The sequence below is a fragment of the Pipistrellus hanaki genome, assembly GCF_964339955.1.
Source record: "Pipistrellus hanaki genome assembly, chromosome: 11".
In the NCBI taxonomy this organism is placed as follows: Eukaryota; Metazoa; Chordata; class Mammalia; order Chiroptera; family Vespertilionidae; genus Pipistrellus; species Pipistrellus hanaki.
This window is the reverse complement of record NC_140513.1, coordinates 4,958,463-5,080,358: the sequence shown is the minus strand read 5'-3', so window position 1 is coordinate 5,080,358 and position 121,896 is coordinate 4,958,463. Positions and strand designations below refer to the sequence as shown.

The 121,896-nt window shown below is 56.9% G+C and overlaps 4 protein-coding genes across 6 annotated transcripts in view; 2 read left to right on the top strand and 2 right to left on the bottom strand.

The window, feature by feature from the left end:
• Positions 1 to 630: 630 nt before the first annotated feature.
• RPL12 (ribosomal protein L12) lies at positions 631 to 12,841 on the bottom strand. 2 transcript variants are annotated; one of them, XM_084898415.1, is made up of 7 exons: positions 12,682 to 12,841; positions 12,125 to 12,198; positions 10,717 to 10,815; positions 10,287 to 10,368; positions 9,713 to 9,799; positions 9,251 to 9,363; positions 631 to 651 (listed from the first exon to the last, which is right to left on the bottom strand). In XM_084898415.1, exons 1-7 carry the CDS (start codon positions 12,716 to 12,718, stop codon positions 646 to 648), a joined length of 498 nt encoding a protein of 165 aa, XP_084754541.1. In that variant the 5' UTR covers positions 12,719 to 12,841; the 3' UTR covers positions 631 to 645. The 2 variants fall into 2 exon arrangements, with proteins under 2 accessions (XP_084754541.1, XP_084754540.1); XM_084898414.1 differs by lacking the exon at positions 631 to 651 and adding an exon at positions 9,045 to 9,118.
• A 19-nt stretch (positions 12,842 to 12,860) lies between these two features.
• Positions 12,861 to 45,557, top strand: LRSAM1 (leucine rich repeat and sterile alpha motif containing 1). Its single transcript, XM_084898351.1, has 26 exons — positions 12,861 to 12,980; positions 13,364 to 13,518; positions 15,163 to 15,266; positions 15,661 to 15,717; positions 16,641 to 16,685; positions 17,511 to 17,588; positions 18,656 to 18,724; positions 20,483 to 20,567; positions 21,498 to 21,619; positions 24,258 to 24,348; positions 25,978 to 26,108; positions 27,211 to 27,240; positions 27,823 to 27,945; positions 28,192 to 28,331; positions 29,093 to 29,137; positions 30,710 to 30,780; positions 32,193 to 32,292; positions 34,159 to 34,246; positions 34,650 to 34,724; positions 36,010 to 36,090; positions 37,694 to 37,789; positions 38,968 to 39,066; positions 40,215 to 40,346; positions 40,557 to 40,638; positions 42,911 to 43,056; positions 44,810 to 45,557. Exons 3-26 carry the CDS (start codon positions 15,195 to 15,197, stop codon positions 44,933 to 44,935), a joined length of 2,184 nt encoding a protein of 727 aa, XP_084754477.1. The 5' UTR covers positions 12,861 to 12,980; positions 13,364 to 13,518; positions 15,163 to 15,194; the 3' UTR covers positions 44,936 to 45,557.
• A 1,543-nt stretch (positions 45,558 to 47,100) lies between these two features.
• NIBAN2 (niban apoptosis regulator 2) lies at positions 47,101 to 96,478 on the bottom strand. Its single transcript, XM_084898348.1, has 14 exons — positions 96,262 to 96,478; positions 67,241 to 67,371; positions 62,213 to 62,341; positions 60,405 to 60,510; positions 58,850 to 59,017; positions 54,081 to 54,196; positions 53,396 to 53,500; positions 53,144 to 53,306; positions 51,745 to 51,932; positions 50,882 to 51,037; positions 50,331 to 50,447; positions 50,012 to 50,119; positions 49,559 to 49,670; positions 47,101 to 49,084 (listed from the first exon to the last, which is right to left on the bottom strand). The coding sequence occupies exons 1-14, from the start codon at positions 96,314 to 96,316 to the stop codon at positions 48,456 to 48,458; spliced, it is 2,283 nt and encodes a 760-aa protein (XP_084754474.1). The 5' UTR covers positions 96,317 to 96,478; the 3' UTR covers positions 47,101 to 48,455.
• Positions 96,479 to 120,492: 24,014 nt separating this feature from the next.
• Positions 120,493 to 121,896, top strand: part of STXBP1 (syntaxin binding protein 1) — a 41,146-nt gene continuing 39,742 nt past the window's right edge. The window contains exon 1 of one of the 2 annotated variants that reach the window (XM_084898565.1): positions 120,493 to 120,668. In XM_084898565.1, the coding sequence (XP_084754691.1) occupies positions 120,632 to 120,668 (37 nt within the window). In that variant the 5' untranslated portion in view covers positions 120,493 to 120,631. The remainder of the gene's footprint in view (positions 120,669 to 121,896) is intronic. The other variant, XM_084898566.1, reaches the window with a different exon arrangement.

Below are 121,896 nucleotides of genomic sequence, written 5' to 3'. Positions count from 1 at the left end.
TATGTCAGTGCCCAGGTGGCCATCCATTGCACGTCTATTAAAGGAAAAGTGAGTGATAAGCTCTAAAGGTGATTAAAAGAAACCAAGGGATGATGAGGGAAAAGGTGAAAACAGATTATTATCCGTTATGGCTTAAAGCCAAGAGACTGTCAGGACTAGGCTGTAGCTAAACTTTAGAAGTGTACTTGACCCTCACTTTCACAGAAACTCAGATCAATCAAGGACACAGGCCAGGTTTCTCTGTTGACCAATCAGTTAACCCCAGCTGTGTGCTGGAATGGATATAGAACTCTTGAATTGCAGGCCCTGGGCCCCAGCCCACCAAATGATTAGGTCTAGGATGAAGAACTCATCACCCTGTAGTTAGGCTGCACTACAAGCTTTCCTTCTGGTCAAGAACTATTTCTTATGACGAGCTCCCGGACTGTCTACAGAAATGCTGAGACGTCTTTCATGAGAGCTGCAGGCACAGAGGCAGAAACCTGCTACTGCTGACATCACAGATGCCCAGATTGGTGCTTCCACAGGCTCCCCACTTGGTCCCGCTCACCACCTGACACAAAGAACCGAGCTCCCCAAGGAGGAGGCCACATAGAAAAGTCACTGCTTGTCAAATGATGTCTGAGTCCTTTTCCTTTGTAGTTCTTAACTCTGTAGGAAAGAAGAAAGAAATCCTATCAGTGATATGGAAAAAAGTCTCCTCAACCCCACTACTGACCAATTCTAAAACTCTCCAGCTTTTACCCTGATTTTAAGCAAACAAACTACAGAAGTCACTTACAGCCGGACATTCCACTGCACCACTGTTGATATCATCTATGGTGTCAGGAGGGTGGCGGCCATCAACATTGCACCCCACAGACTGGGCAGTCCCCAGGATCTCTTTAATGGTTGCTGTAATTAAAGAAAATGTGCCATTAGGTGGGAAACGCCAGCCCCTCACAATCCTCACACACCACTGGGAACACCCATTTGAGTTCCACAGCAGACAGTGTCATATCAGAAATAAACACCCCCAACTCTCCTACCTGAGAGCTCTCAGTTAGCTATGCAAGGCCTGAATGCCAAGTCTCCATGGGACCCTTGATTAAATACATCTGGTCCCAAATCACCTTGATTAAGCCCCATTTTTCAAACCCAGAAAAGACTATGCCCCAAATGTTGGGTCTTAAAGAACTGTTTCCTTTAAAATAGGAAAAAGCTGCCACTCGGTGAATATGCCCCATGTCACTAGGTGGTTCCATGTCGTCCTGCTCTTACCAGAGAGTTCTCTGGCTAAAGATCGGCGCCGCATCTGTCGGGCAATGCTGACGATCTCATCGAATGTGATGTTCCCACTGTGCTTAACTGCAGAGAAAAGAAGACACGGCAAAAGCTTTGTCACACCCACAGCCAGGCCAGACCACAACGGCCTCCCTCAGCCATTTCCTGGTTGTCCCCATGCTTTCGGCACAGAGTCATCCACATGAAGAATAACCCTGTTTCCTAAGCTGGGGGTTCCTTTCAGCTCACCACTGGAATGCACCAGCCAACAGGGAGTGGTCAGGTGCAATGGCAGGTGGCTAATGGCAAAACCAAATCTGTACCCATCTTCACGTGTGCCAAGCTTCAGTGACTGGGGTTCATCCATTCAGAGGGTCACCCAGCTGAGAAGCGCTCTCTTCATTCATCCTTCTCAGTTGTTTCACCCGGAATGGCCCTTTCTGATACTTCCTGGCTATGTAGCAGCCTGCCATCAAGTAGTCCCCAGGCCATCCAATCCCTAGGTCTCCTTAAGAGGAAAGCATGCAGCTAAGTACAGGATTTATGCAGACACCACCACTCTCACACTGCTCAGTGACAGAGAGGCCACTCACTGTCTTTTTTGCTTCTCTCTGTCTCGGCCCCTCCGCAATGACCGCTTTCACCGCGTCGCGCTTTTAACCTGCTGCCCGGAGGCCTCTCCGGAGCCGCGTTCAGGGCCGTGAAGTCCTAGCCAAGCCGCTTCCTCCTTCTGGGCTTCAGCTTCCCCACGTGCAGACGGGGAGGGAGGACTGAGCACCTGGGAGGACTGAGCACCTGGGAGGGAGGACTGAGCACCGGCGGCGGCACTGCAGCCCGCAGGCTCAGGGTCAGGTTCCCCCGTAGACTGGGTCCTGGGTCGGCTGCCTCCTCGCCGCCCGGGGTGCGCTTCCTTAGCCGTTGCCCAACCGAAGGCCACGCGTCCCGGTGGCGGTTGGAACCGTCCACGCCCGATGTGGGGGTGCCCGCCTCGCTCCGCCCCGAGGGTTTGGAGAAGAGGCGAATGCGCGTGGCCCGCCCGGAGCGATGTGGGGAGGGGGAGGGCTGAGGCTGGGGCTCTGCAGATGCACTGACCGGTTTTTTTCCTCCCAGTATACCTGAGGTGCACCGGTGGGGAAGTGGGTGCCACGTCTGCCCTGGCCCCCAAGATCGGCCCCCTGGGCCTGGTAAGTCCTCGCGGTGGGTGTTTCTGACTTGGTAGCGGTTGGGCGCTGCCCTGTCACACACAGCTGTGCCTGCGGTGCCAATGGCGCTGGCGATTTCCATCCCCGAGCAGACCTCTGGGGCACGGATTGCCAGTTGGTGCGTTAGCAAGGTCATCTCTGAGCACAGAGCCCAGTCCCTGGAGGCGGTGACTTCCTCTCCACTGCCTCCTGACCGCTGTGGGAGTGGACCTGAGGGTTGCTGGGAGGGCCACGTGAGGGCTTTGTAGTTAGGTGGCTTAGTGACTTTTAGCCTGTTTTCTTTATATTGATTTCAGAGAGGAAGGGCGAAGGAGAGAGAGACATCAGTGATGAGAGGGATACGTTGATTGGCTGCGTCCTGCACTCCATCACAAAGATGGCTGCCCCCACAGGTGAGGCCAGGTTCCCAGGAGCCTTAAGGAGCAATCAGCAGAGACCTGAGGCTACACCCTCCCCCACCCCCGTGGGGCTTGACGGGACCTCAGGCCATGTCCCGGCCCTGGCATCAGGCTGAGGAGACCTCAGGCTATGTCCCCCACCCCGGTGCCAGGCCAGGGGACCTGAGGCCATGCCTCCCCTTCCAGCAGGGCTTAATGGGGGAACCTCAATCAGTCTACAGAATGTACCATATTTATACAAAGAAAAAACCCACATGATCCTCTTAGAACCGAAAAGATCATTTTACAAAATATGACACCATTTTGATAAACTAGGAACAGAAGAGAACTTCATTGCATTTGAGATGCTTTTCCCAGAAGATGTCTGCCTTGCAACTTCCATCCCGTATTTACTGGAAGTTCCAGTCAGGCCACTCAGTCAAGGGAAAAGAAAAAGGTATCCGGATTGGAAAGGAATTAACGCTTCATGACTTTTATGCATCAAGTGTTCAGGAAGCCACAGATATCAAAGGTAAGTTCAAGGTTGGAGGATACAAGGTGAATGTAACGGGACAACCTCTGTAAAATGGGCAAAAGATTGGGATAGCTGCCGCTCCAGGTGTATTTCTAGGTGTTAGCAATGAACAATCAAAAAGTGAAATCTAAAGCAATTGCATTTACAAGAGTATTAAAAGAATGAAATGCCTAGTAATAAAAATAGGAGGAAGTGTAGGCATGTACACTAAAAACTGCCATTGTTAAGTTAGTGCAATCCCTATCAAAATCCTACCTAGCAGACATTCTTACAGAAAGTGAACCTAAAATTTTATGGAAATTCGAGAGACCCAGAACAGTCAATCTGGAAAATGAACTAAGTTAAAGGACTCGTTTGCAATATCAAAACTTGACACAAAAACAATCAAAATAGTGCTGTACAAGGGTAGGCATAAAGATAAATAAAAAAGAACTGAGTAGAGAAATAAGCACAGTTTATGAACAATTAATTTTCAAGAGCACTAAGATATTAAATGGGGAAAATATTATTTTCAAAAAATGGTGCTGGGGCCGAAAACGGTTTGACTTAGTGGATAGAGGGTCAGCTTGAGGACTGAAAGGTCCCGGGGTTCGGCCTAAACCGGTTTGGTTCAGTGGATAGAGTGTCGGCCTGCGGGCTGAAAGGTCCCAGGTTCAATTTTGGTTGGGGGCATGTACCTTGGTTGCCGGCACATCTCCAGTAGGGGGTGTGCAAGAGGCAGCTGATCAATGTTTCTCATCGATGTTTCTGACTCTCTATCCCTCTCTCTACCTCTGTAAAAAAAATCAATAAAATATATATATTTTTAAAAATAATAATGGCTGATTTTGTAATAAAATAAAACACGATAATTTCAAGAGAAATATCAAAAGTGCGGTATTCAAAGTAATGTCCATGGCTAGCTACACATTTCCCCCATCTTTCAGGTAATTTGGGAATACCGTCCCAATAGAACTTTTCTTGTTTTGAGGCAAACCATTCAGAGACCCAATTTTCTACTTCTTTGTATGTTTTGAAGTGCTGCTCAGAAAGTGTGTGTGCCATGGATTGGAACAAGTGGTGATCTGAAGGAGCAAGATCTGGTGAATATGGCGGGTGGGTTAATACTTCCCAGGCAAGATCTCTTAACGTGTCTTTAACTGGTTTTGAAGTGTGTGATGGTGCGTTATCATGAAGCAAAATTACTATGCTGTGTCTTCTGGCACATTCTGGTCCTTTCACAATCAAAGTGTGGTTCATATTGATTATTTGTTGTCAGTAGTGACCAGTATTAAGGGTTTCACCTGGTTTTAGAAGCTCATAATACACCACACCTTCCTGATCCCACCAAATGCAGAGCATTGTCTTCTTTCCAAAGCGATTTGGCCTTGCAGTCGATGTTGATGGTTGATCTGGATCAACCCGATTTTGTGCATTTGGGATTCTCAAAATAAATACACTTTTCATCGCCCGTCTCAATTCAATGCAAAAAACTTTCTTTTGTGCTGTTGAAGCAACATTTTACTGATGACTTTTCAGTTTTCCATTTGTATTTTATTCAGTTGATTTTCCTTTAAGATGTTCCCCATTGCTTGTAAACGATCAGAAATTGTTTGCTGAGCAATGTTTAACCTTTCTGCAAGTTGTTTTTGAGTTTCACATGCATCTTCATCCAATAATGCTTGTAATTGTTGGTCTTCAAACTTTTTCAGTTGACCTGGACGTTCTTTGACTTTCACATTAAAATCATCACATTTAAACCATCACATGAAATCATCACATTTAAATCATCACAAGTATCTTCAGTGGAACATGTACACCATAAGCTTCCCGAAGTATTCAGCCGCACTTTTTTTCAAAATAATGAATTAAAACTTCCCGCAAATGTTTTTTTTTTTTTTTTTTTTTTTGGCATGAAATTCATGTTTAAGCCTAAAAATTTCTATAATGTAACACCTTCAGCAAATTTGATACATGAAGTTTTGAAGCTTGCTGTCAATACCACAAAATAGCATACATATCAAATGGTATATATACCAACATATGTGTAACTCCATCTATTGAAAAAAATCCACATTAACTGGTATCCTAGTATTTCACCTCCTCACCTCAATTTTCTCCTCTGTAAAATGGGAGCAATCACAGCATCCACTTCAGAGGACCATACAGATCCAGTGGGGTCGTGTTTTCACAGCTCAGAGCCTGGCTCCTGGTAAAGTCTCCCTAAGAATCAGTGCTGCCCCCGGGAATCTGGCCTCGGGACCATATTCCCACCAGCATTTGGGGTGCTATTCCCGTGTCTGCTTTTCATGTCTCTAATCACAGTCATCTCAGGGTTGTCTCTAACAATGAGTCCCCATTGTCTCATTGCAGAGAGTGCGTCTATAAAAAAGTGTGTCCATTTAATGGGGGCTCTTTTTTGGTTGAACCGTGTGCATCCGATTTCCAGTTCTGTTGGAACCAGGCTCCGTACACGGTTGGTAAGCAAGTCTCTCCCTGCATCTTCCCTTCGTGCGGCCCCGGGCCTGGCCAGGCCGGTCACAGACCCGCAGCTTCCGGCTAAATGGCCTTGAGTCTGTGGGGAGGGTTCTCAGGTGTTTCTGTTCCCCTTTTAGGACTGTTGTCTCCGCGTTCCTCCAGTTCTGAGCACATGACCCTTTGAGATCAAGTCAATCTCAGCTTTTAGCAGCGTTTTGATTCTGGGCCCCACTCCCCTTTTCTAACAGGCAAGGGCAGATGCAGACCCAGCACCCTGGCTGCAGTGGGGGAGGGGAAGCCACGTGCTTCCGGCCCCCATTCCTATGGTTCCCAAACTTGGAAGTCTAGAACCACAGAAACTCGGGGCTTTGTCCGTCACTGGGACATCACACACGCATGGCGGTGCCTGTGTACGGGGTTCAAGACCCACAGCCGGACACCTTCCCCGGGGAGCGTCAAATTCAAGCCAAGTTAGTTGTTTTCCTCTGAACAAAAGCATTTACTGAGAGGTGGGCCTTGTAGAAACAGCGGACAGCAGGGGAGCCACCCGGACACCTGAGGACCCGGCTGACCAATGACAGGTGGGTGTGGTAGAGGCAGTGATGACTGGCCAATGACAGGCGTAAAGAGGCAGGAATGCTGGCCAATGGCAGGTGGATGTGGTAAAGAGGCAGGGAGGGCTGAGCTGACTCTCAGGCTCTGAGCCACACCCTGGAGGTCACCTGCGTGGTGGCACTGAGGCCCTGTGTGGTAGAACGTGCCTGGTTCAGCCAGGAAAGTGCAGGGTCACTAAGCAGAGTGCAAAGGGTGGGGCAGTACAAAGGCTAGACTGGGGTCTCTGGGCACTAGGGCAGTGGTGTGTGGAAGCCATAAAGTATAGTGAAAACGATGCCAAGAAGAGGGGCGATCTTAACCCCCACCCCCCAGCCCCCCCCCCCCGGACGCAGGGACCTGGTGAGGGACAGTGAGGGATCAGGTGTGGCCTTGCCCAGGCACACAGGGCAGAGGATGGAGGTGACTGATGACAGGAATTGGAAAGGTGGAAGGCTTGGAGGGGGGGAGGGGGTGTCAGGTGTGGTGTGGACAGTAGGGGGGTCTCCCAGGGCCTGGGCACAGCTTCTGGAAGATGGGGTTCCAGCACTGCAGGAGGGAAGACGGTAAGGAGGAGACAGCGCCCCCCTACCAGATGCACAGCGAGGCCACCAAAGGAGGCTCTTAAAATTGGGGCTCAGGCCCCATGGAGGAGAGGCAGGAGCTTCTGGGAAGTGAGTGGCGGGGGTGGGGGGCCACTGCACTGACACCCCTACTAGCTTGCAGTCTGTGCTTTCCCGTTCCTCCTGGCCTTCACCCCCCACTCCATGGAGATCCGCCTGGTGAAGGGGAACCTGCTCTACACAGTGGTCTTGCCTCAGCTGCAGCTCGTGGCTTCCAGGGTGAGCAGATCCCCATTTGTATCTGTAATGACTTTCAATTAGAAGGTCCCAAGAACTTTATGTCAATTACATAACCCAACTCAGATTACTACTTATCTATATTCAATGGGCCTAAGGGTTGTTTTTTGTATACCAAGCATTCCAGAAACCTTGTTTATAAAGGTATGATCGAATCAATGGGAAGACCTGGTTCCTACTTAAATGCTAGGTATTTCAGCAATGGTGATCCCTCCTTGAATTACTTGCAAGAAACCAGAAGAACCAAGAATTCTGGCCAGGAAAGAGCATTTCTCTATAATGGGGTCAAAGTATCTGATTTGAGGAAGTAAATTCAAGTAGGGAAGACTCTAGGGCCAATCATTTAATGCTACAATTTCATTGAGGGTATGTGATGGATTAATGTCTTAATGCCAGATATATGTAAACCTACAGCTCTGGCTGTTTTGGCTCAGTGGATAGAAGGTCAACCTGTAGAGTCTAGACTGAAGGGTCCGAGGTAATATTCTGGTCAAGAGCACATGCTCATACTATAGGCCAGATCCCCAGTGGGGGGTAGTGCAGGAGGCAGCCAGTCCATTCCACAGTGATGTTTCCTTCTCCCTGTGCCTCTCTGAAATGAATAATATATATTAAAAAAAAAAAAAAAAAAACCTACACCCAGGTGCTATTCACAATGTCCACTCTATGAACTGACCTAGTGCTTGTCTTAGCTGTTAAGCCTTGGAAAGATAGAAGCTGAGGCCGTCTGGGGGCTAAGTTATTGAAATCTCTCCATAAGGCACCCCCTCACAGGGAGGGAGGGACAACCTGAAGCCATGCTCTCCCTGGGGCAGAGGCAGGTGGCTTATTCCTGCTTTCCCCACTGGAGGACAGTTCCCTTTGCTTTTCCACTTTGCACTCCCCTGGGTCCTATTGCCGCCATGTACACCAACTGGTGTGATCTCATCTCAGCAGTTACAAACCACTGTGTGCTCTCCCTGGTTTCTGGTTAGGTATGTGTTTGACTTCAGGGACAGATCTCCCAGTCCTGGCTGCCTGCTATAAGGGAAGCTTGTGTCACCTATTCTCACCCCTTATTGTCCCTCACCTCCCACTAAAGACAGTGTCTTCTCCAACCCTGACTGCACCTGGGGGGACTAAAAACCACCTGCCAAAAGGGCTGCTGACAAAAGCTCTTGGGTTAATCATCCCCAAGTGGTGTAGCTTATGTCAGTGCCCAGGTGGCCATCCATTGCACGTCTATTAAAGGAAAAGTGAGTGATAAGCTCTAATGGTGATTAAAAGCAACCAAGGGATGATGAGGAAAAAGGTGAAAACAGATTATCTGTTATGGCTTAAAGCCAAGAGACTGTCAGGACTAGGCTGTAGCTAAACTTTAGAAGTATACTTGACCCTCACTTTCACAGAAACTCAGATCAATCAAGGACACAGGCCAGGTTTCTCTGTTGACCAATCAATTAACCCCAGCTGTGTGCTGGAATGGATATAGAACTCTTGAATTGCAGGCCCTGGGCCCAAGCCCACCAAATGATTAGGTCTAGGATGAAGAATTCATCCCCCTGTAGTTAGGCTGCACTACAAGCTTTCCCTCTGGTCAAGAACTATTTCTTATGAAGAGCTCCCGGACTGTCTACAGAAATGCTGAGACGTCTTTCATGAGAGCTGCAGGCACAGAGGGCAGAAACCTGTTATCTGAGGTCACAGATGCCCAGATTGGTGCTTCCACAGGTTCCCACTTGGTCCCGCTAACCACCTGACACAAGAACCAAGCTCCCCAAGAAGGCCACATAGAAAAGTCACTGCTTGTCAAATGATCTTTATTTGAGTTCTTTTCCTTTGTAGTTCTTAACTCTGTAGGAAAGAAGAAAGAAATCCTATCAGTGATATGGAAAAGTCTCCTCAACCCCACTACTGACCAATTCTAAAACTCTCCAGCTCTAACCCTGATTGATTTTAAGCAAACAAAATACAGAAGTCACTTACAGCCGGACATTCCACTGCACCACTGTTGATATCATCTATGATGTCATGAGGGTGGCGGCCATCAACATTGCACCCCACAGACTGGGCAGTCCCCAGGATCTCTTTAATGGTTCCTATAATTAAAGAAAATGTGCCATTAGGTGGGAAACACCAGCCCCTCACACACCACTGGGAACACCCATTTGAGTTCCACAGCAGACAGTGTCATATCAGAAATAAACACCCCCAACTCTCCTACCTGAGAGCTCTCAGCTATGCAAGGCCTGAGTGCCAAGTCTCCATGGGACCCTTGATTAAATACACCTGGTCCCAAATCACCTTAAGCCACATTTTTCAAACCCAGAAAAGACTACGCCCCAAATGTTGGGTCTTAAAGAACTGTTTCCTTTAAAATAGGAAAAAGCTGCCACTCGGTGAATATGCCCCATGTCACTAGGTGGTTCCATGTCGTCCTGCTCTTACCAGAGAGTTCTCTGGCTAAAGATCGGTGCCGCATCTGTCGGGCAATGCTGACGATCTCATCGAATGTGATGTTCCCACTGTGCTTAACTGCAGAGAAAAGAAGACACTGTAAAAGCTTTGTCACACCCACAGCCAGGCCAGACCACATGGCCTCCCTCAGCCATTTCCTGGTTGTCCCCATGCTTTCGGCACAGAGTCATCCACATGAAGAATAACCCTGTTTCCTAAGCTGGGGGTTCCTTTCAGCTCACCACTGGAATGCACCAGCCAACGGGGGAGTGGTCAGGTGCAGTGGCGGGTGGCTAATGGCAAAACCAAATCTGTACCCATCTTCACGTGTGCCAAGCTCCAGTGACTGGGGTTCATCTATTCAGAGTGTAACCCAGCTGAGAAGCGCTCTCTTCAGTCATCCTTCTCAGTTGTTTCACCCCAAATGGCACTTCATGCTACTGCCTGGCTATGTAGCAGGCTGCCATCAAATCTCTAGTTCTCGTTAAAAAGCATGCAGCTAAGTATTAAGCGTTACGCAGACATCACCACTCACACACTGCTCAGTGACAGAAAGGCCACTCACTGTTTTTTTGCTTCTTTCTGTCTCTTGGAGGTTCTTTGAGAGCTTTGATGATCAGGGCAGAGGCAGAAGGCACCACTTCAATCTGCAGAAGAGATTCTCAATGAGTAAGCCCTACCCCAACCTCCAATGCAGACGATACTGCCCCTCAGCTTGGTTTCTTGGAGACCATGGGGCAGACACTGGACTTGTGGTCCATTCCCAAGTAATGTTCAAAATCCAAAACACGTCCTAGCCAAGGAGGCACTGAGGTGTTTGCAAATGTCACAGTGACAAGAGTTACTATCTGAGCAAGTCTGACCTTGCTCTTGGGGAAAGCTTTCCCCACACATAAAAGTGCTCTCACCACTAATAGCAGGTGGCCATGTCAGCAAAACCTTCCACCCGGATATCCCAGAGGGTAGCTACCCCTGCCCACCCTCAAACCAAGTACCTGGGCCTGTCTGTTCTGAATGGTCAGTTTCACTGTAATCCTCAGACCCTTCCAATCACCAGTTGCTTTGGCGATGTCATCACCAACCTTCTTTGGGGACTGTAAAAACAAAGGTTATGAAATCATATTGTGCCTCAACTTTAAGGCTCCTGAAATCCTATCCAGTCTTCCTAACTTGCCAATACCCCAAATCTTCCTTATAGAGCACACAACTGTATTTACCCAATCAAGGCAAAGCTCTCAGCCTTGTATAAACTGGGAACATTAAGCTAGGGATGAGGTTTGTTCAGGGTTGTAAGCTACAAGCCAAGGACCACAATGGGCCAAAGTTACCTACCCAGCCTCTCAGAAGGACCCACGTGATAACTTAGGGAGAAAATTGCCACACTGGTTACATTCAGTTCCTATGGAGACCTTTCAAGGTATCCGGTTCCTGTGTCAGGCCAACCCAAGTCAGTCTATGGGGATGGAGGTCTGGGATTTGCTACTTTAGAATTTTCTAGTGACCACTAGGAAACATGACCTGGTAGTGCCAGCAGAGCTAAGGGCCAAGAAGAGTATTAAGACACTGGGTATCGTGTGCATATAAGCATAACCAGTGGGCACAGACAATGGGGGAAAAGGGACATATGTAATACTTTCAATAGTAAAAGATTAAAGAAAACACTGATTAAGCAAGACCAAGGTGGAAGGATACTCGAGACAAGAGACCTCATATTTGGGGCAATCCAACTTCAATAAAATGGGTCAAGTAGGGAAATAAGACTGGTAGTTTTGTAAGTAAAGCTGGTCACATTAACCAGTCAGTTTGGAGAATAGGAACACAAACTATTATCATGTTCACCAGAATCTTCACCCAGCATCCCAGCAAAGCCTCCTAACAGTGATATGCCCATCTCCCACACTAGAAAATATAGGCTAAGCATTAACTAGTGTGGCTCAGCAGACAGAGCACCAGCCTGTGGTCTAAAAAAGTCCTGGGTTCCATTCAGGTCAAGGGCACATGTCTAGGCTGTGGGCTCAATTCCCAGCATGGGGCGTGCAGGAGGCAGTCAATCAACATATCTCTCATCATTGATGTTTCTCTCCCTCGCCCTTCCTCTCTGATATAAAGAAAACAGGCTAAAAGTCACTAAGCCACCTAACTATAAAACTCTCACGTGGCCCTCCCAGCCCCCCCTCAGGTCCACTCCCACAGCGGTCAGGAGGCAGTGGAGAGGAAGTCACCGCTTCCAGGGACTGGGCTCTGTGCTCAGAGATGACCTTGCTAACGCACCTCCTGGCAATCCGTGCCCCAGAGGTCTGCTCGGGGATGGAAATCGCCAGCGCCATTGGCACCGCAGACACAGCTGTGACAGGGCAGCGCCCAACCGCTACCAAGTCAGAAACACCCACCGCGAGGACTTACCAGGCCCAGGGGGCCGATCTTGGGGGCCAGGGCAGACGTGGCACCCACTTCCCCACCGGTGCACCTCAGGTATACTGGGAGGAAAAAAACCGGTCAGTGCATCTGCCGAGTCCCAGCCTCAGCCCTCACCTTCCCCACATCGCTCCAAGCGGGCCACGCCGCATTCGCCTCTTCTCCAAACGGCCCCGAGCGAGGCGGGCAACCCCTCCTGGGGCGTGGACGGCCCACCCCGGGACCGGCGTGGAGGCACCGGACTGGCAGCCGACCCAGTCTTCCGGGGAAAGCGCCGGACAAACCTTACCCTAAGCGTGCGGGCTGCAACACGCCAGAGGTGCTCCGGTCCTCCCTCCCCATCTGCACGTGGGGAAGCTGAGGCCCAGAACGAGCTTGGCTCGGACTTCACGGCGCCATGAACCGGCTCCGGAAAGGCCTCTAGTAGGCAGCAGCTTAAAAGCGCCACGCGGTAAAAGCAGTAATTGCGGAGGGGCCGCGGGCCCGACGGGCTGCTAGGAAAACGGACGCTTTCCCGCAGCCCCGGCCGCCCCTAAAACACGCACCGACTTTGATCTCGTTGGGGTCGAACTTCGGCGGCATGGTGGAGGCAGCTGGTGTCGGATGAACCCGGATTCGGGACGACCGAGGAAAGTTGCACCTGAGCCTCCTCCGAGCCGAAAGCCGAAAGACCGGAAGGCCTTTCAGCTGAGCCGGATATAGGCCGGAAAGCACAGCTCTCGCGAGAACTGTCTCCTCCTGTCGCGAGAACCGCCCCTTCCGACCAGCCTCCCAGCGACGCCCTTGCCGCCATGTTACTTGTGGGCAGGCTCCAGAAGCTGACTATTGGCGAACCTGGCGCCGGGTAAGATGTGACTGGGTGCTCGGAAGGGGGCTCAGGGCAGTTCGCCCAAGGGAGGCAGACAAGAGAGGGCAGCTCCCAAGATCCCGGTCCTCCTGTCCCCCATTTTCCCTTGTGATGAGGATCACCCCTCTTGGTCCTGTCTCCTAATCCCGAGCTCCGCCCCTCCGGAGAGGTCCGCACACATTCTGGGACCCCAGGGCCACAGCGACCCCGGCCCCCCTTTTAACTCCCTCGCGATGTGTGCATTTTTGTTATCAAAACAATTCCGTTCGCGCCCAGAGCCGTTAGAACTCTGAATTGCAAAAATGCTGCGGTTCTCGGAGTCCCAGACTTCGTCATCCTGGTCTGCATGACTTTCTGAGATTCTGAGTTTCGCTCCCCAGCTCCAGCGTTCGGGGGAGACCAGTCTCCGCATCCACCCGGGCCCCTGCCAGGTGGTCTGCGGCCCAGCGTCCATGACCAAGCCCCACGAGTGATCAGCCTGCCTTCGGGTTCACCCGCGGAAGGAACGTCGGGATCTGCCCACCCGCAAAGCCAGGTGGGGCACTCCCCGCTGCAGCCAGGGCAAGATGGGTGTTGTTCTCTCGATCCCGACTGGTCGTCGGGGGAGGGGATGGATGAGGGATGTACATCCGGAAGAGCAGGTTAGGAAGAGGGGATCTGGGAGGGATGGTCATTTGGGGAGAGGAGGTGAAAGAGGTTTGTCATTGGGGACTATAAAGGGTAAGAGCTGGTCATCAGGGAAGGATGAGGGTTGTTCTGGGACTATTCCTCATCCCTGCAGGAAGGTGGGGTGACAAGAAGGGCCTGAGCCAGCTCTGCAGTCTTGGCCGGCTCCCCAGACAGCTCACACCCCTGTGGGCAGAGACCGGTGATCTCTCCTCTCCTCCCACCCCCACTACCCCGGGTCCCTGGCTGGGTGTGTGTCTAGCCCTTTAAATTGTAGGAGGCCCTGAATAAGTGTGGTCCTATGTGGCCAACATTTATGTATTGAGCACTCATATGTGGCAGGTACTGTGCTATGGGCTTTACATACATGCAGTCATTGGATTCTCATAGGACCGGATGTTGGTAACATTATCACACCTTACAAAAGAGGAAACTGAGGCTCAGAGAGGTGACGTGGTTGGTGGGTGTTAGATCTGGGATTCCGACCCCGTTTTATTTCACCCCAAAGCCCATGCTGTTAATCGTAGCTTCCTGGATGCTTGCTTCCTGACCCAGTTCATGTCCGATATTTGCAGATCCTGGGCAGGCAGTAAGCTCCCGGCTTCTGAGTTCAGAGCAGTGTACTGTGTGTGTGCTGAGTTATTCCAGCACCGGAGAGCTGGGCAAATCTGCAGGATAGGGACTCAAAAGAGCAGAATTCCAGACTGGTTTTGCTACAATCCAGGCTGAATCACCAGGTCACTGAACTCCATAATCATCAGTTCCATCACCATAAACAGGGCTGTGGAGAGAATCAAGTGGAATCATAACTGAGAGTGGCAAGGTGCCTGAGAATTGCTTTTGAGTTTCTGTTTTAAAAATCTCTCTGGTGATGGTGCAGTTGAGCTCCCCGAGGTCGCAGCTGGCTGATGTCATGCCATGTTTGATGTGCTGATGCCTCTCTCACGGTGTTTCCCCGGCTAGAAGGGATTCATCAGGCCAATCGGTCGGAGTCCTCGGGGAGCACCCTTACAAAGGACCCGAGGGACCTTCCCGAGGTCCCACCCTGTGGAAGGTGGGAATCTGAATGGGACAGAGGCATGCCGGGGGCAAACGTGGGCCCAAACCCTGGTCGCCTGGCTTGCCATGATGCTCTTTCCACCACGTACTCACTGCTGCTTAGTGTCTAGTCCAGTGGTCGGCAGACTGCGGCTCGCGAGCCACATGCGGCTCTTTGGCCCCATGAGGGTGGCTCTTCCACAAAATACCACGGCCTGGTTGAGCCTATTTTGAAGAAGTGGCGTTAAAAGAAGTTTCAGTTAAAAAAAAATTGGGCTCTCAAAAGAAATTCCAATCGTACTGTTGATATTTGGCGCTGGTGACTCATGAGTTTGCCGACCACTGGTCTAGTCAACAGAGGGTATGGAGCGCCTGCCATGCCTGGCTCGGGACACAGAGGGATGGTGGAGAGGGCACAGCACCTGCCCTCGTACTGAGAGGCGGTGACAGGTGCCCGTTTTCTCCGATGCCGCAGCGCCGTGAAGCTTGCTCCGGGGGAAAGGAAGGATGCCGCTCTTCTTCCGGAAGCGGAAACCCAGTGAGGAGGCTCGGAAACGCCTGGAGTACCAGATGTGCCTGGTGAGGGAACGTGGGCTTCCTCTGAGTCCCTCCCCGTCGCCGCCTCTGCCCCAGGAAGCAGGGCTCTGCACTGTCCCCCGTCCCCCCGAGCCGTGCTCCCTCCCCTCAGCCTCCCCCGGGCCCGGAGGGAACCTGCCAGGTGCTCAGGAGCGCCCTGTGCCTCCCGCACCGACTGGGTGCACCTGTCAGTTCTTGTCCTTTGCTCTTCCCTGCTGGCCCTGGAGCCCCTTTAAGGCAGGGAGCATGGTCCACCTACAGAATGGACTGGACTAGTTGAACCACATGCCGTCCATGGTCCCTCGCAAATCCTTAATCCCGTGTTTCTTTGCCTGGTGGGTCGGTCCACTTTGCAAGGATGTTTTGTTGGAAACATAAAAATTATTTTTATTCTTAGGCAAAAGAAGCTGGGGCAGATGACATTCTCGACATCTCTAAATGTGAGCTCTCCGAGGTAAACTGGGGTGGTGCTCTGGTTGTGAATTTGATCTGTTTTGCCTCGAATCACCTGTCTCTGGGAAAGACAGATGTGGACTGGGGCTTTCTCCTTTTTTAAATTTCTTTATTGATTAAGGTATTACATATGTGTCCTTCTCCCCTCATTGCTCCCTCACACCCACACTCATGCCCTCCCTCCCTGGTGTCTGTGTCCATTGGTCAGGCTTACATGCATGCATCCAAGTCCTTTGGCTGATCTCTCCGTGGACTGGGCTTTCAGAAGTCCGGAAGCCCTCGTGCAGAGATGTTTCCTTAGATGTTGTTTCTGTCCAAAAGGATGGAGGTGAGCTTTGGCCTGAGCATAGTCTTCAAGAGTCAGAGCCCAGCTGAAGCCGGTGTGGCTCAGTGGATGGAGCGTTGGCCTGTGGACTGGGGGCGGGGTCCCAGGTTTGATTTCGGTCAAGGGCACATACCTTTGTTGAGGGCACATCCCCAGTGGGAGGTATGCAGGAGGCAGCTGGCCGGTGTTTCTCTCTCATCGATGTTTTTAACTCTATCCCTCTCCCTTTCTCTCTGTAAAAAAATCAATAAAATATAAAATAAAATAAAGAGTCAGAGTCTCCTTAGAAAATGTACCACAGATTCTTAGGAGAACTTGGGTTTCTCTAGACTCTGCAAAGCGCCAGAGACCTTTGTTTTGCCCCTGATAGAGCTGAGGATGGGGACGGGGTAGGTGGGCCAGACAGGGCAGTCTCCTGCCAGCTGCTCTGGAGGGCTGATCACACCCCAAGCCTCATTCCTCACCAGCCTTTCCCTGGGCTGAGCCATTCCGTCAGCATTGTGCACTGTGTGCCTGCCGCCCCGTCTCTCCCTGGCACTCAGAAAACAGATTACAAACCAAGGGAGGGGAGATATTAACTCGTCTTTTTTTCATCTTAGATTCCATTTGGGGCTTTTGCAACGTGCAAAGTTCTACAGAAGAAGGTGAGCCAACCCGTTTTAGAGACTTTATTGCATGTTTATTGCAATTCGGTGGGACCTTCAGGACTCTCTTCCTGGCATCTCCCTTCTCTCAGATTCGCACCCTTCCAACCTGCAGCAGGCTGTTCACAGCCGGGAGAGCCGGCCCCAGGTCCCGCCCTGGCTCTGCCCCTTGGGATTGGGCAACTTCCTTAAACTCTTCCATCTCGGTTTCCTCACCTCTGAAGCGAGCACGTCCACAGCTTTACTCTCACAGAGCTTAGAGAGAATGGAATGAGGGACTGGTAGAGACAGATCCAAATGCACCAGTGTGATGCCCCCCACGGGAAAACCCTGTGCAACCTCATTGTTACTAATGATGAGCACTCCGCTTGCTTCTTTCTGTCACTGGGGAGATTAAACGTGTAATGAATGATGGTTCAGAGAGTCTTTGCAGCTTTGAATGCAGCTGGATCAGCGTAATCTAAGTAAATTATCTAGCTGACGGTAGATGAGGAGTGTTCCGTACCAACAGATTAGTGAGCTCGTCGGCACTGGAAGCATCCACGCAGGAGTCCATGCCTCACTAAAGTGACAGCCGGGCCCAGTGTCTATTAGCTTGTTAGTCATCGTGGCAGCCCACGGAGATCAGGACAACAGGGCGGGGCTCCCTTCCCAGAATGGAAGGTAGATGTGGTCTTCTAAGGTCCCTTTTACCCTTGAAATTCCAGGTCTTGAGGTCATCAAATTCCCATCCCATCCCCACCCTGCCCCGCCCAGCCCCCTGCCCTCAGCCTCCCCCACCTGATGCATTCAATCTAAGGAGCGATGCCGCAATCTTCCCCACAGGTGTTGATTGTCCACACCAATCAGCTCACTTCCTTGCTCCCGAAATCCTGCAGCCTCCTAAGTCTGATAACCATCAAGGTAACGGGCCCTTCTCCCAGCATCAGGACAACCACTGTAGATGCTTTATTGCACGTCTAGTAGCCTGGAGTTCCAGGCGGCAGCCACATGACCCATGTCCGAGTTTATGCCAGCCAGGCCCAATGTAGTATTCACTCTGGTGTTTGATCAGCATGGTTTACTGGGCACCTTCCACGTGCTGGGTGTGGGGTGGGGTTACCCAGAGAACCAGCCACAGGCCCTGCCCTCGGGGAGCCTGCCTGCTGGGTGGAAAGACAAACCACAGACTCATAGCAGGCGAACTAGCAGAGAGCAGGGAGACTGCTGGTCCCAGGCCCCTGGCACAGGACGATGCCAGGCGTCATGTGGTCAGGGTGTGAAAGCCTGGTGGCCTGGGCGATCCCTCCTGACTGTCAGCACAGCGGAGATGTGGCCGCAGGACTGAGCCCAGCACCACCAGCTGTGCCTGGGGGTGTACACACCAGGAGAAGACACAGGCACCCCGGTGTCTTTATGGTTAACTCTGGTGTGCAGTCCGGGTCCTTTTGGCTTCTCTTCATTGTCCAATGTGGTTATAGTCAGAAAGGGATAACATTAAATTTTTATGTTTATGTGTACTTACATTTCATATATATGTATAGTATATATACATATGCATGCATACTGGTATATATGTCTTTTATACTCATTTTCATTGTTAACAAAATTAACAAATGCAAGTAGGCAGAAAATGAGGAAAAACATGTTATTTCATACTCCAGAGAACCACTATCAATATTTTATTGCATGTTTAGTGGTCATTTTCTTTGCAAATATATATTTATACTATGAAGATTTTTTTTCTCTTTAACATATAAATGTCTTCGCATACTTTTTTCACTCGATAGTAAAAACGCATATTTGACGGGTGAAAGGGTATGACACTTTGGAGGAGGAAGTGAGGTGGGATGATGGCGTAGTTGGACGGAAAGGCTGGGCGCTGCTCCAGCAGCAGAGGCCCAGGCGCCGCCGCTCGCCTCTCGGACCTGAGATGGGAGGGGCGGCCTCCGTCGGTCACTGTCAGGTGCTGAGCTTGTCTTCCTCCGCAGGTCCTGGATCTTCATGAGAACCAGCTGACAGCCCTTCCCGAGGATCTAGGGCAGCTGACGGCCCTCCAGGTAAGGCCCCAGGAGCAGAAAGCCCACCTCTGCTGCCGAGGTGATCAATGGCAGCACCACAGCGGCCCTCGGGCCGGCTCCCTGCCCCTTTGCTGTGACGACCCCGGGAGGCCCTGGCTGGTGCAGTCTGGATTGTCCCCCACCGTGCTTTGGGGCTTGTTCTGTTGAGGATTTCATCATGAGCTTCCACAACTTTGCAAAAAAAGAGGGCCCAGCGCGTGCACCTTTTCAGATGCTGAGCTCAGCACTGGCTCGGGCTCCGTTCCGGTCACTGTCAGGAGCCCTCCACCGGCCCAGCTGAGCCTCTCCCTGTGTTGTCTGTCAGTCAGCCTCCCCGCTAGGCAGGTGCTGACTGATCCCCTTTTACAGAGGAAGAAGCGGCTCCCTTCCCACTTAGGTTAAAATGCCTTCTCTGCTCTGAGCCCAGTGAGACCCTCTGTGAGGGGCCCGTGTGTGCAGCCTCCCCCCCTTCCCTCCCTGCAGTCAGCTCCGGACACCCTCCGGCCTTCTGCCCACCCCTCCACTGGGCCTTTCCTCCTGCCTGCGCGGCTCATGCTCTCAGCCCCTGGGTCCCTGAGGGTCCGCCCCCACCTCCCATCTAAGTAGATCTACCTTAATTGCCCCTCTGCCAACCCCAGAGTATTTACGAGAGCGCCAATTGCAGAGTAATTACTGATTAGGGCTCTGTTGGCTTGACCAGCTCCCCTACTAAGGTGTGATCCTGTGGGGCCACGCCCTCACCTCGCCACTTGAGTGATCAGCCCTATGATGTGGGTGATGCCACCACCTTTTAGAGAAGAGAGAACTGTCCAGAGAGATGACTATAACCTGCCCGAAGTCACACACACAACACGTGGCAGAAGTAATTGCACCACTTAGTGAATGCCTTGGTGTAGGGTCTTTGGGGACATTGTTGGTACGTCTGTTTGTATAGAATTGCTGCATTCACTCTTTTGTAACTTCTGGATACTTGCCTCTAACTCATAACCATCCTTTGGTTCATCAAATATTCATCGGCCATGTTATTTCCAGTAGAGGCTTAGCTTTCCATGGTGTCCATGTTTAATGGCTACTGGTGTGCCTTCCTGCTGGCCTTGTTCACCTCCGTAATGCATCCTGGAGGAAGCACGGCCTTCGGAATCCAACCAGCCAGGTTCTCACCCGGCCGGAGCAGCAGCCTTGGGGGCTGGGCAGACGCCACTGCGTGATGCAGCTCAGCTGCCTTTCCGGACCCTGGGATAACGAGAGCCTGATCACCCGCTGCCTCTCCCGGGTCCCTGAGCCTCTCAGTCCTCTCCCCCTTCCTGATGGCGGGACTGTCGCTGTGCATTTTGTGGTCTGTGTAAACGATGGAACCTCAGCCAGAACTGGGTTCAGGGTCTGGCTGCGCTCTCTTGGGCACATGGATTCGCTGGTCCGAGCCTCAGTTTTTTCGTCTCTCAATTGGGATCATAATCAGAAGGCTGTCGGGAGAAGGTAAAGGTGTATGTGTGTGGTGCCCAAATGATTCCTGGCCGAAAGCAGGGTGTCACTATTGTCCATATGTGAGATCTCATCGTTTTTTCACAATTGTTTTTTAATTTTTATTTATTGATTTTTAGAGAGAGAGAAACATCTATTTGTTAGTCCTCTTATCCATGCACCCACTGGATGATTCTTATATGTACCCTAACCCACAATCTCGGTACAGTTGGGATGATGCTCCAACCAACTGAACTACCGAGGCAGGGTGGGTCTCATTGTTTGTTCCTTTCTTAGGTATTGAACCTGGAAAAGAATCAATTGACATATCTCCCACGTTCCATTGGGAACCTGACCCAGCTCCAGACCCTCAATGTGAAAGGTAGGAGCCAAAAAGCCCTGTCCAGTGACCCCCAGTCAGCTCTGTCCCCGCCAGCATCTTCCTGGAGCCACTGAGCATGAGGGCAGCCAGTCCGAGGTGTCACTGGACACTGGACGGACCTCCTGCTGGGTCAGTCTGTCTCCAGGGTAACCATAGATGGGACCTTATGGGAGGAGGACAGACAGCATTGACAGACGGCCTCTGAGACACTTGTATTGATAACATGAATATGGTGGTGAGAGCAGTGGACCGACAGTGAGAGCGAGTCAGGAGCCCTGGGAACGGTGCTGAGTAGGCTTCCCACTCAGTGAGCAGCACTTCCCACGTTCGGAGGCGCAGGGAGCCTCAGGGCCAGTCCGCGAGGCCTGGAGAGGGCGGAGGTGTCCCCAAGGCACAGATGAAGCCAGTGCGGCTCAAGACCAGCCAGTGTGATCATGACAGAACCAAGACTCTGCTGCGTCAGTGGAGTGCCTGCCCCAGTCCTTTCCTTTCTCCTGCTGTAAGCACCCTCTGCACGGAATGCCTCGGTCTACCTGGATGTGGCATGGATAACAATAATAATAATGGCGCCCCATTTACTGATCCCTTACTACGTGATAGGCACTGTGCTGAGGACCTCACATGCATAATCTCATGGAACCCCTCAATATCCCTATGAGGCCAAATGGTATCATTACCCCATTTTACAGATGAGAAGACTGTGCCCCAGGAAGGTAGAGCTGGTTCTCCAGAGTTACCCAGCTAGGAAGTTGTGCAGTGGGAACTTGAGCCAGGTCATTGAAACCCCACTGTCCTGTTCTTCCTCACAGAGCTTCAGTCAGAGTCAGAGTGAGGCGACCCCTCCCTGGCCCCCGAGTCCTGGTGGGTGTCAGCCAGGAAGCTGGGGAAGGGCTTTTGGGGTGTTGAGCTGTGCCATTGGGATCTCTCCAGACAACAAGCTGAAGGAGCTGCCGGACACCCTGGGGGAACTGCGGAGCCTGCGCACCCTTGACATCCGTGACAATGAGCTGCGGAGGCTGCCGCAGATGCTGGCACACGTGCGGACCCTGGAGGTCAGTGGAGCCGTTCCCCCCCGGGGTCCTCACTGGCCGGCCTCCCTCCCGCTGCGCCCGGTGCTGAGCCTGTCCTGGTCACAGGGCGCTGGGGTCACGGACATCTCAACACGTGGTCCTTGGGAGCTGGCAGTGACCAGTGTGTGGACAGTTGTAATTCCGTGGCTTTGCTGTCATGATGGTGGCTTAGGAACCTGTTTCTGAAGTGAAGAGATAACATCCAATCCTGATGGGGTTAGCACCGTGAAAGAGAAAGAAGCTCTGAGGATGTAGACGAGGGTAGCAGGAGCATCCCAGGTTCTTACGAAAGCTCAGCACTTGACCTGCATTTGCTCTCTGAATCCTCAGAGAAACCCTGCTGTGTCCCTTTGCAGAGGAAGAGACTGCGGCCTGGACCATCTAAGGAGCTTACCCCAGGGCCACACAACTAGGAATAAATAGCAAGGATGGGATTAAACCCAGGCAGTCTGAATCCAGGGCCTGGCCCTGCCCCTGTGCAGGCACTTCTCCATTCACAATGACACTCACCTGACAGGCGCCCAGACTCCTCTGATCGTCTGTCAGTGTACTGGCTCGCAAGCCACACTGCTGTCTGGGTGCCATCTGGGTGAGGAGCATGGAGACAGCAAAGGGAGGTGACTGACCCCAGGCTGGTCCCCGCTGCCGTGGTGGACAGCCTAAGGAAGGGCAGGATGGCAGGCCGCTCGCCCTGCGCAGGCTGGAGAAATGGCCAGCTCGCGGGCATTTATTCTCTGTGCTTCCCACGATGTTGGAAATGTTCAGTGACGTGTGGCTAGTATGACCAAGGAACCACATGCTTCATTTTATTGAATTTTACTCATCTATATTTAAATGGCTACCTGTGCTCAGTTGCTACCTTATTGGACAGCACAGCTCAGAGCAGTGTTCCTGATTCTAAAGCCATTCTGACAGTAAAAGCTCTGTGGTTTGATTTATTTTTATTTATTTTTTTAAATATATACATATATATATATATATATATATATATATATATATATATATATTTTAAGTTTTTAAAAATATATATATTTTATTGATTTTTCACACAGAGGAAGCGAGAGAGGGATAGAGAGTTAGAAACATCGATGAGAGAGAGACATCGATCAGCTGCCTCCTGCACACCCCCTACCGGGGATGTACCCTCAACCAAAGTACGTGCCCTTGACTGGAATCGAACCTGGGACCTTTCAGTCCACAGGCAGATGCTCTATCCATTGAGCCAAACCGGTTTCGGCTAAATGTATTTTATTGATTTTTTACAGAGAGGAAGGGAGAGAGATAGAGAGCTAGTAACGTCGATGAGAGAGAAACATCGACCAGCTGCCTCTTGCACACCCCCTACTGGGGATGTGCCTGCAACCAAGGTATATGCCCTTGACCAGAATCTAACCTGGGATCTATCAGTCTGCAGACCGACGCTCTACCACTGAGTCAAACCTGTTTCGGTTGTGGTTTGATTTATAGCGATTCTTCCAACAAAAATCTTTTGGGCTTCTTGGTGGCACCTTGGACAAACGTGTTCTCAGGATGAAACAACAGCAACCATTCTTAGTTGAGGCCAAAGTCTTTCTCACGTCTTATCTCCGGTTACCCACCTAACAGCCTGCCAGGGGGGTGATATTGTGCCTGTTAACTCTGAGGGACCTTCGGCTCCAGGGAGGTCATGGGGCCCGTGCCAGGTCACACAGCTGGCCCCGGCGAGCTGGGGTCTAAAACCAGGGCTGTGTGACTCAGTGCTGTTCAATCACTGCTCCTCTGCCGATGACGGAAATGTCCCATAGTCTGTGCTGTCCAATACAGTAGCTGCTGGCCACCTGTGGCTATCGAGCACTGAGCATGTGGCTGGTGCAACTGAGGAACTGAACTTGAAATTCTCTTTCATTTTAATCAGTTGGCCCTGGCCAAGTAGTTCAGTTGATTAGAGCATTGTCCCAATACGCCAAGGTTGTGGGTTTGATCCCCAGTCAGGGCACAATTTAAAAAATTTCCCCCCCCAAAAAAAATATATATTTTTAGTTTATTTCAGAGAGGAAGGGAGAGGGAGAGGGAGATAGAAACATCAATGATGAGAATCATTGATCAGCTGCCTCCTGCACGCCCCATAGTGGGGATCAAGCCTGAGCATGTGCCCTGACCAGGAATTGAACCATGACCTTCTGGTTCATAGACTCACAGAGTCACACCGGCCAGCTAAAAAAATTTTACCTATTAAAATTTAAACATAAATGGCCATGCATGGCTTGTGGCCACGCATGGCCCATGGCCACTTGGAGGCTGATATATACCGCTCCAAATTTTTTTTCTATAAATATACTAATCTAAGACTCTAGGAATATATGTATATATATTTTTACAAAAATGGAATCTTATTCTCTATGCTGTCCTTTAACTTCCTTTGTTTTGCTCATTCGTGTATTTATCCAAAAACATGAATTGAGTGCGTACTGCATGCTAGTCACTGTTCTAGGAGCTGGGACTGCAGATGGAACGAGGCAGGTGAGCTCTCCCTGTGAGGCAGAGGAGCTAGTGAGCACGGGTTCATAACTGCACCCAGTGGGGTTTCATTGTGTTGAGCAGTGACATGAACGACATATAAAGGGTTCCCTTGTGTCTACAGACCCTAAGCCTGGATGCCTCGTCTATGGTCTTCCCGCCGCCGGAGGTGTGTGGCGCAGGCACGGAGGCCATCCAGCAGTTCCTCTGCAAAGGTAAGGCCAGGCAGCCTCCTCCTCCGCTCAGTGAGCACCCCTGGCCCTGGCAGCTGCCCTGTGCCAGCCCAGGTTGGGGAGGCGGCAGAAACCAAGGAGGCCACAGTCTGGCTGGAGAGAGGGGCCAAGCATCCCACAAGGAAGTATCTATATTTTCAAAAGCCTAAGCAACCAGCCAACTAGTGGACTGGTAGCTGTGACATGCATTCAGCACCAGGGGGCAGACACTCAATGCAGGAGCAGAAACCACAGGCATGGAACAGACTGATAAAGCTCAGAGAGAGGAGGGGAGGGGAGAGGGCGAGAAGAGATTAACCAAAGATCTTATATGTGTACTAGAGGCCCGGTGCACGGATTTGTGCACCAGTGGGGTCTCTCGGCCTGGCCTATTCCCTCTCACAATCCGGGACTCCTCAGGGGATGTCAGAGAGCCAGTTTCAACCTGAACCCCGCAGGCCAGGTCAAGGGACCCCACCGGTGCACGAATCTGTGCACTGGGCCTCTAGTAATTACATATTGTGGTTAAGAGAGTACAATGGACAGGTGTCTGGTTTAAGGGCCTTAGTGAATCCTGAGAGATGATTAAACTTAGACCAGAGTGAAGGGTGTTCCTTGCAGATAGAGGCACACGTTAAAGGGCCATGGAGGGAAAGCTGGGATTGAGCCCACCCCCGGGCATACTCCCTGATCGGAAATGGAACCATGACCTCATGGTTCATAGGTTGATACTCAACCACTTAGCCACTCCGGCCAGGCTCTGCCTCATTTTTAATTGCTGTAGAGCATTTCACATGGTGGAGCCCTTGTTGTGAACTTGCAAGTTATTTCCAGTATTCTGCTCCCAGAACACTAACCCACACCCCCTGGCCTGGCACTGCATGAGGTTCCTCTAGGTCAGGCATCAGTGAGGTTGGCACAGGGTGTGGACAGGAACTCCACATTGCCCTCTGAACAGGTTACCCGAGGTTACGTTCCTGGCAGGAATATCTGCACCACCCAGTTTTAGTATTTCTTGTGAACTGCCTACTTATATCCTTGGGGGGAGGGTAGCTGACTACATTGAAATCTAACGCTACTTTATCTCAAAAGGATAGGGTACCATCATCAAAACTAAAAGGAAAAGTTGCCACCTGGAAGAAAATAGTGGCAGCATATAGGCCCAAGGTTATTAGCTATAACATATAAAGAGCACCTACAAATCAACAAAAATAAACAACCCAGTAAAAACAGACAAATTATGCAGAAGAAAACTGCAGGGCCGAGAAGGCAAGTGTCTTGCCCAAGGTCTCATACACAGGAAATCATGGGTGCAGCTGGGTTTTGAACTCAGCCTTCAACTCCTAATCTCGGGCTTCCTTTTCATCTTATTTCTCCTCGGATGTAAAGAGGCAGGTGGTGGTCCTGTGTATGTACCAGCCGCAGGTTACTGAGCACTGGCCACATTCTGGGCCAGGCGTTGGGACTGGCGAGCGACATGAGGGCCCAGTCAAGGGCAGAGGAGCAGTGGCCTGACGTGGGGATGTGACAGGGTGCCGAGGAGGAAGGAGGAAGGCAAGGACAGCAGGCACTGGCCACTCCAGGTAGCTGGGCTGCCTCCTCCCTCCTGGTCAGCTGTGTCATCTCTTGCAGAGTCAGGGCTGGAATACTACCCCCCTTCTCAGTACCTGCTGCCGGTCCTGGAGCAAGATGGAGCCCAGAGCTGCCAGGACAGCCCTGACGGGCCCTCGGACAGGCTCTCCAGGGAGGAGGCAGAGTGGCAGGTAAGATGAGCCTGCCCACTGGCATCTGGAGAGAGGGCCCTGGCTATTGGGGGGATGCTCAGAGCTGCGGCCATAGACTCCTCCATCAAACTAAAATCCGCCTCCGTCAGACCGACGTGCTTGGTTAGATTGCTTTCACCAGGCCAACCACAGCCCCTGCCTGCACCAGCTCACCACACCTCAGCCGCACCCACCGTGCCCCGCTCTGCCGGTCCCTCTGTCTGGGACTCTCCCCACTCGCCCTCCCCTGCTCACTCAGCCTGACCCTTCAGCTCTCTTTAACATCACAGCCTCTGAGAAGCCCTCCCCACAGGCAGGCCAGCCCCCGTCCGTGTCCTCAGAGGGCCCGTCCACCTGTCTCCTTGGGAGCACTCACCGCAGCTCTGAGTTAAAGGAAGAACTGCCTGGGAGAGTTTGTTTCATGTCTGTCTGCCCTGCTGACGGAGCTTCGTGAGTGGCGACCGAGTCTGTAGTGTTTATGTCTCTCTCAGCCAATCCTTGCCTCAGTGCCACTCACCGCGCAGGGCACCTTCACGCGCTCAGTTTGGGGAAGGAGTCAGACAGGCACATGTGTCAGCACCAGCAGCAGGGGGCTCTCCCAGGTCCCTGTCACAGGCCCACATACGAATACAGACGCCCGTCGGAGAGTCTGTGGGTTCGGTTCCAGAAACCGAAATAAAACGAAGATCGCAGCCGAGATATTGCTGCGCCACATTCACTGAAGAAGTCACCTGTTAACGGAATCTGAGTTGTTCCCGGGGCGGTCACTCTTTGAGCCCTCCGGCAGGAGTGTACACAGCGCCTGTGTGTCTGGGAGCGGGGGGGTGAGAGCTGTGCTGCCCATGTGTGCAGACACCCAAGGGCTCAGCTAGCCCGGTCTGGGTCTTCCTTTCTGAGCACCGGACCTTCTCAGAGCTGCACCCACTGCTGTCCTGAAGACCTTCCTACGGGGTATTCCGCCGCTGGTTCTCAACCTCGGTGTCCCCTGAACCACCCACCCCTCATCCTCACCCCCCCTTCTGATGCGTACTTCGGGGTGGGCCAGGGAATCTGGATGGTGCCAGGCTGCCCACCTGCTCTGACCACTGTATTTCCCCCCCAGAATAGGTTCTCGGACTACGAGAAGAGGAAGGTAAGGAAGTGCCCTCTGTCACCTTTCTTCGCATTAAAGACCTCAGTAATTATAAAAGACCTGAGGAAACAAGTCCTTCCTGCCTCTAAATGAGAGGGGAAAGCAGTGCTTTCCTCACAGCGTTGGTAGGTGGTAGAGTGTCCCCACTTGACAGATGAGAAGACTGAGGCTCAGTGAGTTGGAGCTCAAGCTCCAAACCACCGGCCCCTGCCAGCAAACAGCCTGTTCTAGACAAGGGGACCCCTAAGGGGTTACTCAGCATTACTACCTACAGCCTACACCAGTGGTCGGCAAACCGCAGCTCGTGAGCCACATGCGGCTCTTTGGCCCCTTGATTGTGGCTCTTCCTCAGAATACCATGTGCTGGCGCGCATGTACAGTGCGATTGAAACTTCGTGGCTCGTGCGCAGAAGTCTGTTTTCAGCTCTCAAATTTCAATTGGTGTATTATTGATATTTGGCTCTGTTGACTAATGAGTTTGCCGATGACTGGCCTAAACTATTCGGAGTTTCGGGGTGGGTTCCCATGTCCTGATGCCCGCAGGGCCTGGGCCAGCAGTCACCAGCATCTCCATTCCTGCAGGAACAGAAGATGCTGGAGAAACTGGAGTTTGAGCGGCGCCTGGAGCTGGGGCAGCGGGAGCACGCCCAGCTCCTCCAGCAGAGCCACAGTCAGAAGGACGAGATCCTCCAGTCCGTCAGGAAGGTCCGTGAGCCGCCCTGTGGGATGGGTTCTGGCTGTACTCCATACTCCAGGGTCGGGGGGCCTTGACGGCACCTGGTCCAGCCTCCTTGTATGCAAGGCCTAGCAAGGGGAGGACCGTGGTCCAAGGTCGCACGGAAAGGGCTGGCAGGATGGGGACATTCCCCTGACCCCACTCTGGGGCCCCTCACTGCATGAAGGCATCTGAAGAGGGCCCAGCTGCTCAGGACCCCTGCCTGCCTGCCGCAGGAGCAGTCCCGGCTGGACCATGGCCTCAGTGAGCACCAGCGCTACCTCGATGCAGAGCGTCAGCGGCTGCAGGAGCAGCTGAAACAGACGGAGCAGAACATCTCCAAACGGATCCAGAAGCTTCTGGAGGACAATCAGAGGTCGGGCTCCCATCCTCACATGAAACCCTGGGGGGAGACAAAGAGGGTCCATTCTCCCTCACAGGCTCTCCCCCTCCCCGGGTCCCCATCATTGGCATCCAGTCTTGGTGCCGCATTCTGCACCAACTTAAAAAGACTGATCTGACCCGCATCTCCCAGTTGCCCATCGTAAATGAGGCTTTAACAAGATATTTTAGGGTTCAAGTAACCTCTAGTGCTGAGGTCAACATTCGCCCCATTGGGTGCTCTGCTTTAGCCCATCCTGCCCAAGTAGGAGCTGCTGAGCGCAGGCCTTGACCGGACTTGGGAGAAAGGGGGGCAGACAGAGACCTCGGGAAGCCTGAGCAATCTGTTAGGAGCCACATCTGCTGTCACTCCCAGGCCTCCTTTTGCTCCTCACGGGCTCCTCTGCCATCCTGGGTCGGCCGCTCCACGTGCTCTCCCCGCAGGGCGTCAGGAAAGCTGCCCTCCGCCCAGGGCTTCTTACAAGCCACACACTCATGTCCATGTCCTCACTCACTCTTTACAAATACTCCATGACGTGTTTTGTTTTGTTTTTTAATATTGTTTCAAGGCACAGATGGGGAACTGGGGCTTGCAGTGGTTAACTGTCCTGAGACCTCAGCCCTCCCTCAGGGGTGGGCTAAGACACCCCCTTACCCCCCCCCCCGTCACTAAGCCCCCTCTGCACCCCCGGTGAGGTGAGGGGTGGTTATGTGGGAATCAGGCCTGCTGGTGACCTTTTGTGGGTTTCTCTACAGACAAAGGAAAAATTCAGAGCTTTTGAAGTCCCTGGAAAATGACAGGTAAGTTTCTGCTCTGGCGCTTTCTCAGCAGGACCTTCCTTCCGGGGCCGGAAAGGGGAAGGGGAAGTGGCTTTGGCTTTGGAGTTAGAATGTCTTATGATTCCCAAAGATTATGCCAGAAAGTTTTCCTAAAGCTATAAGGAGATTCAGCTCATTAGGAAACATTATGAAAAAGAATCACCATCTGTAAGTTTGTTATAACACATTCCTGACAAAAATTTAAATGTGAATAAGAATGTATCCTATATAATAAAAGCCTAATATGCAAATCAACTGAACAGTGGAAGGACAGGTGGAACAACCGGTTGCTATGATGTGCACAGACCACCAGGGGCAGATGCTCAATGTAGGAGCTGCCTCCAGGCCCTAGGCCCTAGGCCAACCAAGACAGGTGCCAGCAAGCCCCCCCCCCCCAATTGCCCTGCCAGTCGCCCCGCAGAAGGAGAACACCGACCGGTGGCAGCAGCGGGTATTTTGCCATCAAAACACCTTAGGGAAGACTTCCCATAGGGAGTTCCCTCCAGGTGGCACGGCAGCCCCATCACCCCGCCCACTGAAGCTATGGTACTTGCGGGAGCCAGGAGAGGTCAAGGCCCAGCTGAGCTGTGGGGGTGGCATCGTTTACTTGGTGTACACTCTCACTGCGGGGGCTGGGGTCCACGGTGCACGGGGCAGCTTCCCTGAGCAGCCTGCAGTCCTGGGCAGGGCAGGGGGCTCAGAGGAAAGCAGGACTTGCAGAAACATGATGGATTATCCTGCAAGCCACTCTAACCTGTTTAGCGTGTGTGTGGGGGATGCACACACTTCAGCATGCACATACATGCATGTAATTACCTCTTATGTTTTCATTTATTTTTTATTTTATTTTTTTATTACAGTTTGCGTTCGACACTTTAATTTTCATTTATTGTCTCATGGATGTATTTCTATGCCAACAACCATATTGTAATAACTATAGGGTAGTCCTCTAAATGGTTATAATGTAATTCATTTAATTAGCCCTCTGTTCATGGGAATTTGTTTCCGGTTTTTCATAATTACAAATACTGTTACAGTGAATATCTCCTCAGTATCTCTATATGCATTTATGTGAATATTTTTGAAGGAAATACCCAAAGGACATCGGATAGGTATTGCCAAATTGCCTTCCGGAAACATTTTGCCGGTGTATACTCTTCTCACCCATCTGTGAAAGTGCCCGTTTCGCCACCTTCATTGCCATCACCTATGGTTGTCAGTTTCCCTAATCCCAGCCGGTCCTCTAGTTGAAAAGATTTTACTTCTTTAGTTACCAGTGATGCTAAGCATCTTCCCATATGCTTATTGGTCACTTGTATTCAAGCATCAGTGAAATGGCTGTTTGTGTCCTTTGCCTGTTTTTCTAAGGGAATGTCCACCTTTTTATACAAGAAACTCTATGAACAGGGCCCCAGGGGAGAAGGGTGTGACACAGCAGGGCACACCTAGGTTGGCACATCTAGGAGGACTTCCTGAAGGAGGTGCCGTTCTTCTGATGGGATGTCCTCTTGGAAATGTGATGTTTGCTGAATAAATGGGCGGATTGTTTTCTAGAATAAGAATGGAACAGTTGATGTCCATAACTCAGGAGGAGACAGAGAACCTGCGAAGGCGTGAGATTGCCTGTGAGTCTCAGGGTGGGGAGTGGGAGGGGTCCTGGGCACGGAGCCTGGCTGTTTGGGGGACAGGGGTAGATAGCTCTATTGGTCACCTAGACAGGGTGCTGAGTGTTGACCCCTTGAAAGGGGAAGTATTCATGAGAAATAAGAAGTGGTATATTTAGTGTGATAACATTTTAATTTTTTTTTAATTGTGGTAAAATATATACAACGTAAAAGTTACCATTTTAACCACTTTTTTTTTAATATATTCATTTTTTTAAAAAAATATATTTTATCGATTTTTTACAGAGAGGAAGGGAGAGAGATAGAGAGCTAGAAACGTCGATGAGAGAGAAACATTGACCAGCTGCCTCTTGCACACCCCCTACTGGGGATGTGCCCACAACCAATGTACATGCCCTTGACCGGAATCGAACCTGGGACCTTTTAGTCCGCAGACCGACGCTCTACCACGGAGCCAAACCGGTTTCGGCTTAACCACTCTTAATTGTATAGTTCTGTATTATTAAGCACATTAGAGTGCTGCCATTACCATCCCCATCTCCAGGACTTTTCATCTTGCAAAACTGAAACTCTGTACCCACTAAGTAACTCATCATTGCCCCTCCCCTAGCCCCCGGCATCCACCATCCTGCTCTCTTCTCTGAGTCTGGTTACTCTAGGTCCCTGGTCGACAAACTGCGGCTCACAAGCCACATGCAGCTCTTTGGCCCCTTGAGTGTGGCTCTTCCACAAAATACCACGGCCTGGGCAAGTCTATTTTGAAGAAGTGACATTAGAAGAAGTTTAAGTTTTAAATATTTGGCTCTCAAAAGAAATTTCAATCATTGTACTGTTGATATTTGGCTCTGTTGACTAATGAGTTTGCCGACCACTGCTCTAGGTGCTTCATATAAGTGGGATCATAGCATTGTCTTTTTGTTGACTGGCTTCTTTCACTTAGCATGTCCACAAGGTTCATTTATGTCTTCCCTCTGGATTTCCTTCCTCTTTAAGGCTGAATAATATTGTGTGGATCTATCACATTGTGTTAATCTGTCCATCCGCCAGTGGGCATTGGGGTGTTTCCACCTGTTGGCTATTGTGAATAATGCTGCTGTGAATGTGGTTGCACACATATCTATTCAAGTCTCTGCTTTCAGTGTTTTCATTTTCGTTTTCAAAAATCTACAAATATGCATTTACATTTCACTGGAAGAATATGTATCAAAAGTGGTAATATCTCTGGGTGACAGAGGATAGGAGGTTCTGTGTGTGTTGTTCAGTGTTTTACAGTTAATCTTTCAAACTTAAGTTACTTTTATGGTTTAAAAATAAGATTTCTTTGAAGGGTGACCATCCGGTGGGTGACTAGGCGAACCCTCCGAGGCCGCCCCAGGCGGTGCCCCTTCCTCAGCCCGTCCCCTGTCTCTCAGCCGCCATGCAGCAGATGCTGACCGAGAGCTGTAAGAACCGCTTCCTCCAGATGACCTACGAGACTCAGAGGCAGAACTTGGTCCAGCAGGCCTGTTCCAGGTAAGGTAAGGAGAGGCGTCCAGAGGAAGGGATTTGGGGGAGCGGGCTCTGGGCCCAGGGAGTCCCCTGTCCGGCCCCCCAACCTCAGCCATGCTATCAGAGGCAGGTGGTGGCTGGTCTCCATGACTTTTCTAGCTGGGCCTCATGCCATGTGACAAAGTGACAACACCTCGTTTCATTGTGCTTCACAGATACTGTATTTTTTTACAAGTTAAAGGTTTGTGGCAACCATCCTCCAGCAAGTCTGTTGGCACCATTTTTCCTAAAGGCTCAGATGGTTAGCATGTTTTAGCAAGAAAGAATTTTTTAATTCAAATATGTACATTGCGTTTTGAGACATAATGCTATTGTACACTTGATAGATTACAGTTATGCCAACATAACTCATATATATGCACTGAGAAACCCAAGGTTCTTGTGGCTAATTTTTTTTTTAATATATCATTTTTTTTTTTTTTTCAGAGAGGAAAGGAGAGAGAGAAAAACATCAATGATAAGAGAGAATCATTGACCAGCTGCCTTCTGTCTGCCCCCAACTGGGGACTGAGCCCGCAACCAGAGCATGTTCCCTTGACCAGAATCGAATCCGGGACCCTTCAGTCCACAGTCCGACGCTCTATCCACTGAGCCAAACCAGCCAGGGGCTCTTGTGAATCATTTCATTGCAGCATTTCCTTGATTGTGGTGGTCTGCAGCCAAACCTCCACCATCGCTGAGGTGTCTGTAATCACCAGCACATCTCATGCCCTCCTGTGTGTCGGGCTCTCGGCCACGTGACGTGCAGTAGCTTATGGGATGTCCAAGGGACTACTCCATTTTACAATCTGAACTCGGGCTCAGGGATGCCATGTGACACACCCAAGGAAACACAACCAGCAGCTGGCAGAGCCAGGATTCCAACCCAGGCAGAGTGGGGGGTGCTTCTGGCGGGGGTGCGCTCATCCTCGCCAAGGATCCGCCTAGGTCGGGGGCGGGGTGCCCTGGGGGACGGTGATGGGGGTGCCTTCGATGCTGGTAGCCGCTCTGGGTGTGGCTCTCCGAGTTCCCCGTGGCCCTGTGGGTGTGTCTGTTGGGGGAGCCACAGGTGTCCGGCAGAGCCAGGTGAGAAAAGCTCAGGAGCCTCAGCCCCAGACGGGGACAGGCAGTAGCCCTGTGCGTCTCCTCCCCTCCAGGGGGCGCAGCTGCCAGCCTCCCCTGCATCCTCAGGTGCGACTCTCGCCCTCTTTCCTGGTGTATGACGTCGTGCTTAGGAGCACGCACTTCTGTTGGTAACTGTGATGTCTTGGGCACGTTGCTTTTCCTTTCTGAGTCCCAATTTTCTTATCAGAAAAATGGAGATAAAGCAGTACCTTCCCCTACACGGCTGGAGCCTCTAATGAGCATAATGTATGCCACATGGGGTTCAATAAATAACAGCGATGGTTCTAAACAAACTCAAAGCCAGGACGTACCCGAACATGGACATACATGAGGTTGCAAGTTTGGATTTTTGTGCCAAAATCACTAGACTTGTTCTGGGGGCTGAGAGCAGACCCACTGCCAGGGCGAGAAATGCCAGGGTGGGGAGTGCAGATGTGAGTGCAGAGGAGGACAGCTTCTTTGGGCCCGAGTGGCTCACTGGGAGGCGGTATTCCGGTAGAGGGTGGGTGTCTCCCCGCCCCCAGACACAGACTCTGACACCTCCTTCCGGGCCCTGGGATTCAGACAGACTGTGTCTGCCCAGCCTGGAGCATGACCCCAGCAGGCGCTCCATAAGTACCGTTGAATGAATAAATGGTTTATCTTGATCTCCTCCAAGGTGCCTGGCACATAGTAGGTGCTCAGAAAATGTTGAGAGAGTAAATGAATGTGCTGTCTTTGTGGCAGCATGGCTGCAATGGATGAGCGGTTCCAGCAGATTCTGTCATGGCAGCAGATGGATCAGAACAAAGCCATCAGCCAGATCCTGCAGGAGGTAAGCCCTTGCCCAGGGCATGAGGGCAGGGGCACAGGAGGGCACGCTGGGGCAGAACTCTGCATGGAGCCCTGTCCCAGATACCGTGTGAGACCCCACATGCTTAGTGCGTTTAGTACAGACCACCAGGAAGAGGGGCGGGGAGAGGCCTCTGGGTGGGATCTGGTCGCTGAAACCCAGAGAAGCACCCCCTTTCCCTTTGGCACCCACTCCATGGGGCTCCACCACGAGGACTGAAAGGGCAGGGAGGGGGGTGATGGCCATCCTGTAATCGCACCACAGAGAAGCCCACAGAGCGCTGCAGGCCTGGGCTCCCCTCCGAGCCCGCTGCACTGTCCGCTCCGCTGTGGTCTGCCGCCCACTGGGAGCGAGGCCAGCCCCGCTCACAGCTGTCTCGTTGCAGAGCGCCATGCAGAAGGCTGCATTTGAGGCTCTCCAGGTGAAGAAGGACCTGATGCACCGGCAGATCAGGAACCAGGTGAGTGGGGGTCGTGGACCCCCTTCTAGACCTGCCTTGTCAGCCTTCAGAGACACCAAGGCGGCTGGTTTCGGTGGAATCCTGGCTCCTCCACAGCTCAGCAGGAGGCCTTCTGCAGAAGCTCCCTTTCCTCCCAGAACCTCGGTCAGGGGCTGGGTGTTGGGAGGTGCCCGAGCAGCACTGTGGGTGCCCAGGGCTGAGGGGAAGGCAGCCTGCGGCCTTGACCGCAGGGGCAGCCTCTGAGCTGAGCACTCCGCAGGCAGCCGGCTCAAGCCCCAGTGTCCCCCTCAGCTCTGAACTGGGACAGATTGGATTTCCCACCTGAGGGGGCAGCGAGGGCCTGGCGTCAGCTGGCCTGGAGGAGAGGGCCAAGGCTGGCCTGGGCCGGCTTTGGGCAGCCCCCGCTGTGGCCTCTGGGCCCGCTGGCTCCGGGCTTCCCGAGGGTGAGGCGGCTCTGGGCTGGAGGTGAAGGGAGCTTTCAGGCTGTGGGAATGCTCATCCATCGTCCTCAACACTCTGAATTCCACATTCCGCATGTTTTTGTTTTTTCCTTTTATTCTTTTCTTTTTTGGCCAATACCAGCTTACCTTTTTATTTCCCTCTTTAATTTCAATCCCACATAGCCGGACATGAAGCTCATTCCTCTGACCAGGGGTTGGCGGGGACCTAGGAACTTAGGGTCAGAGGCACAGGCTATGGGGTCAGACCCACAGGGTTAAAAGTCCCCAGTCACACCCTGGGGTGCGCAGTGACCCCTAGATATTCTCACTGGGACTGGTTTTGACCCGCCAGGCCAGCTGTTCCCCTTTAGACCCTGAGAAGGCACATCCAGGGAAAAGGCTTGCTCACGTATCTGCTCTGTGTCGTTAGGCAAGTTACTTACCCTCTCTGAGCCTCAGTTTCCTTGTCTGTAAAATGGAGGCATTAAATCTTTCTAATAGCCAGAGGAGAATTGACAAACGGATACATATAAAGTGCCCAGCACAGGCCTAGCATGCAGAATCCTCAATAAAAATCATCTAATACTCCTATTATTATTATTCAGTCACTGCCATGACCCTCTGCTCCTGTCCGGGACTGCTCTGCAGAGGAAGCAAGAGAATTGGTCAGCAGTATTGACCAGGCAGGCGTGTCCACTCCCCTGCCCAAAGCATGCAGGGCCCCTTCATTCTAGAGATGCCCAGAAAAGATGCTCAGACCCCCCCTTGGCCGTCAGAGAGCAGCGGCACAGAACTGAACTATGGTTAATGTACATAAAAAAAACCCTGTCTCATCTTCTGTTTAGATTAAGTTAATAGAAACTGAGTTATTGCAGCTGACACAGCTGGAGTTAAAGAGGAAATCCCTGGACACAGAGGCACTACAGGTATGTAGGGCTCCCTGGCCTGCCCGGTCCCTTCCCTGCACCCCGTGGATTCCCACCTGGTGCCCCACCACCTCTCCAGGAAGCCAGACAGGTCTCCGTGGCTGTGACCTTGGAGGGCGCCCCCATCCCAGAAGGCTGATGGGAGCACAGGCAAGCCTAGGGCAGGAGGGTCAGAGGAAGGAGGGTTTCATTGCCAAGGCTCACCAGGTGCCATCTCCATCTCCGTTTTTCTTTGTTTTGGAGCGGGGTTGCTGCAGAGCTCCCTGTCTCTTTAAGCCATGCTTCTGGGGCGCTGGTTCCACTCACGGGCTGACATCCTCTGGGGAAGGAGCTTTCTTGGTGTCGCAGGGTGTCCGGAGGAGAGGGCCCAGCCGTGGCTGCGTCGCTCCCTGCAGGCAGCTTCTCTGCGACCTCGGCCTGCTGCCCTGCTCACAGAGAAGGGGCCGCAGGGACTGGCCGGCGGCGTCTGGCCTGTAAGGCTGGCACCTGGGTTCTGTGCAGCGCAGTCCCGCTGTGTGACCTGCGTGGGAGGGAGAGGGGCGGCCCATCCCTTCCCCGCACCTCAGTCTGGTGGTCCACGGAAGGGCGTGTCAGTGGTGGTGAGGACGCGTGCCCCATCCCAGGCCTTGAGCACAGCCGTCTGCTCTCGGGGGCCGTCCGAGGTTGTCTCATGGCTTCTCCGTGCAGGGAAAGAACACCAGGGTCGGGAGTCCTGGTCTGAGGTCTGCCACGGATGTGCCGTGTGACCTCGGGCGGGTCACTTCCCCTCCCTGGGCCTCCGCTCTCCCCTCCATACAAGGGAAGTGAGCTTGCGGCCCAGCCTGTGTCAGGGCCACGGGAGAGGGCGAGCTGCAGGGGGAGAGGGCGAGCTGCAGGGGGAGAGGGCGAGCTGCAGGGGGAGAGGGCGAGCTGCAGAGGGAGAGGGCGAGCTGCAGGGGGAGAGGGCGAGCTGCAGGGGGAGAGGGCGAGCTGCAGGGGGAGAGGGCGAGCTGCAGGGGGAGAGGGCGAGCTGCAGAGGCAGAGGGCGAGCTGCAGAGGGAGAGGCAGGGTGAGCCGGAAAGGCTGTCAGAGAGGAGGGGCTGAGCTCTCAGCGCAGGTGCCCTGTCTCACGCCGGTTCGAGCTTGTGGGCTCCCATTTTGGGGAACTCCATGGGATATCCAAGGAAAGAGATGAGTGGAACACGGACACACGCAAGGGCTCTGCTCCAGTTTGCAGGCACATCCATCCCCGTAGGGCCTTCCAGACTTGGGGTGACGGGCTGACAGCCCTCCCACCACGCACCTCCCCCACGTGCTGTGGGGTCAGGGAGAGGAGCTCAGGTGCCCATGGCTTGTCATCTCCTTTGTTTGCTGTTTCTTACCACTCCACCCGCATCAGTCATGAGATTCCATGCCTGGCCTTAGCCCCACAGGGGAGGGAGGGGCCGGCTCAGGAGCAGGTGGGGAGGGGAGGCCCGGCAGAGGGGCCCCTCGGCTCTGCCCCGTAGTTCTCAGCCTGAGATCGTGGGCAGAGACGTGAGCTGAGGCAGCCCTCCGTGAGCCCCGGCTGTGGAGAGCTCAGTGAGGGGCTCCCGGCGGCACTGGGTGCGCTCTTGTGTTGCAGGAGATGGTCGCAGAGCAGCGCTGGGCCCTCAGCTCCCTGCTCCAGCAGCTGCTCAAAGAGAAGACGCAGCGTGAGGAGGAGCTCCGGGCGATCCTGGTGCGTTGGGCTTCAGCGTCGGCGCCGAACACGGGTTGGATTGCCCTCCGCACGCTTGTCATTCTTAGGAGCATTTCTGTCATTCGAGTCTTGGTCATCGTAGGAAAATGGGAGAGCAGAGGAAAGGAGTCTCCCTTCTGAGAGCTGCCTGTTGCTAACAGTCTGATGTCCATTTCTCAAACGCGGTGGCGCTCCTCTGTGGCTGTGTGTGCACGTGCTTACACGTCACACAGCGCAGAACCCGGGCGACCCGCTCGCTTACACCCGCTCTTCCCGTGTCACCGAAATGTCTCTGCATTCTGTTCGCAGCCGCACTGGGCTAGGCCGTCTTTCGGCCTGTTGAGATGTAGATTGCTTCCCGTTCTTGACTTTCATAGGCAGTGCTCTCTGTCCGTCTTCGCAGCTCAGTATTTGAGAACAGCTGAGCCCAGGAGAGGACTGGAATAAGCCTTTGACAGGAATCACCCCGTTGTCCCCCGTTCCCACACGGGTTTCGCGCTGGCACGTCGTTAGGGTGGCAGAGCTGCATTTAGGTGGCAGCCAGGTCATGTCCTCCACATCCCAAGTGCACGTGAGTGGGGAGGACGGAGGCCGGCCCACCGGCTGGGGCCGGAGGACCGAGGCACTCCCCTGGTGTCAGGACTGCTCCAGGCGCCTCTGAGCTCCAGGCCCCTCTAAGCTCCAGGAGCAGGCCCTGTGCAGGATTCAGAGGAGTCTGAGACCAGCTCCAAGGTTTCCGAGCCCGGCGCAAGCCCCAGTGCCATGCTTGTGCCAATCAGAAGGTGCCTTCCCTCCAGAAGCCCAGCTGCATTGTGTACAGATTGTAGCGATGTGGATGGTGCAGAAGCAGCCATATACTTGGCCCTGGGTTCCTGCCCTCAAGGGACATCTAGGGACTCACGAGGGGAGGGAGCAGCACCTCAGCAGAACATGAAGTTCAGGGCCACAGGTTCCAGGAGAGAGATGCGTCCACCGCCCAGGCCAGGAGCGGGGAGCCAGCTAGGCGAGGCCCGGGAGTGACCACCAAAGGGCACTCAGGTCCAAAGGGGGACTGAAGAGGTGCCTGTGCTCAAACCCTGTTCCTATGACCACACGCTCAGAGGAGCACTGTTCAGTCATCACCGTCATCGTTTCTACTTACCGCTTTCTAACTAACAGCATCACCTTCGTTCTGGCAGACGGAGTTAGAAGCCAAAAGTGAAACCAAGCAGGAGAATTACTGGCTGATTCAGTACCAACGGCTGTTGAACCAGAAGCCCTTGTCCCTGAAGCTGCAGGTACGGCCCGTTGGCGTCGCCCGCACCGGGGCCTCGGGGGCACGCTGCCGCTTGCCCTTCCCGGCTGCATTCCGCTCGGGCTTCTGGCGGCCGGACCCCGGGGCACAGGAGGGACCCCGGGGCGCAGGAGGGACCCCGGGGCGCAGGAGGGACCCCGGGGCGCAGGAGGGACCCCGGGGCGCAGGAGGGACCCCGGGGCGCAGGAGGGACCCCGGGGCGCAGGAGGGACCCCGGGGCGCAGGAGGGACCCCGGGGCGCAGGAGGGACCCGGGCGCAGGAGGGACCCCGGGGCGCAGGAGGGACCCCGGGGCGCAGGAGGGACCCCGGGGCGCAGGACGGACCCCGGGGCGCAGGAGGGACCCCGGGGCACAGGACGGACCCAGGGGCACAGCAGGGACCCCGGGGCACAGGGGCGAGAGGGAGGGTTCGCTCCGGGGAGGGGCAGGGGGCGACAGTGCTGCCGCCGAGCACCTGCGTGGACAAGCCGGACGTGGTCCTGTCTCCCTGTCTCTATTTCCTCCTTCTCCCCCCATAACACTTATTTCTTTTCTTTTTTTAATATATTTTATTGATTTTTTACAGAGAGGAAGAGAGAGGGATAGAGAGTTAGAAACATCGATGAGAGAGAATCATCAATCAGCCGCCTCCTGCACACGCCCTACTGGGGATGTGCCCGCAACCAAGGTACATGCCCTTGACCGGAATCGAACCTGGGACCTTTCAATCCGCAGACCGACGCTCTCTCCACTGAGCCAAACCGGTTTTGGCCACAACACTTTTTTTTAACGTTAAGTAAAAATGGAGTCTTTCTAAAACATACTATTTGGCAGCTTCTTTTTCCTCTTAGCTGTGATGGGCAGCTGTCCAGGCCTGGACTTGTAGAGTCCGCATTGTTTCCCGACAGCTGCATATGGATGGCCCTTGTTATTGAAGCAGCCCCCTCCCCATGGCACTTCACGTTCACAGAGGGAGCGACAGTGACTTCCTGCACAGCCATCTCTGTGCTTACACATGTGTTTTTGAAGGAAAAGTTCCAAGAATGCCTTTGACACTTGGGTTAGAGATATTCACACCCTCTGTTCGCTGATGTAAATAATGGCTTCTTGCTTCTCTTCCCATTCTCGGTGCCCGCGCCTCTGCCTGCGCAGGAGGAGGGCATGGAGCGCCCGCTGGCGGCCCTGCTGGTGGAGCTGTCCGCCGAGCACTATCTGCCCATCTTTGCCCATCACCGCATCTCGCTGGACATGCTGAGCCGGATGAGCCTGGAGGACCTGGCCAAGGTGGGCAGCCTCTCGGGGGAGGTTAGTGCAGCGCTGGGCCACGGGCCCATCTGGCCACGGTCGCTTGCTCTTCTTGCCGTTCTTGGTGAGGTCTGCTTTAGCCAGTATCCCAGGGCGCCCTGGCTGAAGGTGTGAGGCAGCCCCGTGGCTCTGTGCTGGGTGGCCGGCTCTGGCCCAGCCCGGGCATAGTCTGCTCTCCTTACTCCGCAGGTGGGCGTCTCAGAAGCTGGCCTGCAGCACGAGATCCTGCGGAGGGCCCGGGAGCTGCTGGACGCGGCCAGGATCCAGCCAGGTACCGGCGCCAAACTGGCGTGTGGTCTGTGGTTACTCTTCAGGTGGGGCCTAAAGGCTGGGTCTAGCCCCTGGTAGTCCTTAAGGTTCCTTCCTTAAAGGAACAGGACACACACATGAGAAAAACAGGCACAAAAACGGGAGTTTCCTTGCAGCATTTCAGGGCCCTCGGCTCCCTGTCCCGTGACCTTCCCTAAACCCACCCTACAGACACGGAGCCACACACCCGGGTCCTTGGAATCAAGGAGGAACCAGCTGAATCCAGGGCCAGCACTGGCAGGGTGTCCGGGAGGGTGCCTGTGACGGGGTGTGAGGGTAAGTGCAGGTCACATAGGCCAGGAGAGAGCAGTACCGAGGGGGGCAGGCATGGAAACCGGGTTTCCTGTGTGCTGAGCATGGTCCAGGTGCCAGGCTGTTGCCAGCCATATCACGTGTACCATGTGTGTCACCCGTTTCCACCCCATCAGGTGGGCATTGTTATCCTCAGTTGAGGGATGAGGAAACGGGCGAAGAGAGGTTAGCTCGTCTCACATCACACAGCCGGCAAACAGCCGAACCACTGGGCTTTGCTGCCCCTCAGGAAAGGAGGCCTGGGGCCTAGGACAAGAATGAAGGAGAGGGCGGGCTGCCAGGCTGGGCAAGCCCACGGAGGGCCAGCCTTGGGCAGGATCTCGTTGGGACAGAGGCTAAAGTGGAGGTGCCAGACCAGACCGAAGGGGCGGGGCAGGAGCTTGGGCTGCCTGGCTGGGTCCCCAGATATGAGGGCTGATGGCAGGGCCATGCCATCTGCAGATGCCAGTTTTCCAGCCAATTTTACATCAGGGACTTACTCTACCTACAGTGTTTCCCCAAAAACAAGACATCCTCCGAAAATAAGACCTAGCGCATGGAAAAATAAGACTTCCCCTGAAAATAAGACCTAGTGCATCTTTGGGAGCAAAAATTAATATAAGACACTGTCTTATTTTTGGGGAAACAGGGTAGAAAAAGTCATAAACTTCAGCCTGTTACTATCAAGTATTGTGCAGAATAGCCCCCTCCAGATGTATGTCCGCCTCCACTCGGAGTGGAGGTCCAGAAGAGTTTGCCATCAAGAGTTGGGGTTGCCCTAACATTGGCAAACATGTTAGGATGACAATAGTGCCCACCTGATGGGGTTGCAACAAAGGTGACACCATAGCAGACGCCTCCCTGGAGCAGGAGTTGCAGGTACCTTTCACTCCGAGTCCCTCCAGCGTCCCAAACCTCTCACCATCTCCCTCCAACCCAGAGCTAGCAGGAGCTGCTCCCTGCCCGGAGCTAATCCCCAGCTCAGGACGTCCTGTCGCCATGTGTGATGCCCCGGCTGTGCCCACCCCACAGGAAGGGGGCTGTGGCGGGATGGTTCCTCCTGAGCTCCGAAGGGCCAGGAAATTCTCTTATTGCTCCCAGGACTCCCTATGTGTTATGTTAAGTATAGAAGGGCCTCTTGACCATGATGGCTTGGGGCACCCTGATACCGTTACAGTGTCTAGGGTTGTAATAACTTTTGAAAATTCTTCATTTTTCCCCCCAATTATAAAATAACTATTATATAACTCAAACCACAGAATCAGTGAAACATAGGAACTGAGATCAGGGTGGGGATCAGGGCTGGAGACAGACTCAGGGATGGCGGTGGTGCCCACTGGGTGATGATCAGACCGCCGGTGGAAGGGCCATTCTGATGTCTGGCTTCAGGCTGGCGGCTGGCTGCAGGGGAGAGCAGTGGGCACGCTGGGGGCCCTGCCAGGGCTGCGGGGAGCAGCTGTGGGGATTTCTCACTCCTGTCCCTGCTCCTGGGTCACCCCGGCCTCTGGGTGAAGCTGAGAGGGAGGCTCCTCCACCCCAGAGCCCCTGACCAGGGGCTCCTGTGCTGTGACTCCACCACCAGGTGGCGCTGTGGCCTTGGGCAAATGGCTTCCCCTCTCTGAGCTCATGTCTCATCTCTGAAAGTGGCAGCCCTACTTGCAGGGTGGCCCTTAAAGGTCCAGACCCCAATTAGCCAGTGCGTGCCCCCCACCCCATCCCACCTGTGTCCCAGCACTCCCCATTTACAGATGGGGCGGGAGACTCAGAAGAGAAATTAGAGGGTGTGTGGTAAGGTGCTCTCCCCGCTCCCGCCCCATTCTGAGATCAGAGCACCCTCACCTTCCAGCTCAGTGTCCAGTGGGGCAGGCAGGGCTAGGGGCAGCCCCTTGGGGATGGGGTCATTGGGAGAGGCCCTGGCTCACCCCTTTCCCTGGTCCCCACAGAGCTGCTGAAACCACCCCCGGCGGAGGCCCTCGGGGCCCTGGAGCCCACGGCCCCTGAGGAGCTTCCTGAGTCCTTGAAGCCCTCGGCGCCGCCCGCGGAGCTGGAGGTGCAGGCCTCCGAGTGTGTGGTGTGCCTGGAGCGGGAGGTGAGTGTGGAGCAGGAGCTGGCCGCTGCTCCCCCACCCCCCCCCACCCCCTCACCCCCCCACCCCCCCACCCCCTGCCAGCCAGCCCCCTGCCTGTGGCCATCCGGGCCTCCCCAGGGGTAGTCTTCCCAAACACTTTCTCTACTCACATAAGTGTCTGGTGCTCATTAGGAACTGTGGAAAACACAGGAAATAAAAGTGACCCATGATCCCATGACCCAAATATGAGCAATGCTAGCATCATTTTCTGGAACTTTTTTTTTTTTTTCAAAGAGGGTGTTTTCCCTACTTAACAAATACATTAAGGAAAATTTCCCAAGTCCTTAAACATCAACAACACAATTTTCTCTGAAGAGGCTATTTTAAAACTGTGTTTTTTTTTTAAAAAAAAACCAAACCATTACAACATTCACTCTTATTGTAAAAATTAAACAACACAACATATAAATATTTTTATGGTTTTTCCCCCCAGAAGGTTTTTAATATATTTTTTATTGCTGGCAGTATTACAGTTGTCTCCCATTTTCCTCCCTTTCCCTTCCTCCTCCCAGCCATTATCCATCCCCCCCCCCACCCCCCGGGTTTTGACCTCTCTATTGCCCATGTCCATGGGCTCTGCATATAAGTATCTAAGTTCTTTGGTTGATCTCTTCTCGTCTCCCCAACCCCACATGGAGGTATGTCAGTCTGTCCCATGCCTCCCTACTTGGAGTCTTTGATTTTTATGGTTTCATGGCTTACATTTAAGTGTTTCATCCGTCTTGAGTTTATTCTTGTGGATGGTGTAAGTTGGTGGTTTAGTTTCATCTTTTTTGCATGTGTCTGTCCGGTTTTCCCAGCACCATTTGTTGAAGAGACTGTCTTTACTCCATTGTATGTTCTTGCCTCCTTTGTCAGGTATTAATTTGCCATGACAGTGTGGGCCAATTTCTGGAGTCTCTGTTCTGATCCGTTGGTCTATACGCCTGTTCTGTGCCAGTACCAGGCTGTTTTGCTTATAATGGCTTTGTAGTATAGTTTGATATCTGGTATTATGATCCCTCCTACTTCATTCTTCTTTCCCAAGATTGCTGTAGCTGCTTGGGGTCTTTTATGGTTCCATACACAGCACAGCATATAAAATTAAAGCTCACCCTCCCTCCACCGTGCGATCCTACTTAGAAAAGGCAGCCGTGTTAGGGCATTTGATTTCCCTCTGTCTTCACCACACACCGGGGGAGGCGTGATGTGGAAGGACTCGTTGGTTATAAATTTAACCAAATTCCTGCTTTGGGGCCCCATAGGTTGGCTTCCAATTTCATTTACAAACAGTGCTGAGCTGCGCAGCCTGGAACGAGGTGGGAGCACACCTTGACTGTTGCCTTGGTCAGTTCCTGAAAGGAGGAAACACTGACGCAAAGCGGAGACGTGGCTTCTAGGCCGTAATGTCGGAATTGCTGTTAGACTGGGGGCTGGGCAAGTGCACACAAAACAGAAATTGGGAGCAGCCTTCACGTCCAGCAGAGGGCACCACGGCCGTCACCCCGAGGGAGGGTGGCAGGCAAGTAGTAAAACATGGAGCGTGTAATCCAGTTTCACATTAGAAAGAGGGGGCGGGGCTCCCGGGCACGTATAGATTGTTAACAAAACATGGAGGAGGGCCGATCGGCCAGCAGAGGCAGGTCTAGATGTTCACCTGCTGGGTGGCGTGTTCCTGGATGGTTGAGGGTTTGGAACCACCAGGGGCACAGCCAGACGCCCGCTCTCTCCTCAGGCCCAGATGATCTTCCTCAACTGCGGCCACGTCTGCTGCTGCCTGCAGTGCTGCCAGCCGCTGCGCACCTGCCCGCTGTGCCGCCAGGAGATCGCCCAGCGCCTCCGGATCTACCACAGCAGCTGAGCGCCCGCCTGGCCCCTGGCCCTCCGGCCCACGGCCACACCTGCAGGCCCAGGGCTCCAGCTCACCCTGCTCTCCCCAGACCAGTAAGGCCCTCTGCCCTGGGCCCCACCCTACAGCCCAGGAGGGCGCCCCCACCCCTGATCTCCAAGCAGCTGGCCGGCCGGGCGGAAGCGAGCGTTCCTAGCTGATGACCTGGGCACTGTGGAAGAGGGAGCCCTCTGGGACTGGGGAGGGTGTGGAGGGCGGCGGTGGCCCCTCTGAGCACGGGACTGAGCGTCCTGGCCCATGTGCTCCGCCCTCCCCAGCCGACTGGCAGGCCCCGTCCCTCCAGGAGCCTCGGCGTTGTCAGGGGAGGAGAGACAGTGCTGCCCCATGCCGCAGGGGGTGGGAGCCAGGGGGCCTGATGGGAGGAGGAGAGGCCACAGGCCGCCACAGGCTGTCCGATCGGCGGGAATGTGGCCAGTGCGGGCCTGTGCCACAGGCGACGTCAGCCCCTGCCTGCCTCCTCACTGCTGCCCCCAGCGCTCTCCGGACCGGCACCACCTCTCAGTGCGGCCCAAGGGCAGGCGATGAGCTTTGCAGCCCCAAAGCAGGACTGCCAATAAACCCACTCCCAGCCCGCTGCTTCGTGTCATCACTGGGTCCTGATGGAGGGGAGGCGTCCAGGGACGGGGGGGGGGGGGGTCAGGGAGGGCCACACCTCGGTCAGAAGGAAAGGGAGGAGGCAGAGTCATTCCCCAACGTGAAGTTTCACAAACCCCTGTGGCGGGTGGAGAAACGGCTCAGAGAGAAGGGCACAGGCGTCAGCGGAGCAGGTTGCGCTGTGTCAGGCCCAAGCTGTGGTTATCCCCGACCAGGGAGCCCGGCTGAGGGGCTGGTGCCCAGGACCTGCAGCTAGGAGAGGGCGGTGCTGGGTGTGGAGCCGTGTAGGCTGTTCATTGCAGTCCCAGGAGCGTGCGCCTTGTTCTGGCTGTAGAGTTACATGCTATTGTGCCTTTTCTGGCAAATGGTTTTGAGCCACAGGCAGAGTTGTCTCTGGGCTGGAGGCAGGCCGGCTCAGGTGCCTGGGCTCTGCCGCTAGCTGTCCCCCATGGACCTGGCCGCTTTCCGTCCTATTTCCCATCCGTTCAATGCTGGGCATGACAGGCCCTGATGGAGACCGATGGTCACCCCAGGGGCAGTGCCCAGAGCCAACTGGATGCAGGGGACAGGCCTGGGGTGGCAGAAAGAGCCCTGGGCCTCAGTTCCCCTCCCTCTTGGGACCGTCCATCAGTCCTGCGGGCTGAAATGGACAAAGGCTCCTGTGTGAGCCCCGTTTTCCAGGGGGGAGCTGGGGCCTCTTCCCGCGATGCCTCCCTCCCCCTCCCCACTCACCCTGCTGGCTCCCCTGGTCAGTGGGGAGGCGGAGGCCTGAGGTGGGCAGAGCCACTCTGCAGAGCACGTTTGTCCTGGGAGGAAGGACTGGCGGTTCCCCTCATACAGGCGAGGCGCCTGAGGTGGAGTTAGTGACTCGCTGAGGATGGCGCCAGGCCTGAGGTGAACCCCTGGTCTGTGGCCCCACAGCCCCTGCTGTTCCACACCCAGCCCTCGTGGACGAGCCCGCAGCCCCTGGCCACCATGGGCAGCCTGGTACTAAGGAAACCAACATCCGCTACAGTGACGCTGCCATCTGCCCAGGAGGAAGGTGTCTTTACCCACGGAGGAGGCAGCCGTCCCCCCAGTGGTGTGTGTGTGTGGTGGGGGGTCCCCCAACCCCAGTTTATGCCTTGGTGACATGGTGATGCTGGCACCGCATGCTGGAGCTGCTGCCAGGCTCTGATCCTGGAGGGTGCCAGCCCACAGCAGGTGCCATGTGGTCAGGAGTCTCGCAAACATGGCATCGTTGTTTGGGTCCAGCATGAGCTGGAGGCCCAACCCAGCTGTGGGTGCCCCACGGCCACGGGGCCTTAAAACTGCCGGGAGGACACCCCGCCCAGACCGAGCTGAGGAAGCGCAGCTGCAGGCAGGCAGTCACCTGTGTGCTCTGTCTTCCCTCTGAGCCTGTTTCCTCCTCTGTCCAATAGGGTGAGCTGAGTGAGGACTCTGACCTGGAGGTCCTCGGGCCAGTGAGCCAGAAAGCCAGACTCTGGCCAGGCCTCCCGCCAGCACCACACAGAGCCACCGGCTTTAAATAAAGCGTTTATTGATTAGTAGAAGCTTGAACAGTTCGCTTAATGTTTTCAATACAATGTCTGGAATGATTGGAAAACCCCAAAAGAAGGCACTAGAGGAGGGCATCTTAAGACGGAATGTGTTGGTTGAGGTTTGGTGAGGTGTTTGAACTTCCGGCTGCGGGGTGGGGCACTTGCACCAACCACTGCCATCCACCCTGGGGTCCAAGGCCCGGCCCCGGAAAGCAGATCGAGGGGGCGTGCAGGACTGATTGGGGGCCCCACCCCGAGGACCCTCTCCTCCAAGCAGCAGGGGCGGGGCCTCAGCCTGACCCTCCCCCCCAGGAACGGGGCTGAGGACAGTTGGCCCCCAGTGACTCACATTTGAAAACAGGCCTGGAATGTTTAAGCTGAGGTGACTTGGGGACTCAGGCAGCAAGGGCCGAGCCACAGCCTGACCCCAAGTCCTCAGAGCGGCTCGGGAGCCGTGACCCTCAGGAGCCCTGAGCTCCCGCCGCGGCAGACAGCTGTACCTTGGAGGTGGCCCTCGGAAGACAATCCACATCGGCTAACACTGCCCTTGAGTGGGGCCACCGCCCTTAGCCCAGCCCAGCAAGCAGCCGAAGACAAAGGCCTCAGGCCAGCCCGGCCTCCAGCAACCTCTGCCCTCTGGCCTCCAGCTTGCATGGCTCATTCTTTCCTGCCCTTTTCCTGCCCTCAGACACTTCCTCGCCCCAGACCAGCACATTCCAAGCCTTTCCCGTTCCAGCCCCAGGCGTGTGGCCCCTTCCCCCACCCTCCAGCCTGGCTCTGGCCTGAGGATCTGCCTTGCGCTTCCCCTCACCCCTCACCCAGGTGGGGAAAGCCAGGCCCCGTCCACTCCAAAACTGGCCTCCGGCCCCGCCTGGGAGAGCAGAGGGGAGGGGGCCCAGGGCCGGGCCTGGACGCTCCATGTTCCTGGTTCCAACGAGCCCTTGATGAGAGGGGAGGAGCCTCGTGGGCTCTGAGTCAGCAGACAATGCCTTTACCTCCCTCTTCGCCAGGAGAGCAAGACCTTAGGGAAACGGGCCAACGAGGAAAGGCAGGAGGGGAGGACCGAGAGAACCGGTGCTCCCCAGGCCCCTCAGCTTTGCTCAACCCCTAGCCAAGCAGGGAAGCAGAGATCACCCCACAGAAGAGAAGACAGCAACGAAGTACGACAAACCCAGTAAAGTGACTTCAGGCGGGCCTGTCCCTGCTCAGCCCGGGGAGCCGCCCCAGCCCCGCCCCACCCCGCCCGGAGGCCCGAATCCAAATCCCAGGAGCCCAGCTTGCCGGTGCCTCAGGGGGAGGGGCCTTGTGCCGTCCATCAGAAGTTGGGGGCGACCGGCCTAGAACTCAGTCTGCACCCCGGCGCTGTCCTCGGTGGTGGTGTGGATGGGGGGCCGGCCGCCGGGGCCGGACTCCTGCTCCCCGGTCTCCTGGTCGTTGGGCTTCGGAGGCTCAAGGTCCACAGCCTTGCCAGGTGGGAGCTGCTGGAGGGGCGAGGCCCGCGGCGAGGCTGCAGGCGGCGAGGAGGCCGCAGGCGGCGAGGCAGGCGGAGGTGATGAGGGCGCAGGGATCGCGGGCAAGGGGGCCCCGTTGAGCAGGGGGCAGGCCGGCGGGGGGCTCTCGGCCCCACGATCCTGGGCCAGCAGGTCCCGGACCTCAGTGACACTGTCCGGGGACGCCGGGGATGGTGGCTCGCGGCCAACCTCGAAGGGCAGCCCCGCCTCCTCGTCCTGGACCACGGACACCACCTGCTTGGCGCGCCGCCGCTTCTCCGAGAGGGTGGCCGCCTCCGGGGCCCGGGGGCCGGGGCTGCCGCCGCCCCCGCCGCCGTCGCCGCCGCCGCCGTACTCCTCGCCCCAGTTGATGGGCGAGCCCTCGGCCAGCAGGTGCAGGTTGGGGTCGCTGTTGTGCAGGACCACGCTGTCCCGGTACAGGTTGTGCTTCCGCTGCACGGCGGCCTCCTTCACGGCTGCGGGGCCAACGGGCGGCATGAGCACCTGTGCCCGGGACACGCCACCCCCCTCCGCGGTGCCCCGGTGCGGCCAGCATCACCCCCAGAGGCTCCCCCGGCCTGCGGGGTGCTGTCCCTGGGCCGGGACTCGTTCCAGGCCTCACTGCTAGGAAGGAGGAGCCGTGACCCTCACCCAGAGCCCAAGCTGGCAACCACCGTGCCACCCCGTCACTCATCTGACACGCCCCGAAACTAAGGCACAGAGACTGGGCGCTGCCCTCCTGTGGCTGCACAGCCCACAGGCCGACACCTCATGATTGTCTGCAGCTCACTGACCCCACGAGAAAGGCCCCTGGGCGGCCTCCTCCATCACCCTCCTGGCAATAAGAATCCCGCCCGGTACAGCGGAGGTGGGGATGGCTGCCCCCACCCCCACCCCTGCTCCCAGCGCGCCCCCCCCCCCCCCCCCCCGCACCCGGGGCTGGCACGCACCCTGCAGGATGTCCTTCATGACCGTCTGCAGCACCACCTCCTCGTACGTGTTCTCCACCAGGATAAACCTGGCAAAGTCCTCGAAGATCAGCTCCTGGAACCGGGGCAGCTCCTGCGAGGAGAGGCGGGCAGGGGGCAGAGGGGCAGTCAGGGCCTGGGAGCTGGCTCCGCTCCCGGGACACGGAGAGGGGGACTGTGGGAGGGGCTGAGGGGGCTGTGGGAGGGGCTGAGGGGCCTGTGGGGACGGGGGAGGGGCTGTGGGAGGGGCTGAGGGGGCTGTGGGAGGGGCTTAGGGGGCTGTGGGGGGGCTGAGGGGGCTGTGGGAGGGGCTGAGGGGGCTGTGGGAGGGGCTGAGGGGCTGTGGGAGGGGCTGAGGGGGCTGTGGGAGGGGCTGAGGGGCTGTGGGAGGGGCTGAGGGGGCTGTGGGTGGGGCTGAGGGGCCGGGCTGCTCACCGACTTGCAGGTGGGGGCCAGCTTCTTGAGCAGGAAGGGGATGGTGATCTGCAGCAGCGCCTCCCGGAAGAAGCGCTTCCGCACGGAGCTGCTGTCGTAGTCGTATTTCTGCCGGGAGAGAGGGGGGGCTCTGAGCCGGAGGCCCCTGGCCCTGGCCGGAGGGTGGGAGGCTGGCGGTCTGGCCTCAGCCTCTGCGTCCTCATTTGTACAAGAGGGTGGTGGCGCCTCCCTTAGGGGCAGCCATCGTGGTGCCAGCCCAGGGCCTGGGCTCCGGCTCGACCACGCGCGGGACAGGCCCGGAGCCGGGCAGACCCCTCACCTTCAGCACCCGCTCCAGGATCCGCTGGATGGACTTGCACAGCTCCTCCTTGGTGGGCCCCTTCCCCAGCTCCTGGTGCAGGAGGGTCTCGAAGGTGTACACGGCGTTGTCCATTTGCTGTGGGACAACCAGGGGGCACGTGAAGGCCCGAGTGACCTCAGGCCCCGAGTGACCGCTGCGGCCTCCGAGGCCCTCAGCCAGCTGTCCCCCGCTCGCCGGAGGAGCGGGCGGCGTGGGCGCTCACTGCACTCCCGCCTCACAGCGTCTCTGTGCCCACGGGTGCTGGCACAGGGCTGGGCCGGGCAGGCCCTGCCTCAGGGACAGAGGAAACAGGCTCTGGGCCCTGCAGGAAGGGCTTGGGAGTAAGGTAAGGAGGGAGGATGAGTTCCAATCAGCCAGGTGAGCAGAGACAGGTGTTCCGAACACACGGGCCGGGCGTGGGTGCCGGGCGCAGGAGAGGAGGGTGGGCCCGGGGTGGGGGCTCTCCCGGGAGATGGGGGCTGTGGGAGGGGGGGGGGGCGAGGGGTGTGCGGGAGCAGCCTCGGGCCCACCTCACGCATGTGGATCTGGGCTCGCTGCTTGAACACGGATGTGCTGGACACGTCGAAGCGCTGCTGCAGCCCGTCCAGCCGCAGTGGCTCCATCTTCTCGTAGCAGCTCTGCATCTTGAGCGGGTGGTACGCCAGCTGGGACAGCTTCTCCATGTACTGCGCGGAGGCGGAGGACACACACGGGACCTGAGCTGGGGCCACCTGCCTGGCAGGCCACCCTAGGCCCACACCTTGCCTGGCCCTCGGAGCCGCGGCCCTGGGGCTGGGGACCGGAAGCCGGAGGAACGGGGTCCAGCAGCACAGCCTGGAAGCTGCTGGGTCCTGTTCCCTCCTGGGCGCGGGGGGACCTGGGCCAGGGCACTCGGCCTCTCTGAGCCTCAGGTTCCTCAGCCTCAGAGTCCGACGGCTTCTCCTGACCTCTAAGTTCCTTTCTGGTTCTCAGACTCCATGGTGATGTCGTCTGGAGACTCTCCAATGTAAGGTAGAGAGGAGGCTAAGATAGGATCTCTCTCTTCACCTGACAGCACGTGGGCTCCAGGCAGCCGAGTACTCAGAATGGGGTCTGTGAAGGCGTTCACCCCAAGAACCAGACAACTGAGGGACAGGGAGAGCTGGGCCGTCTGTGCGCGGGGCACACGAATGGCTCGCCGTACCTACTCCTACCTTAACCTCACACCTCGTCTCTGCACTTGCCTCTCCTTCCTCCTCTCCTCCCCTCTCCCATCCTCCCTCCTTCCCTCCCTCCCTTCTCTGGTCTTTGCTGGTTTACAACCCACTCGGCTTATAAAGGCTGGGGGGGGGGGGTTCCCCTTTCCTCCGATGCCGGCCCCCAGCAGCCCCACCCGCTGTGCCCGGCCCCTCACCTCGCCCAGCTTGTCGACCCCGCCCTCGTTGATGACGTTCAGGTTCATGTCGGTGACCTCCTTGAAGAAGACGTCCCGCACCTCGGTGAAGCCCTGGCTGGTGGGCACCATGAGGGCCTCCAGGATGGAGGAGATGTAGGGCTGCACGTGGTTCCGCACGCAGATCTCCGCCTTGGGGAGGATGAAGGCTGCGGCAGAGGGAGCCGGTTAGCGAGGCCCCGGCACTCCCCGCCCGCCCAGCCCCTAGAAGCAGGCTGTGGGGTGTTGTGTGTGTTTTTTAAAGAAACCAAAGGAACAAGCAATGGCTCCAGAGACAGTAAAGACACACGTGGATGGAGCCAAGTGGACAGGGGGCTCTGAGACGGCCCCTCGTCTCTCTGAAGCGGCGGTGAGAGACGGAGAGGACTGCGGCCTGAGGTGCTGGCCGTCCTCCGTTAGCCGGAGGAGGGAGAGAGCCCCTTTGGGCCTTGCTCATTGGTTTAAAAGAAGAAAGAGCCAAAGCCGGTTTGGCTCAGTGGTAGAGCGTCGGTCTGCGGACTGAAAGGTCCCGGGTTCGATTCCGGCCAAGGCATGTACATTGGCTGCGGGCACATCTCCGGTAGGGGGTGTGCAGGAGGCGGCTGGTCGATGTTTCTCTCTCACCGACATTTCTGGCTCTCTATCTCTCTCCCTTCCTCTCTGTAAAAGAATCAATAAAATATATTTTAAAAAATAAATAAAATAAATAAAATAAAACACACACACACAAAAAATAAATAAATAAATAAATAAATAAATAACAAAAGAAGAAAGAAAGAAAAATACTTCAGTAGATCCAGTGAGCCTCTGGGCTTTGCAAAGGCTGAGCCCGGCCCTGCTCTGGCATGACGTGGCCTGCCTCAGCGGCCGTGCGGAAGGCCGTGACCCCACCCGGGGGCTCTGACACCCCCCCCCCCCCCCCCCCCCCCCGCCGCTGCCCAGCTCACGGTGGTTCCACAGAACCAGCGGCAGCTCCCGGGGGCCTGTCCCCTCCCAGTGAGCACAGCCCGTGAAGGACTAGGCCGCGTTGTTATGGTGACAAGGGAGGGAGAGGGTCCCACCTGGGGGACAGAAAGGAGCATAAAGTGACGGAAAAGCTAGACTGGATGGAAGTGAATGGTCACCGAGCCAGGCCGATGTCTGTGAAAACCACACGTGGTGAGAGGCCGTGATCGCCCGAGGGCTCAGCCTCCTTGACAACATTTAGCCCTCCCGGGCCTGGGTGTCTGCAAACAGCTTGGAAAAGCAGTGGCTCGGCTTTGGTTTCCATTTTTTAAGCAATCAACGAATCAAGTCGTTGCTGTGAAAAGCAGCTGGACCCAGGGCCGCCGGCGCCGGGGGCCGGAGGAAGAGCCTCACGGCACGGCGGGAGGCCGCCCACCTCGGATCTTGCTGGCCAGGTGCTCCTTGGAGGTGATGATCTGGTCCATGTCGGTGCGGATGATGGCTTCCATGGCCGGCCGGGCCAGCAGCAGCTTGGACAGCACGGCCTCGAAGTGCGCTTTGGCCTGCTCGTACACCATGCGGTACACGGCGTCCGAGATCTGTGGGCACGGGGGCGGGGTCAGCGCTGGGCTGAGGGCGCTGGGCAGCTGCCGGCCCCCAGCCCCCGCCCCCGCTACCCACAACCCACCTGGATCCACTGCCGCTGCCGCTCCTGCGGCTTCCCCTTCAGCCGCGGGGCGAGCTCCGCCTTCAGCTCAGGGCCCAGCTCCTCCATCACCAGGTTGCTCAGGATCTAGGGCGGGCGCACAGCCGTGCAGTCAGGGGCTGGAGCGTGGCCGGGCTGCCCCTCTCCGTGTGCCAGCAAGCCTGGCCACGCAGGCCCGACCTCTTTGGCATGCAGCCCTTTGCTCCAGTGCCCTCTCCCGAGGCCCTCCCCCAGGCCTCCGCTTCTCTGCTGGGTGTCCTGCGGGACCCGCCGCTCCGGTCACACCCTCAGGCTGTGCACAAGCCGCCTTCCCGGCAGGACTGCCTCTCCCCGGGGGGCTGCGCATGGAAGACTGTGTGTGTGTGTGTGTGTGTGTGTGTGTGTGTCTGGTTCTCCCGCTAGACAGAGCTCCATGAGGTCCGGGACTGTGCCCCTCTGGTTCACAGTGGCATCTGGGCACCCTGGGCCAGGGCAGGTGTCCAGGAAGTGACTGGACAAAATAGCAAGTATCTCCCTCTGCCTGGCTAACTTGGGCCTCCGCCTGTCCAAATCTGAGCTGCGTCTGTCCAAGCCTGCAGCGCCCAGAGCCCATTTCTGTGCCCAGCCAGCCCTCTGGGCCCTGGGTAACTTCTGCATCTTCTCCCCCTCCCCCTCGCCCCCGGCTCACCTGCACCTCGTTCCCACACAGCATCTCCCAGGTGCCGTACAGCTCCTTCGACTGGCGGTACATGCGGATGGCGTCCGTGAACGCCGGCCCCTCCACCTTGGAGTCTTCCGGGATCCCTGCCCGGGAGAGGGAGGGAGAGGAGGTTGGCCCAACGGCCTCCACCGAGACCAAGTGACTGACAGCCAACACCCCCACCACACACACACACACACACACACACACACACATACACCCATCACACACACACACACACACACACACACATACACCCTACACACACACAGGAGTACACACACAGGAGTACCCACACAGGAGAGCGCACACACACACACACACACCCCCTACACACACACACACACACACACATATACACCCTACACACACACGCACAGGAGTACACACACAGGAGTACCCACACAGGAGAGCACAAACACACACACACACCCCACCTGCACCCCCACCGTCTGTTGTAGCTGAGCAGGAACAGGTGCAGCGGCAGTGACAGGGATAAGAACCCACCCAACAGCAGCCAGGCAGCCTCCTTCACACCCTCCTTATCTCATTCAGTCCCCAACCAGCCCAAGCACTGTCACCCGCTTCTCAGTTGTCAGGCCTGCCCACAGTCAAGGGCAGGGATGGCAGAGCCAGGACTAGGTGCCACCTGATCCTCCCAGGAGTGGCCGCCCCGAGATCCCAGTTCCCGCCCTGCCCGGCCCGGCCCTCTCCCCCCAGCAGGCGGGCCCGCCCCCTCCAGGACCGCAGCGCGTGTTCTCGGCTTTGCAGGCAGATGCTCTGCCGCGCTCGCACGGAAGCAGCCACAGACCATCGGGGACTACAACGTGCCCGTGGGGCCTGGACTGCCAAGCCGGCTCCGGGTCACTGAGCCCCAGGGGGCCTGTTTCCCCTCCGAACACCGGAACCCTGACCCAGCCTGGCCTCACGCATCTCCCGGGAGGCGCCCGGGCCGCGGCGCCAGCCCAGCTCGGGTTCGAGGCCCCTGACTGTCACTGCGGCGAGGGCCTGCTCCTGCCAGTCGACCAGGGTGGGTCGCGCTGGGTGCCCGGGGCTGACTGGAAAATGCCACAAACACCATTTCTCTATTTCTGTCAGTGGTGGCGGCCCGGATGAGTGTGTGCGGGGACGTCGGCTGCAGGAAGTTGCAGAGTCTGGCTCGGGCAGAGCGTGGTTAAGCAGCGCAGAGCCAGCCTGGCCACACGCCTCCGACCGCGGCCCTGGAGCCGAGGGGAGGTGACTGCAGGCTGAGTCACCCAGAGAAAAAGCCCCTCTCCGGGTGGGAGGCCCCGCCCACGTGTGGCTGACCGCAGGAATCCCCGCCTGCGGGGCTGGGAGGGAGCTCAGCGGTGGGGAAACTGAGGCCCGGCCCTCAGCCCTGCGGGGGCAGCTCCCTGGACTGGCACGGGGGCGGGGCAAGCCTCACCCCTGCGCTTCAGGGGCCTGCCGTGAGAAGCAGTAAGTGAGGGAAGCAGGGTGTTCCGGCCAGAGCCATGCAGAGCCCCAGGGTGGGTCCTGGAGGAGAGCCACCCCCGCAAACTCTTGGGGGGACAAGGTCTCCCAGAGCCAGGTTCTGCCTGAAGGCGCGGGCTCTTTATTGTATGCAGCCTCTCCCACGCCAGGGCGTTTACATTGCACAGGCAGCGGGCAGCATGCCCGGAAGGGGCACCCGCAGGCGGCAGAAGGAGAGGCCGAGGCCGGGGCCCCGGGAAGGAGGCTGCCAGTGCTTGGGCCCGGCTCTGGCCAACCGGACCCCAGGACGTCCCTCGTCTGCGAGCCGAGCACCGAGCTCCAGTTTACAAAAGTGAGGCCGCTCCCGGGAGCCTGGCTGCTGGGGGCTGGTGTGGGTGTCCCCCACACACGTATCTGTGGAGGCCCTAACCCCCAGCCCTTCAGAGCGTGGCTGTCCGGGGAGACAGGGCCTTCAGAGGTGATGAAGGTAAACGGAGTCACCCGCCGGGGCCCTGACCCAGTCTGACTGGTGTTCCTACAAAATGGGGAATTTTGACTCAGAAAAGGTTGGCACACAAGAGGACTGTGTGAAGACAGGGGTACGGCAGCCTCTGCCGTCGAGGGAGAGGCCTCGGGAGAAAGCAAACCTGCTGACACCCTGACCTGGGACTCCCAGCTCCCGCGCTGTGAGAAAATGAATTTCTACCGTGTGAGCCACCCAGGCCGCCGGAGCCCACAAGACACTGACCTTGGGCTGAGGCCTCAAAGCTCCCCACATCCCTTCCTCTAATCCCGTGAGGAGGGCGGGTCTCAGCCCCTTTCCCCGGTGAGAAGAGAGGCTCAGAGAGGCCGTTAACCGGCTCAGGAACACACAGCATCAGGGCTCAGACCCGGAGACTTCCTGCCTGTGGGGTCCTCAGGGTCAGGCTGAGAAAGGAAGCTGCATTCCTGTCCTGGGCAGCAGACAGGAAGAGGCCTTGACCTCTGCCCCCAGGCCCACCCCAAGGGCTCTGCTCCGTGCCCCGGCCTCTTGCCACCCCCAACTGCTCCAAGAATGCAGGATGTGCGAGTGTGTGTGTGGGGGGGGGGGGGCTGCGATGAGCTGGCTCCCACCCAGCTCCGTCTCCTTCCCCACTCACCCCCGCTCCCCCCACTTCCTGGCAGCCTGGAGCAGTGAGCCATTCCAGGCCCCATGGACTCCAGGCCCCGCCTCCGGGCGAAAGGAAGCAGAGCCCTTTCCCACAGTCCTGGTGGAGGGAAGGCTGGCCTGCCCGGCCTGGCCGCTCTGCCCCACCTTCCGCAGGAGGACCCCTCCTCCCGCCCCCAGCTCGGCAGCCGCCCTCCTTCCCGGGCACAGACACCCTGGGCTGCCCTCGCCACCCAGCGGAGCACTCACCATGTGCCAGGCCTGAACCCCACACTGTGCAGAGGGGGTCCCCAACAGTGACCTCCCCACGGGGCCTGGGCTCACCCTGCGGGTCGGCCATTGGCCTTAGGAGCCTGGAGGGGGAGGGAGGGGAGGAGGAAGGAGCAGGGAGGGTGCCCAGGCCCGGCAGCCAGAGCCCAGATGGCCTCCACCCAGTCCCGGCCCCACAGCCCCGGGGGACCTGGGAACAGGAGGCCCATTGTGGGTGGCAGGGCCCGGCCGGTGGCAGGGGCTGGCTGGCAGATTCCAGACGGCAGAGACGGCTCCGAGAGTTCACAGGACAAGTGGGGTGAGCCCAGGCACCAGGCCTGCCGCCTCCGGGCGCGGGTGCCACACCGTCTGGCCACCCCCGTGTGTGGAGCCCGGCCGAGGCGGGCTGGGCCGCGGGCTGGGCCGCGGGGCGGGCCCCGTGCCTCCCTCCGCTGCCCACAGCCGGGTCACCGGGAAGGCAGCTCGGGACCAGGACAGGGTTGTTCCTCCCTCAGGGCCCCACCGTCCCCCCAAGACAATCACAGCCTTTTTGGTCCCATTCCGCAGGCCCTTCCCACCACAGCGTCCCCGGCAACCCCATTCCAGGTCACCCCGTCCCCAGTTCAGGCTCCTCTAAGCCGCCTCCCCTCGGGGCCTCCCCTTACGCAGCGGCTGCCTCTGTCTGGAGCGCTCCTCCCTCTGGGGAGGGCCATTCATCTTCCGGGTCTCGGCTGGACCCTCACCTCCTCACAGAGCTCCCCACACACTGCCTCAGCGCCCCCTCGCACCTCAACATTCACTCCCTCCAGGCTCCCGGGCTCTCCCGCCCCAGCACCCAGCACCCAGCACAGCTGTGCCTGACTCATCCCCCGCTGCTCTCATCTGCTTCACATCTGTCTTCCCCGCCGCTGCCAGCGGCCCGGGCGTGGGGACCACATCCTCCTCCCGGGATGCATGCAGCCTTGGCCCCCAGACACAGACATGTCCCCTGGAGGAATGGGCGAGCTGCAAGGGGCCTCGTCACTTCACAGGTACAGCCACGGAGGCCCTGAGGGAGGAGCGGACTTCCCAGGGCACCTGGGGTCCGCGTGAGGAAAAAACGATGTAACAGAAACAGCTTTTTACAACAGGGAGTGGGTTCTCACTGTGAATCCTCGCTGACCTCAGGGGGCGGGGGAGGGACTCTATCCCTGTTCTCAGAGGCTCCAGGGGTAAGTCAGGCTCCTGAGGGCACGCTGCCAGAAGATGGCAGAATCTGCCGGATTGTGATCCTGTGATCCTGGGCCCGAGGGCAGAGCAATCCCGCCCCTCTGAGAGCAAGTTCAGACTTTTTCTGAACAGCGCAGAATTGTTTGTTTGTTTTGGGTCTTTTTAATCCTACACAGATGATATATGTTTATTGATTTTAGAGAGCAAGACGGGGAGGTAGAGATCGAGAGAGGAAGAGAGAGAGAGAGAGAGAGAGAGAGAGAGAGAGAGAGAGAGAGAAAAATCAATGTGAGATCAACATAGACCAGTTGCCTCCTGTATGTGCCCCGACTGGGGATCAAACCCACAACCTAGGTATGTGCCCTGACTGGGAATCGAACCCAAAACCTTTTGGTGTACAGGACGACGCTCCAACGAACTGAGCCATCTGACCGGGGCAGCACAGAATTTTTTTTCATCAAGTTAGAAGGTTTAAAAAAAGAGAGAGAGAGAGAGAAGGAAAAAAAAAAAAAAAAAGGAAGGAGGTTAAGGGTAGCAACACAGCAGTTTCTTACAAGCCTGGAAGGGAAAGAGAATAGCTCGTAGAGCAGGGGTGCCATTACACACTCGGCCAGTAGGTGTCACCACTCAGCATCTAACCCAGGCGATGCCACACACACACACACACACACACACACACACACACACACACCCCGCTCACCGTTGTTGCAGTGCCGGATGCAGTCCTGCAGCACCGCCTGCCACTTCTCCTGCTCCGCCTCCGTCATCATGCAGAAGTAGTAGTGCCGGGCGGAGGGGTGCCAGAGGATGAGCGGGAACTGCGTGGGGCACTTCAGGATGGGGGCAGCGCCCGACTTGGGTGTGACCCCTGTGGAAACAGCCCTCTGAGCAGCTGCCCTCTGCGAGCTCCAGGCTGAGGGTCAGCTCGAGCCCAGGGAGGGTGGGCCTGTCCCGGGGAGGCAGCCTCCTCTCTTACTGCATCCTCCATGGCATGCCTACAGGGGCCGTGGCATCGGTGTAGACTAAGCTGACCAGACGTCCCGCTTTTGGCGGGACAGTCAATTTTTTAACAATTTGCCCCACTGAGGCGTTTAAAAAAAAAAAAAAAAGTCCCGATTTTTGGAAATATTCTTTCCAAAAATCGGGACTTTTTTTTAAAAACGCGGTGGGATGCGGAACAAACTGTTAAAAATCGGGACTGTCCCGCCAAAAGCAGGACGTCTGGTCAGCTTAGTGCAGACCTGTTTCTGCGAGCTGGTGGTGCAGCCATCCACCCGCTCCGGGGAAGGTCTGAGCTCCCTGCGGGAGGCACAGATAACACGGGTCAGAGCCCTCGGGTTCAAAGGCCGAGCATTACCTTCTTGGGTTTCCCGTCAAATGTTAGCCACGGAGGCCAAGGGGTGGTTTAAATGTCCAGGGGGAAGGGAGGCCTGGGGGCGGGGGATAGAACAAATAAAAAGGCATTTTTTCTCCCTATTTTGTCCGCATGGATATGTGAGATCCAGGGAGATAAGTGGTCCTGGGCTGTGACCTCGCCCCTGTTGTTAATAATGAAACAATGATGGTTCTTCTTGGTGCCCTGGCTCCGTCTGTGCCCCTGTGCTGGGCGCGGCACCCACAGACCTCCTGGGGTCCACACGGGACCTGGAGGTCAGGCCTCTCGGTGCTGCGTGGCCCAAAAAGACGCAGCAAAAACAGAACCAGAGTGCGGGTTGGGATCCAGGAATGCTCACTCCAGCTGAGCTCTCAGCCACGTCCCATGTAGGGCCCAAGCTGCCCTCCAGGCCAGCATCTTCCCCTCTTTAGTTCTCTGGGATCAGCTGAGAGGCAGGCGCACCCCTGGAGGGCTTCTGGGGGCCTGTGACAAGGTGGGGTGCACAGGACTCGGAGAAGAACTCCTTGAAAACGCAGTATTGAGTCGGCAGCTTACAAAGCAGGGTCACCCCGATCATCTTCTCCCGGAGTCTGCCAAGGACTCAGGAAGAGGAAGGAGAGACAGTGAGGTTCCCCCCGTGCACAGCTGTGATCACAAGCCTCAGGAAGCAGGGGACTCGGGCCCAGCCTGGACTCACTGGGTGGCCTCGGGCTCCTCTCTTGGGACTCAGTTCCTGCGGGGCACCTGCCCGCAGCTCTGGGCCCAGCAGGTCTTTCTGCAAACGTGGAGCCTGGAGCCCCGGGATCAGGGCTGCCCTCTCCCTGGGCCCAATCCCTGGGCCCGTGCAGGGCATTCCGGCCCGGGATGGGTGCTCCGTTACCTGGTAAGGAATTGCCAACCAGCTCCAGGTACTGGTCCACGGAGGTGAGGATCTTGTAGCCCGCACTGTTGATGACGGCTCGGGGTGGCACCTGCCGCTCATAGGCCTGAGGGGAGGGCAGGAGAGACGGTCCCTGAGAATTGCAGGTAACGCCCAAGCCCATCCCACCTCCAGCTCTGACTCCGGGACCTTCCTCAGTGTGGCTGCCCAAGGCGGGAGAAGAGGAGGAGGAAGAACGGGAGGAGGAAAAGACACACAGGAGTCTAACCAACCCAGTGACGAGGGTCAACATGGTACAGTGACCTGAACCCAGACTCTGGGCTCAAATCCTGGCACCACTGAGTGCCGTCTGTGTGATGCTGAAAATAAGGGAGCAGCCTTATCTTCAGCATCAGGGTCTTCCTCCATGAAGCCAGGATAGCAATGACCCCGCCTCCCGAGCAGGGCATCCAGATAAAACGATTAGCACAGTGCCCGGCACAGCGGGACGTGAGCAGGCTGAGGTGACTATCGTTACTGCGGCCGCTGCCTCTGTTGTCAGCAGGTACCACCAGCCGAGGGTTCACTGCCCGCCAGGCCCTGTGCTCCGGGCACCGCCTGCTTCCTTTCACAGATTCGCACAATCCAACAGATGGGCGCCATGATTAGCCACAAGTTCACACGGCTGGTACGTGGGGGCCTAGGACAGGAACCTGGGCTGTCAGCCTCCGGAGCCAGGGTGTCTGACCATCTCCCTGAACTGTCCACCGAGCCCTGGGCACCGCTCCCTTTCCCAGCGGGAGAACAGGGGTTCTGCTGCAGGAAGCAGCTCATACAGCAGGGCTGCCATGCCGCCCCCTGCCACTAGGTGTCAGTACGCAGCACATTTCTTGAGAGGAGCTCAAACCTGGGAGGCCAGGAGCGTGGGGGCAGGGGGTGAGGGGGGCACTGGTTACTGGCCAAGTGTGGTCCAGACCTGAGAACTGGCTGGAAATGCACTTTGAGAGAGATTCCAGGCCTGGGTCAAACGGGGCAGGACCCGCAACCTGTGTTTTTTGTTTTTTTTTAAACAAGCCTTCCAGGTCATTCCAGGAATTCTATCCATTTGTGACCCACTGCCCAGCGGCAACAGGTTGCTCCTGACCCTGCTTTGCCCCGCACAGGGGTCCGGCCTGTCCTGGCTGCTCTGGAGACTTGTCTGTGGCTCAGCCAGGCGGGGCTTCGGCAAGGGCCCAAGGCAAAGAGAGGGACACTCATCCCTCCGGCTGCAGGGCTGCAGGGCAGGGAGATGCTGCAGAGCTGCAGGGCAGGGAGATGCAGGGGATAGCCGGGAAGGGAAAGATAAGACACCACCCAGGGAGAGGCTGTTGCAGAGCAAGGCTTGGAGGGGGGTCGGAGGAGCTGAGCGGCGGAAGCCCAGGCTGAGGTGGAGGCAGCTGAGATGGAGGAGGCCCTGGAAATGGGGATTTGGAAGAAGGTGAGATTCGGAGGGAAGCGTAGGAGCCAGGGAGCCAGTTGTGTGGTATCCAGAGCTGGATGCCTGGACGGACGGAAGTTAGAGGGGACCCTGTGGGGAGGTGGGAAGAGTGGAGGTGGGGGTGGGGGAGGCTGAGGTTCTGCTTTGGCCCTGGTGACGGGACGGGGGATGCTGCGGGCAGGTGAGGGTGGCGGTCTGGAGGCTCAGATTTGGGAGTAGGGGGCTTGCCTGGAGGAGGACAGCTGGGGAGGAGAGGAGCCCAGGAGAAGGGGGAGAAGACCTGGCTGGGGCTGGAGGGGAGCTGGGGCTGCGTGCGGGCCCCGGGCACCGGGGGAGGGAGCGGCGGCCTCACCACTTTGTTCTCGTAGAGGACCAGCCCGTAGTTGTGGGGCACGAGGCTGAAGCGGTTCCTCCACTTCTTGTTGTCCTCCTGGTACTGGAAGAGGTTCCCCGAGAAGATGATGCGCTCGTCCAGCGGCACCTGCGGGAGGAGGGCGGGGGTGAGGCGGGCGAGGCCGTGGGTCCTTCTGGTCCGTGAAGGCCTCCCAGGCAGGGCTGCATCCAGCCCGCGTGGCAAACGAGGAAAGTGAGGCTCAGGGCAGGGACGGGTCTGGGAGGCGCAATGGTGACGCCAGACTCGAACCCAGGCCACACAGCACAGGTCAGAGCCCAGGCAGGACCCCACGCTGGCCTGGCCCTGGCAGACCCGGCTCCTCAGGAGGGGTCTGGGTTCCTCCGCCGGGCAGTCACCCCGCAGAGGGGACACCCCCCTGGCCAGGCCGGCGAAGGCCCCAGTGCCTGGGCAAGTCTCTTCCTAGCTCTGGCCTCAGTTTCTCCTCCAAGCAACAAACACGTGGCCAAGGTGGCTCCAGAGAGCCTCCCCACCGGAAGCTGATGGGACGGCCTCCAGGAATCTGGGTGGGGGTGCTGGGGACCCCATTCTGGAGGGCTCGATGTCTGACCGGCATCCTGACAGGTGACCAGTGTGAGCGGCAGAAACGCCCAAACCTGCCTGCAAAGCCCTAACTTCAGCGCTGCCCCTGGCCCGGAGTGACCTCAGGCCTGTCACATGACCGCGTGGAGCCTCGGCTTGCTCTTCTGTGAAATGGGACGGTGACAGCACTGACTTCCTCTGGGACTCGGAGGTGACCTGTGCAGGTCACACAGCAGCCTGCACCTGCTGGCACGGGGCGGGTCTGCGCACAGCTCACAGTACACGTGTGACACTGCTGGGATTCCTCCCTCTGCGTCAGTGTCCCAGCCAAGACTGACTTCTGGCCCCCGTGAGGGAACGCGTCCGGAGCAGACCAGCGCCCGGAAGTGTCGCCTAGAAGTTTCGGGAAAGGAGACACAGGCCACCAGGAAGCAGGCTCACTCCTGGCGGGGAGGAGCTTTCTGGGCAGCTTCTACCTGTTCTACGGACATGGTGCCCTTTGCCGGAGAAACATGGGCCAGGTGGAATCACGGGAGAAGCGTTATTTCAGGGTGCCTGGCCCCTCGCTTCTGGGCTCTGCCTCGGGCGGCCCTGCAGCTGCAGCCGGGTGAGGGCCCCCCAGGCCGCCCCCAGGCCTGTTCTTCACACCCAGCTTCCCAGCAGCCCCCTCTTCCCAGCAGCCTCCCTGCCGCTCTTCGAGGGGAAATGCCAAAACACTCTTGGAAAAGGAGGGCCCATTGTGCTTGAACAATAGGACCCTGAGCACTGCTTCCTACCCAGGGATAAAAATATTTACAGGAAAAGAAAAAGATTCCCCCTGCCCACCAGCCCACACGCGGGCTCTGCCCAGGTCACAGGCTGCTGGTCAGTGGGCTATATTTAGACCAGAGCCACCCTCATCCCACCTCCCAAGCCCCAGGCCTTCTAGAAGGAGAGCCGAGAGCCCTCCTGACACCCTGCTGAGACCCCGCAGGCCCCAGGCCTCCGCTCAGGACAGGAGAAGGACTCGGGGGCAGTGGGAGGCTGGGGCAGTTGGGTAAGGTGACCAGACGTCCCGATTTTTAACGATTTGTCCCGCGTCCCGCGGCGTTTTAAAAAAGTCCCGATTTTATGCCGAAACCGGTTTGGCTCAGTGGTAGAGCGTCGGTCTGCGGACTGAAAGGTTCCAGGTTCGATTCCGGTCAAGGGCATGTACATTGGTTGTGGGCACATCCCTGGTAGGGGGTGTGCAAGAGGCAGCTGGTCAATGTTTCTCTCTCATCGACGTTTCTAGCTCTCTATCTCTCTCCCTTCCTCCTCTCTGTAAAATATCAATAAAATATATTTTTAAAATAAATAAATAAATAAATAAATAAATAAATAAATAAATAAAAAAGTCCCGATTTTATTTGTTAAAAGGCAGGACGTCTGGTCACCTTACAGTTGGGGCTCAGCAACCGGCCCTCACCCCCACCCCCACCCCTCAAGTCCACCCCCAGATCCCAGGCAGCCAAGAACGGGTGGTTGGTTGTGGGTTGGGTTTTATTTTTAAGACTTTCAAATGGCAGCGGCGTGTTTCCATTGGAAGGCCCGCAGGACATGAAACAGAACCGGCTGCCCAGGCAAAATACTTGGGATTCTGCAAAGCTCCCCAACGCCACGGTGGGACTCTTCGGGGGTGGTGAGTGGTCAGCGCACAGACCTATTCCAGCAGCCCGTTCCAGCCCCAGCCCCACCGCCCACGCCGGGGCAGCCTGCACCCGCCACGGCACCTCCCGCGCCTCAGCCTCCGCAGCTGGACGCACCTGCCCCCGTAACACACCTGCCGCTGTTTTATTATGCTGATTTTATTATTCCTATTTTATTATTAGCTTATTATTGTTTCTTATAAGGACTGTGAACGAAAGGAGCCACATGCTAACCTGACAAGCTCGGGGGAGGCCTGGAGGCAGTCTTGCAAACTCAGAGACCTAAACTAACCACAAAAGATGGTCTGAAAACTAAATGTTTTAACTACACACAGGTTATAGTGGGTAGTCAAGTCCTAGGCCGATATTTTCCCTGACAAAGATCAACTTAGATCTTCTTTACTGAGCCCATTTGCCTTTCGCCTCTAAGATAACATATCTGTGAGATGTCTGGGTAACTTGTAACTTCCCTTTTTCTGGAGCCACTGGGCACAACCAAATGTGGTGGGCGCCAGGACAGATGCCTCAAATTCCTTCATTATCTTGTTAAGTACACGTCCTTCATTTTACTTTTTATCCAATCCCAGGGGTTTCCCACTGCTTTGCTTTCTCCCGCCTCCTTAATCCATCACCAATACATGAATTTCATGTAACCCACCTATGTCCCTCCTTTGATGGCAATGTGTAAGTAGAAATGTAACCCGCCATTCTTCGGAGCATTATCTCAATTTATTGAGGTTCTGCCCGGCGTATGTCGACAGTTTGGCTCAAATAAATTCACTAAAATTCTTTACAGGTTTCAATGGGTTTTTTTGCTAACAGAACAATGTGATGATGATGCCAACGACGATTAATACCGTTAATTCTATTCCTGTAACATCACTATCACGACCTCACATCCTGATGGCCAACTTCCTGAGTGACAAATGCTTCCCAGGGATTGTGGATGGTTCCTTTTACTCTTCCTGCTTCCGGGTTAATTCCGTTTTCCTACAGTGACTCTGCCCCTGTGAGTGCCCAGGGCACAGCTCACACAGAGTAAACGCTGGTGCTGTCCGCCAGCCCCCACTTCCGTCCTCAGTTATTGGGACCTGGATCCCCGGGACATTTCTTTCCAAACAGGGGCCATTCCAGCTCTGCCCATGCGGAGTGGCTCACCTGCCTCCTTTCCCGTCACCCAGGCGTGCACCTGCCAGACCCCAGGCCCCGCTGGTGCCTCTGCCCTTGTTGTCAGATCAGAGGTTGCCATGATGCCAGGAGAACAGCCCTGGCTAGTTCCAAAGTCAGAGGCACGTGTGATGCTCTGACACACAGTCCTGACCTCCCCTCCGCCCCCTTCAGGCTGGGTGACGAGGCGGAAAGAGAGCCCTAAGCCCGGAACTGGAACCTGGCTCAGAGTCCCGCCTCCGCCATCCTGGGCAAGCCATCCGACGGCTCACTCTGGGCCTTTGCAGGTGCCAGTGCCTGATATTCTTTTTCCCATCAGGTCCTCGGCTGAGGCCAGGCCCCCACTGTCTGGGTTCACCCTGTGGTGGCACCCCCTTGCCTGTGTGACAGCTGTTGACTGTCTCCGGGAGTGTTTGTCAATGACTCTGGGGCAGCCAGGGCAGCATGGCCCAGCCTCTGACCTGACAGCCGGTGTGCCCGGGCAAGGGGCCTGCCGGGCCCTCTCAGGTAATCCCTGGTCCCAGCCGCGCTCCCAGCCCGAGCTAATGCCTCCAGCTGTTCCTCCGGCTGAGAAGACACCAGAGAGCCATGACTCCCGAAGGCCGGCTGGTGACACCAGCTCCCACCCCACTGGCTTCAGGGTAGACGGGCACAATTCTCAGTCCCTCGTTTGGGGAGGTCGGGGATGAAATAAAATAAAAATCGCAGTGTCAGGCCTTCCGAACCTTTTCTGTCTGCTCTGCTGCCTCCCCTGCCCCCACCCCACCCCAACGCCTGTATCCATGCCTAAGCCCCATGAAATCCCACCCTCCACAAACCTGCCTGGAGCCCTCTGGCCCGTGACTCCTCTGTCTGAATGCCATTTCACAGACAGACAAACCGAGGCTCAGCAGGTGAAGCCCCGTGTCTGAGGTCACCCAGCAGGACAGGACTCACACCCCCTTAGTAACCCCACTGCCGCCAAACACCCGCGTCTGTCCTCTCTGAATCCTCACTCAGCCCCGTGCAGGAGGAACCCATAGTCCGCTGAGAAGACTGGCCCTTGGCGGTGGAACCAAGAGAATTTGAACCCAGGTCCTCCCGAGTTCTTTCCCGCCAGACCTCGGGGTTCAGTCTCCACCCCTCCTCTGTGGCAGTGGCCCCCGCACCTCCAAAGGGGCTTCCAGTCCCCCGCTGGACAAACACGTCCCGGACAAACGGAACCCCACTGCTAGCGGGAGCCGGGGATGACAACAGTGTCAGCCAGCGCCACCAAACACCGGCCCTGCTCCAGGCACCCGCTGACTCGGATCTTTAGCCCTCACAGCATCCTGTGCAGGTGGCGTGCTGATCCCATTTTAGAGGCGTAAACTGAGGACCCAGGAAGTGAGGTCGTCGGAGAAGGATCTGGCTGGACCCCAGGCCTGTCTGTGCAGGAGGGGCAGTGCTGGGGGAACCCCCCACAGTGACCAAGGGGCCTGGACCCCACCTCCCGCTCATCTGCCCATGAGCAGCCCCTCATGGCGGCCACGGGCGGCTGAGGCCCAGAGAAGCAGCCCCTTGCTGGAGACCGCGTGGTGAGCGATGTCAGAGCCCCCCCTTCCCCCCGGACCCACGGCAGCTGGGGCCTCACCTTCCGCGAGAGCAGCTGGGCCTGCGGGCCCCCGGGGGCCTCGATCTCGTGGCGCATGCTGTTGAAGAGGGCGACCCCGTACTGGTCCTCATAATAGCGGAGGAACTCCGTCAGGATCTTGCCCGTTTTCTCTGAAAGGGAAGGACGACAGGAACATGGGGTCATAATACAGTTCCTTGCATACAGCAGCGACTCTGCCCAGGGAGGCGCGTCCACACCCCCAAATTTCTGCCTGTGAAACTGTTTGCTTTCACCGGCCGTGCGTTTCTGGGCAGAAGCCAGTGCTTCCTGCCCACACCTGGGGGCACCTCCGGGCAGGGAAATGGTCGGGCAGTGACCCGAGACAGAGACAGGCGAGGAAGCCAGAGACGAGACTCTCGAAAAGACCCTCGGCCTCTGCGGTCGCCAAACAAATGCAGCCAGAACCAGCACTCGGGGTTCCCCGTCAGACCAGCATGCGGGGGGACAGGCCCCTGGCCAGGCTGGGGTGCTGGAAGCGGGACGGCCTTTTGGAGGTGGCTGGCAGCCGGGGCACAGGATAAGGCGGAGGAGGGTCTACAGTCTGAGCATCGGCCACGGGGAGGAGCACCCACTCCGTCACGGAGAGCAGAGCGAGCACAGGGCACGTGTAGCTGGCCTGTCTGTGCGCGGAACCGCCCGGAGGGGCCGGGAGGGGCCGGGAGGGCCACCGCAGACTGTGCCCCCGGGGACCGCGGGGTGTGGGAACGAGGAGGGCAGAGTCCACTCCACCGTCTGCTTTATTCACGTTTATAGCATTTAATTAGCGTACGCGCATGATTCCTTTCACAATAAAAAAATAAATATTCCCGAAGTGACTCATCTACCACTGGTCGCTGGCTTCTCTTTTCTGCTGAAGCGCCTGCTGAACGGATAAAGTGAGACCTGTGGCCCCGTTAGACACTCGGTATTTGCCCTGCCAGGGCATCCCTCTGGACAGATGGAGAAACTGAGGCCAGAAAGGCCTTCTCCTTGGGAAAGACTTCCTGGTGCTGAGTCCCGACCAGGGGCCTGTGCGCTGGCCCACTGTACTTTCTGCGCCTCAGTTTCCCCCTGCACACTCAGAGGCTGGACTCAATCACGACAGGCGCTGCTAACCTCTGGCAGCCTCGGATTCCTTTTCTTAAAGGAAAAGAGGCTGAGGTGACTCTGTCCCTCTCCTGGCTGGTCTCTGGGGGCAGCGGGCACCCGGCTAGGACACAGTTCACGTAACCCTCTCCATGGCTCTGGGGGGTAGAACCGGGTCACACCATTTTACTTTATTATTTTTTAAAATATATTTTTATTGACATTTTTATTGACCAGAGAGGAAGGGAAAGGGAGAAAGAGATGGAAACATCAATGATGAAAGAGAATCACTGGTCAGTTGCTACACTGGGGACCGAGCCGGCAACCTGGGCACGTGCCCTGGCCAGGAAGCAAGCCGTGACCTCCTTCCTGGTTCATGGTCGACACTCAACCACTGAGCCACATGGGCTAGGCGGGTCACCCCATTTTACAGAGGAGGAAACTGAGACGCAGACAGGTTAAGTCTTTGGCACAAGGTCAAACAGCGAGTGGGCGGCGTAGCTGGGATGTAATCCTGGGGGCCAGCAGGAGGAGGGGTCAGAGAGGAGGCTAAAAGCCTGTGCTACATCTGCCACCTGAGGTCTCAGGCAAGCCACGCCCTCCACACTGGAGGGCGCTCAGCCCGGGGAGCCCTGTCCCCTCCCTGGGTGAGATCCCGTCTGTCCACGTTCTGTTTTGGGGGAGCACAAGGAGAACGGATGAGGAATTGGCTCTGAATGCCCATTTTCTGAAACCATAAACAACCAGAGCCCTCAAAGACCATGGGAATGGTTCTGAAAAAGGAGGCAGGACGGGGCGTGAGGGTGAGGTGGGGGGAGACATGGGTAATGAACTGGGGCCAAATTGAGAAAATGGGACCCTGGACGACTATCATGTTGATAAACCCTGTAATCGCCATCATAACCGTTACCAGGGATTGTTAACCCGAGCCGCTGGGGGTGGGGGAGGGCACGTTTTACAGGCGCGACCCCAAAGAACCTTCCGGAAGAGCCCAGGGAGTCAGCGCTATTGTTTCTCCGTTTTATGATGAGGAGGCTCCTGGTGCCAGAACAGAGAGCGGGGCTCTCGGCCAGCAGCCCACACAGCCTCGGTCTGGGGTTTGCCCCGCCCCCAGCAGCCTGGCTCCCACGGGCACGCTCCCAGGTGCAGGATGGTAGGTGTGGGCCCTCCCACCTGGCGGGTCCCTCAGCCATGTCCTCGGGATGTGGCCCAGCCTGGTGCACCAGCCTCAAACAGCATCATTTCTAGAAGCGCCGGGATCCGCCCTGACCTTGGGGAGCAAGGTCCAGGAGGAAGCTGGACCCGGGTCCCAGCTCCCGGTCAGCTAAGGCCAGACACCGTCCAGGCGGCGTGCAGAGGGCCGGCCGGGGAGACGTGCAGGAAGGGCCGGCCAGCCAGGTGAAGGCCGGCCTCCCCCACGTCCTGGAGGCCCACGTGGCTGGGGCTGAGGGCCGGAGAGGAAGCTGGCAGAGGCCGAGGAAATGACAGCCCGGAGGAGGTGACCCAGACAGAGCCAGGAGGCGAAAGGAGGCGGCAGACCTGAAACATCCGGCCGAGAGCGGCCAGGGCGAGCCGGGCCGCGAGGGTGAGGTCCATTTTAAACCTCCACGTTGTCCAAGGGCAGGGGGAGGGGGTCAGGGGGGCCGGGAGTGAAGGGTAAGAGGCCGGGGGAGAGGGGAGCGACACCAGGCAGAGGGTGGCGAGAGGAAAGGTGTCAGCACTACCACGGAGGCCTCAACGAGCAGGAAAAGAGGAGGCAGCCCCCTGCGCCCTGCACCCCCAAACAGACTGCACAGCCCCGGCCCCCCCCAACCCCCGCAATCACAGACGTGCTCACTACCCGAGCTCAGGACAATCTGCCTTGATTTTATTCTTACTTTATTTTCTTGGCCTGCCCTGTTTTTAGGTGAACCCTTTGCTGCCTAAAATTCTAGAACCGAACAGATGGAAGAGCGTGGGGTCTCTCAGGCCCCAGCCTTGCTCTCCCAGCCCGGGAGCCAAGTGGCTGGGGATGTGCGAGAGGTGTCTGCAGACTGGCCGCAAACCCTGCGGTGGGCTTTGACGGCCCCTGTGGCTGGCACAGCAGGTGCTGAGGGAGGGGAGTCCCGCCCCCAAATGGCTCCTGAGGGCCTGCTCTGGACCAGGCCCCTCAGGGGTGGTGGCAGGGGCACTCCCCACGGGGGTAAGGACTGAGAGGTGGCATCGCTAGGGAGCTGGGCGCTCGCCCGAGTTAGGCAGCAGGGAGCGCTGGGAAGGGGAGACTGTGGGGGTGACTGTGGCTTCTTGGCAGAGGTAGCCCCAGGCACATCCTTGAGAAATGTCCTCAAACAGCTTCGGAGGAACTGCCCGGGCTTGATACAAAGGAAGTGCCACCGGAAGGCCGAGGATGAGGACCACGGACCTCAGAGAGGAGGGGGAGGGCAGGGGCCCAGCCCCTCCACGGACAAACTGCTGGCCGGGGACACGCCCTGGACAGGGTCTCCCTCTCTGGCCAAATGCTGCTGGAGGAGGAGGAGGACCCTGCCAGCCCGCACCCTACAAATGCTGCTCTGCACCCCACTTTCCTCTCCTGCCTCCCTGCAGGGGCTGGCTGTCTCCCTGGGGTGCCACCGGGATGCTACAGCTTGAATTTCCTCTGTGGGTGTCTGGGGTGGGCCCCGAGGCCTCGGGCGCCCCTCTGCCTCCTCCCCACCTGCCACACCAGCTCTTCTCACTTCCCCCCGGAGCCTCCGGAGACACCACACTCCGTGGACTCGGGAACTCCAAGACCAAGGCTCACAACCACGAAGGGGACTCAGCCAAAGAGGGTGCGGGGCTCCCCTGAGGTCACGCAGCCAGACTGAGACCTGGGGGTTCAGCTCAGCCTGCTGACCCCCTCCTGCCCCTGACTCTGACCACTGCTCCCACGGCTCCACAGAGACCCCGCCCTGCGCCCAGGAGCTGAGACCCAGGCTAGCTGGAGGGGGCCGGTTGCTGCTGGGAGCTACAGAGAGGCCGGGGCAGAGACGTCTGAGGGTGTGTGCGGGCTTCGGCTACCTTCCACATTCTCTCACCCACTCTCCCTCCTCCTGGCACTGACTCAGCCCCAAGTGCCGTAGCAGAGAAGGTAGTGGGACGGAGAGAGCTTGCCCTCCAGCCTCAGGCTCCCAGCTTCCTGGTGAGGAGCACAGGGGTCCCAGTTCCGCCAGACCCCAGGCCTGCAGCAGCCTAGCTCTCTCAGAGCCTCAAGCGCCTCATCTGTAAAATGGGCACGACAGAATCCATTCACAGTGCTCTGCAGGTCAAGGATAGGCCTTGAAGCGCTCCGTTCAGACCTCCTTAAATGTGACTTTTAATCATAACAGTTCTCAGCCTGTAACAACAATGTAAGAGACTAACATTCCCATTGGCAGGTGTAACTTTTATAGTTTGAAAAAAATCCAATAAAAACTTGTTTTTAAACAAGAACCAGGAAAGTAATCACAAAATAATGATGATGACAAAGTGGGCAAGTCTTCCACAGACACGGCGGGCCCATGGGGAGGAAGGAACCCACAGGCAGAGGCCAGGGGGTGGGAGGGGCAGGCCAGGTGTGTGCGTGGAGCACCCCGAAACCCAGGCGCCCACTCAGCCTTGGCGGGGTCCCTGGCATAAGCTCTCTCTGTGCAGATGTGTGAACCGAGTCAGAAAGCTCAGTGGCTCAGGAAGGGCCATTTCTCTCTGTCAGCCAACAACAACCCAGTGTGCCCCTCCATGGCTGTCACAGGAAGGGCCCAGCTGACTCCCTCAGCAGCCAGGAGCTCCCCACTGTGATCAACTTCAACTGCCCACCCAGGGCCCCCATCTCCACGTCATGTCTCAATACGAGGGTGGTGGGCTCCAAAGAGGATACTTCCCAGGACACGGGGGCCAGAGCAACACACTCACACACACACACACACACACACACACACACTCTCTTACAGACATACTCACACAGACACACACTCACACACACCTACTAACTGTGTCACACTCACATAAACACACTCACACACAATTACACAGTCACACACACTCACACAGTCACACATACACACACACACACACACACACACACACTCTCTTACAGACATACTCACACAGACACACACTCACACACACCTACTAACTGTGTCACACTCACTCACATAAACACACTCACACACAATTACACAGTCACACACACTCACACAGTCACACATACACACACACACACACACACACACACTCTCTTACAGACATACTCACACAGACACACACTCACACACACCTACTAACTGTGTCACACTCACTCACATAAACACACTCACACACAATTACACAGTCACACACACTCACACAGTCACACACACACACACACACACACACACACACACACACACGGTTTGTTTTAGATTCAAGCCTTCCAGTGAGCTGGCTGCGTAAGGGATCTTAGGGTGGCTCTGCCCCCTGAATGCCGGAACCCTGTCTCCAGAGGGTGCCTCCCCTGGGGCTCCAGGGGCCTTTCACCAGCCAGTCCTCCGCGCTCTGCCCCACAAGCCCCCGAGCTCACCGGGTGCGCCATCCTCTGCGAACATATGCATGTTCAACAGCAAATGCGAACAGATACGGTTATGCCCACTTTACAGAGAAGGAAACTGAGGCTCAGGGAGACCTGGCGACTTCCTCAAAGACACGCCGCCTGGTTGGGAAAGAGGTGGGTCCAAGCCTTGTCTCCCACCCACGCCTCCTCCCCCGCTGGCCTCTCACTGATGGAATCCCTGAAGCCCTGCCTGGCACTTCCTTGCTGGGTCTTTGGTCCCAGGAGGCAGGCAAAGCCGACTGTAACTGCCCCCATTTCACAGATGAGGATTCTGAGGCTCAGAGGGGCACGTGGCCTTCCCGAGGTCACGCCGCTGGCTACCGGCAGAGCCAGGCCTGGACAGGAACCCTCTGGTCGGAGTTCGCAGGGAGCCTTCCCACCTACGGGGCCCTCACTTGTCATCTTCTCCGGGCCTCAATCATCCCACCTATAAAATGGGTGGGTGGGTCTCTGCGGGCTCAGCTGACCGAATATCTCAATGGCCATCTAATCGGTGTTGTCCTGGCGCCAGGAGCTGACCACCTCCTCTGAGCGGCGGGTGAGTCACTGAGAGGGAGCTGACCACAGTCCGTCACCCCCAGGCTGGCAGGAGGGGGTGGGGGTGAGGGGCAGGACTGGCACATCCCCTCCAGGCACCTGAGCTCTGGATCGAAGCCCCAGCTCTGCCGCCTGCCAGCTACGTGGCTTTGGCCACGGCATCTCCCCTCTCGGAGCCTCTGCTTCCGTCTCTGCAGAATGGCACGGCGGTATAGGCCTGGGCGACAGGAAGCTGGGTGGCCGAGGGGGAGCAGGCCCCTTGCCCTGCCGGGAGACAGCACAGCGCCGACGGAGACTCCGTGGAAGGGTTCCTGTCCAAGGTCTTCTCACCCCGGAGGAGCCCCTGAAACAGAGGCCGAGCAGCCACTGTCCCCCCATCCCCGGGACCGGCACCAGCAGCAGCCAAGCAGCCGGAAGGACATTAATCTCTGATTTTCCAAACCGACAGCGTTAAGGATCACGCTACTTCCTGCTCTCAGATCGCGTGGAGGCTGGGCAAGAACCCGGAGGCCCAGGGGGGCCTGAAGTTGCCCGGAGACGCTGGGGTGGGGTAGCAGAAGGGGTACTGAGCCCGTTGTTCACACGGGGAAACGGAGGCTCGGAGAAGAGAAAGCCCTTGCTGAGCTGGGAATGGGAGGGAGGAGTGCAGGGTCCTGGGAGAATGGGCCCAGACAGGTGACTCCCTGCAGAGTGTACGTGCCACCGCTGAGCTAGTCTCTGAGCTGGGCCATCCCCCCAGATCCTCAAGTCAGCACGGGGCCAGCTGGTGTCACACCGGAGGAATGTTTCAGACCAGAGACCCAGATTACTGTGAGCCCCTCCCAGGGACAGCAGGACCTGAGCCCAGCCCCTCCCCCTCCCCCTGCCCCCGCACTGCTGATAACGGGGTGCCAGAGCAAAGAGGAAGTTCTCCCCGAGACCACATCAGCCTTGTGCCAGCCCTGGGGGCTTCACGTGGGTCCCAGCCCTGGTCTGGCCTCAGCTCCGGGCACGGTGCCAGGCCCGCTCCTGGCCCATCCGGTCCCTCCAGTGGCCACGCCTCGCCACAGGCCCAGCCCGGTTTCAGGGCTGAGAGGTTTGCTTACCTGAAACCCTGGAGGGCGGGGCGGCCCAGAACCTGCCTGCCTGGTTCCCAGGGCCAAGGAGGGAATGTGGGGGACACAGCCCAGCACCCCAACCCCACCCACCGCAGAGCCACCCAGCCCAGAGCTGAAGGAAGAGCAGAGACAGGGGCAGGGCCGCCAGCTCCCTGGGTCACAGCTGTTCAGAGAGCCACCATGGGGAGCAGGACAGCCTGAGGGTTAGAGGTGCCGACACTCTCCCAGGGTCCCTGGTCGGCTTGCCCGGCACCAGTGCTTAGCCAGGGCCTTCCTGCATGATATCTCCCCCCCACCTACTCCCCATTATGGCTGCTCACACATGGCAGCAGCAGCTGTTTCTTCACGCCTCCTCTGTGTCCAGGACGGTGCTACATGTTTGCATGCATTCTCGAATGCACTGTCCCCACTTTCAGGGCAGGACATGGAGGCTCAGAGAGGACAAGTGACTTCTCTAGGGACAGACGGCTTAGCTTGCAGACGGCATGCACCCGAGACAGTCAGTCCAGCAGGCTACACCCAAGTTTAGGCAAACCCGTCTCCCCCCCATTCCAGACCGCCAGCCCCGGGGAGCAGGGCTCCAGGCGGCACTGGCTGTGGGTGGCCGCTGCCAGAAAGGCTGACACGGCTCTTGCTCGGGACCCGTAATCAGGGGGAGCCGGTGGAGGGGTAATGACAGCTCCACGGGCCAGCAAGGGCCGGGCTGGGCGGCCCGCCTAGGAGAAGAGCCTGAACCAGCAGCAGAGCCAAACCCAGGCCGGCGGGACACTGCTGCGCCCCGGGCCAGACCCTGTCCAGAAGAGAACAGCACCCGGGGGGAGCGAGGGACTGGTCAGGTCACCCCATGAGCGTGCCCTGAAGACCCAGGGGTGTAGAGCAATGGCAGGTCCCGGGGACCCTACTGGGGGGCCCGAAAGGATTTCCACCCCCCAACCCCCCCCTCCCCCATGCCCTGCCCCACAGCACAAGGCAATCAGGTTGAAGCAGGCTTCCTAGCCAGGAACCAGCTCAGCCCAGACCATTCTGATAGTCCCTGGCCCCCAGCCAGGCCACTCCCAGGTTCTGCCTGCCACAACCTCCAAATCTCTACCTGATCCCCCCCCGCCCCAACCTCCCCTGCTCACAGAGCTTCTCTGGCTCCCACAAACCCCTGCTGATCTCCTAGCTGGTCAAGGCATGCCCCCTGTCTGACTGCCCCCGGCAGTGCCCACCCCATCTGGGACAAGGCCTGGCGCACAGGAGGAGCTGAATGGGAAGACGGCCCAGAGCCGGACGCCAGAGGCAGCGATCCGATCCAGAGCCAGGCCGCCCCCCGCAGCGAGACCGCCCCCATTGAGCAACGAGGCTCCCCACACGCCCACAGATTCCTCCTCACCACAGGAGGCTCCGGCCCAGCCCAGGGCCCACAGGTTCCCCCTCACCACAGGAGGCTCCGGCCCAGCCCAGGGCCCACAGATTCCCCCTCACCACAGGAGGCTCCGGCCCAGCCCAGGGCCCACAGATTCCTCCTCACCACAGGAGGCTCCGGCCCAGCCCAGGGCCCACAGGTTCCCCCTCACCACAGGAGGCTCCGGCCCAGCCCAGGGCCCACAGATTCCCCCTCACCACAGGAGGCTCCGGCCCAGCCCAGGGCCCACAGATTCCCCCTCACCACAGGAGGCTCCGGCCCAGCCCAGGGCCCACAGATTCCCCCTCACCACAGGAGGCTCCGGCCCAGCCCAGGGCCCACAGATTCCTCCTCACCACAGGAGGCTCCCGCCAGCGCAGGGCCGTGGCGGCTCCCAGGGCCGGACGTGCACAATGCCGTCCCTTTTCCCGGGAAGGCGGCTGCCACCCCGAGGTTTCCCTCCTGACGGCCTCAGGTGCCCCGAAGGGACCCTCTGTGAGGTCACCCCTCCCCGGGGCCAGTCACAAACAAGGAAAAACCTCTCCCCACATGGACACCAGCCCACAGCACAGCCAGGGCCCACTGACGGCGGCATCTGACCGCGTGCCGCCTCCGTGCGAGGGGCTTTAGTGGCAGGTCTCACAGGCCGGGAGGACGGAGGTTCGGTCACCACCCAGTGGACGGAGGGAAGAACGGAGGCATGGGGCACTTCGGGGCCAGCACTCTGCAGGGTGTTTAGGAAATATTGACCCCACCCCAGGAGGTGGGTACAGGTATCACCCCATTGAGGAAATGGAGGCCCTGAGGCCCAGTGACTTGTCCAAGGTCAAGAGGCTTCTCTAGCCGGCTGTCAAAAGGAGAACGCTCCAAACCAGGGCCTGAACCTGACGCCAGGGCTGTGCACACAGCAGGAGACGTCACGCAGGGCACTTTGCAAAGGCTCTCGCTGGCCTCCCCCTTCACCGCGTTCTCTGCAAACTGCAGCCCACAAACGCATTACACTGAACTGAGTGCAGGCTCCACTGCCATCTCAACCGCCTTCCCTCCCCACGCCCCTCCTCGCCCATCTCCTACTCGACTCGGGTACTGCCCCTCTCCACGCACCCGCCTGGGCCGTGCCCCTGCGGGCCTCCCTGCCCTCTTCCCACAGTTCCAAACCTCAGCCAGACGCCAAGGCCCGGCCCAGATGTCATCTCTCCCATCACAATGTTCTGCAATTCCCATTTGCATATAATTATAATAATAACTGGGGCATGAGCTAATGCATGTAACACAGCCCAATGCCAGGCACAAGGCAGCTCCCCTTGTTAACAATGAGAGCCAGCATTCTTTCCTTTAACCCTCGCCCGGATGTATCATTAAACCCTCTCTGAAATGGGCCTCTGAGGCTCAGAGGTGAAGTGACGTCAGCCAGGGGAAGCCTGCTCCCTGCTCCATCCCAGCGCCGGGCCTGCCCAGTCCACATGGACTTCACTGGGACAGTCCCCTCCGGAGGGCAGCTCCCCGGGGCTGGTCACAGGCCCCTGGACCTGAGAAGGGCCCTCTGCCCCCTGCTCCATCCCAGCGCCGGGCCTGCCCAGTCCACATGGACTTCACTGGGACAGTCCCCACCGGGGGGCAGCTCCCCGGGGCTGGTCACAGGCCCCTGGACCTGAGAAGGGCCCGCTAAGGTCAAGTCCAAGCTCCCCATTGGACAGGTGGGGAGACTGAGGCTGGGGGGATGGGGAGAACGAAGTCAGGGGGAACTCAGTGCCCAGAGAGGAAAGCAGGCTCTGGTCTTGGGGGTCTCAGGCTGGAATGCTCTCCCAGAGCCCGCCCCCTCCATCTGGCCAGGCGCAAACGTCACCTCTTCCTCCCCAAGCTCAAACGCCACCACCTGGGGAACCCCCCACCCCAAGTCCTATCTCCACCGCCTCCTTCCACAGCCTCCACCACCCATGGCACTCCTCCCAGCTGCAATCACTGTGTCACTGAGAAAGGCTCCTTTGGTCTGATCCTCCCCCCCCTACCCCCGCCCCCCGCCCCGGAGACAGACCCTCCACCATCTCCTGGCACCCGGCTCATGCCCAGCCAGGTGGGCGCTCAGCAAGCACATGCTGAGTGAACAGCATGCGTGGGAGCTCATCCCGTCTCAGATGCCAACGTGGCTGTGCAGAAGGCCGCGTGGGCCCGGGCGGGGGCTCAGCAGGGCAGAGGCTGGCCGGGCCTCCCCATCACGAAGGCAGCTTGGGGGCGAGGTGGCGGGTCGGGTGGAGCCGGTCGGGAGTTCTCACAGAGCCACTTTTAAAGCTCTCCTCAGCTGGCAAATATTTAACCACGGCTCAGCTCAGCAGCCGGGGCTGGAGGGAAGTGGAGCTCAGAGGCCTGAGGAGGGGGATGGGGGGTGGCTGGAGTGCAGACCCAGAGAAACGTCAGAAACAAGGCAGACAGAAGACCCAGGCCGGGGCCTGCGCTTTGCCAGCACCTCCAGGCCGCCTGCGGGAAGCAGTCCACCCCGTCCAGACACAAACAGGGAAACAAAAGCCCTCTCTTCCCCCCGCACCCACAGCCTACACTTGGCGGCTTGTTCTGGAGCCGAGAACCCAGGCGTCCCTGCTCTCTGGGAGCACAGACCAGGCTGGGAGGGTGACGGAAGGGGTGCCAAGGCCCCCCCGCAGCGTCCGCCGCCCAGGACAAGACTGGCCCCCCCACAGCTTCCCGGTGCCAGCGCTGTGCCTGCCGGGAGGGCACCACTGCTGCTCTCGGGAGCACGTCTCAGGCCGGCTCCGCAGGCTGGTGTCCCGCACCAGGCCCTGACACGGCAAAGCCACACCCAGGCCGATGCAGTCATGGGGAGAGGATCAAAGGGAGGGTCAGAGGCGGGTGAAGACTCCCCGAGCTGCAAGATCACCGGAGGGCCACCACCTCGCACTGGGCACCCGTGCTCATTCCGACCTCCTGCCCCCAGAGAGCCCTGGCTGGGGAGCCAGACACAGAGCACACCCAGCTCCGCACTCCACTGGCCCGCCGCTAAGCCTGGTGTTCTCTGTGCACTAGCTTCCTCCTGCGGCTGCTGCCATCAGGACGGGCACAGAGGCTGCTGCCATCAGGACGGGCACAGAGGCGGCTGACCTGTGTTTCATGCCAGCAAAGAAGAACCAGAACAGCAGCTACATGCATGGGTTTCAATCCTGAAGGTTAATTAATCAGAAAGATCAGGAAAATGGCAAGAGAAGTGAAGATCCTGAAAGCAAACACCCAACAAGCCACATGCCGCCGCGGGCCACCAAACCTCAGTGACCAAACCCCATCTGCCCCATGGCGTCGGAGGTGGGTGGTTCCTTGTCTCTCCGAGCCTCCACTTCCCACAGGCGGACAAGGCCAAGGCGGAGGCCAGAGGTAAACGTGCTCTGAACTTCACGAGGGCAGGACCGTGTGCGTCTGGCTTTTTGGAACCTTGTAGTGATACCTTTTTTTTTTTCTTATCACACTGACTAAGACATCCAGATCGATGAAAACCCCCTAGGGTTTCAACACCAACCTCGCTCAGTATTCGGTGAACGATTTCTTAAGGGGCTGAGGACCAGGTCGGAGCTGCTAAGGAAAAGAAGGAAGGCCTCCGCTCTTCTCCACAAACAAAAGGAGTTGGCCAATCCCCTGGGAAAGCCAAACTGGAGCCTGTTCTCAAGTGACCCACCCGAGACAGACAAAACCGCAGAGAGGGCTTTCCACCGAAGATGCCCAGGGTGGGGCCGGTGGGTGGGAGGTAGCGAGCTCCCCATCACCGGAGGTGTGCAAGCGGAGGCTGGAGGGCCAATCCGCAAGGAGGCCGCAGCGAAGATCCTGTCCCGGGTGGGAGGTTAACAGTAAAAACGGTAAAAACTTGGGGACCAGCAGACCTGGCTCTGCTACTGTCCATGGCTTCCAAGCCTCAGTTTCTTCATCTACAAAATGGGGAGAAGAGGACACACCTCCAAGCGCTGCTGGGAGGAGTCAGGAAGACAAAGGGTGAGAAGTGCTTGGCCCTCGGCCTGGCAGTGGTGAGAGCCGGATAAATACCAGCTGCTGTCCTAATGAGAGCCAGTCACTAACACGTGCCAGTCCCCGAGGCCCAGTTCTAACAGAGAAGGGCTAACCGGAGGACAAGCCCCCACATCTCATTAGCCGAGTGCCCTCTGACGTCAGCATTCTTGACACTCAGTCCAGGCCACACACACCCCTGCCTGCAGTGCTGGCTCCCTGGGTCCGCAGGCAAGTGAGGTGGGGGTGGGGTGGGAGGGTTCCTGCCTCTTCAAAGCCAGGGAGGGGAGAATGGGTGGAGGGAGAGACCTAGGGAGAGGGGGAAGGGAAGGAGGGAGGACGGATGAGCCAATATGAAAATTCACTCTGTGTTTGTGAAACCCAATCTGGGGCTGGAATGCCAGGGACCCAGAGCACGGGGAGGCTTTATGCAGATGGAAGATGGAAAGTTTATTCAAATAACAGGACTCCTCCGGTGCCCTCTGAGCCGGCAGAGCACGCAGGCCCGGCCCCACCCTTGGGTCACCAGCTGCAGGTCTCCTCGGGGACCAGGAGGGGAGGTGCCAGCATAACCCCCTCGGAGGCCCTGCCAGCCGCACATTCCTGGTTCCAGTGCCCGCATGCCCCCTGCCTGGCTGTGCTCCCTGAAAAACAGCGCTCAGCACCTGGCCGGAGCTCTGTGTCTGCTTCCCGGGAAGGTGGGGTGTCTCTTGCGGGTGTGTGGAGCCAGGCTCATTATCTCCCCCGGAAGCAATGCAGGTGCCAGGGGCAGACGCCAGGCGGTGGGGCGGGGCTGAGAGCACTGGGCACGGACTGCCCCGGTGACCCTGGGCAAGGCCCTCACGTCTCCTCCTCCGTCCGGTGAAGCCGCTGACTTCCTCGCACCGGACCCTGCAGGCCCTGACCCCCTCAGACCCTGACATCAGGCGGCGTTCCCTCCCCCCCCAGGGCCATATGGGCAGGCCCGGAGAGCCGCCGCCAGGCTCCACCAAATCGCTCCGAGTTCCACCTGTCGCCCTGGGCACTGAACGCCCCTCCCTCCGTGCAGGTCAGAACCCCCCATTAGCATCAGCACAACTCTGCTTTACTAGTGAACTGACAAGTGCCTGTTTCCCCACGAGGGCAGGGACCCTGTTGGTCTCACTGACGCTATATCCCCAGCTCGGAGCACACAGCACACAGCACCTGTCTGAGAGGTTACACCAGAGCCTCCGCTCGGTCCCCCAGGCATCTCCAGGCACAGGGGGGGGATGGGGTTTGGAGACAGGCCGGCTCAGGCCTGGCTGAGGTGGCTCAGGGGTTGAGTGTCGACCTACGAACCAGGAGGTCATGGTGTGATTCCTGGTCAGGGCACAGGCAGGGGGCGTGCAGGAGGCAGCCGGGGATGATTCTCATCCTTGATGTTTCTATCTCCCCTCTCCATTCCTTTCTGAAATCAAGAAAAATGTATTTAGAAAGGAAGAGAAGAGAAGAGAAGAGAAGAGAAGAGAAGAGAAGAGAAGAGAAGAGAAGAGCCAGCGAGGCCTGGGACAGACCTTGCCCGCCCGCAGGGGTGGCCCCGGCCAGGGCCTCTCCAATCCCAGGAGGCTTCCTGCGCAGCGGGGGCCGGATCTGGAGCTGGCCAGCGAGCTCAAGGTCACACACATCAGCGGCGGAAAAGGTCACCACCCCATCACACAAACCGAGCTGTCACCTAAGCTCGGATCCTCACTTTCCTCTTCCAGCAGATTCTGTCAGACGATACAGCACCTGCAGAGCCTAGAAACCGGAGCCGGGCAGGCCCTGCACTGAGCCTCTCTGCCCGCTCTGTGCGGGCACAGGGGGTGAGGGTGGGGGGCGGGGGAACCACGCTGAGAGGCAGAGGCCTGGTCTGCCGGCTCTCACGGGGGGCACATCACCCTGCTTCTGTGGCCCCCACAGAGGGACCGGTGTGTGGACACCAAGAAACAACGACCGAAGTGCTGCGCACACGGGGAAGCCTCCGCCACGGCCAGCAAGAACCCCGGCAAAACCTCCGATTTCCGGGAAATCCTGGTCCCCCAATACCTGGGCTTTGGGCTCTGCAGAGCTGCCCCTCTGCCCATGACCCTGTCCTCCTTCAACCTTTAGCCTAGACACCCAGTCCTCCCACAGCCTCCCCCGACCTCCAAGTCTGAGTGACTGCGGCTCCGAGGTGCCCGTATTCCGCCCCCTCCAACCTGGACCGGAGCGCCGTGCGGGTGTGTCCTCCTGGTGCGGGGTCCTTGGAAGGGCAAGGACAATGGCTGCCTCCCCAACGGGCACCCGCAGCCCCACACACGAGCGGGCATTGAGCAAGCTCCCAACCGTAGGAAGGATGGGGTAAGCCACAGAGCTCTGTTTACCGCAGGGAGAACACAAACAGCTCAAGTGCCCAGCGAGAGAGTGCTGGCTGAGCAAGCTGCGGTGCCTACGACTGGGACACAATGGAACATTCTGCAGCCGATCAGGGGGCCAGCACCTATGTGGGTGCCCACCCCCAATGCTGACTCTGCATCAGGAAAATGCCCGAACGTCATTCCTTCTGGGTGGCAGGATTATTGGCAATGTTCACCTTCTTCCTATTATCTTTTTTTAATTATTGATTTTTTTTTTTTGATTTTTTTTTTTACAGAGAGGAAAGGAGAGGGATAGAGAGTTAGAAGCATCGAAGAGAGAGAGACATCGATCAGCTGCCTCCTGCACAACGCCCACTGGGGATGTGCCCACAACCAAGGTACGTGCCCTTGAACGGAATCGAACCTGGGACCCTTCAGTCCGCAGACTGACGCTCTATCCACTGAGCCAAACCGGTCAGGGCTCTTCCTATTATCTTTATTTTGTTTATCTTTATTTTATTTTGGTCGTTAGATATTATTCGTGTAACAACAAGGAGAGTTCCGAGGAAGCTCCTCATTGAAAGCTCAAACTCCAGGAACGGAGGGCCGGCCTTTGGCGGGCGCTGGCCGGTGGGAGCCACTGAGGGTCCGAGAGGGAGGGAGGAGCTCACTGCAGAGACCGGCCTCACCCGCCCTGTCACCAGAGCCCAGGCAGCGGGGCTCCTTCAGGAGGGAACCCTGCACCCAGGGTCTCCCAGGGGGGGCCAGGCACGCGGCATTGGCTCAGAGCTCACGCTATGGCCAGCCCCACCCACATGCTGATGGGGAAGAGCTGAGGTCACAGTGAAGACAGGCAGAGGGGAAGCCCTGAGCACTGCCCAGCACAGACTGCCAGCCCAGCCTCCGGCCGCTCACACCCTCCGTGGCCACACAGTCCCCTGGGGCTGGGGCCACGTTCTGGCCGGAGCGGTGAGCAGGGTACCTGAGGGTGGCGGACTGATGGGCCGCAGACTCTCCCAGCTGGACGAGAACCCACACACCCCGACCCTCACTGCCTGGCACAGCCAGAGGCTCCACACTGTGGAATCCACCCATAGTCTCATCCACCCGCAGCCAGGTGCCTCCCTCTGGGGCAGGGCACTGAGGGATGCGGCTGCTGTTCTTTCTCTCAGCAGCGCAGGTAAGTCCCCTTCAGAGCCCCGCCAATGAGCGCTGACGAGAAAGGTTGCCTGCTCCCTGGTCCCTCTGCCCACTCCCTGGCACCTCTGCCTGGCACTCACGGCCACCCCAGGCAGAGCTCCTGCCCCCCTCCTCTCTCTAGCCACAGCCCCCCGCCCCCCTCCCCCAAGGACAGGCCCCTGTCTGCGCTAAGCCACTCCCTCTACCTGCCTGTACCCCGACTGTGATGGCCAAAATCCATCCTGTCCTGCAAGACCTAACGCAAACACCCCTCTTTCCAGAATCTTCCCTGCTTTCTACCTCTTTCCCAAGCCTGCCCTTTGCAACCCAGTTGGGGTTCCCACAGGCCAGAGTGGCTTAGATCCTGGAGTCAGACAAAAGAGTCAAAATTCTCCCCAAAATACGGTCAATGGGGCTGGTTTTTAAGTTTTTAATATATTTATCGTGAAAAAGAAATCAAGGGAGAACGAAGAAAAACAAACAATCCATATCCTACCACCCTGAAAATACTGTATGTCTATTGGTATTTCGATGAGTTTCCTTCTGCATTTTTTCCTGCATCTGTACAGACATACACATTTGCAGCCAAACAGAACTCCGCCTTCACCTACTGGCCACGTGTGATGCCACTGAACATGACCTACGGAAGGTCATCCTTTTTTTTCCTCTTGCTGTAACCAGCGCTGTGACGTAACCCCTCGGCCACGCCGGGGTACGTTCTGGGTGTGGCATGGCAGGAGCTTCACCAGGGCTCTGAGCCCCCTTCCCGGTGCTGCTCCTGCCGGGGGGCCGGCCAGACCACCCTCCTCAGCGTCATTTCTGCAGCGTTCGAGGGACCTCTGGACCCTAGTTCTGCCTCAGGAAGCACAAAGAAAGGATTTCAGGGACGACAAAGCCCTGCCCCCCAAACCGGCAACCCAGCTCTGCAGACCCAGAGCCCGTGTTCGCCATCCTAAAGCCCAGGAGTGACTGACAGACCGGGCCCTGCACGGGGCCAGACAGGCCCTTTCCCTGACGGAATGAGTGCCAAGCAGGAAGGCACTGGGGCTGGCTCTCCCGCCCACTCAGGACCCGGGACCAGTCCCTTGGCCACCAGGAGCCTTCCCCTCCTCTGGGACAGGGGAGCCGACCGCAGGCGCTGCTGTGACCACCGCCGGGGCTCTGCGCGGGCCCACAAGCGTGCGCGCTCCAGAGGGGGGCATTTGTCACAAGGACTTGCCCTTTGATAACAACTTCCTTAGTGACCGGCTGTCACCGCTGCTCGCATCTCTCCTCGAACTCTACAGACAGGGCCGGGAGCCGGATTTGGGTGTCAAACTCGTGCCTCTGTGACAGTGAGTCAGTGAGTGTCTCCTGCCCGTCACACCAGGCGTCAGTCCTGTAGGCCCTGGAGCTGCAGAGGGACCAGGAACCAGGCCCCAGGGCCCTTCCTCCCCCAGCCTGGGCCTCCCCTCGGGGCTCCAGGACAAGAACAAAGGGCTCAAAGCCAGACGGAGAGGCACACAGGCCGGGAGGAAGGAAGTCCCGTGTGGCCACCTGAGCTCCGTGCCTGCGGTCGGCGCGGTCTGGTTCGGTCTGGGCGTCCTTGGGCACCACGGGGCCCAGACCACTCCTTCCCGAAGGGAGAGGGGAAGTCAGAGCAGCACCTGTCCCACCCGCCCCTCTGAACCCCCAGCCCACACTCTGCAACCACCAGGCCCTGCGTCCAAACAGCCCCGGGTCCCTATCTGCTGTGAGGATGTAAACCTGGCCAGGCCACTGACTCGCTCACTCACTGCTCCGGAGCCGGTGGGTGTTAATTATACCGATCGCTGGGCATTCACCGTGCCCACCGCTGGGTCAGATACACGTACGTGTAACTGATAAACACCCAGCATGCCCTGCAAACTTTACAGCCCGGTGAAGTGTCACCATTCCCATCTGCAGCGTGACACTAAGGAGTGGGACCAAAGGGGCCGAGCTGCCAGAGTGGCTCTGCCCCCCCGATGCCACACCGGCCACACTGACGGAGCGCTCATGGTGTCGCATCTTAGAGGAGAATTAGAACCACAGCCACACCAGGGCCCAGACGGCGGGTGGGGCCCAGGGAGGCGTGCCTTGGCTGTAAGGGCGAGTCCGTGGGTCCTGCAGGCCGGCCGGGGGCTGGGGCTTCACCCAGCGGGCTTTCCAGTCATCCAGCCCCTTCCCTGAGCCGGGAAACTGAGGCCCGGAGCGGAGGCGGGACAGAGCTCCCATTCAGAGCCAGATCCCAGAGCCACAGGGGACGCGGGGAGAGGAGAGGGGGAGCGGGAGGGAGCGGGGTCAGGGCTCTGCCCCTAATCACACAGGAAGTTTGCCGGCCTTCCCGGGAGGAGGGAGGGGGTCTGCATGAGAGCAGTGGGGGGGGAGCGCCACTGTGAGGGGGGACAGGGCAGGGCGGGGGCTCACAACCAGACAGGCAGCCCAGCCCCCAGCTGTGGGGCAGGCCCAGAAGTCGCTCCTCTCAGATTCTGCCTCGACCTGGACAGGAAAACAGGAAAGCTGAGCTGGGCCGCTCCCGCCTGCCCGCCCGGCGTGGAGGGAGGCCGGTCTCCCAGGAGCTGGCCCAGGCTCAGGTCACTGAGAAAGTCACCCCGCTGCTGCGCAGGGAGCTGCCGCCTCGGGCCACAAAGAAGTGAAGAGTCTGAGGTCCCGGCTGAGAGAAAGGCTCCAGTGTTCGACCACTCGCTCCCCTCCATCCCCCCTCACCCCGCCACCACCCTCCTTGAGAGACAGATCACTCCCATTTCAGAGACGGGGCGGAGGCCCAGGAGCTGGCTGAGCCTGGAGGGGTGAGCAGTGGCCACCCCAGAGGGCCGGGCGCCCCCTCCCCTCCCCCTTCCTGGAAGCATTAGAGCGGGGGTGGGGGGTGGGGGAGCGGAGCTCTGGCTCTTCGGAATCTGCCAGGACACCTCGCCAGCGGCGGACAGGCCTGGCCGTGTCCTCAGACACTGGCCTGTCTGTGAGGCAGCACAGAGCCCTTCTCTCCCGCACGGAGGGCTGTTTACTCGGCTCTCCAAATTACACCCCTCACCGCCCCACCCCGCGCTCACGCCTCCCGGCCGTCTCTGCTGTCTGGGGCCGGCCCTGGGAGCGCAGGGGACCCAGGAACGGAAAGGGCTTCATGCTGGCAGCGGTTCCGACCCCTTCCGCAGCCCCCGAGGCCCTGGGTGCCTCCCCTTCTCTCCTGAGCCTCGGTTTCCTCCGTTACAGAACGGGGGGAGGGTGGTCAGGTGACGGCAAAGGGTCCTTCCGGGCAAGGAGGAAGCAGGGTCTGGGCTAGACGTGCCCATCAGACCGGTTCCAAACTCGGCCAGGCGAGCGGGGCGGAGTAGACCCCGCAAACCGTCCAGGCAGCTCCCAAACCTTAAGTTCTGTTCCTTTTCTCCCTCCTCCACGCCCCTCCCCCCAAAATATTCCCCCAAAACAAAACGAGAGACGGAAGTGCAACTGTCAGCTCCCTCCCCTCTGGAGGGCCCATCACCCGAAAGTCCCTGAGGCCAGCTCCTCCCAGAGCCGCCGCACTGGAACTCCGCTTCCCGCACTGGAACTCCGCTTCCCGCACTGGAACTCCGCTTCCCGCACTGGAACTCCGCTTCCCGCACTGGAACTCCGCTTCCCGCACTGGAACTCCGCTTCCCGCACTGGAACTCCGCTTCCCGCACTGGAACTCCGCTTCCCGCACTGGAACTCCGCTTCCCGCACTGGAATTCCGTTTCCGGGTGGCGGGGACATCGGCCTCCCAGCACCCACACGGCCGGGGTAGGGCACCTTCCCATCTCACTGGCCGCCGAGGCCCAGAGGACAGGCCTCTGTAGCAGGCCACGGGGCTCCTCGGTGGCAGGAGCCAGCCACCTCCCTCCCCGTCAAGGTCAGACACGCTGCCTCTGAGTCGGGCTGACCACGTGTTGAACGCCAATGTGTACACGTCGCAAAACATAAAGACCCGCTATCTCGGTAACCAAACCACACTGCGCCCGGCCCGATGGAGCTGGCTGGCTGGCCTGCGTCCCATGTGCTCACACCACCACGTCATACCCACCACCGAGCTCAGCCCTGAGGCGCCGCCCCACCACCTTCTCAGGCCCGCGGGCCAGCTCTTCCTTCCCCAGCCAGCTGGCATCACGCCGGGACTATTTCCCGGGCACCCGCGCCGTGCCTTCAGCGCAGCCCGAGATCCACCGGCTCCCAAGAAGCCGGAGCTAGGAGGGCACTCGAGAGGGTCCTGTGCCCATTGCCTGTGCCCATTGTGCAGAAAGGCAAGGTGAGGCCAGGGAGGAAGAAGGGCGTGCCAAAGGTCACCTGGCACCAGCCCTGGGACTCTTCACCTCCAGCCTGCACCCATATGGCTCCTGGAAGGTGGCGGGAAGCAGGGGATGAGCAGTGTCCTGCTTCAGGGACTCCTCTTCTAGAAGATTCCGGCTTAACAAACATGGCGGGGCACCAACAGCTCTGTGCTGCGTGGGGTGTGCAGAGGAAGGGCAGCCGCTGTGGTTGGCCTGGCCACAGATGTGTGGGTGTGGGTGGGCAAGTGGGGTTCACGCTTTGCAAACCACGGTTCATTCTCCTCTGCCCCTCCGGGATGCCCCATTGCCCCCGGAGCCCCCGCCCCTGCACGTGGACCCTGCACCCAGCCCTGGCCCAGGCCCTGCACTTTGACCTCCCTGGGGGGAGGGGCTCCCCGGCCAGCCCTATCCTGGACTCTGCACAACAGTAATAGCTAATGATGACGGAGTCCACGCCTTCCGAAGCCCAAAGAGCTCCGCCCACATCCTCTCATCGATCCCTACAACCTGGCAGGTCTGGGCTGCCTTGTGCCCACTTTACAGGTGAGCAAACTGAGGCCCAGGAAGGGGAAAGGCCCTGTCAAATAGCAGGGTAGTTGAGGCAAGACCTCAAAACTAGGTCCTCAGAACCCAGGCCTCGCCCTCCTCCCACTCTGCCCGGGGAAGGGAAGGAGACTCACACTCGGAGCTGCCCCGGAAGGGAATGAGCCTCCTGTCCCAGGAGGAATGCGAGCAGAGGAGGACCACTGGCGGCCCTGATAAACCAACCCCACAGGGCTGAGGAGACACTGATCTCCCCAGCCTCACACATCTCACCACGGAGGCCTGCTTGTTCCATCTCCCCCTGACTGTGCCCCACCCCATCCACACTGGCCCAGGTCCCCGCTCACCACCCGGTCCTCCTCTCCTCTCCGCTCACACACAGCCCACCTGCCTGTGCCACTTCCGCTGAAATACCTCTGAGGCCTCCCCGTGACCCTCAGGGAGAAGTCCCCTCCTCCCCCAGGTCCACTGTGGCTCCCTCCACTTCACCCTCTCCCTCCCTCACCCGCTAGGCCACACCCCCACACACCTTCCGAGGAGGTCTGACCTCTAAGAAGGGCAGGGGCCATGCAGGCGTGTGTGCATCAGCATGCCCTGGTGCCTGGCACAGAGCCTGGCACACAAAGGTGCTCAGTAACCATTGACTGAATGAATAAAAGAAGGACAAAGTGTGTCTGGGACCAGAGCTCAACTCACTCAACCCACTCCTCAACTCACACCCACGCCCGCCCGCCTGCCTGTGGAGGGCATCCCGGGTCCCTGAGGGCAGGGTGCTCAGGGGCAGAGAATTCCCAGGAGCAGACACTGGTCTTCGGGTCACCGGTGCACAGAAAGGACAGGGAGAGGCACAGCGGTTGGTCCAGAGTCGGCAGGACCAGGCTGGAGACCCCGAAGTCTAGTTCTGCACACTAGGCCAGGCAAGGGGGGGTGTTCCCATCTGTCTGTCACTCATCTGTCCTGTGTCCTGTCCGGCGCGGGGCACAGTTTGGATGATGTGGATGATGTAACCATGGCCCCTGGGGCGCCGTCCTCCAGGTACCCACTGACGGCTGAGGTGTCCGGAGCCGCGGGCTGGTGCTCCTCAACCTGCGGCATGCCAACCTCCAGGGCACGTGGAAAGGGGCTGGGGTGCCCGAGGCCCCAGAACAGACCTGGCACAGCGCCCTCAGTGAAGTGCCAATCAGAACAACTACCACCCACTGTTCTCACCACTCACCAGCCCCGTGCTTCCTCGCTCAGCTCTTGACCCTGCCACCCTCTCACAGAGGACGCAGAGGCTCAGCGAAGCGGACCCACTTGTCCCAAAACACAGGTCCATCTAAGTGTAAGGTGACCAGACATCCGCTTTTGGCGGGACAGTCCCGGTTTTTAACAATTTGTCCCGCATCCCACGATTTTTTGGGAAAATCGGGGCTGTTTTAAAACTCCGCGGGACCCGGGACAAATTGTTAGAAATCGGGACTGTCCCGCCAAAAGCGGGACGTCTGGTCACCTTAATCTAGTGGCAGAGCTGGGTCTCGAACCCGAGCAGTCTGACGGCGAGCCTTGCCCCGCACCGCTCCGCTCCCTCACCATCCACTGTGTCAGCGGGCAGTGGGCCAGGGGCAGTGTGTCTCCGAAGGTGGGCAGCTCCCCGCGGGCGGAACGAGGTGCGCTGGAGAGGTAGGCACTTCCTGCTCTTCCAGTTTTAAAATCTGTGAGATCAGAGGACGGCAGCCTTCCTGACTCAGAGCCTGAGATTCTGCAGGAGGGGGGCACGCTGCTGTGAGGGGAGATGAGGGTAGAGGCAGAGGCAGAGGTAGGCATCTGCATTCATCACTCCTTAGAACTAGCCGGCAACCTCCGTTCCCAGGCAGGGCCTGCAGGAGGGGGCGGGGCGGGGAAGGGAAAAGCAGCTCAGGAATTCGTGCAGCCCGCAGGATGCTGCTGCCCGAGGGAGACCCAGGGCAAAGTGAGTCATGAGCTCCACCCGCGGAGGAGGAGGGGGCGACGTGAGGGAGAGCAGGACCGGCCGAGGAGGGACTAAGTCTCAGGATGAGTAATGGCAGAAGGAATAGACTTGTGCAACCTACAGGAGCCTCTGACACACACAGCTCTGTTCCCGCTCAGCTCCCCCCATCCTCAGCACATGCCCCTCATCCCCCCAGCTCCCCGCTCCCCAATGCCTGCTTCCTGTCAAGACCTTTTCCATGAAGCCCCCCTGCCCAACCGGGTGGTTTTAACAGCTAAGGCCTCGGACTCCCAGGCCTGGGCCTGGGCCTGCCACTGGCTTGATCTGCCTCCACCGGTAAAACGTTGGGGAGGGGCGCAGAGGGTGAGGATCCAAGAGGTAAACGGCATCCAAAGGCCTGGCACATAGTAAGTGCTCAGTTAAAGGGTGACTGATCTTACAGAGACTCATACAGCCCCTCCCTCCTCCATCAGCCACCATCCTCAGGCAGAAGACATACCAACAGAGTCCCTGAAGGAACCAGCCGGGGAAGCAGCAAGTAAGGGGTCACATACCCCCAAAGGTCAGTGTCCTCAGTCCATGTCCCCGCTCCCAGGCAGCCCCTCTGAGCCCTCTGCCCCGCTCAGAGGTGTCGGGAGCCCCCGGGAAGGAGCCCCCTAAAGGCCCAGATCGGTGTAGGCTGCCAGGGGAGGCAGAGGAGGAGTCTGTCCTCGGCAGGAGAGCTGAGCAGAGCAGAAAAGGAGGAAGCAAACACAGTGACTCAATTTGCCCTGGAAGCCAACTGTCTGGTCCCTGGGAGGCATGGCGGTGCCCAGCGTGAGGGGGAGGGCTCGGAAGGAGGCCTTTCTGTAGGGGTGGCCTCGGGGGGCACAAGAGGCAGCCTTTGGGGGTTCCAATGACCTATATGTGCATCGTTCAGCGGGAGAAGCAAGACACAAAGTGGGCCGTGGCCTCGGCAATGTGTAACAGCCACGTGGGCAGCTGCCACCAAAGGGGAGAGCCACCAAAGAACAGAGTGGGGCCCTGGCCCGTGTGGCACAATGGTTAATGTGTCTGCCTGCCACCAGAGGGTCTCAGGTTCAAGTCCTCCTCCCTTCCACTCGCTCTAAAAATCAATGGAAAAAATATCCTCACTCCTCAGGTGAAGATTAAAAAGATAAATAAAGTGGTTATCACAGGACGGCAAGTGACGCCTATTCTTGTCTAAACTTCACTGTTCAGAGGCAGGGAGGGAGGGCCGTGGCCCAATTTGGGTCTAGAAAGGTCTCTTTGGCAGTGCATACGGGAAGGGTGGAGGGGTGAAGTGGGACAGGTGGAGGGGTGACGTGGGAAGGGTGGAGGGGCGAAGTGGGAAGGGTGGAGGGGTGAAGTGGGACAGGTGGAGGGGTGACGTGGGAAAGGTGGAGGGGCGAGGAGAAGGCAGCTCCTAGCAGGCTAAGCCAGAGGCCTCAGCAGTGAGAAAGGACAGAGTGGAGGCCGGACAAAGGGGAGGGCAGGGTCAACCCCGACAAAAGCACATTATGTAAGAGACACAAGAGCAGAGCAGAATCCCCAGACGTCTCACCCCAGGGACCGGCCCAGGCCGTGGCGAAGGGCCGCAGCCCAGGTGGAGCCGGGCACTGCTTCGGGCCGCCGGGTCTCTCTGCAGAGCCCGGGCAGCCGCTGGGCAGCCGCCCACGTGGGCAGAGGGCGTCCAAAGCAGACACCCCCATCCCTTCGCTTCTGGGACCTGCAGCCACTTCCTAGAGCGGAGAGGTGAGTTTTTCAAACCGATTTGGAAACGGGCGTTCATTGTGTCGCTCAATAAGCAAACAAGACACCTGCACCGGCCGGAAGGGGTGTCCCCTGGCAACAGCCTTTTCGGGGCTGCGCGTCAATACACGGGGCCCGGGGCTCCATCCGGAGGCCTGTGACCGGAGGCCGGCTGGGGGTGCGGGGTGAGGGTTCGGGCAGCCTCTGATGACCAGCCACACACTGGACACAACCAATGTCCGGTATAGAGGATGGGTAACACAGCCCACCTGCCCTGAGAGACACCCAGAGGAAGAAGCAGATGTGTGTGTCCTGACGATGCTCACAGTACACTGAGCGAAAAAAAGTCAAACCACAGCAGCACATAATGGGACTCTTTTCATAACCAGAGCTGACTGCGTGCGTCCACAGGCTGCAGCCGGCGCACGCCACACTGGAGTGACTTCTTCTGGGAGCGGATCGGAGGGAGGAGTAGAGAGGGAGCGGGCGTTGGGCTTTCTGCCTCACACTCCCACACCGCGTGTTCGATGCCTCTGCGACTTCACAGTGTTCCTAGTGCAGTGGCGGGCAAAGCTGAGCCCCATGCGGCTCTTCGGCCCCTGGAGTGTTCTAACGCCCCTTCTTCAAAATAGACTCGCCCAGGCCGAAAACCGACTTCTGTGCGGGGGCCACGAAGCCGCACTGTCCGTGCGCGCCCGCACGTGGTGTTTTGTGGAAGAGCCACACTCAGGGGGCCCAAGAGCCGCAGTTTGCCGACCACTTGTCCTAGTGGCTGCAGAGAGGTGGGAAGGACTGGAGGAACTGGGCATGACTACTAATGGGGTCGAGTTTCTTTCAGGGTGATGAGAATGTTTGAAAACTGATTGTGGTGATGGTTGCACAACTCTGAATACACACACACACACACACACACACTGACCTGTGCACTTGAAGTGGGTGAATTGTTTGGCAGGTGAGTTATGTTTCCATAAAGCTGCTCTTTCGAAAAAGAATGAGCCAGGGGAAAGGTGATCCTGGCGGGAGGGAGGGGCACAGGTGCGGGCAGAGTCCCTCACAGCCCTCTCGGGGGAGTGTGTGTGTATAGGGGGTTCCTCAGCCCCCCCTTCTCATCCTGGTCAACAGAGTTTCTAGAGCCAGGGAGGGTCCTTCAAGGCTGTACGAGAGGCAGAGGCCCCTCCAGGCAAGGCCTGGCTTTCTGCTAAAGGCGCAGCACCGGCCCCTACTTGCACATCTTGAGCAACGGTGAGCTCACTCCCTCACCTGCTCCATGCAGGTTTATGTGGCTGAGGCCACACGCAAAGAATCCCTGTACGGCTCTGACCGGGGCCACCCAGCACCTCCATGCTCTTGTCCCAGGCCTGTCCTCTGGGCCTAACCCCACCCTTCACCTCCTGGTTCCTGTAGGGCCCCCACACCGCCCTCCCACTCCAGATAACCTGAGTCATCTCACACCCGGGCCAGCATGGAAGGAGCCCAGGCGTCAGGGTTTCTGAAAACCCCGGGGAATTCTTGAGTCCAGAGACCCTGACCCCGGGACGGCACAGCCCTCAGAGAAATGGGACCTGACTCACAGCTCCCACTGCCCCCTTCCGGCTCCACACACCTGCCCCCCCCCTCCCCCCGGCCCACCAGAGAACCAGTGCCGGGGAGACCGCCTCCATCAGAGGTGTTTGTGAGCACGGACGACGCCCAGCCACCGGGCTGCGCGTCTCACCTTGCTTATCTCGTTAAATCAATAGGACTTCATAGGAAGGGACTCTGAGTCCACTTTACAGATAAGGGCATGGAGATTAAGATGCTGGGCCAAGGTCCGGCCAGCTAACACGCCAGTGAGGACCCTGGGCTGGCTCAAGTCTGGAGGCGACTTGTGGGGAAGATTCGGGACTGTTCGGCTCTGAGCTGGGAGGAACTTCAGCCATCGGATAGCACCCCTCCGCCGTCCTCCACTGGGGAAACTGAGGCCCGGACGGAGCGAGTGGCTGCCCAGGTGCCGCAGGCCTCCGGCTCCGGGGCCGGGGCTCTGTCCTCCACGCAAACTGCCTCCGGAAGGCAGGAGGAAGTCGTCCGCCCCAGCCCCACGGGGCCGGTGAGAGAACAAGCAAGCCCCTGCCTGCCAGAGGCTTTGAAATCCCAGGATGAAAGGGCCTGTGACAGCAAAACAGCAAAACAGCACCGTGGGCAGGAGCGCGCCTGACCCCTGCCAGGACTTGCCCGCTGGCATTCACCTGCTCACCTGCTCGCTCACCTGGGGTGGGTGGCCAAGCCACAGAACCCCAGCAGGCCTCGGAGGGGGCGGAGGGGGCGCTGTGGGCAGGGGTGTCCGAACCCTGACGTTCCCACGGGGCGGCCCCAGCTCTCCTGGGCGGGGAACAGGCCCAGGTAGGGAGGGCCCTGGAATGTTAACTGGCTGGCATGAGCGTGCCCCCTGCTCTCTGGTGGAGGGAGGAGGTGCAGGACCGCTGGGGGTGGCGCAGGCATGCCCTCATTCCCCTCCAGCAGGTCTCCAAGGCCGAGCACTTCCCTGGGAGGGGCCGGAGGCCTGCCGGCTTCCTCCCGTCCAACCGGGCACACACACACACACACACACACACACACCCGGCAGGAGCCCCTCCAGGTGAGCTCCGACCAGGAATCCGGGGCATCTGAAGGGGGTTATTAATAGCCCTGGAGTGCTGGGAAGAGGGAGGCCGGCGGCCCTGAGTGGGCACAGCCCCCTGCCACCCAGCCTGGTCTCCACAGAACAAACCAACCCTGTCCGGCCGGACACTTCACCTTCTGTGGTCTCCGCCTCCTCCCCGTGCCCGGCAGGGGGGCGGGCGGGTGCTGGCAGTCCTCGCCCGGGAGGTGGGAGGAGGGGAGGGCCGGGGCGGGCGTGGGGAGAGGAAAAACCCCACTGGAGAAAGCGAGGCACACCCACCGAGCCGGGCGAGGGGCCCCCACAGGAGGCCGTGAATGGACGGCCTGTTGCAGAGCCCCAGGAGGCGGCCGCCGCCAGGGAGGGGCCAGGAAGGCTCGGCCCCGCCTCCCCCTCCCGAGTCCGAGTCCTCCAAGCAGAGTTCCAGGACTTAACCCCCTGCTGGTCCCGGCGGCAGAGGATCTGACTCACTTCGACATCACCCTGTCTCGGGCCCAGCCCCAGATTCCGGCACAAAGGGGGAGCTTAGGCCGGGGGCCCCGGACCACAGCCACCGGACAAGCCTTCCCGGCCCCTGCTTTGAGCCCGGAAGGGGGTGGGACCCCGAGTGAAGGTCCACCCGGTCCCAGTTCTCCGGGCAGAACACAGTGGTTGGAACTTCTCTGCGGGGCAAAGACGCAGTGCTCCGGGCACCACGGACAGGGAGAGGCAAATACTGGGGGGAGGAATGGTCTCCCCTTTCCATGGCTGCCCCGCACCCCCAGGGACCCGCACCCTGTGCACGGGCGCCAGGCCCTGTGCCAAGCAAGATACCTAAGTTACCCCACTTAAGTCTCTCAACAACTCAGAAGTAAGGAAGAAACCATTCACCCCATTTCCAAGAGGAGAAAACCGAGGCGCCAGGACCCTGAGAGGCCTGCCTGAGAACTCACGTGGGAACCAACCCCGGGTTCCACCCAGGCAGCCTCACCGGCCGGGAGGTGCGCCCCAGAACTGAGGTTCCCAGGTCCCCCTCCCTCCATTCTCTGGGGCTGGGGAGGAGGAACCCCGGACTCTGCTGCAATCACAGGCTTCCCCCAGGGAACAGCAGGAGCACCCTGAGCCACAGGATGGGGCTCTGACCCGCCCCTCCTGCGCACCCCAACGATTCCCAGCCCCCTGCCCAGGCTCAGTCCCGGCATTTATGGGCTCAACCCTGGGAGTCTCAGCCACGTGTCCTGGGGCCGGGCCGGGCCGGGCCGGGGAGCTGGGACTGGGACAGAGCGGCCTGGGGGGATCCGGGCGGGAGATCCGAGGTGGGGGCTGGGGGAGGAAATAGGGGAGGAAATAGGACACACACCCCCATTGCTCCATTGGGGTGGTGTTCTGGGGGATCCGACGGGACCGGCTCCAAGGGGGCCCCCTTAGCGGGGAGAGGGGTCCAGTCCTCTCGGGGGGAGAAGGAGGAGCTCCGAAGAGGTTGGGGAGGGGCACCCAGACGTGGGGGAGACCCGCTTGGGCGAGGGCCTCGGTCCCAGCCACGGCCGCCCGCCCCGGGCCCGGCCCTCCGGACCCCAGCCCCGCGCGGTGGGTGGCCGGTGCGGGGCGCGGCCAGGGACCCGGGCGGACCCGGCGGACCCGGGGCCGGACTCACCTGCGATGTGCTGGCGCCGCGCGTCGTCCAGGTGCGTGGACAGCACGTCCCCCATCGCGAAGGTCCCGGCCGCCGCCGCCGCCGCCGCCGCCCGCGCTGCTCAGGCGGACGCCGCGGGCGCCATGAGCCGCTGCCGCTGCCGCTGCCGCTCCCGCTGCTCCCGGACCCGCCGCTCCCGCTCCCCGCTCCCCGCTCCACCGCGGCCCCGCTCTGCCCGCGCTCCCTCCGCTCCGCCGCGTCGCCGGGGACAGCCCAGCCCGGCCCGCCCCGCCCCGCCCCGCCAGGCGCCGCCCCGGCCCCGCCCCGCCTCCTCGGCCCCGGGCGGAGACAAAGGGCTGATCGGGGACGGCCACCCGAGAGGCGCGGAGGGCGCGCGGGACCCGGCCTCACCGGGGACGGAGACGGGGCTGGGGGTCCCCTGGTGCCACCCCCTCTCTGCCCCGAGCGGGAGGCAGCCCCGCCGAGGAGGACGGGGTGGGGCGGGGGGAGAATTGGGGGGCTGGGAGGGGGCGCCCCCTCTTCCCTGCACCCTGCCCTCCGGCCCCAGCCCCGCCCGCCCGAGCCCGAGCCCGGGAAGTCCCCGCCTGGGTCCGACCCCCGGGAGGGTGTGCCCGCCCGTCCTGCAGGCCCGCCGGGGAGGGGAGGGGCGGGCGCTCAAAGCCGTCCTCGGTCCCGGCGGCGGGAGCACATTCCTCGGGCTCGGCATGCGGGTCCTGCCCTGGGGAGGTGGTGGCCGTGGGACCGGCCCAGGGAGGAATGGAAACAATAATAGCTCTTTCCTAAGACTCAGTTCGAAACCCAGGGGCCCGCAGGCGTGGACTGAGGGCGCCAGGCCTGGAGGGGCTGGGTTGGGTGGGTCGCGGGTACAGGAGGAATGTGTTTCAACCCCAACCTTGGGACTTGCCGCGGTGGACAGAGGGGTTACCCACCGCGGTTCCCAGATCACGGGCGGGGGTGACGGAGGCCTTCTTTGGCTGCTGATACTCAGACCCCCTAGGCTGCACCCCCAGAGTCGTCCAGTTGTATTCTCTAGGAATGGGGTGCAGGGGAAGTGATTGCAAAAAAAAAAAAAAATCAGAAGGGAGCTTTAGGGGAAGATGGAAATGGTCTATGCCTTGACGGGAGTAATGGTCATAATACAGGAGTCAACACTCAACCTATACATGTGAATGATGCATTTTGCTGTATGTGAATAATGCTTGAATAAAGTTGATTTTAAAAGGATAAGATATATGGAGCCCCTGTGAGTGTCAGAGGACACCTGGCTGGTGATGGCGATACATCAGTATAACAAGGTAATCCAGGTCTCTGCCCCGCAGAGGTTACGTCTCGTGCTGGAGAGAGAACAGGAAATAAATAGCATGGTTTCAGAGAGCGGTGTTCATTAAGATAATAAAACAATGAGGGGGCAGAGTGGCAGGTGTGGGGGTGCCACCTAGAAAGGTGGTCTGGGAAGGCCTCTCTGAGGAGGTGACACTTCGGAAGCTGCTCTGTGAAGATCTGGGAACAGCTACCGTTTATGGATCAGGCACCCTGCCAGGAAGCCTTATCTGCCCTCCTCATAGCTTCTCTGTTGGAAGAATCACCAATTGTTCTAAAACATGATATTGTATCATATGCACATGGCAGTCCTTACTTAAACTCCGAATAGGTGGGCGTGGAGGGGGCATGCTAGGTAGAGTGTCAGTGTGAAGCCCTGGCCAGGTAGCTCAGTTGATGAGTGTCATCCCCATTCATCGAGGTTGTGAGTTCGATCCCTGGTCTGGGCACATACAAGAATCAACCAGTGAATGCAGAAATAAGTGGAACAACAAAGCACGGCTAGTCTCTCTCTCCCCCGCCTTCCTCCCTCTCTTTCTCTCAAATCAATCAATCAATCAATCAATTTTTAAAAATAGTGTCCGTGTAAGACCCTGGAACCCTGCGACTAGCCCAAGACGCCTATAGGGAAGAGAAGAGGGGGTCCCTGCCGCGGTGGGGGGCCACTGGGAGGCCCCTCCTGCACCAAAGCATTGGATTGCTTTACTTTATTCTGGGAAGATTGTAAGTTCTTTTTTTATATATATAAATATATTTCTTTATTGATTTTGGAGAGCAAGGGAGAAGGAGAGAGATAGAAACATCAATGATGAGAGAGAATCATTGATTGTCTGCCTCCTGCACACCCCCATACTGGGGTTCGAGCCTGCAACCCAGGCACGTGCCAATGGCCGGAATCGAACCCGTGACCCTTCAGTTTGCAGGCCAATGCTAAATCCACTGAGCCACGCCAGCCACGGTGTAACGTTCTTTAACAGTTGTCAGCAGCCCTCTATTTCCTGTTAATAAATCAGGCCAGTGGTGATCTTTGGGTGGGGAAAGAAGGACGGTTTTTAAAGGAAGGAAAATTGAATAGAGTCATCAGTACTCTATGAGGAAGCGGGAAGGATTAGGGGTTCCAGGAAGTTAGACGTCCGAAGGATTTCTCTACACTAAAGAAGTGGGAGCCCCTGCCCTTCCACCTGAGAATGTTTTGCTTTGTTTTCCTCGTTCTCAAGATGCATCACTTTGTTTTCCTCAGGAGGCACCACGCGTTATAAACCGTAAGCACGTGACAGCCACAGGACCGCCCTCAGCACGCCCAGGGCTCCCACGCGCTCTGGGTCTCACAGGCAGGGCAGTTCTCGGAGTCCAACATCACAGCCACGTGCTCCTTTGATGTTTGGGTTACTGAACACAAGTTCACCGGATAATTTGTCCTCAACAGAGTCCATTCCTAAACGTCTTCGCTGTGCTTCCTGCCGATGACCGCCCTGATTCCATCTGAGCAACTTCTTCATCAGAACCTCCGTACGTTTTTGTTCTAGGGAAAGCATGTCAAACTCGCGGGCCACGTGCCTCGTTTATTTGCAAGGCATGCGGCCCACCAGCCTCGAGTTTGACATGCTTGCTCTAGAGTGTAAGAAAGGCCATTACAACACCCACGTGTGCAGGCTTCTCTTTAAGGAGGTGTTCGATGTTGTTTACTGCTGACGGACAGCGGCCCCAACTAATGCAGCCGGCATTCTCCCAGTCCCTGCTCTCCGGGTGTCTCCGGCCAGAACGTGGTCACCTCGGCCTCTCTCCACCGACATGCAGTGCATTCACTTCAGACCCTTTTTTGTTTTGTTTTGTTTTATATTTTATTGATTTTTTAGAGAGGAAGGGAGAGATAGAGAGTTAGAACCATCAATGAGAGAGAAACATCGATCAGCTGCCTCCTGCACACTTCCCACTGGGATGTGCCCGCAACCAAGGTACATGCCCTTGATCAGAATCGAACCCAGGACCTTTCAGTCCGCAGACTGACGCTCTATCCACTGAGCCAAACCGGTTTGGATGTTTGGTTTTTAGTTCTGAGTAATTAAAACATCTTTTCACGCATTTGTTCGTTATTTGTGGGTTTGTTTGTTTTTTCTTTATTTTTGTTTTACTTTATTTTTTGTGGGTTTTTTTTTTTTTAATTCCTATTCTCTGCCAGCTTTTCTCCTGGGATGTCTAACTTTTTTATTTGATCTTGAAGCATTCTTTCTATGGGAAGAATTTCTGAAGTCTGATCTTCTCCTAGGGCGCTGAGGGCCATCTCTGTCCACCAGGCTCTGCCCCACCCTTGCCTTGGCCCAGGCCCCGGGCCTCGAGCCTCATGGAAGATACCAGAATGTGAACAAAGACTAGGAAGGGTCCAGATCAAGCGCAGGGAGGGAGGGTTCCGCCTGCCCACCTGCCAGGCCTGCCCCCTCACAACAGCTCCTGATTCACCCGGCCTCTGTCAGGAAGTGGCTTCTGCCAGCCTGCCTCCTGCAGGGCCGCCCCGCCCCACGCACCCACACTTAAAAAGAAGGACCCGAAGGTGATGAATAAGAACACTTCACTGTGAAAGGGAGGGCCCAGCAGGCAGGGGCCAGAGCTAGGCCAGGAGCCAGGAGAAGAGGAGGAATCTGCCCCAGAACACCCAGGAGGGTCCCCGGCCCGGACCCCTCCCAGGGTCATTGGCAGGAGAAGGACCTGCCTTGACTCCTTGTGTCCCTCTCCCTCCCAGTTGGCTCTGAGCTACGGCTCTGCTCTCCCCTCAAACCTGTCAGACCTGAAATAGCCCAGGAGAAAAAAAAACAAACACCTCGGGTAAACAACAGGGAGTGTGAATGAATCAGGATTTTGTTTTGAAGAAATATCATGTGTCTTCTGCTGTTTACCCAGTTGGCATGGCCCGTTGTGCGGAAGGGACCCTGGCACTCCGCCCGGACCTCCCCTCTGTATTAACTGTTGGGCGGTGGTGGATGGAGCTTCGGCTCAGCCTGTGCCATCTGTCACCTGGCCTTGGGCTGCTAAACTGCCTTCTTGCCCCTCCCGGTGGCCAGCTCCACCCCACAGCCAAGGCCAGGCCCACGGCCAGCCGCCGCCCTGGCTGACTGCTGCCCAGCCCAGGGCTGGCCTCCAGCCTCCGGCCTCCCATGCATCCCTCCCTGGAAGCCAGCGGGGTTGTTCTAAAACACCTATGTGACCAGGTGGTTCCCCTGCTTCCAACCATCCGGCTCCCACTGTCTCAAGACAAAGTCAGGCCCAGCCGAAACCGGTTTGGCTCCGTGGAGAGAGAGTCGGTCCGTGGACTCAGGGGTCCCAGGTTCGATTCCAGTCAAGGGCACGTACCTTGGTTGGGGGCACATCCCCGGTGGGAGGTGTGCAGGAGGCAGCTGATTGATGTTTCTCTCTCATCGCTGCTTCTGGCCCTCTGGCCCTCTCCCTTCCTCTCTGTGAAAAATCAATAAAATATATTTAAAAAAAAAAAAAAAAAAAGATAAAGTCTGACCCAGACCCTAACGTGGCTCTGGCCAGCCTCTCCATGGCCCCCTCCCCCTCGCCCTCTCTGACCTTTCACATCCTCATACAGCCGCGCTCCCTCCTGCGTCAGGGCTTGCACGTGCTGACTCCCTTTCCCCATTTTGCCCCACCAAGCGCCATTCATCCTTCAGACCTCAGCTAAAACCGCCTTCCCAGAGGTCTTTCCTGTCCCCGCCCCATGTCTCCATGGCAACCAGCACATTTGTAATTGTTGTGTCCACTGTGAGTCTTTGCTTCAATGGCCCTCCCTCTCTGAGGGAAGGACCGTCCTCCTTCAACACGACCTTCCTGGTGTCCGGTGCGATGGGAGCCTGGGTGAGCACCTGCGACGTGCAGAATGCTGTCCTGGGCGCTGGGCGCTGGGCGCTGGGCGCTGGGGGGGAACGTGGCGGAGGGGGATGTGACGGCGGGCCCGTGCCTGCAGTGGCCGCACCCCTCTGACCACCCGTGTGAGAGCCTCTGCCTGCAGGCCTCCGAGAAGGGGTGCTCACGCCTTCCTAGGCCACAGACTCCAAGTTGGACCCAACAGTACCCAAGTCAGACAAGGGGTGTCAGAGAGCCGGCAGGGAGTGAGACTAATCATGGTGGAGGGTTCATGAAAACAACCAAAGCTTCATCCATCGCCAGCTCACGCTGTACCCAGCCCTGGGCCAGGCCCTCTGCTCTTTACTCTCACACAGCTCAGTGACAGAGGCCGTTCTGGGGGGCACTCGTCTCCTAGGAGATGAAGATAAGACACACACACACACACACACACACACGCACCCCGAGCTCTGCCTGCTCCTGAGCTGAGCACACCGAACTGCACCGCACCGTCCTCTGGACCCGAACCCCCCACCTCACCTACCCCCACCCCCACCCAACCTACCCTGAGCCCCACCCTAGATCTCAGGTGTGAACCCGGATTTGTGGCTGTGGCCACTACTTACTGACCGGCTTTTGGTTTTCACTCAGCGATGTTATATGAACATCTTCCTATGCCAATGGATGTTTAATCCTACTAACTTTTAAGGGCTGCGTCATACTGCCTTTAGGGCCCATTACACTAAGTACCTGTGACCAGGTGCTTATTTTCTTAATCAGATACATTTCCGGAAGTGGAATCACTGGTATGCACCTCCTTTTGAGGTTTCTGACACACGTGACAAATTGCCCCCATGAAGTGATTATAGCAGCCGGCGTTCTCCTGGCGCCTGCCATGTGCCTGTCTTATGTCCCTTGTCCTACTAGTAATTACTACTAATTGCCACTGTTAACTAATCTTACTATTGCTTTGTTAAATGATTGCATTTAACTAACAGAAAAGTAAATAATTAAAATATATATAATTTCAAATAAATGTCAATTTTAATAACACGTGCGCACACACAAAAGAAAGGAAAGAAAAGAAGGAAAAGGAGAGGAAAAGAAAGGAAAGGAAAAGAAAGGAAAAGAAAAGAAAGGGAAAAGGAAAAGGAAAAGGAAAAAAAAGAAAAAAGAAAAGGAAAGGGCCCTAGCTGGTTTGGCTCAGTGGATAGAGCGTCGGCCTATGAACTGAAAGGTCCCAGGTTCTATTCCAGCGAAGGGCACATGCCTGGGTTGTGGGCTTAATCCCCAGTGGGGGGCGTGCAGGAAGCAGCCAATCAATGATTCTCTCTCATCATTGATGTTTCTATCTCTCTCTCTCTCTCTCTCTCTCTTCCTCTCTAAAATCAATATATATATATATATATATATATATATATATATATATATATATATATATATATATATAATGAACAGTTTTAAAAAAAGAAAAGAAAAGGAAAAAAGAGAAAAGAAAAGAAAAGAAAAGAGACCCTTGTGTCCTGGTGGCTTGTGGGTAAGCTTTGCTCCCATCTCGCCCCGCCCTCCAGAGTGAGGGACCCTGAGCCTGGCCCTGCTCCCTCCCGACTTCCTGGCAGGTCCTGGCGCAGTTCGCTGCTGAGCCAGTGCTAACAGTCACTCCCAGTTCCTCCAGGGCCAGCCAGGAGTTTCAGGCCTCCCCACCCGCCGCCCATTTCTTCCATGTCAGGCTGGCTTCCTGCTGGCTGAAGCTACCCCGCACCAGCTGGTGATTCAGAGCCTGGCCAGGGTGGCAGCGCTCGCCTACCCAGCCCTGCCAGTGACTAAGCTTGTGGTGAGGCTGGGCTGGGCCTGTTGGGGTGGGGCCCCCTCCGCCCCAGCCCGGCCCTCCTTCCTCTCTCCCCTAAGCCGATTCCTGTCCTGGGGCCTTCCACATAGAAGGAGGGTAACCCTGGTTTCTGAACGCCCGAGTGGGCCAGGGGTGACAGAGACTTGTCCCCACCCTCCTAGGGGGCAGAGCCTGGAGGACAGAAGCCTTTGCCCCGAGAGGAACAGGGAAAAAGCCCAAGAGGAAGGTACGGGGGAGGGGGAGAGAGACGTGCAGAGTGCCCAGGGTGTGAGTGCCCACTATGTGAGTCTGGACTACTCAGGGCCCAGGACAGGAGCGTGGAGGGCTGGGCTGTCCTACCTCCCCCGGTGCCTCCCTCCGTGAGAACTGGCAAAGTCAATGACAACAGTGGAGCCAGCGCCCCAGCTGGCTTGGCAATCGCAGCACCTGCTGGACTCCTCCCGGCACCCAGTCTATCCGACAGCCCTGCAGGGGGGTTGACTGGGTGCTTACCCATGGAGCCCTGAGCCGGAGCGGGGGGGCAGCCGCAGGGGTGGTGCACCCCCTGAGGGGGCATTTGGAAATGTGTGCAGGGATGTTTTTAATCATCACTAGCCTGCTGACTGCAGGGGTGGTGGAGGAAGGCTGCTGGCATTTCGTACCTGAATGCCAGAGATGTGAGCCAGAAGGTCAGAGATGTGAGCACAATGCAGAGATGGCCAGTCCTGCCCAGGGACAAAATCCTCTCCCCACCCCCACCCCCAAATCCAGGCCTGAGCCCCCTCTGCTGCCCAGTAACCGTGTGCAGAGGCTCGTGCTGACTTCAGACGCACCTCCCAAGGTTCCAAGGGGTTTTAAGTTGCACTCTCTCCTTCTCCCAAGAAGACATACGAACGGCCAGCCGGTATAGGGAAAGACGCTCGGCTTCACCAGCTGTTCGGGAAATGCAAATTGAAGCTACAAGGAGATACCACCTCACGTCTGTTAGCATGCTGTCATCAACCAGACAGGTAGTGAGGGAGAAGTTGTGGTTACATAGGAACCCTCGTGCACTGCTAGTGGGGATGTAAACTGGTACCGCTGCTATGGAAACCAGTACGGAGGCTCCCCAGAAAACGAAGAACAGAGCTCCTGTATGGTGCAGCGACCGCTCTGCTGGGCATCTACCAGGAAATCAGAAAACGTTTATTCTTAAAGACGTATGTGCCCCATGTTCTCCGCAGCATTATTCAGGGTGGCTCAGACATAGAAACCACCCAAGTGTCCTTCATTTTTTTTTTATTAAATTATTATCTGTGTACATATACCATTGCCCCCCCTCCCATACATGCCCTCCCTGCCCAGAGTTTTATGTCCATTGATCGTACTTATATGCATGTATACAAGTCCTTCGGTTGGTCTCTTATCTTCCCTGTCCTTCAGTGTGTGATTGGATAAGGAATCTGTGGTCTGTATGCAATGGAATGCTACTCAGCCACAAGATAACACGCTGCCATTTGCAACACATGGGTGGATCTTGAGAACGCGGTGAGACCGTGGTTCCCGAACTGAATTCCTTCTGGAAGGCTGTTCACAACCTGAAGCATTGGCTGGTCTTAATTCGTTGTAAGACATCCTGCAGGGGTGTCTTACAACTAACTGTTCACAGCCAGTTACAGACTGCTCTGTTCCTTCTCCACTCCCGCGGCTTCACTTGACTAACCTAAAAAAAAAACACACAAAAACCTGAAGTATTATTTCCCATTAGAAATAATGTAAATCGAATTAATCTGTTCCAGACCCCCAAATGATTCCGTTTTAACCTTTCTTAGGTACAGTACATGTCTAATGTACTACTTAACTATAAATAAACACTTTATTTTTTTAAAAACTAAATTATCTTTATAAATAAACACTTTAAAAACAAAAAAGGCATGAAATGTAAAGGAGAATTTAACAAAAAGGAAAAGAAATGTACAGTAAAAAAGTGAAAATTTAATAATAATAATAATAATAATAATAAGCGTGGCTCAGTGGTTGGGTGTCGACCTATGACCATTCCCGGTCAGGGCATATGCCCGGGTTGTGGGCTCAGTGCCCAGTGCAGGGCGTCCAGGAGGCAGCCGATCTGTGATTCTCTTCCATCATTGATGTTTCTATCTCTCTCTCCCTCTCCCTTCCTCTCTTTAACCAATAAAAATGTATTTTAAAAGAATAGTAATAATAAACAGCAACAAAAACGTGAAAATATTCGCAGCACAATTTCCTGAGATGTCAACAGCAGCAAACTGACTCATCCTCAAGCCTTCATTCTTTGCTTGGTTTGTCGCCTGAGAGACGAGTGACTGATCATACAAGTATCAGCATGACAGTGTTGTTGGGTTGAGAAGTGAACTCTTCGAGGTGGGAGACATTTAAGAACTGAGGTTCGTTAAGCAAACGAGCTAAGCAAAATGTGAGACAGAAAAAGTCAAGAACCAGGTGATTTCACTCATGTGTGGGATATAAAAATACTGAAAGCAACAAGTGAACAAACAAGACAAAAACAAAAACTCATAGACTCCGACAGCAGTGTGGTGGTTACTAGGAGACAGGAGGATGAGGAGGAGGTAGTAAAGGGTAAAAAGGGTCAAATATACGGTGATGGGAGATTGACTTTGGGTGGTGAACACACAACGCAATATACAGATGATGTGTTATAGAATTGCACACTAGAAACCTATATCATTTATTAACCTTCTAGAGGCCCAGTGCACAAAATCCATGCATGGGTAAGGTCCCTAGGCCTGGCTGGCGATAAGGGCTGATCTGTGGGGCAACTGGTGGGGCAATCGGAGGCCTTGGCTGGCCTGGAGTCTGCAGGCTGGGGCAGCTCCTGCATTGAGCATCTGCCCCTTGGTGGTCAGTGTTTGTCATTGTGACTGGTCCTTCCGAATTTGGTTGATTTGCATATTAGCCTTTTATTATATAGGCTATTACCCAATACATTTCATTTTAAAAAGATACACTGTCTTGTCCAGGCTGGTGTGGCTCAGTTGGCTGGACATCATCCTGTGCACCGAAAAGTTGCTGGTTCAATTCCCAATCGAAGCACAAGTCTGGGTTGCTGTCTCTATCCCTGGTTGGGGGCGGGGGGCAGGGTGCAGGAGGCAACCCATTAATGATTCGCTTTCATCATTGATGTTTCTATCTCTCTCCCTCTTCCTTCCTCTCTGAAATCAATAAAAACATATATTTTTTTAAAATAATTCATTTAAAAACATCTTTTTAAAAAAAAAAAAAAAAAAAAAAAAGGTGCACTGTCTCACTGGTCTCAGATGCAACTGATGTTCTCGTTCCTCAATTGGTGATCTTGATGGCAAGGACATGACTAACACCCAGAGCCCCTGCCTGCGTGCTAGGCGTGTGGCCAGGCTTTGGGCGTGTTATCTTCATGACAGCCCCGTGGCTCTGCCGCAGTGATCGTCCCCAGTTGGCAGATGAGGAAGCGCACTCTCAGAGAGGGGAGGGAGTCACGAGGGCGGGAGGTCAGGAAGCCCGTTACATCCTGGGTCTACTTCACACCAAAGCCCTGCTCGCCGCGGGGAAATGGACACACTGACACTCGCTGCTCCTCACGTAGCCGCCGGCAGGGCCAGCGGAACCGAGGAGTCTGGTCTCCGCCACCTCGCCCGGGACCCATGGCTGCAGATGAGGAGCAGGAATAAAAACCCGGAGGAAGGCCTTTCTTGTGCCTTTTCTCTGCACACTGTCTGCTTTCTTCAAGTATTTCTGGCTCTGGAATGGTTAAGGTAATTCCTTTTACCTGAAACAATCTTCCATTTTCCCTCTGGAAGGTACCGTCCTGTAACTATTTGTTGTTGCTGCTAATCTTCACCCTAGGATATTTTCCAGTTGATTTTAGAGTGAAGAGAGGGAGGGAGAGAGGGAGGGAAAGAAAGATAGAGATAGAGAGAGAGAGAGAGAGAGAGAGAGGGAGGGAGAGAGGGAGAGAGAAACATCAATGTGAGAGAGACATATCCTCCACACACCCCAACCAGGGCCAAGGATCAAACTCGCAACCTAGGTGCATGCCCTTGACCAGGAATTGAACTCGTGACCCCTCGATGTGTGGGTCGATGCTCTACCCACTGAGAGCACGGGCCAGGGCTCTGAAGGACTGCAACAATGCCCCGCCTGCGGGGAAAGCCCCTGGCTGCCCTCAGGGAGAGCAGGAATGGATCTGGGTGTAATCCAGCCTGCCTGTGGGCAATGTCTGGCTCCAGCTGGCTCTCACCATTCCGGCCTCGGCTTTCTAAAAGGGGAGCTAACCATCCCTGTGAAGTCAGGCACATACAGCACCTGGCCAGAGCATGGCGGGCTCATCAAACGGTAGCTGCTCTCAGGACGATTGTCAGAATTTATTTATTTATTTATTTTAAATTCAAAGAGAATTTTTTATTATTTTTTTTAATATATTTTATTGATTTTGTACAGAGAGGAAGGGAGAGAGATAGAGAGTTAGAAACATCGATGAGAGTCATCGATCAGCTGCCTCTTGCACACCCCCTACTGGGGATGTGCCCGCAACCAAGGTACATGCCCTTGACCGGAATCGAACCCGGGACCCTTCAGTCCCCAAGCCGACGCTCTATCCATTGAGCCAAACCAGTCCCGGCTGATTGTCAGAATTTAGAGTGGAGGACGTGTGGGTCTACAAAGAATCCTAACTCTGATGACCCGTGGCCAGAGCCAAGAGAGAGCCTGGGAGCACTGAGCTGGGAGGGTGTGACGGAGGGCTTCCTGGTGGAGGAGGCACTGTTTGAGCGGGGCCGCAAGAAATGGGCCCTCTCCCTGAGCTGCAGAGCATGGATTGGTGGGAATTCTCGGGGCTGGGGGTGCTCCAGGTGAGGAAGAGGGTCCTGTGGCTGGAAGTGGGGCTCCAGGAAACAGCGTCAGGCCGAGAACTTTTTCCTTTTCTTGTCTCTTATTTGTTTCCGTTCAATGTGCACAAAATCTGTGCACTGGGCCTCTAGTCATAAATAAAGATGCTGCGAGTCTTTGTTACAAGTCTTTCTGCGGACACACATTTTCATTTCTCCTGGTGCCTGGGTCATGGCTAAGCATGGAATTTCTGGTTCACAGGGGAAGTGCGGCTTATTACTTCAAACTGTCAAACATTTTTTCAGAGTGGTTGTGTCATCTTACACTCCCACCAACAATGTCCGAGATTCTACACTCCCACAAGCAGTGCCTCCTCCACCGGTTGGTCCACATTCTTGCCAAGTTTGTTATCATCTACCCTTTAATTTTAGCCTTCCTGGGGATGAGCAGTGGCATTTCATGTGGTTTTGTTTTGCATTTCTCTCATGATTACTGACTCATCATGTTTAGCATTCTTTCATAGGTTATTGGATTTTGTTTCTCCTTTAAGCTTTGTGTTATTACCAAAGTAAAACACGCTAAGATAACACATTCAACTACAGAAGTGCATAAAGTACAATGGAAGATTTTACCTTATTCTCCCCATCTTACTCCCTGGCATTAGCTAACAGTTTATTGTATAGTGCAAACAGATATAATTGAACACACACTGTTAACATTTTTAAAAATATATTTTTTTATTGATTTCAGAGAGAGAGAGAGCAAGAGATAGAAACATCAATGATGAAAGAGAATCATTGATTGGCTGCCTCTTGCACGCCCCACACTGGGGATCGAGCCTGAAACCCGATCATGTGCCCGGACTGGGAATTGAGCCATGATTTTCTGGTTCATAGGTCAATGCTCACCCACAGAGCCATACAAGCCAGGCCATATATATATATATATATTTAATTAGAAAAATCCTCTTGCTTTGATTGAGCACGCACTCTGTGCAGATTTTAGGCTACAGGACTGACTTGCCTCATACCATGGAATCTGTACACTGTGATAAGAAAATGAGGATACCAAGACCAGAGGGGTTAAGACAGTTGCCATGGTCACACGGCAGTACTTAACCCCAGTCTCTGACTTCGAAAGCCCAGGTGGGTTAACTGAGGTGCTGTCCTCTTACAACCTCAGATTCACTCCTTCAGTCATTCGTTTTTTTTCGTTCACTCCACAAATATTCTTGGAGCCCATGCCAGGCCTGCCCTGCCTTTCAGAGCCACAGAGGAGCTGAGGAGCGACAGGGAGGCTGACTGACTAGTATCATTTAGGTAGAAAGGGCTGTGATGGGAGACTAGGGGGCAAGGCTGACCCACATTTGGGGTGAGGAAAGGGTCCTGGCAGAAGGATCCCTGAGGGTGTGAGAGAAAGGGGGTCAGGCTGCAGGAACAGCATGTGTGTGAGGGTGCACTGGTGGGAAGCCCATCTGTTCCCTGAGGCAGGACTGGGGTCCAGTGGGGGCAGGTGAAGTGGAGGGTGCTGGCATGCTGGCAGCAAGACCTTGTGACCATCTTTAAAAATATATTTTTAAAAAATTTTTTTCAGAGAGGAAAAATGAGAGAGAGAGAGAGAGAGAGAGAGAGAGAGAGAGAGAGAGAGAGAGAGAGAGAGAGAGAAACATCAATGATGAGAATCATTGATTGGCTGCCTCCTACACGCCCCAGACCAGGGATTGAGCCCACAACCTGGGTATATGCCCTGACTGGGAATCAAACCGTGACCGCCTGGTGCATAGGTCAAAGCTCAACCGCTGAGCCACTCTGGCCAGGCCCTTGTGACCATCTTGAGGAGCCTGGCTCCATCCTGAGCATAAAGGGAACAGTGGAAGGGCTGGAACCACGATATTCAGATTCCTAGGTTTTAGGATTTCAATTCTTTCCCTCTCCATCCCACAGGATTCCTCTCCAGGAAGCACAGTGTCTGCAGGCGACCAGGAGGCCATTCAGACAGGAGGCTCCACAGCGGTCCCCTGGGCAGATGCCTCAGAGCAGGAGCCGGGCTCCCTGGTCTGCCATAAAGGAACCCACTGCCCCCTGGTGGTGACCAGAGGGAAATCCAACACGGGCAGAAATTGGGGAACTGAGGGCAGGGCAGGGCAGGGCAGGGCAGGGCAGGGCAGGGCAGGCAGGGGTCCTCAGGTTGGCTCCTCCCAGGCCTCCCATCTCAGTCCCCAGCACTACACCCTCCCAGCTGCTAACCAGGGCTCACCCTCCAGCCCCCTCGTTCTCTCATCTCATCCCACCTCTGGCATGTCCCATCCTGTGGCTGCTGCAGGCTGATCCTCCCTCCCTCTGTCCCCCAACCTTTGTCACAGCCTCCCAGCTGGTTTCTCTGCCGTCTCCCTGGACCGCTACTCCAGTCTCTACACGGAAGCCAGGGCAATCCTTCGTTGTTGTTATTTACTTACGTGACACGCAGTAGGTTGCACAAACCGTTAAGCGCACAGCTTTATATACTTCTGTGCTTGTGATCGCCCCTGGAACACTCACCCACATCAAGATACAGAACGTTTCCAGCCCAGGAGCCCTCCTGCCCCCCCCCAACCCCCCCAAGATAACCAGCATCTCATTTCCATCACCGTATTAGTCAGGGTGGCCCATGGTTACACGGCAAAGAAATGAGGTTACCATGAATTGTGCTGTGTTTGGTGCCTGGCTCACGACACTCAGCACCTGACATAGAGGAGATGGGAAGGAAGGAAGGAAGGAAGGAAGGAAGGAAGGAAGGAAGGAAGGAAGGAAGGGAGAAAGGGAGGGAGGAAGGGAGGGAGGAAGGAGGGAGAAAGGGAGAGAGGAGGGAGGGAGGGACAAAGGAGGGAGGAAGGAGGGAGGGAGGGTGGGAGGGTCTTGCCTGCAGTCTTACAGAAGAGGTGAGGGTCTCTGATGAGATGCCAGTGCTGGTTGGGGAGGAAATGGGGATGGGGGTGGAAATGAGGATGGCGGTGAAGATCAGGTTTTAGGAGTATAAGGCAATGGGAATGGAAGGCAATAAGGTTCTAGTCTAGGGTGCAAAATTGAAGGATGTGTGCGTGCGCTCCCAAAACCTTAGTAATCAAGGTAAATAATTGATATAATATTTTTTATTGATTTCAGAGAGGGAGAGAGAGAGAGAAACATCAATGAGGAGAATTATTGGTTGGCCACTTCCTGCACCCCCACACTGGGGTCAAGTCTGCAATCAGGCATGCGCCTTGACTTCCTTGTTCATAGGTCAATGCTTCACCACAGAGACGTGCCGACCAGGTTGATAGAGTGTTTTTAAAAGAATCAAAATTAATGCCACAAATTTCATGATGTACAAAATATAAAAAAATTAATATATTTTATTGACTTTTTTTACAGAGAGGAAGGAAGAGGGATAGAGAGTTAGAAACATATGAGAGAGAACATCAATCAGCTGCCTCTTTTTTTATATATATATTTTTATTTATTTTTTACAGAGAAGAAGGGAGAGAGATAGAGAGCTAGAAACGTCGATGAGAGAGAAACACCGACCAGCTGCCTCTTGCACACCCCCTAGCGGGGATGTGCCCGCAACCAACATACAAGCCCTTGACCGGAATCGAACCTGGGACCCTTCAGTCCGCAGGCCGACGCTCTATCCACTGAGCCAAACTGGTTTCGGCAAAATATCAAAATTTTAAGCAAAGCCGGGATTCATCACAACACTGTGCCTGTCATATTGGAGCCTGGGTCAAAAGGAAAAATATCTGGATACCATTACCTTAGGCCTGGCCTCAGGGACCTGCTGTTCCTCCTGACTACCGGCAGGGGGCGGGAGCAGCCCGATTTTGGGAAATGGTCTCTGCCTGGCCTAAGGCTCTCTAGATCCATGGGATTACTCAAAAGCAGATGCTGACCGGCTGGGTGGGCATCTCTGACCTTGGGGAAGTCCCCTCTCCTCGCTGGGCCTCCGTTTTCCTCTCTGCGAAGGGCCAGGGGCTCACATTTAATTTCTAGCTCAAGCAGCTCAGCCCTGACTCAACAAATGCATCCTCACTCTTCATGCCCCGCCATTGGGAGTGAATTGTTTTCAATGAGCACCCATCACTGTTTCTCACACACCACCCTCTGATGGACTGGACACCCAGTTACAAGAAACCTGTGAGTTTCTGAAGGGCAGGCGCTCCACTGTACAAACTGACGTGTCTAGCGTGACGCAGGTGCTCACTCCGCTTAAATATATTTTCTTATCAAAAAGTTATTCATGCCCTAACCGGTTTGGCTCAGTGGATAGAGCGTCGGCCTGAAGACTTAAGGGTCCCAGGTTCAATTCTGATCAAGGGCATGTTCCTTGGTTGCGGGGACATCCCCAGTGGGGGGTGTGCAGGAGGCGGTTGATCAATGTTTCTCTCTCTGATCAGATGTTTCTGACTCTCTCTCCCTTCCTCTCTGTAAAAAAATCAATAAAATATATATTTTTAAAAGTTATGCATGGTTTGTTTTTTTTTTAATATATTTTATTGATTTTTTACAGAGAGAAAGGGAGAGAGAGATAGAGAGCTAGAAACGTCAATGAGAGAGAAACATCGACCAGCTGCCTCTTGCACACCCAATAGCGGGGATGTGCCGCAACCAATGTACATGCCCTTGACTGGAATCGAACCTGGGACCTTTCAGTCTGCAGACCGATGCTCTACCCCTGAGCCAAACCGGTTTCAGAGGTTTTTCTTTTTTAATTTGTTTATGTAATGAATTAAGTTGACTGTCTTCCTAGTGATGAAATACCTTATTCATGGGGGTGAAGCAGGGGAGTCCGAAATGAAAATGGTATATGGTTTTACTTTTGAAATATATACAAATATGTTTTGGTACTAAAGTAAGGTTAATAAAATGGATCGGAACTTGCTATATTTTTGTATAATCTAGAACAGTTTGTGTAACAGAAATAATCTGTTATGCAAACAATTATTCTGTTTAAAGACTTGAGAAGCCCTGGCTGGTGTGGCTCAGTTGGTTGGGCATCGTCCTGGGCACTGAGGTGTAGCCAGTTCAATTCCTGCTCAGGGCACATGCCCGGGGGGTTGGGCTCAATCCCCAGAGGTCTGGGTGCTCAGGCATGGTGTGGTCACCAGGGGGCAATATGGGCCCAAGAAGGAGGTTGGGGCAAGGGTAGGACCTCGGCATGGTGAAACGGTGGTGAGGACTGGTCTGAATATTTAGACTCCAAAAAAGATATAGGCACTGGCTTCCAGTATGATTCCCTTGAATGGCCTTCTGGTCCCCGCAATTACGGTCTGCAACCAGGAGGTAGGTCTGAGCCCCAGACAAAGCTCTGGGTCCTGGGAGGGTCCTGGTACCTCACCTGGACAGCTGGGTTATGGCATAGTTGTTGGGTTATGCATAGAGTTCTAGTCCCCTGATACAACTCCGTGTTCCAGGTTTGTGGCCTGGGCCCGGGGTTGACCTACTAGGCTCCGCCATTAAGGTCTGGACCGGCATGTAGGTCTGAGCCCCGGATGTAGGTCTGCGTGCTCAGACAGGGTGTGGTCACTAGGGGGCGCTAGGAGCCCAAGTGAGAGGTTTGGGGCAGGGCAGGACTTCAGAATGATGAAATGGTGGTCAGCACAAGCCTAGATATTTAGACTCCAATAAAAGAATAGACACTGGCTTCTGGTAAGGGTCCTGGAATGGACTTCTGGTCCTCGACATAATTGTCTGCAGCCAGGAGGTAGGTCTGAGCCCCATTCGGAGGTCTGGGTCCGGGGAGGGCCCTTGTGGCCAACGAGGGACTTCTGGGCCCCAGGGGGCGGTCTGGTACCTCACCTGGACAGCTGGGTTATGGAAATAGTCGACTGAGTTACAAATTGAGAAGTACACTCCTAATACAAGTCTGAATTATTTGTTTGAGGCCTGGGCCCAGGGATAATCTTGGTCCACCATGATAGTCGGGATCCCGAATGTAGCTGTGAGCCCCATTTGGAGGCCCGAAAGGCAGTCTGAGCCCCGGGGCCGGCCTAGTACTTCACCTGAATGTATGGGTTATGGAATAGTTCTTGGGGTTACTCATAGAGATAGAGGTACCCGATACAGCTCTGTGTTCGAGGTTTGTGGCCTGGGCCCCGGGTTGGCCTACTAGGCCCTGCCATTTAGGTCTGGGACCCGGATGTAGGTCTGAGCCCCGGATGTAGGTCCGGGTGCTCAGGCATGGTGTGGTCACTAGGGGGCGCTATGGGCCCAGGTGGAAGGTTTGGGGCAGGGCAGGACCTCGGGATGATGAAATGGTGGTCAGGACTAGCCTGGTTATTTGGCCTCCAATTAAGGAAGAGGCACTGGCTTCCAGTATTGTTCTTTGAAATGGCCTCCTGGCCCTCGCCATAATGGTCTGCGACCAGGAGGTAGGTCTAGGCCCCAAATGGAGGTCTGGGTCCGGGGAGGGCCTTTGCGGCCAGGGAGGGACTTCTGGGCCCCGGGGGCGGTCTGGTACCTCACCCGGACAGCTGGGTTATGGAAATGGTGGTCTGGGTAACTAACTGAGAAGTACACCCAGGATACAAGTCCTGATTCTGTGTTTGAGGCCTGGGTCCCAGAATAATCTTCTCAGCCCTGCCATGACGGTCTGGGATCCGGATGTAGGTGTGAGCGCCAGGTGGAGGTCTGGGTCCTCTGGGGGCCCAGAGGGAAATCTGAGCCTCCGGGTCATTCTGCTACCTCACCTGAGCATCTGGGTTATGGAATAGTTGTTGGGGTTACACTTAGAGATGTGGTCCCTGATACAACTCTATGTTCGAGGTTTGTGTCCTGGGCCCTGCGTTGGGCTACTAGACCCCACCATGAAGGTCTGGCATCTGGATGTAGGTCTGAGCCTACATCGATGTCTCTCTTTCTCCCTCTCCCTCTAAAAATCAATTTTAAAATCTTAAAAAAAAGATTTTAGCTGCCGGGACCGGTTTGGCTCAATGGATAGAGCATCGGCTTGGGGACTGAAGGGTCCTGGGTTCGATTCCGGTCAAGGGCATGTACCTTGGTTGCGGGCATATCCCCAGTAGGGGGTGTGCAAGAGGCAGCTGATTGATGACTCTCTCTCATCGATGTTTCTAGCTCTATATCTCTCTCCCTTCCTCTCTGTATAAAATCAATAAAATATATATTTTTAAAAATAGCTAAAACTTAGAACTCAGCTGTAAAACCATCTAGGCCTAGTGCCTTTTTCACCTTCAACTTTTTATTAAAAATTTAAAATCTGCAGAAAAGTAGAAACCTCTTCAGCTAGATTCACCAGTTGTTAACATTTTGTCACAGTTGTGTGCTCTCTCTCGCTCTTTCACACACACACACACACTCTACTTTGTACTGTGTCAACTTAGCTGGAACCGAGTTTCCCAGAATTCTCTTCCCTGTGTGTTTCCAAGTTGCGGTGGCCACAAAATAAACTGGCTCACCACTAGGAAGGAGCAGCCATCTTTCCTGCTCTGTGCTTGGAGCAAGGCCTCAGGCTCTCCTGGCCTGGCACGTGGTTGTCCCTGAGCTGCTAACCTGCCTTATTATTGGTTTGGGGCAACACCTGGGCATATGTCTTCTCTGGTTCCTGCTAGGTCTCCTCCTTCGGCTTCTCTGAGCCCTGGGCCGGGTCTGTGTGCAGCTCTGCAGTAAAGGACACTGGTCCTGCAGGTCACCTGTGCCATTGAGGTCGGAGAGGGTGAGAGACAGATGTGTCCTTGCTCTCCCCCTGCATGTCCATCTGTCCTTTCCAACTACCGCAGGTGCAGCGGCCTTGCACAGTCTGTTCCATGATTGCATGGGGTCTGGTCCCAGTTACCAACTCCATATCTTAGATCACTCAGAGTGGTCCTGCTTCTCTGAATCAAACACACACACCACACTTAGAATTATTTTTTAAGTTATTTTTATTGATTTCAGAGAGGGAGGGTGAGGGAGAGAGAGATAGAAACGTCAGCGATGAGAGAGTCAGTGATTGGCTGCATCCTGCACGCCCCACACTGGCAGCTCCTGCGTGTGCCCTGACCGGGAATCGAACCGTGATCTCCTGGTTCATAGGTTGACGCTTAACACACTGAACCACGTGGCCGGGCTGTCCATTTCCCTTCTATCTCCTTCTGGGCTCTGTTCCCTTTGCTCAGCCTTAAACTGGGGTGCTTTTCAGGGCCCTTCACGTGATCCTCAACTCCCAGGTCATCTGTCACTCTTCCTGGTGTCATCCATGTCCTAAGTGCTGACAGGAAGGCCCAGATCTGGCTACTGTTTTTGAACTCCTACCCAACCACTTCTTTTTTTTTTTTTAAGTACTTATGTGTTTTATTTATTTTTTAAAATAAATCTTTATTGTCAAGGCCCTTAGTCATCACTGGTGGGAGCTGAGCAGGCACAGCCCCGCTGAGCCAGGCATGTGCCCTGCAGTTGGCCAATCTGAGAATCTGAGGTGTTACTGTGGCTGCCTGTCCCCTACAGTCCTTTTGAGTCTGAGAACCTGGCCTAGGCTTTTGAAAACAAAGTCTTTTTGATAATATAGTCTGATCAAAACCACAAAAAAACGGGTGAGTCACTCTGAGGGACAAGGATGTAGCGAACAAGCTGTCCGGGCCCAGCTGCTCTTTGGACAGGGTGCGGGGTGGCAGGGAGGCTGGAACGGAGACAATGAGTCCACAGCAGCCACAGAGGAGGGCACAGACTGAAGTCTCCGGAACTGTATTTGGAGCCTCAGTCATGTCACTTTGACCCTGTTCCCAGCTAACGTTAATTGGCTTCTTACTGGGTTCTCAGTATTAAAGATCCTCATAAATATTATCTTGTTGAATTCTTTAAAACATTGCTCCTAAAAGAATGTAGCAGAATCTCAAGACCCAGCAGCCAAGAGAAGGGGTGAAGATGAACACGAAAAAAATGCAAGCGCTGCTGCTACTTAAGAGTAGAAGAGAGGGAGGTGCAAGCCCCAGAATGTCAGAGAAGAGGCCCAGACTCTGGACCCAGGCCCTCCAGCAGGCCCTGGGTGTGGGAGGGTGGAAGACGGAGGTGGGGGTTGTGGGAGGGTGGGGGGCGAGGGGTGGAGGGGGAGGAAGCCAGTGGGTCTGCGGTATCAGTAGGTCTGATGGAGGCAACTGCACCCGGTTACCGCAGTCTCACTAGGGTCTACCCCATTGCCTATTCTGGCTCGCTGTTCCTCTCTCTCCTTTCTCAGTCCCTCCAGGCTGCTCCCTGCTTCTCTGGTCTGAGCCCAGCTTCTTCCTGCTCCTCTCCGCATCCGTCTTCCCACCTGCTGACTTCTGGCGCAGTGGCCAGCCCCTCACGTGACCCGTGCGAGCATCACAGGACTCTTCCCGCCCCAGCAGCTGGCCAGCACCCGGCTCTGCAGAGGCTGCAGGCCGCGCATGCGCAGCAGCAGGTGCACCTGCGCGCGGGGCGGGCGGGATGGAGGACCAGCCGGGATGGAGGACCAGTCCTGAGCATCCCGCGGACACAGCCGGTCCCGCTCCCAGGCTGGGCCGGGCTGGGCCGGTGGACCCGCTGGGTCCGGACTCCCGAGGGATTCAGGCTGTCGCTGCGGATGCGCTCCCAGCCAGCTGTTCACGCGGCCAAACCTCTCCTTACGCCAAGGCCCTGGGCGCTGCACGTTGTCCCCTGAGCATCAGGACGTCAGAGCGGGAGACCCGGTCTGCACCCACAGCCGCGTGACCTTGGGCGAGTGACGCACCTCCCTGCACCCCGGGAAAATGGGGTAATCATAGCCGCAGTGAGAACTCAGTGAAAACTCATGAGAATCCTTTGCGAGGTGTCTGGCATGAGTCAAATGCATATGCAAATAAAGATGCAGAGCACAGGGCACGGTGCGATGGCCGAGGGAGGATTTTACCGCTGGGGAGAGAGGCCCTGAGCTGTGTTGTCTCTGTTTCAGAGATGGAGAAGCCAAGGCTCACAGATGTCGGAGATCTCCAATCAGGTCTGGGAGAAATTCCAATCTGCCTCCTCAGTCAGGGGTTCCGGAGTGAGCTCACAGTCTAGGAACCCCTTGCTTTTTCAACCCTCCTATTTAAAATAACATCCGTTCTAAGTACTGCCATTCCCGGTGAACATATCAGTACACATCTCAGGAAGAGATTTCTTTTCTGTCTCTTCTGTAGAAACAAAGGAGCTGCGGGATTTTATTTGCTCGGGCTTTGAGGAGGCCTCATGCAGATCCACCCAATGGTCTTTCACCCTGCCCCTTGGACCCTCTGGCCCCCTCTTTGTACCTTCCGTACACTATCCCAGTTCCCTCTTCTACCTTTTACTCGTTTCAGGGAGCCTGTGGGGACTGTACCCCTCCTCCCCCACTGGGTCAGGTGCCCTGCCCTTCACTCGCCCAGCCCCGTGTCCTTCTGCTCCAGCACTAATTAGAATAGTAACTCAGCACTGCATGTGACTTCCTGATTCCCATCTAGAACCCCAGCTCCTTGAGGGCTGTCTCTGCTGACTTGAGCCATCTGGCCAAAGAGGGAGCAGGTGACATCACAGATGCATCTCAGTCCCGTCTCATTCGCAAACTATCCCCTCGTCCTCCAAATCACAGAAGCTATCAGTATCTTCTCCCCTGGGGGGAAGGCTGAGCCCAGACACACAGAGGCGACAGGTGAACACCTTCTCCTAGAAGCCCTGTGAGGGTTCTGTTGGGGTATATTGGGCCAGGAAAGTCAATCCTTCATGCCCTGGGGGTGGTGCTTGAACTAGGACAGGTGGCCTCTTGTCTTCATTGTTCAACGCATGACCATGGGAAAGTGTTCCTATAGGCCTCGGCTTCTTTACTTGTGGCTCATATAAAATAAGGGTTCAGAATTCAGATTTAGAATTGGATCTTGTCACTTACACAAAGTACTTACCTTCTCTGAATTTCAAGTTTCACACCTGTAAAACATTACTTTTTTTTTTTTTGGTGTGTGTGTGTGTGTGTGTGTGTATGTGTGTGTTGTTAATCCGCACCTGAGAATATTTTCCCAGTGATTTTTAGAGAAAGTGGAAGGGAGGGGGAGAGACAGAGAGAGAGAAACATCCATGTGAGAGAGACACATTGACTGGTTGCCTCCTGCACTTGGCTAGGGCTTCTTAATATTAAGAAAAAGGCCCAGCTCACAGAGCTGTTTCAAAAACTCAATGAATGAGTACTTATTAATTTTACAACCACTAGCTCAGTCCTGTCCTTTTTTATTTTTAATTGGGCTCTATTTGCTGTTGTTTAAAGCCAAAGGCGAGCCCTGTCCCATATTTCAAAAGTAAGAGCTCCCGTTAACAAAGGCATTCCAGCCAACACCGACCAGGGACTGCTTAGATGAAGGTGGACTTCACGAAGGAGATACTAAGACTAAGAGCAGTCCCACTGCATATTCTTATCAGACTTGGGATTTAAACATTTTTAAACTTTGAGTGCCCAAAAATTAGGATTTGAGTCTGGCTTGTACATGGCTGCAGCTCCAACGTTCAGAATAGCGGCTTACATGTAGAAGTGAGATAACAATAAATATTTGCTAATGAATAATATAGAGCCTGAGAGCCAAGTCTAGTGCTCAGATCTCCGAGCCTGTTTGTGTTTTTCATCTGAAAGCGGAGATTAAAAACAATGCCCAGCTGAAAGCAGTTTGGCTCAGTGTATAGAGCACTGGTCTGCGGACTGAAAGGTCCTGGGTTCAATTCCGGTCAAGGGCATGTACCTTGGTTGTGGGCACATCCCCAGTATGGAGTGTGCAAGAGGCAACCGATTGATGACTCTCTCTCATCGGTGTTTCTAACTCTCTATCCCTCTCTCTTCCTCTATGTAAAAAAAAATCAATAAAATATATTTTTTAAAAAAACAATGCCCAGTTTTTATGAGAGTTTAATGAGATGATGCGTGCCAGGGGCTCAGCTTGGAGCTGGACACCTAACAGGCCAGTGAATGGTGGATGTTATGAATAGAATAGATACCCAGAAAGAGATGGTGTCAATGAACACGCTATGGTTGTGGCTGGGAGTGGGCACCACTAAGAGATGTAGCCTCGCAGCTCCTTTGATGGGCAGGGGGGAATGAAATGCTACCAGAAAGAGGGAAGGCAGGACCACAGCTGGACCTCAGGAAGATGGAGAGTGTCAGTAGCCTGTGGCCGGGGTCTCAGGTGCAGAGGCAGCCGAGGGGACTCTAGGACCCGGGGCTCGGGGAGCGGGCGGCCGCGGGGGGCGCGCGGCGCGTGAGGCGAGGGGGAGGGCGCGGCTCCCGCTCCAGCCAGAGGCCGCCTCGCGCCCAGCCGCATCCCGGAGGGCGGGGCCGGGCCCTCGGGCCGCACTGCGATTGGCGCATCCGCGTGGGTGACGCACACGCCTGGCGCGAAGCCCCGCCCCCTCCGGCCCCGCCCCCGCGCGCGCGCTCCCGCCGGCGGCTCGCAGCCTCGCTCTGGCGGCAGCGGCGCCCCCGCGCGGAGTCCGGGCGTCAGTCAGTCGGTCCCGAGAGCGGCTTCGGGCGGCAGACCCGGGAGCCGGCGCTGTCCGCGGCGGCGCGTGAGGAGGCTCGCAGCCCGGAGACTCGCGCGGCGCGATGGCACCCATCGGCCTCAAAGCCGTGGTCGGCGAGAGTAAGTGGGGTCGGGGTCTTCCCCGCGGGCGGAGCCGCGGCTGCCGGTGGGAGCCGGTGGGAGCCCGGCGGGAGCCCGACGCCCTGGCCTGCGGGCTGGCGGCTCGCCCCGTCCGGCGGGAGCTTGTGGCCGGGAGGGCTCCGTTATCCGGCACCGCCCTCCGGGGCAGTCCCTCCGGAGGCCGCGTCTGCTTCCCCGCTCCCAGCTCTCCCATCCCCTCTCCACACCCGGTCCCTCCCTCCCCTCGGTACTCCACCCTGCTCTCTGCACCCATCCTCCCTCCCCTTTATCCCCATCCCTTCCCTTCATCCCCGTCCCTCTCGGCCTCCACCCCCTTCACCCCATCTCTCCCTCTTCACTCCTCCATTCCTTTCTCCTCCCTCTGCACCCCGGCCCCCATCCCTCCCCTTCTCCTCGCCTTTACCCTCTGCTGTCCATCACCCTCCCCTTCTGCACCCCATCACCCTCCCTGGCACCCCCTTCTTCACCCCATCACCGTCCGCATCTCCCTGCTCCCCTTCCTGGCTCTCTCTATTCCCTCAGCCCCCCGATTCCACTCCCTTTTCTCGCTCCAGTCCCGCCCTCTCTCCCACCCTCCTTCGTGCATCGTGACGAGCGAAATCCCGGCCTGTGTCCTCCACCTCCTCCCACTCCCGTCCCCCTTCCTCCTCCTCCTTCCCGGGAGCCCGGCCGCGGCGCCCGCTGCAGGGACCCACCTGGGAGCGGCCCCGGGCGCTGGAGAGAAGCGCTCCCCAGAGGCTGGGCTCCCCAGAGGCCGGGGCCGCCTCCCGCCCCCGCTCCCGGGTCTTGGTGTCCAGGGCGGGATCGGATGGGGCCCGGAGCCCCCCTCAGTCACACCGGGGGGGAAAGCTGCCTGCGGCGGGGGGATGGCCCTGCCCAGCACCGCAGTCTGCAGGCTCCCGGTCTGCAGGCTCAGCCCGGCTGGGCTGCACGTTTCGGGCTGCTCCAGCCTCCATTGCAGGGAGGAAATGATGTTTATGCGTCTGGATGAAAGGCTCTCAGTAGATGGGTCTTAAAAAACGGATGGGGGTGAGCGCCGAGGGAGGGCTGGCGGTGGTTATATTTGGAAAACGGAGTCCTCCGTGCTGAGACTGGTGCTGTGTCGACAAACAGTGCCTCTTCAGGGTTTGGGCTGTTTCTTTGAACAAAAACTGTAAGGATTGCTGTGGGTTTTGCTGCTTTTTATTTTGGAATTAAGAGAACATTA

Bases quoted from the DNA above. Each gene is read 5' to 3' on its own strand.
- NIBAN2 (XM_084898348.1), bottom strand. From the start codon at position 96,316: ATGGGGGACGTGCTGTCCACGCACCTGGACGACGCGCGGCGCCAGCAC. The intron at 60,511-62,212 runs GTGAGGCCGCCG...CCCTCCCCTCAG, and splicing joins TCCTCTACGAGAACAAAGTG to GCCTATGAGCGGCAGGTGCC. The intron at 49,085-49,558 runs GTGCGTGCCAGC...TTGGCCCCGCAG, and splicing joins CATGAAGGACATCCTGCAGG to CCGTGAAGGAGGCCGCCGTG.
- RPL12 (XM_084898415.1), bottom strand. From the start codon at position 12,718: ATGCCGCCGAAGTTCGACCCCAACGAGATCAAAGTCG. The intron at 10,816-12,124 runs GTAAGTCCTCGC...TTGTTTTTACAG, and splicing joins AGATCGGCCCCCTGGGCCTG to TCCCCAAAGAAGGTTGGTGA. The intron at 10,369-10,716 runs GTACTTGGTTTG...TCTCTTCTGCAG, and splicing joins TTCAGAACAGACAGGCCCAG to ATTGAAGTGGTGCCTTCTGC.
- LRSAM1 (XM_084898351.1), top strand. From the start codon at position 15,195: ATGCCGCTCTTCTTCCGGAAGCGGAAACCCAGTGAGGAGGCTCGGAAA. The intron at 16,686-17,510 runs GTGAGCCAACCC...TCTTCCCCACAG, and splicing joins GCAAAGTTCTACAGAAGAAG to GTGTTGATTGTCCACACCAA. The intron at 43,057-44,809 runs GTGAGTGTGGAG...CTCTCTCCTCAG, and splicing joins TGGTGTGCCTGGAGCGGGAG to GCCCAGATGATCTTCCTCAA.